This window comes from Dermacentor silvarum, chromosome 9 (genome assembly GCF_013339745.2).
Source record: "Dermacentor silvarum isolate Dsil-2018 chromosome 9, BIME_Dsil_1.4, whole genome shotgun sequence".
NCBI lineage: Eukaryota > Metazoa > Arthropoda > Arachnida > Ixodida > Ixodidae > Dermacentor > Dermacentor silvarum.
In genome coordinates this window covers 109248397-109376781 of record NC_051162.1, presented here as the reverse complement: position 1 = coordinate 109376781, position 128385 = coordinate 109248397, and the positions used below count along the sequence as shown (strand labels likewise).

General features: G+C 46.5%; 4 protein-coding genes and 1 long non-coding RNA gene across 5 annotated transcripts; 1 reads left to right on the top strand and 4 right to left on the bottom strand.

The window, feature by feature from the left end:
- Positions 1-7547: 7547 nt before the first annotated feature.
- Positions 7548-21664, bottom strand: LOC119464097 (uncharacterized). Its single transcript, XM_037724932.2, has 3 exons — positions 21468-21664; positions 15250-15575; positions 7548-10757 (listed from the first exon to the last, which is right to left on the bottom strand). Exons 1-3 carry the CDS (start codon positions 21535-21537, stop codon positions 10590-10592), a joined length of 564 nt encoding a protein of 187 aa, XP_037580860.1. The 5' UTR covers positions 21538-21664; the 3' UTR covers positions 7548-10589.
- Positions 21665-23661: 1997 nt separating this feature from the next.
- LOC119463809 (zonadhesin-like) lies at positions 23662-27048 on the bottom strand. The gene is made up of 2 exons (XM_037724633.2): positions 26735-27048; positions 23662-24516 (listed from the first exon to the last, which is right to left on the bottom strand). Exons 1-2 carry the CDS (start codon positions 27034-27036, stop codon positions 23820-23822), a joined length of 999 nt encoding a protein of 332 aa, XP_037580561.1. The 5' UTR covers positions 27037-27048; the 3' UTR covers positions 23662-23819.
- Positions 23798-54626, top strand: LOC125940079 (uncharacterized). Its single transcript, XR_007463321.1, has 3 exons — positions 23798-23841; positions 45411-45523; positions 54527-54626. It is a non-coding gene; the product is annotated as an uncharacterized LOC125940079 (long non-coding RNA).
- Positions 39058-48486, bottom strand: LOC119464096 (uncharacterized PE-PGRS family protein PE_PGRS10). Its single transcript, XM_037724931.2, has 3 exons — positions 48368-48486; positions 44190-44506; positions 39058-41787 (listed from the first exon to the last, which is right to left on the bottom strand). The coding sequence occupies exons 2-3, from the start codon at positions 44501-44503 to the stop codon at positions 40518-40520; spliced, it is 1584 nt and encodes a 527-aa protein (XP_037580859.2). The 5' UTR covers positions 44504-44506; positions 48368-48486; the 3' UTR covers positions 39058-40517.
- Positions 54627-64299: 9673 nt separating the features above from the next.
- LOC125939885 (uncharacterized PE-PGRS family protein PE_PGRS10-like) lies at positions 64300-80944 on the bottom strand. The gene is made up of 4 exons (XM_049655392.1): positions 78585-80944; positions 69136-69292; positions 64772-64871; positions 64300-64365 (listed from the first exon to the last, which is right to left on the bottom strand). Exons 1-4 carry the CDS (start codon positions 80137-80139, stop codon positions 64300-64302), a joined length of 1878 nt encoding a protein of 625 aa, XP_049511349.1. The 5' UTR covers positions 80140-80944.
- Positions 80945-128385: the final 47441 nt, after the last annotated feature.

Genomic DNA, 128385 nt, shown 5'->3' with positions numbered 1-128385 from the left:
TTTTGTTAAGAAACTAACTGGAACACCAATGCATTTCTCTGCAAATTTCGGGAATTAATATCTCGAAACTGCTGTCTTGTCGATAATTCGTTCCAAGTGGATCCGCGTTGCGAACTGCACGGCCACAATTTGTAAATTGCAATATGGGCCATCAGGTAATTACTTAAAATTTTAATTAGTAATTTTTGTTAATTACTTAATTATGCTATTCAATTTCTTGTGCAAGTAATGTCCGCCTCTTCGAGTAGACCAGCTCATGAACTAAAATTGTGCTATCTACCACAGGCAACCTTTAGGAATTTTTGAAAGTGTTCGTTGAAACACCCTGTATATATATATAGTACATGTACGCCAAGCTCCGGCTTCCGGAAGCCGACTTCCGCTTCCGTTTCCACTTCCGGTTCCGCGTCCGGTTCTACTTCCGGTTCCGGAAGCCAGCTTTCGGCGTTTTTCTCTCTCGTCCGTAGCTAGGGGCGCTGCGGTGCACAAGGGCGTTCGTTCCCGATGCGCGCTCTCTTTCTCGTCCGTAGCTAGGGGCGCTGCATTGCACAAGGGCGTTCGTTCCCGATGCGCGCTCTCTTTCTCGTCCGTAGCTAGGGGCGCTGCATTGCACAAGGGCGTTCGTTCCCGATGCGCGCTCTCTTTCTCGTCCGTAGCTAGGGGCGCTGCATTGCACAAGGGCGTTCGTTCCCGACGCGCGCTCTCTTTCTCTCTCGTCCGTAGCTGTGGTTTACCCGAATGATCCCCCGGGGCTTCGCCCACTCATCATCATTCACTTCGTGGATATGCGGTGATTTTTTATTCAGGCTATCTTGCAATGTTGCTATTTAAGGGGAAATGTGGCACATAATAACCGCGGGAAGAACAAATACAAAAGTGCAAAACCATTTCATCTTAATTGTATTGTGCTGCCGACGTACCAGCTTGTTGGCCTATATGCTCTTAAACGGAATACACAGCTGAAAATACCGTAGTGATGAGGCCAAATTTCGTAAAACGAATAGGAAGATTCGTTTCAGCTCGGCAAAGCTGCTGGCATCAGAATGGGGAGTTATGGATTTCAAGCTGCTTCTGCAAATTCCAGCCGTTTTCAAAAACACAAGATACGCAATTTTCAGCGTCCTCTGCGTTCCCACGTGCGCATGAAATATTCAGGGCAGTCGTATCTTTAAATATTTTGTTGGTGACAAGACGCTACCACGAGACGGTGAGCAGAATATAGCGAATAAGAGTTTCTCACTTGGGATCTGTGTAGTAGCCTCTTTCTGCTGCTGGTGATTGACTGAAGCTGTAATGTGGCTGCTCAAAGCAGGAGTTTTTTTTTTCTTTAGAGAATGTGAAATTATATTAGGTTCGGAGGACGCTGTACATTTATAAGTTAGGTGTTTCAGCTTGCCCTCAAAAATATTCCATGATTCAGAGCCGAGTATGAAGGGTGAAGCATGTTAGGGGGCTGTTGGGGGGGAGCAGTGTGTCTTGTGAGGAGGTTCTTGCGCCATGTTTAAACCAGTACTCTTGTTTTCCGGCACCTCTAATTGTTGTGATCGCATTCAGTCGCGCCGTACAAATCTAGGAACCTATAATGTAAAGCTGTTTAAATATGTTTCCATTCATTTCTGCCACTAGCCCTCCAAGATTCGTGAAACATTTTTCGGGCCACGCCCATTCGCCTGCCTGTCACGAGAATTCATGAAAGCCGCATAAACTACTCATCTGATATGTAATCTACACACTGCTTGTGCATGAGGGTTCCTTCCCATTTTACGTCTTTTTCTCCATTAGCCTTCCGCTATTGGTTTAATATTTTCGGGCTGCACTCACTTCGCCTGTCTGTCACGCGACGTCTCAAAAGCACGAAAGAGCACCACGTCAAAGTGGCGCGTGCTCATTAAAAATTAATTAGTATACCGAAAAAAAAAACAGACTGCTTTTCAATGGCGAAAGAGAGCCCCTTTCCAAAAGAAATAAATAACGGCAGCCCGCCGATTGCTCTGTCCACTTGGAGCTACCGGGGAGAATAGATTCCTCAGCATATATTAAAAGGAATTTGTGTGGTCATTTAAGGTTGTTGAGCCCTTTCGTCAAGTACGCGTCATCGCTCCGCCAACTTTTCCTTGCTGACGATCCGTTGCAGCGGCAGTTTTAAGCTTCCGCGATTTTTGACCAGCCCCCGCGAGCTGAGGAAGGGGAAGTGAACCAATCGCAGACGCCAGCATCACCTGCCCCATCCACTTCCCATCTTTCGATGTGCTCTATCAGACCTACTGAAACGCTCTCCACTTCTGCGCGGTATACATTCCTCTTGTCATTCAATTAATTAAGAAATACCATGGCCGAAGCTCCCTTAATGGGAATTATCATGATGCAATGCATGATATAGTAGCTCTTTATTTGCGGGATTGGAGCGACACATTCTGACTTCTCTTCTTCCGTTAGATAGGGTACAGCACTGCCTATCCCCCACGGTTCTGTCGTATGATGTAGAAGCAACACCCCCTTTCTTTCCCCGAGAGATGTTTGCAGTCGGAGAGCAGGAGCAGTTGTGGTGGAGAGTAGCGACCGGTGCCTGGTGTCCAATCGATGCACCAACGAGCATGTGCCTCCACATCAGGTGCGCATCAGTGGAGCGAAAGGGGCACTTCTAGCTCGCGAAGGAATCGTAGCTTCGGACTGTTGCGGATGATGTGGCCTTTGTTCGCGGAAGACTCAGTGCCCCCAAATTATCGTAAGGTCGTTTGACTCGGCTTAAGTAAAGCCTTTCTTTATCGAAAATCAAGATTGACAGTTTGAAACACCAGATTTAGCCTAACACTTCGCACTTGTTATGAAAGCAAGAATGTGAGCATTGTGGCAAATTTAATTACTCACCTACTGCCTACAGCTTCGTAATTTTGGCATTTTATAGACATCAGTGTGTCTAGTTCGAGATTGCAGCTTTATATTACCGCACTTGCAGGAACAAATTGATTTTTATGTAACACCATCAATTCAAAATGAGCTTTCTTCATCTTGCTGAGAGCTTCCTGCATGATGTTTCGCATTAAAAGATTTTCAAGGTAGGCAATGCTATTTGCTTTTAAAGCAAGCAAAAGTGGTTCATATAAGTAAGGAGAGCTTTAGAGTTGGCTGTTAAACCAACCCAGTGGCGCAAGTACTGCCCAATGCTTGCGTCGGTGGTTGCGTAAATTAAACACCTGGGCCCGAATTCACAAAGACTTCTTACACTAAAAGTATTCGTAAGAAAGAATTTCAGCCAATCCGGATACAAGACATGTTATTATCTAAGGTGGCCTGCCAATGGCAAAGAGCACTTACGAAAGAAAAGCTTTGTGAATCTGGCCTCTGGAGATTGGAATAACATCATAATTGCATAGTTTTACGTTACCCGGTCCCTAGTTTCCATATCCGTCGAGTATGGAGCCCTCGCGCAGAGCAATCGTCGGCAGTATTTGCCAGGCGAGGGCCACGTGCAGCGGCTAAGGGAACCTAGTATGTTCCCAGGGTCTCCTTTCGTTTTTCATAGTGTCCTTTATCAAGATGTATATTCTCCCCTAACAATGCAATGCACGCGCACTATTGCCATAATGAGCTGAATGAATTTGGTTGCTATCGTTCATGTTTTTCTGTTGTTTGTATTATTTGTTGATGTTGCTATTGCTCATGTTCATGTATTGATCACGTGCTGAGCCATAAAGACATGAATGCTTTGTTTAGCTTTTTTCTGTGACCACTTTTCATTGCATTAATTTTGGTGCAACTTTCCTGCTCAGCGCAAGACACGCCTACGGCATCCGAAATGTTTTAATTACTGTCACCGACTCTATACAACAGGTTTTGTAGCCCTTCTAGGGGGCAGTCAGTTTCGGAAGCTGTCTAAAAAACTGGAAAAAAAAACACAGCAACCATGCACAGCCTTTTCTGACGCATGCTTACAGCCACTGTTCGCACGCCATTTTCAGCTGCCCCGTCATAAAGAAACTCGCAGCTTCGCCAGAAACGCGAAGTATCGATTGCGATAGCAAATTAGTGAACAGCTATACCAAGTAAAGATAGTTTTATCGGCCGTATAAGCTTGTAAACATAGGCATACAACTAAATACACAAGCATGGTGTCAGGCGCGCACAAGCAAATATGAACACATCGCACCCGATGATCACGGAAACTCGAAACCGAAACGCTGCAATGAGCAAGCCCGGAGGCAGCAGCGAGCAAATTGACCTTCGTACAGCGTCTCGCATCAACTAAGCCGCGAAAACACAGTGCATGGCGGACTGTGTCCCCTACGCAGATGGCTTTCAAGATACAGCGGCCCGGGCGGGCGCGCGGGGCCGCCTGGGCCGGGTAGAAAGCGCACCCACCCCGCCATCCTATCCTTCCCCCTGAGCCTTGCGTGTGGTGGAAGACGGCGCGCTTCCTTCCCGCTTTCCTCCCTTGCGTGCGCGAGATTGAGCCGCGATCGCCAACTCACCCTCGCACGCTTTCACTCGCACATATAAATACGGTGCGTGGTGATAATGTTATCACCCTTGGACTTTATACGGAACCTCACGGTGGCGGTGACGCAGACCGCAGAGATGCGGTCGGTGGGTCCCTTTAATAGCCATCACAATAAAATTAGCAGCCCAGCACAGCCTTCCCATAGATCTGGTGACTGACGTCGAGGTGAAGAACAATAGCTCCAAATATGTGTGTGAGATTAGCAGATTCTGATATATAGCAACAGAGCCTTGGCTTATCAGATTATGCTCGGGCGCGGATGCATGGTAAACTCTCAGATGTGTATGGGCACAAGCGATTACGCTAGAATGTGTGATTAGTCAAGGAGAAATGTCGGGCGCACTCGAGTCATGAGATTCAGAATAAACGATCAAGGAACTTGCTTTCTGATTTGTGTTCTGATTTCAATGTTTATTGTCTTTTAGAGCGCAGCTCTTAGGCGTCCATTCCTGAGGCGAGCGGCGGCGTAACCGAGCGGACGAGCTCAGCGAAACATGAAAGCGAACGCGGAGCGCAGCAGGGGATGAAAGACGCGAGGAGGAAAGCGGAGAGGAGGGTGCAGCGGAAATATTAGGTGGGAAGTGGAGGAGGGTATGGCGAAACCGTGAGAAAAAAAATCACAGCATATCCACGGGGTGAATGATGATGAGTGGGCGAAGCTCCGGAGGGAATCATCGGATCTCCCGCTTAAGGGGACGCTAGCACAAACGCGTTAGAAACGTGCAGTACTCTCTAGTAAGGGGGAGCGGCCACAGCGTCTTACGCAGCCATTTACACATGCCGGAACGTGCACCGCATTTGCCGACGCCATCACATGACTGCTGAGAGAGTATACCCCCCGTAATCATAAGCGCTCCTCGACTTGAACTTGACTTGCCACCGCTTTGGGCAGCGCGTTCGAAACGCGTTGAAGGTAAGGCGGAGAGGCCCCAGCGTCTTACACCAGCTTCTTACACGGACCGTAACGCGCTAGCACAAACGCATTAGAAACGCGCTAGAAACGCGGCCTTTCGTTAATGTTGGGTATTTATTGCCATCGTGGTGCGTGTGTCCATGTCCGCTTCGTGGCGTAGTGGGCTAACGCCGCGCGCTCGGAAGCGAGGGGTCCCTGGTTCGATGCCGCGCTACGGACACAACTTCGGAATTTTGTTTCTCATTTTTTTCAGACTGGTTACACACTACTACTACGACGACGACGACGGGGACGAACGGGTGCCGCTATAAGGAGCTTCGCCCCTAAAAAGCTTCGTGTTGAGACGATGGCTAAGAGACACCGGAGTAGTGCGCGTCGTGTGGTAGGTATGTCGGTGGCGGCTGGTGTGAATAGCGCCCACGCCTCACCTACGCGCTGGCTCTCGCGATCTCCAGATTAGCGAGGCAGTCGCGCCGTACTTCGCTCCGTTTGCAACGTGGCGCAAGACACAAATTGTCCAGGCCAGCCACTATATCACGAAGTGAAAACTCGTATCCTGCTTCGCTCAAATTTCGCACTAGGGAGTATCGTAATCGTCTGTGAACATTTGCGCACAAGTTTGCCCAATAGGACTTTGATTCTTAGATCACTCTCCTGTGCACTACTATTCATTCTTCGCTCTCGCAAAAACCTGACATCTGGAGACGATGCTTCGTCGCTTATGTTTCGGACAGCCTCGTCACGGCGTGAGAGAAGTCCCAGCTGAGAGAAAAAACAAACATTATCCGCTGCAAACTACAAAGCTACCCTCAGGCTTCAAGGACTGGCAACGGTGTACGCACGCCCACCCGACAATACCAGCAAGACGAAGAGAAAGCTAACAGCTGCGATGACAGCTCCAGTTTCGCGTGCCTTGATTATGATGCAATGTAACAGCCTACCACCGGTTCTGTGTGGACTTCCACCGGATGAGAGCAAGACCAGGCTGGAACCTGTGTTCATATGTGTCTATAAGGTATTCATCGCGCTGTTTGCTGGGCAAATTTTCCATGCCCGAAACTGCACAGTGACTACGGAGCGTGCACTGTATTGTACAATAATTACAGAGTATTAGGCTTAATTAGCTTTCCAGGGTGTGCCATATGCATCGGCTGGGCACAGCGTGGCTTTGCGAGCAGCATTTTGAGTGTACAACGTAGCTCAGCTGAAATATTTTCAAAGCGAAGAGGGAGTCTCTCCTGCACAATAGTGTAGCGCAACTTACCTCAATATAATGAATTATATAGGCCATAAATCTAAGTGTGTAGTTATTAACCGTAATGAAATGAGCAATCAAGAGGCTACGGTGGTGGAGCATGGCACCTCTGCTGCTAACTGCTCCAGCTTGGCTGCAGTTTATTTTGTTCAGTGTAATTTTCCGTCATCTCTCGTAATTTGTGAACTAAATTTGTAACGCGTTTGAAAGGCTGTCTACGGCATGAATTTTGTGCGTGGTAAATTGCGGGATTTTTTGTCGTCACACTGGAAGCAAATTTGGTGGAATGTAAACAATCTACTGTCTATATTCGCTTTTTTCAATGGAAGCTAGTTTTGCGGCACTTTCTGTGAAATACATTTCACGGGTATTCATTTGAATTTAAAAGCAATATCATAGCCACGCATCAAAGTTTTGCTCCCTCACAGGTTTCAAGGATGCAAACTTACCTTGGCGAAGTCAAGCGTGGGGCAGGAAAAAATTCAAATTATTGAGATATTGTTCTATGCAGGTGAAATAGCGTGGTCCTCGGTTACCATGAATTTTGTAACACGCGATCAGCCTTTCGCACGTGTCCGTCTCCAGATGAGGCCGATCTTTGCATTTTCAGAGGAGATCGGCAGTACTATGATAATTGAAGCACTTTGCGACTACGTTAAGCCGGAACTTTAGAGACAGCTTACCCGCGGCTAACGTGGTTAATACTTCCAGAACAACACACGTCGATGTGTTGAATTAACTTTCTTGGAATATAATAATGCGATTAAACCTTTAAATTAGGGGCTAAATGAATGGAAAGACGAGAGAGAAAAGACTAACACCTTTATGTGCACTCCGACTATATGCGCTATATAAAAGGTGTCCTCGGTAAGTAATGCCGATTGCCAGAAAATAAATTTATTTTGTCTTACTAATACAAGCACTCAAAAATGTTCAAAATGTGCTTCTACTCGACGCACCGTTGTCAGAGTAAAGTTCCGGGCAGATTCGTCCTCAACTTGATTGGCGGCAACCGGAACACCTCGTAGGGCTTGCGACGCAGCTATTTCGACTGCGACGCGACTATTTCGACGCGGCTATTTCGAATAGGCTTGCGTGACACGCAAGCGTAGCTAAGACTGCCCTCTAGCCGTTTGGCCGCCCGGCGCCGCCGTGCAACTGCCTTTCCAGGCAGGGAAAAGAAAGCCTCATTGCTTTTCGGACACACACTATAAGCTGTTGTGGAGACTTGTGAATCTGAGAAACTGCAGTAACTCTCCTGTAGCTTTCGGCGCCTGCGATGCACATGGCCTTGGATTTCGGTTGTTACAGTTAGGTGCTAAGTTATGAGCCTGAGAATGGCGCTCATTTCATGGACGGAAATTTCTAATTCTCGGATCAGTACGAACCTGTCCCATGGTCACACTTCTTTTTACTGCCTTCGTGACAACTGAGACAAGACAGCACAAAACGGTGGAACGTGCTGCATCGTAAACCTTTGCTGAACGTCATTTTATGGAAGCTGAGATAACAGATGCATCTGTTATGTAATGACCATGCCACTCGTTGGATTTCTAGGTAACAACCGCGTCAGGGTGTTCCAGTGATGCAGAACAATTCTAGGTGCAAGCGATCCGTACCTTAAGGGGCATTCTCGCTTCGTCTGAAAAGATGTCAAACGATTGCCACGCGACGCACTGGTGTCTGGCTCATGTGCAACATTGTTAGTTGTTTTCTCTTTTTCTCTGGAAAGCGTGATTTTTGTATGCAGAGAGATATCCGGTGCTTGTCGACGGCTCGCTAGTATTACTGATTGTGGTGTAGTTGTGGTGAAAAACAACTTTATCCTTTGACATTTTTGTGTTCTGAACTTCTTTTCCGGCGAAGATGTAATTTTCACTAGATACGGTGGAAGCAATTTATTCACAAATTCGTTGTCTCTAAAGCCGTGCCACTTAGCAGTATTTTGCGTTTATCCAGTCATTAGGCGCGCTTTCCTAAATTATCCGATTTAGTTTATTTGTGCGTAGAACTTTTATGGGGTGTTCCAACAACACCTACACATCACGCAGCAGGAAGATCTACGTTAAAAGTTTCTATAGTGGTGCAGGGATCCTCTTTGCTAATCACGAGGGGAGCTTGAGGCCGTTGTTTCAGTGCCACCCGGGAGAGGTTGTGTTAGAGAAGTTCCTGCTCTGACTCCGCTGCTAGCCGGCAAAGGTCCTGCGGCACTACTCAAGAGTGTACCTTCTGTGCCTGATATGGCACCTTCTACACCTGTTCCTTTTGAAGCAGACGTGATTGTACCCGACAATCTGGACCTAGCTGAACGTATAGCAGCTGTACCGGTCCCTGCTCCTCCTGGGCTTCTTACTACGCCGCCTGGAGTGAGTGTACCTGTGGCAGGTTTTGGGCCTGCGGACCCCGGAGCGCTCGCGCTAAAGGTGGAAACGGTATTTTCGACATTTGGGGTGCCGGGCGAGACCGATCCTGCGTGTCGGTGTGTCGTTTGGTCGGGTACTACACTTCCTCCGCCATTTGCTCGAGCAACAGACGTAGATGAACCTAAGGAAGTTTCACCACCTAAGGGCAGTCCAAATATTTTTGTATCATTTGGTAAGGAGCCTTCGGTGCTCGTTCCTGTGCCAGCCGACAGAGGCCCTGTAGGAGCAAGTGGAAGTCTATCTCTTGTGCCAGATACAGCAACGCTTCTTCCGCCTGCTTCCGACACATGAGGCGTGTGTGTACCGAAAGTATCACTGTCTGTGGACTCGGGAAGGCTTGTGCTAGTATGTCTAAGAGAACCTTCTGTGATTGTGCCATCGCCAGACGAAACAGGCTTTGGGGCTTTGTGTAAACGTTTAGCGATTGCGCCAAGTACGTTGACATTGCTGCTTGTTCCTGTGACAGCATTACTGTGCGCACTTACCGTAGGTGCCCTGTCACCCACCTGGCTGCTTTCTTTTGAAACACGTGATAATGTGGTCCCCGTGTTCGGCATACTACCAGCGGAGAGATTTCCTTCATTACCCAGTGAAAGCGTAGCTTCTGGTTGGCTTTCGATAGCGCTTGATAAACTCATAACTGGCCCTACGCTGAAATTGGACCAACCTTGTCGAAATGTATCGCCTGACGGCGCTCTAACAGACGCACTAACAGCGACTCCACCAAGTCCCACAGTACCACCTGATTCTGAACCCTCTGTGAATGTACCACCCGAGGGCTGCCTTGCGTTAAGAGGTTTTGCCGGAGCTGGCGCGTTAGCATTCCCGCTAGCCGCTACGGCAACTGCTGACGCTGCACCTGCGGCAACAACTCCGGAAGGGACTCGGAGAACTCCTGGAGTAACACTTGAGATTGCACTGCGTGAGTTGCTGCCAGCCGAGGTAGAATGTTCTGTTCCGGGCGAGCGTGCACCAGCTCCGTCGAATACAACGGGGTTTCCTCCTCTCCCTGCCGAAACGTTTGAGGTCATCCCTCTAGTAGGTACCCCAACAGTGGCCCCATCAATTCCTGCGCCACCATTTGGGAAGGCATTTCCGGTGCTGGTTGCGCTACCAGTAATGATATCTCTTCCGGCACCCGGTGAGTGCGTTAAATCAGTGCCGAACCCCACGCCGCCTGTTTCTCCTGTAACACCTGGCAGAGCTGATTCAGAACCTATCGTCAACGTTGCCGTGCTATGCCCTCCATAACCACTGGAGGGCGTGTCCTCCAGGTGTCTTCGTGCACCATTCGGCTGATCGGTCCCCGTAGGTAAGCTCGTTATTGCCGGGTGTCGTACGATGCCACCCGGTGAACTTATAGCACTATGTGACCACTCGCTCCCGCCATTATGATGTGTGGCATTAGGCCTAAATGAATTCGTCGTGCTAGTATACCAGGAACACTTGGATTGAAGCACGCACGTCGTTTTTCCACCTTGCTCCAGTTCAAGGTAGCCTTCATGACACACGCAGGCTCCAGTGTTGCAAGTAACGGCACACTCCTTCGGTTGATTTTGACCACACTTTGGGAGACAACTCGGCGCGCATGCCTGGAAACTTGAGTTGGCTGGACATTTCGGAAGACATTTGTAAGCCTTGATGCACATCCGTGATCTCTTTGGGTGCCTGCGTAAAATCAGTGTAAATATATTGCCAAAAATTTCATACGCTGGCATGTTCAAATAAGGCATACGGGGATGTTTATACAGTGAACGTGAATCACAAAGAGAAGGAAACTGAAACATACCTTGCTGAAACAAAACTTGCTAAAAAGCCTTGCATACCTTGCTGAAACTGAAAACCTACCTTGCCGTTTACCTGGCACGGTGAATGCAGTTTAAAAACCAGATTCGATGCCAAGACATCACACACCACACCAGCGCATTCTCAAAACCAGCAATCCAGCTGCGAAGTCTTTAGGCCTAGTTAAACTTGTGAGATGCATAACAGTGATTTATGCGATAGAATAATGGTTAATGGTGGTACTAAAATAACAGACCGCTGTTCAAGGTATCATTAACAATACTGAGATAGCGAATTCTTTAAGATATGTACACTGTAATCTAGCCAGTGCGCGAACTCGGTTGAACTCACTTAGAAAAGTGTATCGGTTGTTTGGATAGTTCGTCACGTCTTACAGCGAATGTTAGTGTTATTAGAAAAGCTCCAAAACGTTACACGTAGGCTATCCCTTGCCCATGACATAAATAATCCATAAATCGCCCAGTTTATATTTAGTTGAAATGGAGTTCATTTTATAAATGATGTGCACACAACTTTTCAAGTTCGTGACAGTGATCCGATAAAGGAGAATTGCAAAAAATCGTTTTCTGCATGCTGAGACTCGTTATTTGAAACGCTGAGAAACTTATCCAAAAATAATCTGAGTATCTCGAAGCGACGGCAAACAACAATGCTTTGGTTCTGTCTAGCTACGTAGCCATTTGCATATTTACAATGTTTCGCCCAAGTTAAGAGAAACACTCTGTTTATTTAGGATTATGTATGCTACATGCCATGTCATGTTATATCTCATGCAGTATATGCGCGTTATATTGTCACACCATTCTATCACTAAAGCTGCTGATACCAGGTCTTACATACTTTAGAGATTTGTTCCTCAGAACATTGATAAAGGCAGGCCACAAACAAATGTCGAGAAACAAAACACCGACAGCGCATGCCCTTCATCCTAAATCTTCTCAGACTTAAATATCAAAAGTGCGAAACATTAACATATCTCTATCCTGAAAATTATCTAACTTCAGGATTATGTAATTATATGTAATGTAAAATTATGAATTATGAAATTCAACAATATAACTATAATCCTACAGGCTTATATCGCATCATGTCTTGTGATGAAGCTAATGAAAAGGATGGTGCTGCTATGCTCAGATGACAGATTGCGAGAACTCCATTTCTTTTGAGATGTTATGGGTAGTTTCCGTTGACGTCACTCGGCTGTTGACTGAATTGCGAATTTTGCATCATCGCTGGAACTAGTCAAGCCAATGAGTGCTCTGCCTGCATGCCACGTCCTAGGCGTCCGACAAGCTTTTTATTTATTCTCGCAGGCTGTGATTCTTTCTACCACTACGGGTGCTCGAATAAGTAGTCGTCTGCACAAGTTCCTGCAAAAATTTGTATCAGGCCGCCAGATGAATGTAGGGATTAGGAGTGTGACATGTGATTTGAGGCCTGTGATGCATGTTGTGCCACAAGGCAGTGTTCTAGCACCATATCTTTTCAACTATGCTCTTGCTTATCTACCAAGCAGATTGCCTCAAGACCACGAATATCTCATGTTGCCAGCGATATTTATGTTGATGATTTTGTTCAATGTATTAGCGGATGTTCAAATCACTGTCCGCGCTTTTGTACGACAGTTCAGAAAGCCCTTAATGCGGCCACAGATTACCTGACTGAAGTCGGCCTGAAAATGCAGAGAGAGGAATTCATATCTTACAATATTGTTATCTGGAGCGACACACGTTGAGCGCTTAGTCTAGTACAGCAACCAGCCAAGCACAGCCCTATCGCAAATTAGATTATCAACTGCGCCTGGGCAATTACATCTCGTGGACTGTCTTCATTCAGTCAGTGGATAGCGTCGCATGCGGGCATTGCCGGCAATGAAGAGACGGACCGACTTGTATCTCGGACAAATGAGTATACGGCATCGCTCCAGAAGTTTCTGCCAATTCGACGATGCTCGTGCGCGGGTCCGCCGCCACCTGCTTGGATAGCACCTTGATCAGCTAGTTTTAGTCGCAGGATCTTTGATCTCCATGTTCATGGGTGTGATACCCAGCTGCCTTACACCTATGTTACTAAAGCTTTGTGTCGGGTGTGTCGCGCTGGCTGAACGATTGCACCGCCGAGGGCAGCCACTCGGTGCATATTGTGCTTCCTGCGGTGCAGCAGAAACACTTAGTAATTAACTATTGAGCTGTGCCTCCTACAACACGCAGTGGACTTCACATTACAGAAACTACTATTCGTTTGGTTTCCCGTATGCGACTATAGATCACATTTTATTTTGCGTTGCTCGTGTGCTTGTTGAAAGCGTTGTGTTTTTTTTCTTTGCGCTGTTGCCATATGTTCTGGTAGAACATTACGTACCACCGATTTTACATTTGTTGAACATGGGCACCATGTTATGTTTGAAGTTTAAGAGGACGCTATAGATGAGGAGTTCTTCTATAGTTACATGGGAACGAATAGTTTTTTTCTCGGCACCTATAACCTCAATCTTGAAAAAAAAGCTTGTTGTATATAAAAGAATAAGGTAAATATAGTGACTATAGAAAACAAATTTTTGAAAATTGGAAATTTGCAATATTTCGTTAAAATCAAATATCAAGTATACAAGTACACAAGTGAGAAGCTCGGAAATAAAAAGCGATGTCACAATTTTATCAACTGCGTTTGAGAATACACCTAACGGAGACAAAATTGATTTATTATACACTGCTCCGCCGTATGCTATTAATCTGTCAATAGGACATTTGCAAAAGCCTGCGTACCATGTAACTAATTTTACGCTAGCTGTAAATAAATCTATCAAATCAGTCCGCTTAGGGTGTTCGCAAACATGCAATTGACAGAACTGCAATGTCTGCTGTTGGTGCACATTCACGGCTTTGTAATCTGCATGCTTCAGGAATGTTATTAAGTTAACGAATTTTCTGGAATTTCCGGGCAGTAAATGCAGGCCTAGATCCAAATTCTGCACCCTTGGGCAACTAGAGTTTCACTTTTCAAATACAACAAATTTAATTACAACAAATTTAACAAAGAAATGGCTTTTTTACAGGAGATGGATGATGGTGACCGCGCAATCCGGCCTCCAAGCCATTCGTTCTTCTATTCTTCCCAACTGCTTCTTGTGTGTTCGTTACGTTCACCCACAAGCAGATGAAGGGCGAGTCAAAGGGCATCATTAGGGTAAAAAAGTTTCACGCGAGCAACATGAGTCACCTGCGTTCTGCTTGATCGCCGGCCATTGCCGCTACATTGCCATTGCCATGTTAGGTACAGTTTGTTAAAAGGGAAGCCGGAACAGGCCGTGAACTTTACCAACCTCTTAAGTGAGATGTATCAATAATACACAGTGCTTCTGTCTCAATTAAGTGATTTAAAAGTAAATATTTAGACTTCTGAGCCCCACTATATTTGGCCTTTATACGAGAAGTCCTCGGTGAAGTAGGGAAGTCGCACCGTATAGATTTATTTGAAATAGGGGAAGGTAATGGGTGATATGTGGGCGAAATTCAGGGTGTCTGAGGTAAATATATACGTTCTTCGTAGTAAATTTATTATCAAAGCACTCCAGAGCATTATTAGTGTTTCAAACCGTAGAAATGAGCTCTGCTGAAAGAAGAAAAAGAGCCACTGAGGTCAAAGTTGGCTAACACGAAGGAAGCATATGGCTGAAATCATGCCAAATATCTGGTTTAATTACAGGCCTTCCAAGCAAAAATTTGAATAAAGTGCTCTCAAGCGCTATATACAGGCAGCTTTTTGAATTGCGTGGAATAATTACAGGCAACACAAGTGTCTAATTCAAATGCTCGGAGAAAACAAGGTCACTGGAAATAGAGCTCTGGTTCTGCAAGTGCCCACAAGTGTGCTGTCTTTTTTGTTTGACATAATGGCAAATCAAGGTTCTGTGTAATCACAACATTGTCTTTGTTCTGCACTTCGAAGTGGTCGTTCTCGCTGCACCACGAGGAGGGGCCGGATATCCATATATTCCTATATTAGACAAAAGCAGAGGCCTAATTTAATTTCATAGCCACAGCCTCGTCAGCCTACTCGCGTCCCCATCTCCTGCACCTGCGTATGTACATGTATACACGCTTACTTCTGCGAAAGTGAGCATATAACAATCCAGGAACTTTGCGACATTCTGTTCCAAGGCTCTATTGCGCGTGAGGTTGCTCCGTGATATCACATTACCGCTCGCGCAACATTCTTGTTTATTTCGTGAGATAATATTTACAGGACTTAAGGCTTACTGTCGTACGGTAATAATGAAAGCGGAATGTGCAGATGTGTACCGCTGAACGGAAATTCGCGTTACAGTATAGATGAGAGTTGAAGCAGTACTTACACCACCCACCCCGGTGGGCAGACACATCCGGAAGTGCATGGCCGGTTGCATGACGTCACGAGTGGCATGTTGCAGGTTGCGGGGCATCCGGGCGCGCATGCGCGATAATCTCTTTGCCAGCGGAACTTGCACATTGCGCATTTCTTCCATGGGATGCACTTCGCCCCAGGAGTTGCGCAGGTAGCGTCGCTTGCAAACGCAGTTGCGACGTTTCCGCAGCTCCCAAGGCGGCGTGAATAAAGGCCTGCAGAAGTGGTCTCGCCGAGGCCTCCCGCGCACAGGCACTTCTAGCGGTCCGCACATAGAAGGCCCGCAGCCTCTAGACTCTGCAATTACGGAAAATAGGCATATTGATCGCTGATGTGTGCAAGGGCTTCAAATAACGTATCTGGCCATTATATTTTACATTGCTTGCGGTTGGCGCAACAGAGTCCCAGTTACGTTTGCCCATAAAACCATGCATAACATATTTCATATTTTATTACAACCAAATCATCTGTATATTTATTAAAAGGAATTATATACAAATGCTATATAGATATGATTCCACAGCTACTTACGCAGCAGTAGCGCATAGTGCCTCTGTATATGTTAATATTGTTTTGTTTGGGAACAGACGGAAATGTACATACTGGAAGGAAACGCTTTTAAAGTTGGCGCTCCGGAATAATTATAGTCATGCTCAACGAAATCAAAGTAGCTACATTACAATGTCTAACATTTTGTGATTGAAGTGAGGTGTGTATGCAAACCAAGTGAAGACTACAGCAGAAGGCGCAACTTGCTTGTTGCAGGTAAAGCCCCTCTACCTTAGTTGCAGGCCGATCTAGCCTTGCGAAACTTCGTGGCAAATGCTGCTACCGAGCGCGATCTTTCAGTAAAGCTTCAGAAGTAAAGTCTGTAGGCGCGTGTGTCGTACAGCTCATAATCATTGATGATTGCATTGTGTTGAGCTTAACGATGAAAAAAATCACAGACATGCGCGGCACACGCACCACAATCACAGCGTAAGCTAGGGGACCGGCCCCCTAGGAGCTCCATTTTCGGTAGCACGCACTAGGGGGTATTCGCGGCGAAGTCTGTTTGCGTCGTTTTCACGAGAACTAACTGAACTGTCCACCCGGCTTTGCTGGCGAGCTGCGGCTTGTACTGCTTTCTGCACAGTGGTATGCTGATTGCTTTATGTACAGTGGTATGCCATTGCCTGGTTGCAGTCGTGCGCGTAGGTCTGCGACTCGCTTCTTCAGCAGCGGTTCGTACCTTGCCAGTAGGCGCATAGCGTGTACCGAAGAATAAACACAGGTATCGAGACTACTCGGCGCATATGTCACATCCCTCGACACGTGGCACAATGCGATGAAACTGCTACATGTCGTGACACCTGGGGGAATATAACGCAACTGCAATGCAAAGTTTGCATGTATCGACGGTACGCGGCGCACCTCTCTTATTACGTGACAAGCGGCACGATGCGATGCTACTGATGCTGTTGCTGATGATTTACTGGCATCCCCTTTGAAACGGCGCGGTGACAAAAAGTCACCTAGTCGGCTTGATTTATTCAGGTATGCTATACATGTTTTCATTCTAGCATTTTTTGTAACCTTCTTTTTCTTCCTCAAAACTTGATCTACCTTGTGCCACTACCTATGCAACTGATACATGGCGAACCAACTTGCACAATAATAAGCAACTGCAGTGAAAAGTGTGCACGTATCGACGCTACGCGGCGCGCATCTCACATCGCGTGACTACTCGCGCGCTAGGACACCTGTACAGGGTATGTTCCCGCAGCACCTAGCAAGCGCTGGCGTGGTGCAGTGGTAGAGTAGCTGAGTTCAACACTGAGGGCCAGGGTTCGATTATGGCGGGAACTGGGTATTTTATTTCTCATTTATAGTCATAGCTGTATACGGCGACCACCGGCGGCGATGGCAACGGTCAACATCGCCAACCAAAACGGCGATTGGAGTGAGGCTATAACAGCTTACACTGTAAAAAGAACGACTACTAGAAGGAAGTTATAAATAAGCACATCACAACCTCGAATGAGCATGAACTAGCCCTGTACATCGCTTTCCTAATCGTAATCATTCAGAAGCATGATACTATCAAACTTAAAGTGGCCCTGCAAAACGTTTTTAACATGGTAAAGAAATCACACCATGCGCTAGAATATGCTGCCATGAACACCGGAGCCAAATATGGCTGACTTTCACAAGGCAGGAATTTATAATTTCGGTTTCATTATCACTTATGCTTTCCTGCGGCTTTGTAAAATCCCCGCAAATGATGACGTATTGGCGTCCTCATACAGCTATTCTTTTGTCTGTGGAAACGTCACGATCCGTAATAAAGCTATTGAAGACCATAAAAACGGCTTCAATGTTATCAGTGTTCATTTTAGTTTACGTATTTAATATGACACAATTCGACTGCGTTCAATTCCCCACATAAAAATTGTTTGAAATTTTCGTAATGTGCAGCCGTCGTTCAATTGCTCGAGCAGTGCCGGCTCACACACGGCACGCTGCAGTGTTGCTCTCATCTATTACAGTATACGTATCCATGCTGCAGTGCGTGCTGTTTTTTCGTGTCGAATTTGTGAACATCTCTAGACTCACCTGAACGAGAGCATGACGATCGTCGTTTGTTTTTTTACTTTTCGTCGTTCTAAGACGCGCAGCGCGAACGCTGCATCTGTTTTGTGCGCAAATTACTGTTCCGTTCCTGTTTCCTTCGCGTTCAGTGCTCGCTCAGCGTTCAATATCTCTATTCACCGCGCATACTTTCTGAACTGAGCGTTGGCGCTGCACCTTTCATGCGGATGCGGTGCTGGCGTTCAGCGCCACTGACAGCAAATGTGGTGGCCACGGCTGCACACTGGTGGTACTGCGCATCTGCGCTTGTGGCAATTTGTGTCGTGATTGGTGATCCTGTTGCTTCTGTGAAGCAACTGGACCTTCGCTTTGCTCAGTGTCTAGAGCTATCTTCGGGAATGCTTACGTGTAGCGAACTTTAAGCAGTGCTCTAATGCATCGTAGTTAGGTAAGGGTCATGTTACTTGAGGGTATTAAATACGATAGTCTTTCTTGGGCAGCCTAAACGGGAAAAACTTTGTCACTCGATTCAACCGCCCGACCAAAACCGATTCAACCGCCCGGAAGCTACTAGCACTGGTGGTGCGGGGTCATACACGTCAACTATATACAGCGCAAAGGAAACCCCAGGCCCATTTGAGGCAAAATATATGTACATAACCGTGATCCGCAGTGTTCGTTTAATTAAGAATACACAATGGACTGATTTTCACGTAAGTAAATCGAAAACAACAGGTTAGAAGTGGTGTCGAAGAGACACTGAGCGTTAAAGACAAGCCGACTGAAGCCGCGGCTCTGCAGCCGGCTTTCAGCCAGCAGTAATAAAAGGTCCCAACAGATGGCGCGAGAGCAGGGCTAACGCGGGATACTTGAGTTGAATGCAGCAAAACCTCCATTGCATCCATGATGGGTGGAGTGAGAGGGGAGGGGAAGAGCGTGAGGGGTGGGAGGGAGGAGAAGAGAGAGTGTTACGTATCAGGGGTGGCAGAACACTATCGTCTTTCGATGTCATTTGCAGCGAAGCAAGGAGATATGCGGCCAATTTTTTTCACACAGAATTGATTGGGCATACTATATTGGTTACGGTGCAATTACGAGCATGCCGCATAGGGTCAGCAATACTTTATTACTGGAGATAATAACTGTAAATACGTTTCTTTTCTATCTTTTCGTTTGGATACATCACATAAATTTAAGCCCTCTGTGCGGCACCTTCAACTATGCGCGTTTCAGTTACGCTTTTTGAAAAACATGTCATTTTATGCATTCAAGCATGAAAGTAACTGGAAACGCATTGCATTTCGTCGGCCACTATGAAAATTATTATCTGACAACTGGTCCAGTCAAGGGAATTCGTTCTAAGTGGATGTGCCTTGCGAACGCACTAGCCACAATTTGTAGATTGAAGTACGTGCCGGAAAATAATGAATGTGAAAGTTAATTAGCACACTTATGTTAATTATTCAATTAAGCATTTTGATTATTCTTACAAATAATCGCCGCCTCAGCGAGTAGTTAAGATCAAGGCTTAGACTTATGCCAAATGCCACAGGCACTTTTGAAAATTTGGTGCTGCTGAAAAAACGCCCTGTCTTTTCACACACTTTTGTCAGAATATTCCGGGTGCTGCAGCGAACACTTTCAAAAACGCTTAAATGTTGCCTGTGACAGATAGTACAATTCTAGTTGATGAGCTGGTTTACTCGAAGAGGCGGACATTACTTGCACAAAAACTAAAAATGCATAATCAACTAATTAACAAAAGTTCACTAATCAAGTTTTGAACTAATTGCCTTATGGCACATTATGCAATTTACAAATTCTAGCCGTGGAGTTCGCAAGGCGGATCCACTTGGAACGTATTCTCAGGATGACACCAGTTTGGAGATAGTGATTCCCGAACTTCGCGGAGAAATGCATGGGCATTTCAGTTACTTTTGAGCTTCAATGCACAAAACGACGTTTGGTTAAGAAAGTGGCGGTGTGTGTTCCCCTTCTCGTCCTTCGTATTTTCGTGCCATTCCCTTGTCGAGTGGAATTGTGCTATCTGCCACAGGCAAACCTTAAATGTTTTTGAAAGTGCTCGCTGAAGCAGCTTGCATATTTAGATATGCTCCATGCGCGCACTTCGCGGCGGCGCTACTAGATGGCTCATCGTGTTCAGAGGAAAGCCCGAGAGAGGAGCCTGGCAGTAGCACACGTTTCATTCATGAAGCGCTTCGGCGGTGGCAGTACAATATGTGGTTACATTGCTTAAATGCTAATCTCATTAACGTCGACAGTTATCCTGAGATGAATCTGGCGCAAGTTTTATTGCGAATTGCATTATTTGCCAACTTCAGCCATTTTGATTCTGTCTGTCTGTTGTCTGTTTGTTTATCTATCTATCTATCTATCTATCTATCTATCTATCTATCTATCTATCTATCTATCTATCTATATCCTCTTACGGCGACCCAGTGGCCCAAGTTGTCTGCTTGGTCGGTAAAGTAGGTATGTGCTCCTGATCGCGATGCCATCGTGGTCGTTCCATTGTCGTTATTTCACCTTTCTGATATCTTCCTCTAATCATGCTCTCGTCGTTACTATTTCTATACCGACCCCGTGGTCCAACTTATCTAACAGCTTGGGCCACTAGGTATGGGCTCGAGGTGGTGATGCCGTCATGGCGGTTGCATTGCTGTCGAGCCAGCTTTGTCATTCGACTCTGCCCATGCCGTTTCCATCGCATCATCGTCGTCGCACAGTCTTCGTCATGGCATCTTGCTCATGGGCATCATGCTCATGGGTGACCTTGGAAAGCGAGTGCCATAGTAAAGTGGGATGATATTGGAGTATGTGGCCTATAGCCGAATCAGCGAAAGTCGCAGCATTACCTCTACGTGTGTTGAACAAACGGGACTTCAGGAATATGATCTGTCGCTACATTTCTCGATTGCTATTCGCATTGCCGTCGACAGTCGTCCCGAGATGGAATCGCGGAGACGCACTTGGACGCCACGTAGCAGGCGCACACGTTTGTAACTATTGCGGAGGTTACTTAGCTGCAGTTATTTGGATAATGTGGTCGGGGGCCATGGTGAGAGATGAGCAGTATAATTTTAATGCGTATACGCACAAGAACGCTGCTCATGTATTTTAGCAAGAAATATTTGCGACCGCACGTAGCATTTTGTGAAAAGAGGCATTCATACATATCCGCACTGCCAGAAGATGTCCTGCACGATGATGTGCAAGGTACTAAAGAAATCAACTGACGTTACACATGGAAACTCGCAAAAGACATGACGACAAAACAGCTGCAACGCCAGCCCTGAATATTGGTGGAAATAATGAAACCTAAAAAGAACAAAACAACAAGGTGTTGCTACCAGCTGGAACATTCATTTACTGAAGCAGCAAAGATCCAATAATGCTTTTTCTGGTAAATATGATGTGATCTTTTCTTTTTGCCCCTCTGAGAGAACATGCTTATAGTTTTCTAGCAGAGATGGGTGGTATCGTTGCCTTAATAACTACTTGACATTTGTTTAACAATAGCTTCAGTAACAGCTTGTTTGTTTCATCTCTTTCAGCCCGGAGTCTTTCACGTGGTACGCTTGAAAATGTAGTACTTACTGCTGCATCTGCGGTCTCCGCTTGCCACCACGATGCAAATTGTGGCCAGGGTCACCGCGATGTACTGCATGCTGTTCTTTGCAGTGCAGAAAATATCGCGCGCTCACCTTTTGCTAGAATTTGCGGGAAAGCTTGCAGCCGTTAGCATTGCGTATGCAGGTGTGTCGAAAAGCGCTACGCATTGTTCCAACGTTGAAATGTCACTGGTATCTGCGGCATTGAAAGCTTTACCTGAATAGTTTTTTCAATGTTATTTTCGTTCCTTTACCACAGTGAAGTCTGCAAAAGCACGTGACGGTCACTGAAATATGGCCAAAGGTTTGAAATTTATTCTTACTTACTCTTCTGTGCTACCATATGCACTATTTACTTGTGCACGTAACGTCATAACTTTAAGTGAATAATTACACCTAAATATTTGGTGCCGCATTTATTACCAAATACATTCAGAAAAGTCTAACAGAGGTAAAGTTCATTATGAGTTTTCTTACCGACTGCACTTGCGTGACCTGAGAACGCGCGGTCCGAAAGGAAGATAACACCATAATTTCACACACCAAAAAACAACGAAAACATAATGTAGAGTTTGGCAAATAAAACGACTTAATGCTTTAGCTAGTAAAATAAGCTGACACATCTTCAGAAACTTATGATGTGTAGGCAGTATTTTGGTGAATGTTAACGTGAACATCTTTCTTCCAAAGAATAGTTCTCAATAGGCATTTTTCCGCTGTGCGCAGCGTCATTGTTTAAATATGGAGACGTTTTCTTTACTAGGCCATATTACTTAACGGTCACTGAAATAAAGTACATTGCCATAAAGTGACTGCAAGAAAGAATCATCAAGTGAAACAACCATTTCATGATGATTGTGAAGTGTTCTTGTTAATCTGGTGAATGGCATACCTTCTCTTAAACACATTCAATGAATGGAAGGTGTGAACCTTGGAGTGAAAAAGATATTCTCGTCACCACTCATCTAAACTGCTGGTATCAGCTGGGTGACGTCGATTTTGCATTGCTTGTGTAAATGCAGCTATTCACAAAGAAGACAAATGTCAAAATTCTGAGTGTTTCCGTGTGAACAAGTTCTAGCCAGGCCGATCGGATGTACTGAAAAGTGCAGCGACTAAACATTGCTAAGTTGAGTTTTTTTTTTTACAGTAGCCTCCATCCAGCTGTACGAGATGAGCTCAAAGTCCTTGGTTGCTTTGAACTGCTGGAGTTAAAGGGTCACGGTCATGGGCGTACAGTCAAGGATTTGGTCATACTGATCAATACTTTTTAGTGTCAAGAATAGCTTACAAAACGCCAAGTACTAAAAGGCAACTGCAATTGCTTTCCTGCGATGACATTGAAAATATAGGAGGGAGTTGCTTCAGCTCCTGTTTTAAACTGGACAGTTGGTTCTGAACCGCGTATGACTGGTAAGACATGTAAGTGGCCTAGAGAGGCTATACTTTGGTATGAAAGTTAAGCAGCATGTGGGGCCCCGTTGAACGCCGTTCTCTTGGTTTGTCACACTTGCATGTGTTGTGACGGGGTTGAATGAGTCGCAGAAGCCTAGTTTGCATACTTATTTATTTATTTATTTATTTATACTGTCAATTCCCATCAGGGATCACAACTGGAATATACACCGAATACTGATTTTACGCTATCTCATCAGAAGTTTTTCAGATAGAGAAATCATCAGAGGTATTCCTACGTACGTCCCCCTGGGAGTTGCAAGTGGACCTAGAATACGGCCATAGTTCCTGATCTTTTTATTTCACCCTTTTTGAAATAACATATTTTGCTGCTCCAGTGGAGCTAGACGGTTTTTTGAATGATTGCCTAAATGACTGTCGCACTTGTTCTTCACGTTTTGCTGTGGTTACTTTCCCAACGGTTGAACAACTAATCAGCTTCACCTATATACAGTGCTCCACAGCTTAGCGATATCACATATGACACTTGACGTTCTGTTTATAAACATAATTAGTGGTTACTTCCAACTTTGTATTTTGAAATACTGTTAGGCACATTACACACAGATGGGACATGCACAACCGCTATCTAATTTAGTACAGGCAGAAATATTTCTTCAGGCACCTGGTAAGTGCCTTAACTACACTATTGAATCACGCGCTACCTGTTGATATGGCAACAGATGAGGCCCGTTGTCAAGCTAGGATGACATCCTCTCCGCCATTAGGAGCATTATCACCTGCTGGTGTACCCTCTGTAATTATACCATGGTCACCAATGTTTGTACTTTCGCTTCCTAAATCATACCCACCACCCATAGTGGGAACTACTGACGCTGCATCTGCTTCAACTTTGCCTGCAGTGGCTCCGAGGACGGCTGGACTAACGCTTCGGATTGCACCGGGTGAGTTTGTTCTTGCGCTGTCCGAGAGAAACATTTCGTTTCCAGTAGAGTCCGCACCTACTGCACTGGATACAACCACCCCTCCTCCTGTAGCTGCTGCTGTGCCTCCTGTACCCGTTGACGGTACCAGCAGGGATGTTTCCTCCGCCGCCAAATGAGCGCGTACCTTCACTGCCAACCAAACGCTCTGGTACAGTAACTGCTGGAAGTGCGCCTTCTGTACCTGCACTCGAAGCCCCTCCACTGTATCCCGGATGACCGCTTGAGGGCGTACCCTCCCAGTGTGTTCGTGCATCATTCGAGGGAACTGGGGCAATGGGCAAATCCGCATGCTCCGTGTGCGTAGTGGCTCCACCAGCTAGATTTGTAGTAGTAGGTGACGTCTCCGTGCCGCCAGTGTAAGTAGTTGCGTTAGGCTGAAATAAAGGTGTCGTCCGAGCATGCCATAAACACAGTGTCTTAAGCACGCACGTCTTCTTTCCATCTCGCTCTAATTCAATGTACCCCTTATTACAGACGCAGGCTCCCCTTTCGCAACTAAGGTCGCACTTCCTCGGCGGATTTTGACCGCACTTAGGCAGACAACTCGAGACGCAAGCCTGGAAACTTGAGTTTGGCGGACATTTTGGAAGACACATGTAGGCCTTGATGCACATCTTCGAGTTTTTTGGGTGCCTGCATGGAAACAATGTCAATGCGTTGAGAACAGCAGAATCGGATGGCATTTTGAATGGGAGATCAAGGGGTTCTTTCAGAAATGTGACTGAGAAGGACACAAACTAGAAGAAAAGCAAGCCTGTCGATGTGACCCAACAAATGATTTAGCATACGTTGGGCATGTTAGATAAATTCCAAACATGGGGCCCGTGAGCCGACATACCAGCAAACATATTGTTACGTGCGCGCTGCATATTATTATGCTACGCGCGTGTTGTATTTTGTTGTTTGAACGAGGCACGCGGGCGCAATCACTCGAGAAAAGAGGAGGAACACTGATCTATAGTCAAAAATTGGTTCTTCTCCAAGAAACAAAACCGGATGAAGGGGAATGTGGCATCGGTGTGCTATAGGAAAGTGCTTATTTCGTTCAGCCTCTAGTTCCTGACACTCTACCAAGACATGGAGAACGGTCAGCCTCTCACCACACCTACCACAAAGTGGAGGTTCACCACCAGTGAGCAGGTAAGAATGAGTGCCGTACACATGTCCTATTCGCAGTCGACAAAGCACGACATCAGTTTGTCGCGATTTTGTTACCGAAGGCCAATTTCGTAGGTGCGGCTTGATTGAATGAAGTTTGTTGGAGGTTTCATGGTCCCAGATGGATTGCCAAAAGTTTTTCAGCTTATTGCGGAAGAAAGGCTTCAAGTCTGTGGGAGGGATTGCTACGGTAGAGTTGCAGGTTCTCGTAGATATGGATGTAGCAAGTTCGTCTGCAAGCGTATTGCCCACTATGCCTCTGTGCCCTGGCACCCAACATATTACGATATATTGGTTAGATGCGTACATAGTACACAGAGATGAGTAAAGGTCATTGATTATTGGATTTTTATGTTTCCGTAGAGACACTAAAGCTCTTACTACGCTGAGAGAGTCTGTAAATATGACAGCTAGAAAAGAGGAGGAAGAACGAACTGGGCTCGCGCTGTGAATCCAACCGGCCAGCGATGCAACCTTTGTTGGATTCACAGCGCGAGCCCAGTTCGTTTTTCCTCCTCTTTTGTCGAGTGATGGCGCCCGCGCGCCTCGTTAAAACAACCACATACAACAGGCGTGTAGCAATATTTCTAAAAAAGCAAGGAAACTTTTGGGCTTCGATACACTGGTGAGTCCAGCAATATTACTAAAAGGGACGGGTTTCTGTAAAAAGTACCATAAGGACGCATAAAAAGCGCCTTCTTCCTGAAATTCGCTGTAAAAATCGGACAAGAAAACTCAGCGCGCATTTCTGTAAAGTTGCATTCGAGTTTCATTCTTGCAACGTTAAAAAAGTCCGAATACCGCGCTCTTACTCCATTCGTTAATTTGGTACGTTATGTATGGAAAAATAAGTAACTAATGAATATATTACATTAAAACGAAGCTTTCTTAGCGAACGCTACCGTAATTTCTTGACCATGGCTGCTGGGTACAGCTGAGTTGCCAAGCTCCCGCTAAAAAAAAGGTTGAAATATGTACCCGATAGTGAGACAGATCCTTGGTCGCCAGCAGAGGAGCTGGGTGCTCTAACCATTAGACCACAACCACGTGTATACTTCGATCGGGCCAACGCCAGCCAGCTCTTACAGATGGGAGCCGCATCTGTCACATTGCGTATCAAGGGTTCACGGGAGCACATGCACCCGTGCCTATTTGCTTTAGTACAAAAACACAGGAATGAAATGGGAAACTTTAGAGCATTGTATTAACCGTTTCTCGAACACTCCTCTCACATATTCTCCAAGGTGTGCGTTGGATCTGCATCATTTGTGTCTTATATAATTCGAGCTGATTGTTCTCATCGGCAAGATTAGTAGCTGACGGTGATCTCCGTGTTCAGAGGTCAGAGATACGCAGAAATAAAAGCCTAAATTTATTTGATACTAGCAGTAGTCTGAGACTCCGCGAGTCTGCACAGCTCAAATATACACCTACACCTGTCTAAACACGTGATTTAGACCCGTCATTCCCGTTAATAAGTATGCAGCAACCCAGAAACATGGTGGCGTCGTGCTCTCAAGATTTCTTTCCACGACGTCGCTCATTGCTTACCAATTTCCATTTGAGCAACGTATCTCTCAATATCGTTAGATACTGTGCGATGGGTTGAAATTTTGCACTGCAGCCATTTGCAAGTGTATGTCGCCAAGTGAAAACCAAAGTTCGAGTGGGTAATAATTGAAATTGTACTTACACCACCCAGCCAGGCGGGCAGACACATCCGGCACTACACGGTAGGTTGCATGAGGCGCTGAACGGTTTGTTGCAGGTTGCCGGACACCCGGGTGCACACATGCGATAATCTCTTTGCCATCGAAACTTGCAAGGTATGCACTTCACACGTGGAATACACTCGCCCCACGAGTTACGCAGGTAGCGCCGCTTACAAACGCAGCTGCGAAGTTTGCGCAGCTCCCAAGGGGGCGTGAATAATGGCCTGCAGAAATCGTCCCGTTGAGGACTGCCGGTTACAGGGACTTCCAGGGGGCCGCACATCGAAGGTACACAAGCTCCGGACTCTGCAAGTGCAGCAAAGGACGCGCATTATTCGGTTGAGGGCGTAAGAGAAGCAAATAAAATATTCTTGAGTTTTACGTGCCGGAACCACGATCTGAATATGAGACACGCCCGTATACGGGCGTGTCTAAACTATTAAACTCTAGCTTAATTTTGACCAGCTGGGGTTCTTCAACATGCACCCAGTGCATGTCACACAGGTGTTTTTGTATTTCGCCAACGACAGCACACACAATAGAAGGAAAACATGTGGGCATTACATCTGGGCAATGACATTTCAAAATAGTTTTTATATTTATCATAGATATTTACAGCGAAATGTTTACAGGTAATATTTTCTCATGGAGTTGCTGGATTACGATTGCTTATTGTTATTATTATTTCTTTAAAAATAAAACATGCAAACAGACACAGAGGTTACGCTTTCATAGGATGCTGTCTGCTTACATCTGAAGGCTGTTATACTAAATCCCAGCTGCAACATTGCATGTTACAGCATTTTTTTTTAAATTCTTCAGTGGGTGCATAGTTGCATCAGTGGGTGGAACTATGCATGCGTGCAAATCAGAACCTCCCTTCCTCGTTTCCTTGCACAAGGCAGGACCTGAATTAGAACCAAGAATCAGTGGACTGCCCCACATGCAGAATCAAGCCAGCATGACAAAACGCTCCTGTATTGATTTATTCCTGTTCCTCACACAATGACATTCGGGGCTAGGCCTTAAGATAACCAAATTATCTCAGCCCACCAGGTTCGTGCGCAGCATCCGCTCGCTCAAAGCCTGAATATACTGCGGTACACCTCGATATCGAAGCCGTTGCACAACTTCTGATTTTCCAGCCTTCGTGGTAGCATTAGCAATAGTTGCGGTGGCACAAAATTTTGACTGACGTTCTAAACATCTCTAGGTAATTTCCGGTGAATGATCTAGCTGTCACGATCGTTCCCATTCGTGACGCCTAGCCTTCGCTTCTCCCTGTACGTTCATGTTTATTTAGCCTATATAATGTCGAATTGACTGCTTTAGCTATGCTTTGGTATTTACCACAACTGACCAGCTTATCTCTGTCACCTAATCACCTTCGGACTGCCAGCACTTCGAGCCCTGAGGTATCCATTGTCTATTCAGGCCACAGTTATCAGATGATGTTCATCTATACAATCGCCCCTTTTTACACTAGGAGCTTGTTACAGCTAAGTCATGCGGACCTTGAAAAATTGTCACTATTTCAGTATCAGTACATTTTAACGCGAAAGCATCAAATCGCCCATTGAGCGAAAACGCCGGCGTCTGTAACACTCAAACGGCACCTAAAATCCCATTGGCTGTGACGCCACGTCCCGAGCGCGCCTCGACCGAGCAGAGCGGGTGAATCAGAACACCTGCTGCAGCAATAACAGCAGCAGGCATTGCCCCTCCAGCGCCAGGTATTGCATGAAGGGAGAGGACATCGCAGCGACGCCACGTCACCAACGCACCTCGACGGAGCAGATGCGGCGACGCGACGCCGTGGGGCGAGATGGTTTGCCGTAGGCGAGGCAGTCCTGTGACGCGTGATTGCGGGTGTCGCCGTCTGACTCTCGGAAGCTGGCGCCCGGTCCGCCTCTCTCTCTCACCCCACCTGGGCTTAGCTGCTGCGCGCGCCCGCCGGCCTTGGGAGCCGTTGCTCCTTGAATTCTCAGCAATATCGTCCAAATTGATTTCCAGTCTACAGCCAACATGCTAACGTCAAAATCTGCACAAAAAATAACCCGTAAAAAGTTATTCGGAAAACTCGATTACATAACCAACAGGAAAACTCAAAGACACTAGGCGCAGAGTAAAACTGGAAAGACAGCTCAGCGGCGTTCGATTGGACATTAATGCTTTCGCATTCACAACTCATAAGGAGTTCTTCGGTCTCCTCGGATATTTTTCAAGTCTAAGTTGGTCAATTCTTTTTCAAAAAAGCACCAGTTTTCTCCTTTTCTAATGGCTATTTTCAGGCTGATATTACACCTACGGATGCTGCTGCCGTTTCTCCTATAACAAAGCCTGTTGACCCCCTGGATAAGAATTCAAGGGCAGCGAGTGCACGCACAATCTTTTTCTTATGCAGGGAAACCGTGCGCCGAAACGATTGTGAGTGCTATCAGTGTTGATTTCGCCATCGTTGGAAGTCATGCATCTCCAGCTCTCGTTATTACTGCTTTTTGTTGATACAACTATGAACGGTGATTCAAATTTTCAATATTCTGCACATAGCCGTCTTTCCTAAAATGTAGAAAAATACACGGACGACTATGGTAGCGTAATCGTTATGGGCGTTTTTTTTTTGTTCCCAGTAATCATTACTTCACTATTTGCATCTTCCTATAAATAGGCTCCACAGTATTTTTGAAGAAAGTCAGCATTCTCAGGTTTTGTTTGCTTTAAAACATCAGGGCACATTTCGTGATGGGTATGATAGAACCATGCATACTTTCTTCCTATACATTTTACTGCTGTGAACATTTTCTTCTCATGAAGGGACACAGAATATTTTCGGCCACATCCTGCAAGTGCAAACCTGGTCATATTTACGCTGTCCGACGCCTCTGTCTAAATGAATTAGCAGAACTGGGCTGTATTTTCGGTATAGTTCAAATTTCGACAAATGCTCGGATCGCGAACACTCGCATATATTATACAGATTAGTTGTCACGGTGAAAGGTGCCAAGAACACGCGAAGTTCCAGATAGCAAATGTTTGGCCGTTGCACATTCTCCGTAATGAAAGCTCCGAAATGTAGTCGTCCCCCAACTCACCCCAAAGAATGACTGTCGATGATGATAACTGTCGACGGTAATGCGTTAGCATTGAATCGATATAGCGACACAACGTATTGCCACGGTCGAAATGAGTGCTATATGAGGAGTGTACTCCAGCGGAACTGCTGTTTCGCGCCGCCGCGAAGCGTGAGTGTGGCCTTCCAAATGCATGGCGGGCAAGTGCGTGCGAACGCTGAGATACGGGTCATGCGGGAACAGGGCTTCTTTCTCACGCTTTTGTCTGGAAGCGTTGCGCCATCTCGTGGCACCGCCGAGAAGTCCGCGCGTTACCTCCGAGACGAGAAGCGTGGTGGACCGGTCCATGCGAACCCTGAGAATTCCTACCTTGCCTGCTACTGAAAATTCAGTGGCCCATACTGAATGACTCAAGTTGGGGAGCGGTTCATTGAATAGCGGCACATACCCAGTGCTTTTGCGGACCCGACTGCTTATGCGGCGAGTTGCTGTCCTTGGGAACCCCTGTGACGTTAAGTTCAATTCCGTTCAGCCTAGAAGAAATTTAGGGGATGTTTTTTTATGATTGTACAGCGGGACATTACCAGTGGCACATACCTAGTTACCCAAGTTCACGCCAAACACGTTCATTGAGAGTGGCACACACGTACTGGCACATACGTAGTAATCCAAGCTGGCATCAAAGAGGTTTATTAAAGGCCAGCACAGACCGATTGGCACATACCCAGTACTTCAATCGGCGGCAAAGAGTTTCTTCAAAAAGCGGTACCTACCCAGTCCCGCATCTACAGTGACCCATGTCTGCGTGAAAGAGGTTCGTCGAAGATCGGCACGTAATTACACATTGCCACATAACAGTCAGGGACCTAAGTTGCTTCGAGGGCTGGTTTCGGACGCCGTTGCCTCAGTACAGCAGCCCGATGCGCTAACCCTTGGTCTTGGGAATACCGAGTGACGCAGGTAGGTGGGAAAACAATTACGTACAAATGTACATACAAAAACACCGCATATCCACGAAGTGAATGATGATGAGTAGGCGAAGCACCGGGGGATCATTCGGGCAAAACGCCGGAAGCTGGCTTCCGGAACCGGAAGCGGAAGGGGAACCGGAAGTGAAACCGGAAGCGGAAGCCGGCTTCCGGAAGCCGGAGCTTGGCCTACATGTATTATATATATAAATATATATATATATATATATATATGTATGTATATATGCACATACTTACATAGCGGTATCTATATGCCAACCAGAACTACGGACTACGAGGGACAAGGCTCGGCCCTAAGGTGCTTCACCCCTAAAGCACAAACATCCATACAAACACTGACAGACAGACGGACGGACGGACACGAATTTGGTCAGGCGGACTGTGCACAATTTGTACAGTGCAATTTTATGCGCATGGGCCCATTGCTCATGAGCTTTAGCAGTACATAATATTTGCGATTGCAAGAAGGCTTCCTGAAACGAGGCTTTTGTGCGCATCTACGCTTACCGAGCCTCACCGTTGCGATGCTTCCAATAGTGGTGAGAAAAAAGAAACAATGAAGATAGGAGGCTTTCCGGCAACCTTAGCAGCTGTTTTAGCAGCATCACAAGATGTGAGAGATTCTCACAAGATGTGAGAACTAAATGGAGCGGCAAACGTAAGGAGATAACAGACAGTTTTAGTTTAGCGTGGTTACCGGAATAGCGGGCGTACCGGAATAGCGGGATCGAAGTGCGCATGCGCAGAACGCTAACCGACCCATACCGTTTACCGTGCGCACGCTATTTCTCAGAGTTAACGTTACCGTATTAGCGTGTTTACGTAGTGTACGTAAAACATGGCGGCGGTCCCGGCCGCCCGCTTCGAACTGAATTTGGCGTTGTTTTTGTAGAATTCACTTCGTTCGTAGCAAATGACTGCGTAAACGGCTTTTGCTTAGTCTCATGTCGCTTCGCCGAGAGAGTGTTATGGCTAATCTTGAGGAATTTTCGAGATCGCTTCTCGTTTCGAACGCGCCTAAGCCTAACGAGAGAAATTTTTTTCTGAGATCCGAGCGCCATCTGTCGCTAAAGTCGGGAGATAGGCGCGACGACGGCATATGGCCTCTGAGATTGGAGGATTTCGCAGGCTATGGTAGACAGCTTGTACTGCTTGTCTGTTTCGCTGCAGATCGGCTGACATGGCAAGTAAAAATACAACGCGCTCCTGGCTTCCATTGCGCTGCCTCTCGCACTTTCCGGACGCACACAAACATATCTTAGGTGCCCTATGTATGCGAAATTCAAAGCGTAATGGAATAGCGTCCCGCACGTAAACTACGCTATCACGCTATACTAAAACTCTCTTTCTGCAAAGTTCGTTTGCGGAACGGTAACGCTATTTCCCGTAACCCCGCTATTACGCTAACGCTAAACTAAAACTGTCTAACGAGATGCGGTTAACACCATTCGAGCTAATATACTGGGTCAGCAAAAAATGAGGGTGTTTAAAATGGTTTAGTTTTTTATTCTGGCCCTGTCAGGGAGAATAGACTTTGACTTTTCTGTACAGATCTGTGTCGTCGCACATTGGCATCAAGCACTTGGTAGTTACAGGCTGTTGCACAGGCTAGAGAACTGAAAAGAAAAACGTACTTACTGCCACAACTGCGGTCTTCGCTTGCTGCCACAATGCAAATCGTGGCCAGGACCGCAGCAATGCACCGCATGTTGTTCCTTCCAATGCAGCGGCAGAAAACGCGCATACACTTTTCGCAAGCGTTTCCGAAAACCTTGAAGCTGATTGCATTGTGCATGCAGGTGTGTCTGAATGCGCTGCCGATTGTTCCGATAGTGAAGATCCACTGGCATATACGGCATTGAAGCTATATAGCTTGTCAAATAATTTCCTTTGAGAGCCTCACGCCGAAGTCAGCGCAAGCATATGAGATTACGAGAACTATGTTTAAGGGTCACTTTGACATGTATTGTGACTGTCTCTTCCAGTGCTATGACAGTGCCTAATGAGGTAAACCCGCAACGTAATGTTTTTTTCAGTCGAGGATTACAGCTTAGAATGAGGGCACTGTTTCATCAAAACTACAGGCAACTACGTCTAATGGAGAACATTTTCACCGAGCGTTTAGCTAACGAGTTCAAATAACCGAAATAATAGCACAGCACTCGCCGAATAAAGAAAACACATTGAATTGCACATGTCAGAAAATTAATACACGTTGTTCTTTTTGCGACAAGACTTGCTGCTTGAACAAGCGCAATACATGAACACATCACAGTTCGTAAAGTTCAATGCTAAAGTGGGTATACCTTAACGTGAACATCTCTCTTCAAAAGCGTTGTTTACAATACACTTTCTATCTTCGCACCCGAAGTCTGCGTTCAAATATGCTGGCTTTCTATCACCAAAGCCTTTCATAGAGGTGATGTATTAGCTTGCTGGCGTATCTACTCCTAAACAGCAGAAAACAAAGCTGAAAACTTGGAAATGCTGCAGTGAATGGGGGGTGTGACGAAAACATGTCTACTCGTCTCAGCGAAGCTATTGATATCAATTGGGGAGAAGTGGAGTTCGCATAGCCTTTCCAAGTGCTAATATCCCCAGAAAGAGAGAGATCGAGAGAGATGCGCAGACACAAACTTGCTGACTATAATTTTCGAGTATTCCGTGTGCACGGGTAGGCTTAGTGTAACATATTGTGTCTAATATTTTTGAACATATCGGTGATCACAAAGTTACTGTTTTTAATATTTTTATAGTAAGCTTTTTCTGCTGCTCAGGGTCAATGTAAGTTGTATTAGAGGGATGTAATACTGCAGCTAAGTTGTCTTTGCCATGTGCTTCTTGTCAAGTGCTTGCTGATAGTGCGCATTATTCGGTAGAGTGTCGTTAACTTGTTGCAAAAACTGAGGCATTACTAAGTCATCACGTAGTGCAGCCGCACACACAGGTGCATCTTAATTTGTTCCAGAAAGGGCGTTAGATGTTTGAGACGAAGGTGTTTCGGCTCTTCCTTATAATCAGTTTGATATTAATCGTCATCATCAGACTATATTTATGTTCACTGCAGGACAGATTTCTCTCCCTGCGATCTCCAATTACCGTTGTCTTGCGCTAGCTGGTTCCAAGTTGGGCCTGCGAATTTCCTAACTTCATCACCCAACCTAGTTTAAGAGGACGAAGAAGTGCTCTTGCGTCTGTCGCTGTGCACGCGATCAGCGTTCGTGCACTACCTAGACTGTGTGAGACGTCATTGTCAACTAATAAATCGTCACATTACATTTGGTGGAAGGTGCTGCAATCGCCGACCTCACCCTGGAACTTCGCAGCCGAACGTTGCCAGCTGCTTCTGCCGCTACCATACTCGAGGCTACCGACAATGAGCCCGGAGCTTCCGCCGCTCCCATGATTTGCGGCCCCGTCCAGTGGCAGCGGTAAGCTCCTGTTTGTAGCGGAGCCGGTGAGACTGACGTGAAAGATTGGCTCTCTACCTATGAGCGCGTCAGTGATCACAACAAGTGGGATGACCCGACGAAGTTACGTACCACCATCTTCTATCTTGCTAACGTTGCGAACCTCTGGCTCCACTATCATGAGCGGGAACTCCAAACCTGGTCCGCTTTAAAGACAGAATTCGCGGAAGTCTTCGGCCGCCCAGCCTTGCTCGGTGCTGAACAGCGACTACGCCAGTGCGCTCAACAGCCCGGCGAGACTTACACCCGCTACATAGAGGATGTCGTCGATATTTGCGCCCGCGTCGATTCCACCATGAGTGAAGAGGACAAGGTGAAGCACATCCTCAAGGGCATCGAGGGCGACGCATTTCAAATACTTCTAGCACGAAACCCTACTTCTGTAACTGCTGTCGTCACTCTCTGCCAGAGGTTCGATGCACTGCGTCGACAAACTGTCCTTGCGCGCAGCGCTGTTGCACCTGGCCACTATCTCTCGGGCCTCACGTTTCCCTCCAACTCCATGCCCGAGTCCTCACTCTCCGTTGATATTAAGGTTTTTATTCGTGAGGAGGTGGCGCTGCGCTGTTGGACTTGGCCACTCTCTCTCGGGCCTCACGTTTTCCTCCAACTCCACGCCCGAGTCCTCACTCTCCGTTGAGATTAAGGTTTTTATTCGTGAGGAGGTGGCGCTGCGCTGTTGCACTTGGCCACTCTCTCTCGGGCCTCACGTTTCCCTCCAACTCCACGCCCGAGTCCTCACTCTCCGTTCAGATTAAGGTTTTTATTCGTGAGGAGGTGGCGCTGGGCTGTTGCACCTGGCCACTCTCTCGCGCCTCACGCTTCTCTCCAACTCCAAGCCCGAGTCATTGTTCTGAAAAACGAATTGTCTCTTGCTTCCACTGTATGGAAAGTACGGCTGTGTTGTTGGCAGTCTGTAGAAGATCATGCAGAAGTGATAGCTTCACTAGTAGCGAATAGCTGCCCAGTTTAGAAGCTCACTTACTTTTCGAACAAAATTTGCTAAGCGAAATTGATGCATCATTTAATATTTTTCAATACGACATTTGCTGGTGTGGATGAGTAGGTTTGTTCATATGGACAGCGCGACAACGTACCCAAAACCACTAAACAACTCGGCGCACAAGACAAACATGAAAGGAGGATACCTTCCCGTACACCTTTATGCGCACAACAGACACCATTAATACCAGTACACTCAAAGCCTTTCATATGAATAAAACCATTGAAATGGGGTTAAATTATTGTCACGAAACCATTTTCGGCTAGGAATGCATACGTCGCGATGTGTCTCGTCGTTCCCGTATGTCCTGCCCATGACCAGTCCCGGAATGGTTGGTTTATAGCCTAATTCTTGCCTCTACAGAAAACAAGCAAGATTTTGTGCACGCGGTAATGTCACTTGATCAACATTGGGGTCGTTTCGCTTCAAAATACCATAGTGCACGACGGAGCACTTATTATCATACCAGTTACCTGTTATCCAACGGGTCATAGAAATAAACATTGCAACTGAAGTTACAGGAATGACCAACAAAAAGTAACAGAAAGCACCAAAATGTTTTTACAGAAAACGTCCAGACCGCGAAAATAACAATACCCTTTACGGGCGTATAGTTATCTGACAACTCATTTCCCATCTGATCACTGACGAGCGTGGAAATTTGCAACAGATTTGTTTGGTATGAAACATGGGGCCTGAAGTTTTTTTAATGGCTTTAAAAAAAGGGTCGTGACATTGCTAGTCTCTAGTTTTCGTTGCGACTCAAGAAATAAAGTTCAGCCTCCAACATTTCTATATAGTCTATAAAATCCGCTAATTAGTATTGATGTTCACTAGCAAGTTCACTCATTTCTAATACGTGGCCAAATGAGTGGCCATCAGAACGAGTAACAGTAAGATTCCCTTTGTGGGGGCTAACTTGAGCGGATATTCGTCAAAGAAAATATAACACGTTCTCTTTCAGCAAAACCGTTGTCTGAGGATGACGGTCGTTGGGCATTTTTTCCGGGGTTATGGACAAAGACACAGAAAAAATCGTAGCAATGCAGAAACAAGTCTTGCACAGTTAGTAATTAACGTAGTTCATGAGTGGAGAGCAGTTGTAGATGTTTTTCCGATGCTTTACCGCCGGGCCACAGCATTTAGTCCACTAAGAAGGAAGCAGCCTTTATTGATATATAAATACATGCAGCACATTTAGAGAATCACGTTAACACATTTATGTATGTTGAGTGCAAATTAAACACTCGCAATGGTAAGGCTGCTGCCTAGAATTTTTATCTGCACTGCAGCAGCGTTATTATTCTGCACGTCTGTATCAGTTGTGTATAGCTGGGATAAAGGTCTGCATTATACAGGATTGGGTGAAGGGTCAAACATTATTTCAATAGTCTGAGTGCGGTAATGACTCGGTGTATAAATGCACATGTGAAATGTCTGAGGGGTGAAATATATCAATCAAACAATCAGATTTAACGTCCCAGAGCCACAAAGAAGCTACGAGAGAAAGAGTAGTGGGGTTCTCCCGATTCATGTAGAAAACTGGCTGTTCTTTAGTGTTTACCTTAATCTATGCATACAACTATGGTATACGACTACGAGTGACCTGTCATTTAGGTGTGTCATAAGCGGACGTCATGTGATGCACATTCTGGTATATATCGAGGTAAGGAAACGACCACTATGGTATCACGATGTCACCTTGCCATGTATTTCATGAGCTACATGACACACATGTCATGATATTCATCTAATGAACTGTCATTTATGTTGAGCATATATATATATATATATATATATATATATATATATATATATATATATATATATATATATACTCATGTAAGACTATTCCACTTTTGGTACCTACCAAGTTACCGAAACGACCATGAAAGCACCAAGACGTAGGCGGCTGTTTCATGACCTACATGACACGCATGTAATCGACATACATGTCATCACCAATCATTTATGTTCGTCGTACACTGTTGTCATATGTGCGAATTTTGGTACATACCTAGTTATCGAAACAACCATGAGAGCCCCAAGACGTAGGCAGCTAGATAGATAGATAGATAGATAGATAGATAGATAGATAGATAGATAGATAGATAGATACTCTCAAAGTGGCAAATGTTGGCCAAGAAATGCTTCGCATTTAAAACAGAACAGGTGCGCTTTTTATACTGGTATACACACTGTCAAGCTAGGTACTGCATCCACGGTTTCATTTACTGAAGGTGAATGCATTTTATTACAGCTATACTAGTAACCTTCGTGTTCTTATCCAGCTCAAGGTGTGGCTGATAAAAGTAAAGGAGCACGCACAGTTAACAAGATCGCAGCTTGTGTTGAATGCTCGTGTGAAGTTCATGTATCACTTTTTTTTTTCGCTGTCTCGGTTATTTGTGCTCATCTTTAAGCAGGACGTCTTAAGAACTTCCATGCATTATTGTGGTAAAAGGATCAGAATGATTCTCTGTTAATTCTGTTCCAAACTTCTGGCGCTGAATGTGCAGCGACGGTCCATGACTGCAGATTCCATCTGTTGAAATTTACAAAGTACGCCGCTTGGTGCATGAGATTTTGCGAGTATATCTCTCAGGTCACATGCTTTGCCGTCTGGGTTTCTTTTTCTTTGCTTGATTGATTTTGCTGATGACGGCTGTTTTCTTCGCTTTCCTATTGATTATTTCGTGTTGTTGCTTCCATTGGGTGATTTTTGTTAAGTGTTTATGAGCGTACGGTTTTCAGGCTGCTGCTTGTATTTTTCGAGAACCCTTCTTGCTGTTTGTTTATTTGTTTAAATATATGGTTTTGCGGAATTTAACGTCGCCAGACTATGCAGCGGGTTATTAATGACGCCGTAGCGGAGAGTTTCATAATAATTTGTACCCCCTGGTGTTCTTTAGCGTGCAACCAAAGCACGTTATACGAGTGATTCCGCACTCAGCCTCCATAGAAATGCGGCATCCGCAACTGCGATCGAGCTCACGACCACGTACTGATCAGCACAATGCTATAGCCACTGATCCCACGCGGCGCGTCTCGATTTATCTGAAAGTGAAGGAAGCGGTTGTACTAATCGTTATGCTAATCCCAGTGCTGGCACACTTGGCACGATTGATCTGATACTAGGTGGCTGTCTTTTCTAAGAATAAATTTTGATGTCTTTGCTCCGTCCAGGATGGGTTTCTTCCGCTTCATCCCCGTGCTTTTTCCGCATGAAGTTGAATTTATTAGGCTTAAACTGACCACTCTGCAAAGCGTTCCGCCTCGATTATATTTGTGATTGTTTCTTCATTGGCTGTAGAAGATGAGATGCTTGGCAAGAAAAAGCACCAGCTATCTGTAAATATTATTAAAAATGCAAGCGATAGAACGAGCGAACTAATACTACCAAAACAATCATGCGGATAACGAAACAGAGAAAGACAAAGAATAAAAAGGTTTTGTACTAAATTAGACAATGGTCTGCAGTCCTCGCTCAATATTCAAACCAGGAGATTCTCAAAGCGTAAATATTACCAAAATAATGCGAGCATAAATACGTTGTAAGCCCTTGTTGTTCAATGTGTTTGATATTTGTTTCAGCCTGGAGTCATGAGGATGGTCTGCAATGGGCTTGGCTCTTTTTTTTTCAGTTTGAAATAGATGAAGTAGTATTAGGGTACTTCCAGAAGAATGGGGAAAAAATTAAGGGATATAAAGCAAAATTACCGACACAAATAGCGCTTGCAGACTAGATGATTAAGGAAGGTGAAACAAAACTTCGGGGTTCACTCCTATTTTTATTCAGTGTGGATCCTGCAGCTAGTCGCATTACTTGAAAAATAGATATAGTAAGGCATCGCCAAAATTGAAATCCTAAGGTATTCAAGTAGTGCGAATTGTCAAAATCAACCAAACGGATTCGCCTTTGTGGTTAGCATATGTTACGCCCGCTTCTGCACTAGCGAAAAGTTCGAATATTGTAATTCGGAGAGCAGTATAAGCCACGTAACATAAACACTCAGTTTTCTATAGTCACTTAGGGATCACAAGTTTTTACCATGCCCAAATGTGGTTACCGGTGCTCATCGCGCAGCGTTCCAGGTGTTGGTGCATTCTCCGCCGGTTCCTCAAGCGTCTCGTTCAGTGGAGGGCGCTCACCGCTGTCTACACCACCAGGGTACATGCTAAAGAATTCTGGGAATCTCCAAAACACGGAACGGTCAGTAAAGAGCGGAAACCACCTGAGTATGGGCCTCCTGGTCTTATCCGGAGGCCTGAGTTGCCATTTCCCGCAGCAGCAGTAGAAAAGTATGGACGGCGTAGGTAAAGTGCGGAGCCAGGTATACGATATGCTGGGCCTCCAGGGAACGGTGTAGCGAGTCTATACCCAGAACGGAAAGCTCCACCATAACCAAAGTTGCGAAGTGGTCCTGTATTGCGTGCATCCGTAATGATACCAGCCGGGAAAGCGCCCATGGCACCAGGTAGCCTCATACCCCGAGTGAGTGTTGCAGAACCGTTATTATCGCCGCGCACTGCATCACCTGGGGAGTGTGTAGTTGTTCCGTGTACTCGGAAAGTTTCTGCTCCATGTGTTTCAGTACCAGATGAGTGCGCACCGCTTTCCTCTGCTCTGGTGCCGTTTCCGTCAGAACTTGCAGTAAGCGACGAGCTTGGATTTTGTGGGCTTACGATGATTCCAATTCCTTCCAGTGTACCAGTAACGGCTGCTGGTGTACCGGTGGGAAGTACTCTGACACCACCCGTATCCAATCGTGCGGTACTTGTCGAGGGTTCCCCTGCTATGTTTACTCTGGCACTTGGTGCGAGGAAGCTTGCATTAGCAATTAGGGTAGCACTTCCCGTAGCAATTCTAGCCCCGGGCCCGCCGAATAATGTAGGAATTGGCGTCAGCGTACTTCCTGTGTGTGTAGCGACTCCGCTACCAGGAAAGCGAGGAGAACCACCAGAGTGCATGCTCCCCAAGTTAGTTACAGTGCTTCCTACGGCGACTACTCCGGGAAGGAGATGACGATGTGCCTTCTGTGTTTACTGTAACAGAGGCTGGGTGTGCACCTCCCGGAGTTCTTGGGGATGGTACTGCTCATGTGGCTACTTACGCCAGCCCCTCCAGACACTGAAGAAACAGGTAAGAGTGCACCATTACCGTGTGCACCCGGTCGTGTAGGATGTGGCGAGAGCAGTGCTTGACGCTGCCGACACTGGTACCAGCACTACTATATCCTGTGTAGGCAGGTGAAGACATCCCTGCTATGTCTACACCCATTCTTCCATGCTCTGTATACGGAGATGGGAGCGTGCCATGATCTACTAATTCCGGCCGTGGAAGTTGCAGAAGAAACTGGCAGGACTGCACCCGCTGAATTTACAGACACACCGACACGGCCAGTTCCTGCAGGCAACATGTTTCCTGAGCTTACATCACCACCGCTAGGTCCTGCAGTAAAAGGGGGCAGCGTGCCTAGTGTGCTTACTCCGGCCCGACTGGTACCTGCAGAAACAGGTGAGACTTCTCTAATTGTACCTGCACCGGCACTAACTGTACTCGATCCCACCGAGGCGGGTGTGAGTGCACCTCTTAAGCCTATATTGACTCCGCCATGTCCTACTGAAAGTGATGGGAACGTGCCTCTTGTACTTGTTCCAACGCCGTTAGTTTCTGCTGAAGGAAGTGGAGCTGTGCCCAAGGCCCCGGTAGCTGTGTCAGACCCTGCTAAGGGGCGTGTGACTGCACCTCCTATGGTTGCTTCGGCACCTCCACTTCCCGCAGAAAGTGACGATAGCGTGCCTGCGGGGCTTATTCCAATGTCGGTATTTCTTCGAGGAGAAAATGCGACTGTTCCCGCCCTGGCGGAAACTGTGCCAGACCCTGCGAAGACTGACGCGGATGCACCTCTTGCGTTTTCACTAGCCCCGCCATATCCCACAGCGAGTGATGTGGGCGTGCCTGTAGTGTTTACTGCTACTCCGTTGGTTCCTGCCGAAGGGAGAGGGATACTGGTCATTGTGCCTACACCTACACCAAGCGCGCCAACTCCGGACCCACCACTCAACGTTGTACCCAAAGTGTATGTCCCGTTACTACTCCCCATGCCGCCTGCCGCACCAGGCGAGAGCGTACTTTCTGGCGCTGTAGTGACACCTCCCAAAGATCCTATTACACCTCCAGGATGATGAGCGAAGCCACCTGCACTTCCTCCGCTGCTAGCATGTCCTGTCTCGTTAAGTGTGAAAAACGGCTTCGTACGGAGGTACCAGTCACAATTTTTCTGGCGCACACATATCTTATTTCCGTTTCTCTCGAACTCGGCGAAGCCCTTGTCACACACGCAGTCGCCCCTATAGCAAGTGATGTTGCACTTTTTGGGCGTGCTCATGCCACACTTGGGTCTGCAGCTGTAGACGCAGGGCTCGAATCTAGAGTGTGGAGGACACACTGGAAGGCAGTTCTTCACCTTGACGCACTTCCTCCAGTTCTTCGGATCTCTGCACGAAAAATTGGAGTAGTTAGATGAACGACTCGTATGAATCAGTACGGTGACTATAGGATAGCGTCATATTTGTACGAGGTGAGAAAAGGGGAATTTTTTTGTAGGATACATCACCAAAACACAAAATTATTTGAGTTATTCAATGCTGAAAATATCTGACTGCAGCTCAAAAACTGTAGGGTATGTGAACCAAAACTCTTGTAGCTGCGAATATTTTGAAGCAATGCAAGTTGTGCTTATTGTTATCCGATACAACATGACATGTAATGCAATATTTATAATTATGCCACAACATTGCTCACAATGCATATCCTAAAAGCTTCGGAGCTCTTTCATATGGGCACGATGCATCAACATTTATAAGGTATACCTGCAGACTGTTGCTATTCTGCTCAGACTTCCGGGCTCTGCATTGCTGTCAATTTGTTTCCGTAGCATTGCCTCTGCCAGTGTCCGTTGTGCATAAGAGCAAAGGTTTCAATAAGTAATTCTATGCTAGTATAACGCACATTCTGGTAGTCCCCGACGTTTTTTTTTTTTTTTCAACCTGTCGCCTTGTCAAAAACAATTACCTTTCAGATGCGTAGTGGCGTCTAAGACATCCTTTTATCCTGCGCCTGAGCGGGGCTGTGGCCGATAAGTGACGCTGCATATGACTGGTCGCGCACTAGTTGTCTAGAGCACTCAGGCTCAGTGTTTTACATTCGGATCGTGAAAGTGGAGCACTCGGAACACATTTCATTGGTTCAATGAATCTCCAGAAATTGGAGACATGAGGCGCGCTAGACAAATGACGCCCTCTTTCAGCAGTCGTTGGCTAAGCAAACGAAATAGATATTGGAGTACTGAAAAAATAACATTATATCGAAGAAAAGTAGCTATCGTTAGAATTTGATCGATAGCAAATAGATATTGGAGTACTGAAAAAATAACATTATATCGAAGAAAAGTAGCTATCGTTTAGAATTTGATCGATTTATATATATATATATATATATATATATATATATATATATATATATATATATATATGATCGGTGGGGGAACACCTTCAGCAAATTTCAGTTCTTTGGCGATAAGATTCTATGTTTCTGAGCACGTAGGTAATTTGCATGGTTGACCTAAGGAGGCAAGCAAACTGCCCAGGAAGCTAGATTTACATTAGGCGGCCGAGATATTGCCTAAACAGGCCATTTTCATAAAGTACTCAAATATAAAATAATAACAAAGCTTTTTAGAGACATTCAAAGTTTCGAACTCGAATGACTATTGAGTTACGCAAAGCCGAACTTATGACTGCCGAGAAAGGGTGCGAGGCATATAGTGACAGCCGCTTCCTGCTGTTCTGGCCTTAATAGCGCTGCGTTCCTGCTTAACATTCTAGCTCACGAATGTTTCTTTATAGTTAAAATTGTATTTTTAATTGCTTAATACAGTAGGTACATTAAAGAAATGCCAGAATTACACCCGGAACGATATATTTCTTTAGCAATAAACGTTATGTCCGTTAGCCAAACAACATTGGCTTAACTGCTCTGCTAAAAGTTGATATTGTCGGTGCCGAAAACACACAAAAATATGTGAAAATGCAAAACACGACTTCAGTGCTGTGTGAGAATTGTGACGCAGTTGACTGCCCTGTGGAATCATATTTAGCCATTCAGAAAGGCCTCCTTTAGTGTGCCCTCCACCGACGACGACCACAGCATTTTTTATTATTTTGCCAGCTTTAAAATGCTTCCTCCGAGATTTAAATTTACAACTGACGATGACGACACTCCCTAATGCGAAATTTGATTGCAGCTCTAAAGGTGTTTTCAATTCACGTTATATTGGCTGGCGCGGACAGCCTGTCTCACGCGGGACGCTGCAAACAGAGCGAACTGCGGCGCGTCTACCTCGCTAATCGGGGGTTAATCGCTAATCGGGAGTCTGCGGTCTCTCTTCCCCGCTGCGTTCCGCGTTCTCTCTTTCATCCTTCGCAGTTCTCGTTCGCACAGTTACGAGGAACGCCGACGCTCACCGCACTAAAGGGCGGCTAAGAGCTGCGCTCTAAAATACAACTAGGTACGTGGACGTGAGATTGTTTTAGTGAGATAAATTGACACCTTTACCGTGGACTGGCTCAGTTCGTCCATGGTATCCGGTGTACAAAAACGTATGAACGGGCCTTGCTCCTCTACGGGAGGTAAATGGTCACTCGGAGGAGCTCTCACATTCTTACGATCACGTGGTCACTGCAATCGCTCTGAGATAAGCTGTACCAACGACTTTGTCGAACATTCTCAACCTTCAGCCTCGACAGAGCATCGCATTGCTTGCTGCGAACCCGAATAGGAGCGCGGTAGGAATAAGTAAAATGTTGCGTAAGTGAAGTTAAACTGAATTTGAACTCACATTACCCAGCCCGGAGGACAATCGCAACCAGGAACACACGTCCTGCTGCATGAAGCAGCTATCGTCTTGTTGCAAGCCACGGGGCAGCCGGACGCGCACAGGTTCCAGTCCTTCTGCCGACGGCACTTGCAGCGAATGCACTTCTTCCACGGGACGCAATCTCCCCATGAGTTGCGAACGTAGCCGCGTTTGCAGATGCATTGGCGGAGTTTCTTTGATTGCCAATGTGGGCGTATGCCACGGCCTGCAGAACCTGTCTCGCCGAGGTTTGCCGACCACTCGCACTTCAAATTCATTGCATTTGGGAGCACCATAGCCTGCAAATTATGTAGTGAACATGTTACCGCTGTTAAATAATGCCTTTTGACGTTAAGCGCATCGCAAACATGCACCCTCTATGCTCAGATCGCGTGGTGATGATGCGTGCCTGCACTGCATTAGAATAACGTACGCCCCGGGGAAGCTTCTGAAAATTCAAACATAAAGATTATGCGCTCTTCTTCTCCACGAAAGAACTCGCCCACCCACATCGTGATCTTGCACTCGTGGAGACTATCGCGTGACGCACATTGCAACTTAAGATATATATAGTCAGCAGTAATCCGAGTAACTTGGGGTTTCCTATAAAACACAAAGCCCGCTAAACCGCGTCTCCAGATGCGCCACTCCCCATGAAAAAAAAGAGATAAGAAATAAAGCGGTGGTTGCGAGGAGAGGCATTATGACACAAAATAATTGCACAGAACCCATCACCAAACTTTGCTTGATTGTGACGGCAGATGTGCTCCGATATGCCACTGGTGACCGCTATCGGTTAACTTTATTGGTTCGCGCTTTGAGATGTACGGGTTCTGAGGCGTTGCACTGATTCCGCCATCAGCATGCGATAGGCTAACTGCGATAAAATTTTAGGATTACACATATCTTGCAGTGGTACAACATTGGGCCCAACCTTTCGTGATCTTTGAAATCGTGGTCTCTGCGATCTGTCGATATTACTGTGGCAGATCGCCGTTCATGCAAGGGGGGAAGTGGGGAGATGCAAAAGAAGCTTTGTTTTAATAAGAAGCGGGAGCCCCTCAGTTCCGATATATAAAATTACGCAAGCAGTGGGACTTGCCGGTAGTGATAGAGACAACGGGAAAGTACCTCTGCTACCCGGAGGCTAGCGTGCCTCTTCCGCAACCTCATAACCCAACATTACCTTTGTTTTTATCTCAGTTAATACTGAAGCCCCTATTACAACTGGTACGGTATGACATCTCCCCCCTGGCGTTATGCGAGTTCTACTGTAAAACCAAGTGTTCCGCGGAGTCTGGTGACAGGCCCATTGAGTCAGCCATCAACGGAAATTTTATTGCACCGGAAAAATATAGATGGCGTGGTTGTTTCATGCTATTGTAAAACCGTAGGGACTCTGCATACATTTCGCACTCTCTTGGCGCCATCCAAGTAACAATAGTAGAGCTTGTTCGGCCATCTATATATGTCACGCACAACCTTGAAGGCAGTTTTCTGTATATTTCTTTTCTGCCTTTTCTGACAAGCACGCCCGTATAGGAGACGAAACGTGAGTGATTGGTTGCATTGTTTAATAAGAGCAATGTATTCCTTGTCTGCAGTGTCTATACCTGAGAGTGAGGCGCATTTTTGTAGGCATACTGATGGGAATAAAATCAATGTGCACTGTGGTGAGGGAAAGAATGAAGAACATGTCGATAAAAAGAAATAGCGAGTTCTTTTTATGTCCAGTATTCGATGGAATAATTCCCGTGTACATTTATTGGGTCATTGAGTTCTTGCCATTTTTTGACATGGCTCTTTCTTATACTAGGCTTCAAGCAGCCCTGCCATCTTATTAAGATATAAGAGATAGAATAAAACAGCAAATAGAAGACAAGGAACAAGAGCGTGGAAGAATACACGAAAACACTTATTGATTAGGTAGAAACCAAGTGTATCTTTTGTATGTTTTGCAATATTTTGTACGTAAGACAGATATGTGGTGCTATTGATAATGTACTGTGCTGCTGAAAAAGTACTTTGCTAAAATTGTACTACAATGTAAAACGCACTTTGGTGCTGAACTGTACAGTTGAGTAATTTTATATCCGTACACGGGCTAAAAAAGCACTGTCAAGCTAATTAGAGCTTTTGCTTTATGACTCCCGCTCTTTGAAGGGGAAAGAAACTGATTGATTGTTTGATTAATATATGTATATATATTGATTGATTGATTGATTGATTGATTGATTGGCAAATGCGGGCACCTTTGTTGCACCAATGCAGTTTGGTTTTGAAACTCGTTGTTCTGGTCAGCATCTACTGCCCTTACATTCCCATATCAATAGCTTTTGAATGGCTTCCTCGATACCATGTAATTATTCCTATAAAAACATGCTTTATGACAGTGCGTGTGCCGCTTCAGCTAATAATTGTAATGATAATTAGATAATAGGTCAGTACTATTATTAGAAATACTCCTTTCACGTGCATAAACAATTCTTCGCCGCATAAGGCACTATGGCAAACGTGCCGCTTTCCTCTACTTCAAAGAAACAAAGCTCAGTGATCGGGTAGCTGGTGGCCTACAGAGAGACGGCAATGATAAGCCGTACCGCTGTGGTGAAGAAACTTGTCATCAGGCTGACACGTGACGTGCTTGCCGCGGTGTTTAAGGAGAGTCTGCTTCAGGAACGGTATGATCGGCTTATTTAGCAACGTCGAGTCTGCGCTAGAAAAAGCTTGCGGAGTTTTGTACAAAACAGATGTTCACACGTGGACATAAGAGCACTCCCCCCTTTTTGAAAAGAGGGAAACCACAAGCTGTACTGAATTCAGGCTGATCAGAAAACATCCAAAATGTATAGTTCAACAGATTTAAACAGTGTTTACTTGCTGGTCTCATAATGGAAAGATTTTAACTGCGCTAGAAACAGGGACAAAGGAGGAAGAAAAAGACACGTGCTGACGTGAGCACGTGTTGACGTGAGACACGTGTTGATGTGACGTTGAGGACGTGCGCACGTGTTGTCTTTTTCGTCCTCCTTTGTCCCTGTTTCTAGCGCAGTTAAAATCTTTCCAATATGAGCTTCGACCAACTAGCTCAATTTGGTGCACTACTGGTCTCATAAGTTCCCTAGATAATGTTGAGACGCCAGAGGTCCTGATTGCAATATGTTACCTCTTTCTGCATTTCTGTTTACTTCCCCTACAGCCGAATTACAGTTTTCATACACTGTCGCAAACGCATCGCAGAGTAAAACAAATCACCTGTACTATGCTATGATCCGGAAAGCCAAATACTACCGCTATCTCAAATATCGGCTTTTACAAAAATAAAGGTACCTGTAAAGCACGTTACGCTTTCCTACAAATTAACCATAAATAAATCAGTGGATTCATAGGGAGTACTAAATTTCACAGGCTTCTTAGGTCTGATTTTTCCGGTAATGTGGTGCCATGTATATTTGTGAGAAAAGTTTTTGTACACCAATAATTTATCTGCCAAACTCTACGCACAAACTTTCAGTTCCCGTTGTTATCTGCTTGGTATATGCTACCGCAACAATTTAGCCTTGTTTGTTTGCTATAACTAGGAAGTTCGTAGAGAAAGTACATGAGGGGAGGAAAGAAACTGGACTGTTCTTTTTTCGTCTCATATACTTGTGCCACAAAAATTCTTAGTACTTGCTAGTGAATTCCCGATAGTATAGATCATGCTCTATAAAGATCCTAGATAGTAAAGATAATGCTCTTTAATAAATTGTAGAGTCTCTCCAACACAATTCAAGAAGCCAGTTAAAGCCCCATTTCGATTTGAGCACCTGTTAGATTTTAACCCGTGAGGCAATTCTCGGTAATAATCTGTGTATTATGTTGTATTTCATTGTGTATTACGTGTATCTATTTCATTATGTCTGTGCATTATGTATTAGGCTTGATTCTCATTGATTTTCGTTCCCAAAAGATAACTGCACATTTCACTGTATTTGCATTGATGTATTGTACTGGGTCGGCATATCATGTGTAATCATCTGTATATAATATTTACTGCCTACGCTGTCAGGGTGACATAATCTAGTCAGGCTCTCTCCAAAACTTTGTTGTGCCTCCTGAGTCAATTTGTATGGAATTGTCTCGTATAAAACAGAAAGAAAAAAAGGAGTAGTACTCACTTGTGCAGTTGAGGTGACTGCTTACCACCACCACACCAGTGATGGTTATAAGTATCGTAATACCGTACATCCTACCACCCCTAGTACTGCAAAGAAGTAGTGTGCTCACCCATCTCTAACATTTGTAGAAAACCTTTTCTGTTCTGAGCATTGTGCACCTGTACGTCGATCAGCATTAACCATTGTTCTAACGATGAAATGTCACTTGTGCCCTGGACTTCAAGAGATACTGAAATTCTATTCGCGCAGCTTACAACCTGTTGCAAAGTGTTTTGAGACAATGAGTTCAGCGTAAAAATTGACGTCTAAACAGCTTGGAATATGCTGTTGCTGGGTGTTACGGTTTCATGTCATAAAATGCTTTAAATTATATTAAAGCACTAATTTTACACCTGGGGACGAAGCTACAGCACGCTCGATGCTTTATTAATGATGCACAGAGGGATTGCGAGATAAATGTGTGAAACGTTAAATCAGGCGTGATATTTCTGTAGCAAAATAACGCATCATTGTTTAAAAACCCCATTTACTGATACAGCGCATTCACCAACCCTGCTTTTCCGACTCGGGTCAAACGCCAAAACAAGTTTTAGCGACCGCGCAGACACAATGATTTACTCATGAGCTGCAACCACAATGTATCCGATATTCGCCACGTCACTTACTCTCAGTACGCGGTGAGGAACGGAAAAACAGATTGAGAAAGGGGAGGTGGTAGTAGGTCATCTACTCTCTAGGAAGAACTGAACTAGAGAGATTTATGTTGCGTGACCTGATATTCGAGCCCAGGGAGCAGTTGGCCGCCCCTCAACCGTAGTCGTAGGTTCAGCTAAGGGAGAAATTTTCTGCAGATTTACGAAGAAATCGCGCATAACAATTTCAGGGCTACCATGGAAAACATCGATCTTTTTTGTTCTCGTTCTTTTTTTTGTGATTCTGCATAGTTTCCTGAAATAATCACGTTGCTGCATCTTTTGTTTTCCGGGTGAATTATGCAACTTGTTAGCCAGACAATGTTTATGTTGAGCAGTTTGATTATGTATTTAAACTTACTTTAGTTGAAGAATTATCTTAACCCAGATAACCATATAGCTAATCTTTTGACTGTTCCTGTTGCCTAGTGTAGGCGATAATTTGTGTGTAACGCACACTTGCAATATCTTTTTTTTGTAACTGATAGCACTTTTGAAATGTAACCGTTTTACTCAGAAAAATGAGCTTCAGAACATTAGAAGAACCACAAGCTTGCATGAAGCCAGAATTAGAAAGCCGAGATAACTCCAAGTACTGTCAAACAATGCCATAAAGAATGAACATTCATGCTCGGGGAAAACGCCAACACTATGGCCAGCTTTTTAAAGTATTTCAGCATGAAACTCTTCGCGATTCTGAGCTAGTGGCCAGGCGTTGCCGAAATGAAGTCCCCGCAAGCATGAATACAAGAAATCTCAGTTAGGTCACTGCCAGCTCGGTCATGACCTCACCGAGTGCCTATAGCATAGACACACAGTACGCGTTTCATGAAGCCGAAATCTCCTGCAAAACCCAAATATAGACAAAGCCCACTGTAAGTTTCATTATCCAAGTGCATGTATTTAAATGGGCCGTTGCTAACTCCTGCATTGACTCACCGGAGAACTTGAAGTTCCGCTACGTGACCGGAAACACGAGTCGCAACTTGTTGCTTGAATTTTCCCCTTACAAATGTACCAATTTACAATAGCTACAAAGCTACACAGCTAAACTGACGTTCGTGCCAACATCAATATCGAGCATTGGTTGTGTAAATCTGATGTTCATGTTATGGCTCGCTTCATCATCATCCTATATTTATGTCCACTGCAGGACGAAGGCCTCTCCCTGTGATCTCCAATTACACTTGTCTTGCGCTAGCTGATTCCAACTTGCGCCTGCAAATTTCCTGACTTGATCACTCCACCTAGTTTTCTGCTGTCCTCGACTGCGCTTCCCTTCTCTTGGTATCCATTCTGTAACTCTAATGGTCCACCAGTTATCCATCCTAACCATTACATGGCCTGCCCAGCTCCATTTTTGCACCTAATGTCAGCTAGGATATCGGCTATCCCCGCTTGTTCTCTGATCCACAACCCTCTCTTCCCGTCTCTTAACGTTAGGCCTAACATTTTTTGTTCCATCGCTCTTCGTGCAATCCTTAACTTGTTCTCGAGCTTCGTTGTTAGCCTCCAAGTTTCTGTCCCATATGTTAGCATCGGTAGAATGCAATGATTGTAAACTTTTCTTTTCAACGACAGTGGTAAGCTCCCAGTCAGGATTTGGCACTGCCTACCGAATGCACTCCAACCCAATTTTATTCTTCTGTAAGTTTCCCTCTCATGATCAGGGTCCCCTATGAGTAATTGACCTAGATAAACGTACTCCTTTACAGACTCTAGAGGCTAAGTGGCGATCCTGAATTCTTGTTCTGTTGCCAGGATGGCTTCATATGTATGGGTCATTAGAAGGAATGCATGACATTCGATTGTAGCAGCTTAACGCAGTCATTAACTAGAGCTGATGTAGTTTTTTTTTTTAACAGCGGAGCTGTCTAAGCCGGAGGTTGGCCCGTATAGCGTAGACCAGAAGCTGTGCCTGGCAATGACGCCACCATGCGTTGCCTAGCAACCACTTGGCAAAGCTGCACCTGTCTTCGCCGCCGCTCCACACCACCGCGCAGAGCTGCGACGACCGCACACCTGCTCCGTCTAGCCATTACGTCACTTCGCCTCACCTGGCAAACACATGTGCCTCGTTTCGCCTAGACATATCAACGCTTCGCCTGGCTGCGTCTTGAAGAGCGTCGTGCGGCCAAACTACAACCCGCGCGTCGCAGGCGAGCCCATCCGGAATACCGTGCTAGAGTGTACTAGAATATTTTGAGTGGCGCGACCGGCGGCCGTGGAGAGGGCCTTTTCGTGCGGAAAAGTAGCGGCGGCGCTGTAGTCGACCACTCTTGAAAGCGTCGCCCGGCCTCGCAAGCGGTTGCTTGCCGGTGCGTTTGCAGAAACGGAGAGTTTCCACGAAAGGAACGTATAAATTAATGCTTCATCGCAACTGAACTACATTACTCTCCCGGCTACAATTAATCTGCGCCGGGCGAGCACCTGGCACGATCGGCGCAGAATGATCGGCGCAGTCTTTTTTTTGATGACGCGCAGAATGATTGCAAGATGATTGGTGAAGCGCGACCATAACCTTATTCTAGAAAACGTATTATTAACCTGCTGCTTGGAAATTGGATCAAACGTTGCTATTGGAGCGATCAATGCCCGTCATTCGTTTTATTGCCTGCTTAATTATAAATTTTCCTGTACAAGAAGCATTCTGATGAGCACAGCGGAGTGTGTGAGCAGTATTGAAATAACTGTATTGTCAAGTGGTAGTGACGGTCGAGAATACAGCAGCAAAACCGTGAATGGCAACTAACTCTTCGGTGGGCGAACTTGTGCCCAGGAAAGCCGGCTACACTCAAAGTACAACGACAGCGGCGAACGCAGTTGAAAATCTCATCAGCGGGTCGAGCGCGTCGGCTTTTATACTTGACTCTTTCTCTACGTATGAGTCATCGAAAGTTCCAGAGCAATCGCTGGTTCCAGCGTGTCTTCCAGAAAATACTACACAATTCGCGTCGCGCAATACATGCAATCGGATTACGCAAGGTTCGGTAACAACAGACAGCGGATAGAACCATCTATAACATTCGAGAAACTTCCGATACATGCGTCTAGCGCGGAGCGATAACATTTGTTAGACAGTGAGACCTATATTCACCCGAGAGAAATAAACGATTACACGTTTTAGTATAAAAATTTTTCATTTAGTCGCAATTCTGCCCAAGGTTATTGGTATAGATATTGTCTGTAATTAGAATCCTTATTCTAACTGCAAAAAGATTACACCTACCTCCAACACCTAAATGCATGCGAAAAACATATCAATTTGCTCGGCATCCACTGCACCGTTCTTGATGGGGTTTGTTGCCTTTTGAAAGAAAACTTTCAAATGATCAAAGTGTAGGAAGCAGAATGTTTATAAAAGCTGTCAATCTTTTTCATAGAAATATTGTTAAACTAAAGCAAAGGGCAACCATCAAATTTAACTAAGTACTAAACAAAACCGTCACAAATTTTTATACTGCAATCATCTACTTGGATATCCGCAGTGCGCAAAATTTATGTATTATACACTGCTCTGAAAGACACCCATAATTTCTTAGTAGGAATTTTCCAAAATGTTCGTAAACATTGTAAATATTTCTTCTAAGCTGTACATTGATATACAACATTTTCCCGCTCGAGATGCTCTAACAGATGCAGTTCACACAACTGCCATATCTGTTTTTAAAGCAGATTTACAGATTTCTAAGCTTTGTTCCGTTTTTTCTTTAACGCGCTATCCTTCGTGGGTTTCCGTAAAGAGTACAGTGTCTGCAATAATAATTCTGCTGCACACAGTTGCTTTAAATCAGCATGCTCTCTTCAATGCAACAAATTTCGCCGTCATTATCAGACGCGAACTGACGCCGTTGCGTCAGTGACCACGGTGCCGGTGTTTTATTGGTTAGATATCAAGGCACATTCGGCCAAATAGTCGGCACCGCGTCAGGTCGAAGATGGATGGATGGATAAAAACTTTATTTCATCTATTTAAATGTGGTTGGGCCCCTATATGTCCGGGAGCCCCCTGGCCGACATCTCTAGGCAGGCCCGGTCCACCAGCCAGAGCTGGTCATCCGAGCAAGTGGCCCGAAGAGCGGCCTCCCACGTGGAAAAGGAAGGGTTGGGAATAGGTTGTACCGCCATGGGCTTGGGGCAGCTCCACAAACAGTGGAAAAGATCTGCCCGGGGCGCTTGGCAGCTGGTACACTGTGGATTATTGAGACCAGGGTAAAATAAATGTGCCAGATATGGGGAAATAAGTGCATTGGTCTGGATCTGGCTCCAGATTGAACACTGATGGGGGGTAAGGGAATGGTGAGGGGCAGGTAATTCTTGTCTACCTTTCCTGTAATACGAGGTCTTTCCCTCCGGACTCCGGACGACCACTCACCCAAGCCCACGGAAAAACCAGGAGCGGGGATCTACACCTACCACCAGATCAGGTCGAAGAATTGGTTTCATCCTTGGCACTCGAACTTCTGTTCCGTTATCTGCCCGTAGTCTCTCACGATGAAATGAGGCTCAAAGTGAAGCTCTTCATCTCTGGGAGCTCTTTAAAAAGCGATACCTTGCGGCCTTGGCCCGTGCGAGCGTACCCCGCCTTGGAACCAGGTGCATAATAGTGATTGAAACGCTGCTTCCCCCCCCCCCCCCCCTTTTTTTTTAATCACGAATGTGCGGCAGAGCTCGCACGCGCGCACGCACACACCTATCGGAGGCCGGAGCGCGCCAACTTGCTTCAAGAGTGGGCGACGTTAGCGCCACCGCTACTTTCTCCAAAAAAGGGGACGAGGCATGCAAGGCGCGCCGGCTTCGGTCGCGCCACTCAATAGTTCTAGTACACTCTAACCGTGCCGAAGCTGCTGCCGAGAAGAGGCGTCGTCGACTCAAAGACCCCGAGTTTCGAGAGCGCGAACGCGAGAGTCTGCGTTTTAGTATACAGCGTTGTCGGGATAGCGACCTTGGCTGTAGGTTGGTCGATCACAAGCTCCACTGTTTGTTCCAGCCTTGCCCCACTAGTGCAAGCTGCGCTCATTTGTTTAGTACCAGGTTGTAGAGCTGACTAACGCCTTACGAAATACAACGCAACCTAAATAGAGAAAGTTCATTTATGAGGATGTTATCTTCGTTAGTCCTCAAGGAAATTACCGGCCTAACCGAGGAGGCGTCTTTGTCAAAAGCAATGCTGTAGGGCTCGTAGAAGTAATTAATGCAGCTGCCGAACACTTCGTGTCCGGCACGATTACGAAAAAGTCCCTCAAATGGTTCCCCGCGCACGTCGGGGAGCTTTTCACTAACAAAGACAACAGGCGCGACAACAACAATACTAACGGCCGAAAACACACCGGCATCCCGCCCAACCACAACGAGCGCGCCCATCTCGTCGCGAGGCAGCTTACCCGCCGCGACGCGATCACCCAGAGGGCAGCCGCCACCGTTGTTGTGTAGGGAGCCTACATGCAACGCCGTTTTTTGCATGTAGGCTCCCTATTGTTGTGCGGGACCCCAGCGGAGGAGTTACCAACACAACCCAAATCGCGGCGGACGGAGCTGGGGGCCACGGGGACGCCGACCGCGATATCGAGGAGTTTCCGGCCTCGCAGCGAGAGGTTCTTGGTCACTACAGGAAAGAACGTAAGAAATATCCACAACCCCACGGGCGGCTGGGCAGGTCCCAGGCAGCTGACTTGAGGCGGTTGCAGACGGGCACTTTCACCAACCCTTACCACCTGCACCGCCTGTGGCCCGCGCTGCAGCCGTCGCCCGGCTGCTCGTGGTGCGAGCACGAACGGGCTGATATGGCCCATATGCTTTAGGAATGCCAAGGCCATGAGGAAGAAGGACCAAGAGGATGGAAGAAGACAACAGCAGGACCCTCTGAAGCGGGGCGCCTCGCTGAGAGATGGCTAGCCGCCCTCCTCACTGAGGCACCCGAGGACCAGGAGTGGGCCATCCAGCGGGCCAGGGCAGGGCCATTGCCGAGGTTCTCGGAAGTTTTTTCTCCGGCGATGGACATCTGGCAGCCTAGCCCCGGGCACCAACAGCAATAACCGTTGGGCAAATAAAGTTTATTCCTATCCTATCCGAACACAAGCTTTTCATTTTATATTTGCATCGAGATGCGGACTCATTTTTGTGATCTTATATTTTCACCTGGCCATGATCGCTTAGCTACCATCCTGAGACCACGCAGTGTTGATGGTGACGTGATATGAGTTTTGGAAGCGCAGAACCGTTGCAAAGGCAAACGAAGTGGCAGCGCGCAATGATTTCTTTGAGACAAACACGTGCGTTCCTCGCTGTCGGTGGTCCTCGTCATCCCAGCTTGTGAACTCGACTACTCCTAGTCATAGAGCGACATGTCTTCGTGTGCGTATTTTAGCTTGTGGCACCACATTTTAGCTTGTGGCGCCGCGACAGCTTGCTTTGCTCAGTGTTTCTGGCACAAAACGCGTTGAAAGGGTTTCGCTAGGATTCTATCTTCGAAAGTAACGTTGATACGAAAACGAAGGTATGGCATAAGGAGCATCGACTAAGGCATATGCAGTCAAACCTCGCTGTAACAAACTGGTATTAAAATAAATAGATAACAATGTAAGTGAAATTCCTCTTGAAATCACGGTAGAGATGAATATAAGGCGAAAGCCATAGATTGCTCATGGGTAAATACATCCGATGTCCGGCGTTATGGCACCAAAATTCATGTTGCCACCATGGTGCCACCGAGAAAAGTCGTCAGTTCGAGTGGCTTAATTAAATCTCCCTTAATTAAGATAGAATTATTTAGGGTACTCGATCTCACGACCTTGGTTGTAAATAAGGCGTAGTTAATTAGGACACAGTTAAATTAAGATAGAGTTAATTAAATCCCTTGAACCCACGGCCTTCCGTGGCATTCGAACCCACTACCTTTGACGTAACCATGCCATAGGGTGCCACCAACAACGGCCATGGGTTCGATTGCCTTAATTAACTCCACCTTAATTAAGCTAGAGCTAATTAAGGCACTCGAACCCACGAACTTTAGTGGGAGTCAAACCCTCCACCTTTGGTGAGAATTGAGCGCACGACCTTTGATGTTAATTAAGACGGAGTTGATTTCGGCAAAGTTAACATAGAGTTAATTAAGGCACTCGAGCCCACGACCGTTGGCGTTAATTAAGGCAAAGTTAAATAAGGTAGAGTTTATTAAGATAGAAATAAGGTACAGGTAATTAAGATATAGGTAATTAAGTCGCTCGAACCCACGACCTTTGGTGTTAATTAAGGCGAACTTAATTAAGGCACTCGTACCCAGTGCTCCTGTTGGGAGAAAGTAATAGGAAGTAACGCATTCGAATGGGGATGTCAAGTAATTTAATGAATGGCTCGCGAGCGCGCAAGCTGTCGCCTTCACCCTCTTAGCGGTTGCTAAAGTGACTGTCAGCTCTGCTAAAATCTAATTTTGGCGAAGTAAAATTGTCGTGCCAGTGAATATAATGAACAAGATGTGTGCCCGAAGTAAAAAAAAAAAAAAAAAAAAAAAAAAAAAAAAAAAAAAACATGTCCAACCCTCGTGTGCCCACTATATTGTTTTCTGCGGTGTTCTACGTGTATTCTGTGCAGAAGTTAAAACTCGTGTGCTCGTGTTGAATACGCCATGCAGCACCACTGGTATTTCTCACCACAGCGCGTAGCAGCGCGTAGCAGCGCGCAGGCCCCGGCTCATTACCGCCATAGCACTTCTTTCTCCTTAAGATTGCATTAAGCACACTGATGACGACGCCAAACGAATGGACAACCACGTTTGTCCTCGTCGATAATGCGCTTAAAGCAATCCTATGACTTAAAACAAGGCCGCTCATCAACGCTTGTCGAGCTCTCTCTCCAAATGCGGCACAGCGCAAGGATAATGTTTCTTGGCCTGGCCTCCAATACAGCATCGGTTCCAGGCCGATCTGCTGCTCTCACGTGGCTCCGCTATTTAAATGAGGCCAGCGAGCCTTTCCGCACCGGCTTGGATTGGCTGATCGGAGAACTCCCAGATTGCACCGGCCTCATTTAAATAGTGGAGCCACGTGAGAGCGGCAGATCAGCCTGGATCAGCTGCAGAGTCACCGCATCGTGTTGTGAGATCCAAGTGATCTTCGACCACGATGTTATTTGTTCGCGTTGCACCCTGCAAGCTGTTTTATTCAACAACGTCACATTTTCGCTAGTTTGACGACGCTATAGACGAGCCAAGTGGAAACTGTAAACGATAGACTGTCACATTGAAGAAAAAACAGTAAAAGTTCGCTATCCTACTAGAGCAGCCTGCGGGCATGACGTGACAATAGTAGCCGCGTAAGGGGCTCAGGAGTGACTGGTGCTGCACGCCGTATATTATTCTCCAGCTTCATTAAAATTTCCTTGCATACGTGGCCGTGTAGTACCTGTGCGAGTCGTTCTCTTTTATTTATGTTTAATGTTTAGTACAAAATTGTGCATATATTAGAGTGAAGGACAATAACGAATTCAACAATATATTGGATATGACGAAGTGTGTCGACTCCCCTTTCAACTTCGTTATAACGATATTTTACCGTAAGCGTTATTTTCCATACTATGACCGAATACTGCACTTTTGTACTTGTGATAGAGCCTTCGTCTCGAATGGCGAACATACTACAGGTATACAGTTATTTATACATACAGTTATACCGTGCATGCTGCAGCCAGATACAGCCAGCTTTTCTAAGTGATAGATTTGAATCCAAAACTCAGCTGTTTCCATTGTTTAGCCCTGTACAGAGAGGGAAAGTTAGCGGCTGAACGCTTGCGCCCATCCTGACATTAAAACAATGTAGACTCTGTCTCGTAATACCGATGGTCTGGTCGGCATGCCCGAGAAATGCTGGACTAATGCAATGTGAAAGGTCGATATGGTCGTCACGTACGAAAGACATGAATATAGATGACCTTCTCATGAAGCATTAGGATAAAGAACTATGGAAAATTATTTCTGGTATTCAAGTGGTAACAATAACGTTGTCATTATTTATATTGGCATATTTGAAAAAACTTGCCACAGCTAAAAAACGCACCTGGTATAACTTGAACCGTTTCGCGAAAGCTAAGTGAAAAAATAAATTTAGGGCTACCATCTACCGCAAAACTATGCCTACAGCTACTTGACTGGCACTCTTCACGCAATAATAATTAGTGGATCCAGTCAGAAATTAGAGACTGATTAGGCCACATCATTTTGTCGAAGTTTGCTTAAGTTTGTGTTAAGGAAGGGAACGTAGAATTTTACGTGTAGACAAAGTAATAGCTGTCTGTGATAAATGACTGGGTTGTAGCTCCTGTTACGATTGGCGTTAGCACTGTTGGGCCCGGCGGCTCTTCGGGACAAATGATGCTTCACCGGCAAACCTGCAGCTATGGACTGCCATTCGCGTTTTCTCATCTTGCAACGCGTAAGAGCTGGCGACTAAACTAACATCACGTCAGGATTGTCGACAAGCAATTATGCATTGCGCCTTCGTCTGTAAGCGACCTGCAACTGATGAACGAGACGAGTTCTGGGATCCCAAACTGTGAAGGGGTCATTGGCCCTTGTGCAAATTGCTTATTGTTGCAAATAGCCTACGCTGACAGACCTCGTGAGAACAGGGTCGACCGCAGTTTCACATGAATCTGCATCTGCATTGTACAGAGGGCGGGTCGAATCTTGGACAACAGAGGCGGAGTGCGGTGGTGTGGCGCGTCACCATGATTAGAATTTGGACGACTGTGACACAGTTCCGATCGGCCGAGAAGACGGACATTGAATTCCCGCGACGAGAGAAAGAGAGAAACGAAGTGCACTTAAAAAGCGGATCTTCAGTGTTGTGAAAGTGTGCTCGTACATGGAAATCCTGATCATGTACGTTTGTAAATAAAACCTTTTTCTTATCTCTTGGACGTCGGCCTGGACCTCTCGATCGCATGGCACGTGCCACATTTCCAGCCACAGAGCCTTAGTGGCCGCTCGGATCCCAACATCGCAACACTCCATGTCCCTGTTTTTATGTCGTGGCCTGGGTGCCTTGTGCGCTACAGTGTACATGAAGCAACGTATCAGCTACACTAATTCTTCGTTGCAGCCATTATTACGTTGCTATCAACCATCGCGACAGAACTGCAAGGAAAGCCCTGTGAAACTAAAGCAAAAAGTATTTATGTTACTGACAAGGTATTAGAGTGGTTGTGAAACGTACATAATTTATCATCACTTTACTAAAGAATGTTGAGAGGTTTTAGAAACTCTGGAGTGGTTGCCCCCTGAGAACTACTCGACGTATTGGTCGAAAATTTTGAGTTATATAGCACACATGCGCACTGACATGCTGCTCTTATGTGAAACATTTCGGTGATCAGTAGAGCCACAACAAATGATCAAACGGCCATTGAATCCCCTACAATGCTTTCCCAGATATCAAAAGAAAACATGGTTTCGCCTCATTAAGCAAGATAATAGATATTTTATGCTGATACTTCGCACTTATATAGATAAGTTTAATTAGAAACCGATACTTTTTTTGCTGGTCTAAGATTTATTTTAACATCAAGGTACCAATGAGATCAATACGGTTTGGTTTGGTAGGCGGTTTCGCCGTTTAAAATTGTAATTTAAGCATGCACCTTTGAAGAGAGTGCACTCTGCAAAGCCATTGAAGTTATAGAAATGCCTTAGTCATGCCGAGTAGACGACGTGATGCACCGGGAGCATGCGTTAGCGGAGTCATGCATGGAGAAACATGAGTGGCTGGAGGTAGCGTGACAAGAGCGATGGAGCGAGTTGCGTTAGCAGTATTGAAACAGGACAGCTATGAAGAGAAAGCTAGAAGCAGAAATTGCAACTCTTGGAAGTGGAACGGCTTTTTTCAAACGTTTGCATGAATATGTTCCATCAGCATGAGGCATAACGACGACGTGCTTAACACAGAATTATGGAAAGTTTTTTTCTTTTTAAAGAGATGTGTCCAATGTCGTCCAACACATACATTTTGTGCACATGGCCTTCTCATGCGTACAGAAAAGAAAAGGCGCGAAGATCATCACAACAACCAGTTTGTTCGCAGTTGAGCCTATTGGCAGCCTTGAAGGCCCTTTCCGCGCTATGTTTATTAGCGGCTACAGTCCGAAATTGGAGACTCCAGCAATACACAAGGCAATAAACCAAGAATAAAAGGCTTCTACGTAGTCATCTCACAGGAATGAGTTCATATTTGATAAGATGAAGATGCGAAACAAGGTTTTGCATTGTCTTAGACAATGCAAACGAGCTGTTCTGAAACATACGGCCCTCGACTACAGGGGCTCTGCCTTATACGCACTGTTCTTGAAATTATAAAATTTGTTTCACAAGTAGCATTTATGTAAATTTGCCCAAAATATTTTTTATGAAGGTGAATTGTGCGACTTACCCATTTATTGTTATTTTCCTTTTGACTTTAATACAACGACGCTTTATTTGCGAATCCATCCGGACTTCTCTGACTATGGCTGGGTGCTGCTGTCATTCCGAATAGCTCACACGCATGACAGCACAACTATTTTTATTAAGCTTACAGGTGTCGTGGCTGCTGGCCTTGTATTCTATGGGATTACTCAGTGATAAAAGAAATGATACCTTTGTATCTTCATTGCAACAAATATACATCATTAAGAGCAGACTTCGTTCAATGAAAAAGCTTTTGTGTGCCTACTTTCCCAGTGTCGGGGGTTTGGCATGTTTGCTTGATCGATATTTCGCCTAGGAAAGTGCATTTACTGTTACACTATCTATATATCTAACTAACTATCTAACTATCGACCCTGGATGCAATATCGTATGAAATGGGTGCCAATGCTGGAAACAGTACAGAGCGCGGGCACGTACGGTAGGTACAGGTCTCCGCGTCATGCCTATTTCACGGGAAAGAGGTAATGTCTGTGGTGCATAATGCTGTGCTTATTATAACCAGTTACATATGATTTATTTAGGCGCTTCGCGAAAGCTTCGTGTTTCTGGCCTCAACACGTGGATTGAATATCAGTAATTTTTCATTTGGATGCTCAAGTGCAAATTCTGTGTAGTGCAGAAAGGCCATAAGAAGACGCTAAGGTTCCTCAGAGAAAACCTATTTTATTCGTTTACAGCGCGCACCGGTCCTGACGGAGGAGTACGAGATTCATCCGTGGCACCTGTGCTACTTGGATGGTTTTCTCCGATGTCCATGCTTCCGACAGACGAGGTTCCTAACTCTGCGACTTCACCATTGGTGCTCGAGCCACTGCTTGAGATACGTGGTAATCGCGCACCGGGTGGCGGTACAATAAAAACGCTACGATTTCCCAGAGCACCGGCAAAGTACAACAACCGGGGGTAATATGGGTAGAAAATGTAACCGGCTCCACCATTTCTTGCAGTACCAATAAATGGAAAACCAATTCGATATCGTGCGATCATGGCATTCCCATGTGTCGCCGTACCGTTTGCGCTTGCACCCCCTGGGTGCGTACCGCTAGCAGTTGGAACAATCCCTATAATTCCTGCTGAGGCCATTCCAGGTGAGTGTATACTAGCACCAGGCCCTCGATTAGCAGCGGCAGACGATAAGATTCCTTCCCCATTGCGCGTTCCAGGAACAACCCCTGTATTTGTACTAACACCAGTTAATCCACTGGTTGCTGTTTCTATATTGACACCGTGCCCAGAAGAACCCAAGGATCCAGATGTGTGTGCGTTTCCACCAAATGCTATCGCATTACGTAAAGTAGCAGCACCAGATGGCGCTCCGACACTACCGACTCCAATTCCAGCCCTATAAGAAGAGCCACCAGTCCAGTTAGAGCCCAGGTTAACGAATGTGTGTCGACCTGCACTGATATAACTGTCGCTCCCTCCTGCTTCGGTTACGCGACTGGACCATGGAACCTCATAGTGCGATGTGGCACTACCTCCTGCACCATACGCTTCTGTAACCGATGGGAGAGCGCTACCTCCGGCAGCAGTTAGACCAGTACTACCCGCGTGAATGCCGATGCCTGACCCGCCAGACCCTGTGGAAGCCGATGTGCGTGTTTCTTCTGCGCCAGCAACGCCACCGGACCAATGAGATCCAAAACCACCAGTTGAAACTGTAGCCCCTGACGTTGTTGAGACGTCACCTGCACCATTTCCAGTGGTGGCAGATGCTCCAGGTCTGTGTAGATGAAGCCCTCGTGTAAGATATAGGCTACCATTTCCTGCAGTGGCTATAACATTCGTGCTACCAGGTCTTACAGACAAAGATGGCAAAGCCCCTCCTCCACCTACCCTGATTCCAACTTCGCCAGTACTTGGAAGAACACTTGGCTGTGAACCTGCTCCGCCAAAACTGACACGGACCCCTTCAGAGCCTGCGAACCCAGCGGGCAATGTACCTGCTCCACCTACACCTCTAGCGATACCGCCAGGTTCTGCAGAAACGGCAGGGAGTCTACCCGATGCACCTGTGGCACCTCTCAAACCACCTGCTAAGCCTGTTCCGATCCCGCCAAGTCCTGTTGCAGCAGATGCGAGCGCACCTGCGGCACCTGCACCGTCTGTGCTCGCACTGGTCGTCGCGGATCCTATCGTAGAAACACCTACGTGGATACCGCCTGTTCCCAAGTTGGTATGAACCCCACCAGATTCTCCAGAAAGATACGGGTACCCACTTGGTCCACCTAAACCAACATTGATGCCGCCTAGTGCCGGAGAACCAGCGGGGAGTGAACTACCTGAGCCTACACCGATGCTGCCAGAACCTGCAGAAACGGACGCAGGTGCGCCTGCTATGGATGTTCTCATCGTGCCATGTTCTCTTCCAGAAGATGGCAGAAAACCCGCTGCGCCTTCAGTGCCTATGCCAATAATGACTGCCCCACGTTCTATATGAACACCTGAGCGTGTACCCTCTGTTCCTAAGCCGGTATTAACGCCACCAGGTGCTGCGAATGAAGATGTGTGCGCGCTTGGGCCACCTGCTGGTATTGGACTTTCTGTGCCTATACCAATGCTGCCAGAACCTCCAGAAACAGATGCTGCTGCACCTGCTATGGATGCTCCCATTGCGCCGTGCCCTGCTCCAGAAGATGACACCACACCCGTGGTGCGTGCAGTGCCCGTGCTAATTCTCACTGTGCCATGTTCTGTATTAAAATGTGGGCGTGTAGCTCTTGTTTCCAAGCCCTCATGCAACCTACCAGATCCTGTTGAAAGAGAGGGCTGCGCACTTGTTGGTACTGGGCCAGCAAAAATATGACCCACTCCCATAGTGCTGGCCGGGAGTGCACTTCCTATACCTGTGCCAGCCCTGTGAGGGCCTGCATAAACAGACCCAGGTGCACCTGCTGCGGCTGCTCCGATTGTGTCAAGTCTTGCTCCAAAAGATGACAGCAAACCCTCGCCGCCTTCCGCGCTTGTGCTAAAACCTACCATCTCACGTCTCATATGAACACCATGGCGTGCATGTCCTGTTTCCAAACCGGCATGGACCCCACCAGCTTCTGAGGAGAGAGATGAGTGTGCACTCGTTCCACCTAGACCAGAATATATACCGCCCACTCCGTGAGATACTGCCGGGAGTACACTTTCACCGCCTATACCGACACTGCCTGGACTTGAAGAAACAGATCCGCGTGTACCTGTGATGGCTGCGCCGATTGTGCCAAGTCCTGCCGTAGCAGATGACAGAAAGCCCGTGGCGCCTGCAGTGCCTGTGCCGATACCGGCCATGCCACGTCCTGTGTTAACAGTTGGATGTGTACTTTCTGTTCCGTAGTTGGCATGGACCCCACCAGATTCTGCAGACAGAGATGGATGCGCACTTGTTTCACCTAAGCCAGCACGAATGCCACCCAATCCTGGAGACCCGGCCGGGAGCGCACTTCCTCTGCTTATGCCTGGCCTTCCAGAACTTCCAGAAAAAGGCGCGGGTGCACCTGATATACCTGTCCCGATCGCGCTCAGTCCTGCTGTAGCAGGTGTCAGCAAACCTGCGGCGCCAGCCGTGCCTGAAGCCGTACCGACCACTCCAGGTTCTATATGAACACCTGGTTGGGTACCAGCCATTCCCACGCCGGCATTGGCCATGCTGGTTCCCGCCGAAGTAGATGGGAACGAACTTGATCCACCTACACCTGCCTCAATCGCGCCAGGTTTAAGAGACATCGTTGGGAGTGCACCTGATGGTCCTATACTAAGGCCCCCAGGTCTTGCAGAAACAGGTGTGAGCCCTCTTCCTAAGCCTGCTCCAACTGCGCCGAGTCCTGCTGCTGCTGATGGTAGTAGACCCACGATGCCTGCACCTGCGCCGACGAGCCCAAGTCCAGAACCACTGCTTGAAGATGTCGCTCCGGAGTTTATTGTAGTACCACCCAGACCTATCCCGGCGCTACCATGTAAGCCTGTAGCGATCGAATGTGTTCCACCAGCGGTAAAAGCATGCCCAGAAGCACCAGGCGAAATCACACCACCGGGGCCTGTGATGACGCCAACCAGGTTGTTCATCAGGCCATGTGTGCGTTCCGCGCCTGCAAACGATGTCCCGTTAAGTGTAAAGAAACGCGCAGTGCGTAGGTACCAGTCACACTTTTCTTGGCGCACGCAAATGAACTCCGCATTTCGCAGGAATGCAGCGAAGCCCTTATCACAGACGCATGCGCCTCGGTGGCAGTGTGTGAAGCAAGGCTTCGGCGGAATTATGCCACATACTGGCTCGCAGGTGGACACGCAGGGTTCGAACCTGGAGTGTGGTGGACATATCGGAGGATTTTTCTCCACCTTGACGCACTTCTTCCAGTTCGTGGGGTCCCTGTAAGATATACCACATAAGTTAATTGTATAGAAGGTCTGAATGGAATTGACGAAAGATTTGTTGTAAGAGCGGAAAATGCAAGTGGAAAACAGGCAATCACAAAGCGCAGGCAAACCTTCATCCCGACGGGCTTTTTCGGTAAAAGTGTGTGAAATGACTAATATGCGTACTGATATCGTAAATTCTATCGCAAATACGCAGACATTTTTTACGTCAGACTTAGTTCATGTGGCTCTATGACCCCTCCTACTCCTTAAATCTGCGTATCCAAAGCTCCATATTTCAGTGATGACGTGCAAATTCAAAAGTAAAACTGCGTTCAATTTATCTGCGCGACTGACAAAAAAATCCCAAAACAAGAAAATTGGCTGGTGCCCTAATAAGGCTGCATTTCACGGCGGAAGTACTTCAAGACTGCACTATTTTGAGATATCATTAACTGACTTGTCGGTTAAGAATTGTCGGCCAAGATTTCGATACTTCAGAAACGTTCCGTATGAAATTAACTATTCAATTCGTATCATACGGAACGTTGATTTTATTTGCGTAAAGGTGGTAAAAATTTTAATTCATTCAAATTTCTTACACTTTCTTTCAATGCGGCATTCACAGTTTTATAGATGGATGTTCGTACAATTAAGGGCAGGTAAGTTATTACACGTGAGCAACCAGCATCGCGAGATGAAATCATGTGTGGCCATTTTTTGTGCCAATCATATTTCACTGCTGGCGTGCAGACTATCACAAAATACTTGTCAATTGTCTGCAATACCTCCTAGAGGAATGTTCGTTAATGTATAAAATTTTGCATTTGATGTTGGTTACGGGAGGTAGATAACATCCTTGGACGGCTACCACAAAGCTCAAAAACATCTGCTGCGTGCGCCACGAAAAGGAAGCACTTCGTTATCATAACTTGGCAATCCGATGTTTAATGCAGGAGGCTCGAGCTAATTGGATAGCGCCCAGTGGCAGGGTGAGGCAGACCGATGCACTTTTGAAACCTCCTAAATCAGGCATAATTTAACCGCTTCTGCCATAAATTATGACGTACTTTTAAGAAATGCGTCAAGCTACAAAAATGTTATTCGATATTAAAGTCCGCATCCAGCTCCCAGTCCAAGGATGCTCTCCTTGGAGTGGCTATCAATGAATATGCCTCGTTGACAACTCTCAGTGAATATGTGAGTGACGGGCGGAACCTGCGCCATGCAAGCAGTGAATAGATCTGCCCCCTGAAGAACCACGAAAAGCAGTTGACGGACGTTATTGCGTATGCATGAACAAAGTACACACGATGAAGTCGCCACTCCAATCCCTTACTGAATAACTTCGGAAAGCAGACCAACCGTGCCTGAACACGTGTACAGATCACAAGGGAGCAATAAGCAAGATGCTGGTAGCCGCCTACACAAGGAAGAGTCTGCGCATTCACCTACCTCAGTGGTCACAGAAACAAAACTTGTGCTGGTGCTTAAGATTTATTGTAGGCACAGTAACTAGTACGAAAGTGAAAGATTGAGCTATAATAATCACAAGTTGAATTATGTCTGCTCTGAAATATGCTTTTTATAATGATTTTCTTCATAATGTATTTTTACATAAAAACATGTAATATCTGTACTTCCTTGCGCTCGAGCTTTTTATTGCGATAGCAATTATATGGACACTTCAAGCGGATTTCCGCCGTCGCTGCGAGGTTCCGTATAAAGTCCAAGGGCGATAAAATCGCCGCTGCGCGCCGAATGTGCGACTGAAAGCGCGCAGAGGACAAGCGCTTTCACGGAGAGCGAGCGCGCGGCGGAGAGCAAAGGCAACTTTCCGCGCGAAACGCCGTGGGGGTATGGGAGGGAGGGAGGGAGGGGGGGGGGGGGCACGCTGTGCTGCGGCACCAAATGCATATCTTGCAACCGGTGCAAAGGGAACTGGCGACGCAATCTCCCACGCGAAAGGAGGAAAGTGGAAAGGCAGCGTGGGTGGGAGGGGGGGGCTTCTACTCTGCCAACAAATGCGTGCTTGTACTTTGCGCCGGTGCGGGCTGTCGCGCGCACCGTATCTTGAAAGCGATCTCCAGAGGGCTGTGACCTTTGTATGCTCTGTGCTTTCGCCGCTCAGTTTCCGTACGAACTTTTGCTTGCTGCGGCGGGTGCGCTTCCTCACGCCAGCGTTTTGACAGTGGTTAATTGTCTGCGGTCATCGAGAGTGATCTATTCATGTTTGCTTGTGCGCGAATGTGTCAAATTTATGCAGCCGATAAAACTAATATCCCTACTCCGTATAGCTCCGTACAAGTAGTCGTCAACGCGTATTAGTGCCGGTGGGCGTCAGAATGCTGCTCATGCGTACATCGCCAGCAGTTGTTTTCATCATTCGGCTACTTCTTCAATTTTCCGCAATGTCCGTGTTTATCTGTCCTGTCTATGCGCATGCAATAGCGATCTTACCGCTGCGTGCAACGGCACCGGCTAAGAAGGTGTGATGGTGCTGGTGTGACGACGCCAGCTAATGACAGAAGCTTTACGGTGACAGCAAAGAAGTTGTACGACTGTTGCCTGTCATCATCGTGGTCACCTATATGTCTCTAAAAACTGGTCAGGCGTGACAATCGTTGATTGTGACAACCCCAGAGATAATGCAGTCTTAAATTCGGTACCGGTCCGGGACAGTAGTCATGGTAAACTCGGTGGTAATCTAGTTCTACTCAACGTGAAAGCTGCGGAATTGCGAAGCAATGATTCACCGGTCTTCTCCTTGTGTTTATCTTGTTTTATCCTGCGTTTATCTTGTATTTAGCAATCCATCATCCGTTTGGCCATCCTGAAAGCCATACTTGCTTTATTTTTTACTTTATTTGTCCTAGTATCAAATACATTGCCACCGGTAATTTTATTGCTAGGACAAAACCAAGCCTAGATGTAAAATGTTTTTCTGTACTCCATTTATCCATGTATAATTCCACTTCTGATACTATCGTTTGTACACTTAGCTCCCTGTGCTAAGCCACAACTGGTGGGAAACCGCCACGCACATGGAGCCAAAGCCTTTGCTAATGGTAGAAGCGATTTTAATGAAATTCTGTTAAATATTTTCGATAAATTCATCAATACTCCTATCTTTAAAATTATTCTGAATCATGTTAGTTTATTTTGAACCGTTTTTGATCAATTCTGCACTTGTTTTGACCCTGTTTTGAGAACTTGATTTTGCGTGTGACCACGGCTACATGAGACCACATTACAAGATTTTAACTAGTTTCTGCTAATTAATGCGCTTATTACTTGATTATTCCAATCTTTTACACTATTCTGAATCATATTAGCTTATGTTGAACCGGTTTTGATCAATTCTGCACTTGTTTTGACCCTGTTTTCGCGCGGGACCACAACATGAGGTCACATTACACGCTGACAGCCCGGGCCCCTAAAATGCGTCGCACTTAGAATGATATTCCCATTATTATTGCCAATTTATTTATTTATTTGCATACCTAGAATCGCTCTAATGCATAGTTGTAGGGGAGTGTTAAACTGCAAAAGTACAAAACATAGCCAAGTCACAAAGGATGCGCCCACTGAATGTTCACATTAACTTTTTATCTACGCAAGAAAAGGAAAGAATATCGAACGTGACATGCAGTACAAACACCTGCAGCGAGCAGCAGCTATCTTATACCAAATCGAGCCCCTCAACCGGCGGAAGCAAGAAAATGGCGGCCACCGTAACAGGCAACGTGGCTGTCCTCAGCCTAAGCAGGGGGTGTGCCTCGCGGCACACTTGTGCGATTTAAAAGCGAATGCCTTTCTTTGCCTCTTTCGCCCGTTTTCGGGGTCGGTCAATGACCGATGGTCGGTGGTCGATGATAGGTCGTCAGACCTGGTAAGCAAAATGCTCCTTCATTCGCCCAATGGTTGGTTGGTTTGTTAGGGCTATTGCCATACATTAAAAATCAGCGTCTACGGTTTATTCACAATGTTTGCTACTGAGCTAGACTGCACATCTTCGGGATCAGCCCACGTAACCGGTTAAACACACTATAAAAATCGCGGTTAATTTCAAACAAACAAAAGAAGCTACACGCTTTAAACAGAGAACTTCTACTCACACAACCCAACCAGGAGGACAGTCACATCCAGGAGCGCACAATGTGCGGCAAAATAAACTGATGGTTTTGTTTCCGGTGACGGGGCAGCTCGACGAGCACAAGTGCCAGTCTTTTTGTCGGCGAGACTTGCAGCGGCGGCAGTTTTTCTTGGGGACGCACTCCCCCCATGAATTGCGGACGAAGTGGCGCTTGCAGACGCATTCACGCAGTTGCTTCAACACCGAATGGGGTGTGTGCATGGACCTGCAGAACACGTCTTGCCGAGCCTTGCCGCTCACGGGAACTTCGTTTTCGCCACATTTTGGAGAGACGCAACCTGCGATTGCAAGGCGGATAAACGTTCGCTTAAATGAGGTATCAGTTGAAGCCATAATAAATTATACATCCGTTTCCGGCGAGTAGAGCAGTAGGAAAATACAAGACTGGATAGTGCCAGCAACCTCGCTGTGGCTGGACGCAATAGAAAGTACAACCGCTCTCATGAAACCTTCAAAACTGTGGCCCTTATTTTTAAAACGCAGTGTCATTTGTTTGAGTTGCGGCCATGGCAGCTTCGTTCATTGTGGGCGCAGTTAAATAAGACATGGTTCAAAATAAGAAGACCAGGCGTAGGTAAAAGCGATTTCGCCGCCACTGACTGCGGCGTCATTGCAATAACAGGCCTATAGCCACAGATTGTAGAGCCAGATGAGAACGCAATAACGCATAAATTAGTCTATAATCTATAAGACATATCATATGAGGCCTTAGTTTTTTGTTCAGACCAATTAGAAAGTAAAAATATGTAAAATCATCTACAGAAACTGTTTCATTTTCTAAATAGCGACTCCAAAGGGGAAGACGTCACGCGGAAACGAACGTGGTCGGCTAATTCATGAAGGTAAAAAAGTAGAAAAGTCAACATTTTCATCCCACGAAAGCAGCTTTCGCTTCTCGCGTATCAGAAAAAAGAACAAGCACCAGCGTTAAGAAAAAACATATGTGCAACAGACATAACGAGCACACAACATTAAATGCAGTAAAAGGAAACACAGTCCATTATTTGGCGACTCAAATAGTCAGGAAATGTACAAAAGTGCAGACCGAGCAATGAACAGTGCGCCTCTTCATCTTCCTTCAATCATTCACCGCTGATCCAAGATCACGTGACTCACAGAGGCCGCTGAATAAATGAGCTCCACATGCCTAGTTTTGTGTACTTTGGTGCGGCTAATCCACCTGTCTTGGGCACCAACAATGTTTTGAGGTCCCGAAAACACACACGTCTCTTTGTGGGGCCAGTACATAACTATAAGGATCATCTTAACCACTGTTAGTAACGGCGTTCTTCGGGATACAAGAACGCAGAAACCGAAAAACGTAGAGTTCGGCTATGTACAGCCTCCGCTATCTTTAGCTACATCGTGCGAGCGTCCATCACGCGTCAATTTAGCGCCTTTAAGCTGCGATAATAAGCGACACCGGCAGAAGTACTGCCAAGTGCACTAAGCACGCTCCTGTGCAAGAGTCGTCTGATGCGATGTTCCCTCCAGGACAACGTGCGACCATATTATAGGGTTCTTACGCGATATAGCTAAAAATGCGGGAGACTGTACATGCCTGAGTTCTAGTTTTCTAAACACTGGCTAGGAAAGTCTATATTTTGCTGAATGTTTTCCATCCCACTAACAACATATTAAACCCGCTAAATATAATCTACGGTCATACTACTGCGCTAAACGTTTAGAAACGCGGAATCGACGGCATCTTTGTCATATTGCGTAACATACCGGAGGAGCACATGAAAACCTAATAAAATAGGAAATAAATCCTTGTCATTCGTTGTGTTTTCTCCGGATACGTTTTTCCCAACTCAGGCACCTGACTCGCGGGAGAGTTCGAAGTATCGCCACGTCACCAACATAAAAAATCAAAGCCCCCTTTATTATAGAAAGGTGGTTGAACACAAAGCTTTCTATCATGGAAACTGTATCAAAGTCAAAGTCCAAAGCCAACGACCACGCAACGAACCAAGAAATGCTGAGCCACCCGGTACGATGCGTGTGTGATTTGACTGATAGTTTAGGATTGTAATTTTCGAGCGTTGTAGTTCAGTGAACACACATTTCATTAAGGTCCATAGCCTTTATTTTAGATCATGTAGCCGTTGTTTACACGCACACACTCGCACTTTCACGGACGACTCTACACTTGCACAGTATTGCGTTGTGATTGCTGTGGTAGATGGCCAGAGGCTCGGCCGTTGTCAATACACGGGATCGGCCTTACGAGCACGATCGCGCTTGCGCTTGCGTTCGCGTACGGCAGCCTCTTCAGCTGTGCGCTGCACCCGCGGCCTAGCCATGGTGACGGCCGGGAATGCATTGCGTGACGCGCGTTTACCGTGGCGTTGCAGTTCCCATTGTTCTTATCGGTACAACTGCGAATGCAAACTGTAGTGTTCTACGATACGTATGTCGTGCGCCGTTATTCTATTGTGTGCGCCGATGCGCAGCCGTTGTTCTGTTGTGTGCGCAGATGCTCAGATAGTTCCATTATGTATGTTGGCTTTCCTGCAGTGCGTTTTTGGTGCACACGTACTGACGAATCAGTGAGACATAGTAAGGTTCGCTTTAATACTCGTCTGGTGATTTATTGCTCTGAGCGTTGATGAGCTAGCGCAACATGGCTATAATTAGTCTTAAATGAAGAAAAACTGCTAGCCTTGTTGTTTACGACGAATATTAACGGAGCGCGCACTAAAGTATTAGACATATACATAGCATCCAGAAGGTACGACGCCGTGCTCGCGGGTGCCGCAACCACTCGGGCAAGTGAAGTGTGCACAAACCGCATTTCCCCGGTGAAACTAAAGTCTTCGAAAATAGAGCCGGCAGGGCCATCACTAACCCTTCTAAATATTGCGTTTGCGAGGTGGACGACTTCGGAGTCGTTGGTACCGATTCATGCATATGTCACTTTGGAGAACTTTAAAGTGTACCATGTCACCGATGAAGAGAATCACAACGTGGCTCATGAATTCGCCCACTTACAGAGCCGCATTTTTGTAACAGTTATTGAGCAAGGTGCAACGGCATTTTTGCGAAAAACGATCTTGACTATTTTTTCCTAAATAATTGGGTCCGTCGTATGGCTGGGCTCTAGGGCTATGGTAAGCTGTACGACACGGAAGCTGCCATACATGTAGACTCAGGGTTGAACAGTATCAATAGGAAAGCTGGGTAATTTCTCTCACATAAATATGGTTTCATTTGGGTTGCAAATTACAGCGACGAGCCAGACGGGCTCGGACATAGGAGAATGCGCTTAGGTGATTACAAATGGGTGCCGCAATTTCTCCTGCAATTCGACGGCACTTTCTTGGACGCAAATCTCGCATGACGTCAATAAAAAATATTAGGTCATGACTATAGGTCGTTCATATAATTACTGAGACATTACCTCATTTACTGTGAGAATGCACGTTCTGTTATTGCACAAGGTGGAAGGCAGTCAATTCCTCGTTAAGCCAGCACTCAGAACCAAGCATATGGACGCAAGTGAACTTCGCACCGACGAATCGCATCATCATCATCATCAGCAGCAGCAGCAGAAGCCTATATTTTTTATTCCAGTAATCTAAAGCGCTTATCTAACCGGAAAAAGCGCATCTATCACTTAGCGAAATCATCCCCCTCCGATGCGCCCTGGGCAGCTTATTAATCCGCTTCAGATATTTATATAGCAGCTCTAAAAACTGCTAAAGACAACTACTTGTCTAGTACACTACCCGAAATACTAAAAACAAATCTTAAAAAGGTCTGGCAAATAATAAACCCACGTCTACGGTTTATTGCCGCAATGCTATTTCATTAGAAGATTCATCTGGAAATGCTGTTTCCGAGAACAGATGTGCGACCATACTAAACGATTCATTTGCAAGTCAATTTTCGAAATCTGCCAATGTTGAACCTCCTTACGCATACCAGTACAAATACTTACCAATGCATCCTGCAATTGTTGAAGCACCTGGAATCAACAAGCTAGTAGATAGCTTACCGTATCATTCATCAGCTGGTTTCGATTGCATTAACAATAAATTCCTTAAAAGCACTAGCCTCTTTAGCTCCATGATACTGGCAAACATTTCCCAACAATCCCTGAACTCATGTGAGCTTCCAAAGGAATGGAATATTGGGAAGGTGGTTCCAATCTTTAAGTCCGGCCCCAGAAACTCACCTCTTAATTATCGACCCATATCCCTTCCAAGCAGTAGTTGTAAACTCTTATATCATGTAGTTTTCACCAATCTGGCGAACTTTCTAGAGTCTAACTCATACTTCACTACAGGACAGTATGGCTTTCGAAAATCACTAGTATCCACCCCGGCCCTGGACGAACAACGACGTCTTGTCGCCAGAGCCCGGGATGCTATCACGGCCAGAGGATTCCTGGAATGAGGGACCCTCCCACCTAGAGTGATCCACAGCTCAAACGCTCGGGAACACCGTCTCGAAAAATTAAAGTTTATTTCATCATCATCATCCTTCACCCATCAGCTACATCGTATCCTGGATCGCTCATCCTGCGCTGATTGTGTCTTCTTGGATTTTAGTAAAGCATTTGATAAAGTATGCCATAAACTACTACTTTTTAAACTGAGCTTGCAAAATATCGACCCTAACCTTCCAAAATGGATAGAGCATTTCCTTACAAACCGTTTCCAATTCGTCACTGCTAACGGTCATAACTCTCCACTTACTGAGGTACAATCAGGTGTACCACAAGGGTCTGTGCTTGGACCACTATTATTTCTCATCTATATTAATGACCTAACTGTTACAATATCCTCTAACATCTGTTCGCAGATGATTGCGTTATCTTCCGGGAAATTAACAGCTCTGATGATAGTTTAACACTCCAATCTGATCTGGATAGTGTAGTTTACTGGTGCGGGAAGTGGTTAATGGAATTAAATATTAAGAAATGTAAAATAATGCGCTTATCCAGATCTAATTCTACTCCTAGCACCTATCACCTTAACAACGTTACCTTAGATTTCGTCATGTCATATAAATATCTCGGTGTACACATTACGAATAACTTTAATTGGACCATTCATATAGAGTACGTCATTAACAATGCTAATCGCATGCTCGGGTACTTACGGCGGAACTTTTCGAAAAGACCACCTACTTTAAAGCTACAGCTTTACAACACTCTAATACGTTCAAAACTTGAATATGCATCTGCAATATGGGATCACAGTCACGTTAGTCTCACTACCTCACTTGATCTAGTACAAAATAACTCTACCGGTTTCATTCTTTCTAATTATAAGCGTACCGCGAGGATAACCTTAATGAAAACTAACCTAGCACTTATTCCATTAGCTAACCGCGGCAAAGTCGCCCGTCTTTCGCTATTTCATAAAATTTTCCATCACACCACGCTTCACGACGACTTGATAATGCACCCTCAGTACATTTCAAACCACGTCGATCATCGCAGTAAGGTGGGAATTGATTCATGTCACACGAAGTCCTTCTTTAAGTCTTTCATCCCCCGTACACCGCAGGAATGGAAACACCTTCCCTCAAGTATCGTGGCCATCACCGATAAGAAACTTTTTCGCGAAACATTAGCTAACATTGTATAATCAGGAGAATCATTGTATTACCAGAACTCACTGCACTGGTTTGTTTGATTGGTTTTTCTTTACTACATGTAACCACTTCCCTCTTTAATGCCATGTGGCCCTGAGGGCATTTTAAAGAAAATAAATAAGTGTTGTGTACCCCGCTGCCACGGAAACTACAGGACAAAGTGCTAAAACCACGTGTTCATGTTCCCGCGAGATAAGAAACTGCTCGAGAAATGGATTCGTGCAATGCCATGAGAGGGCTCCTGCCCTAAGGGAACTCGAGGGTGAGTAATCTCCATATTCCTGATTGCTATTTCATTTTTCGGAATAATGAGTAAAAAGCTCTTTCGTTGCCGTTCTGTGAGCGTGGAGCAGGCTTTCGTTGTAAGTCCCCGCAAAATGGCATCCTGGTGTGATCGTGCTTATCATGGGGTCTTTGTACCACGGCGGCTCCACTTTAAAAACAGCGCTTATCTCGCAATTACGGTTCGTATACAGTGATTATGAAAGGTATTAGAACTATATTCATTAAGCGACGTCCTGATATCCTTCCTTTGTATACAGAGGCAAGGTCTGCATTTTTATATGCCGCGAATAACGAAAATTTTAGGTTCATTTATCTTTACGTTTTAATAACTATATCGTTGTATTGTATTTATCTTATGGACCAAAACCAACTTCCTGCCTGCGATGAGGAAAGAGTTAAGGAAAAAGTGGTTTTTAAAAATAATTCACTCGGTGAATTCGCGTTTATGGTGCTTAGAGAGAGGGAACTTACTCATGCGGGGGTCATATTTTTCCTCAGGTATGCGCAGCACATTTCTCCCCAGAGGACATCATGAGGGAAAGGTCATATTTGGATGATGCTTCAGGGAAAATAGTCACGGCTCCTTTGCCCTATCCTCACGTTCGAAAAAACGCAGTTCCACCGAGATTTCCAGACTGTCCGACGTATTTGTCGACTGAGAGTACCACACGGGACAGCCTTGATATCAAGTGGATCCATCTAGACGCTTTAGCTATGCAAAGAGATCTTGCGGAATCCGTCGAGACATTTCGTCAAGAGGAAGAAGCCGAGAAAATTGTGCGAACTGACATAGTTGCTCACATGAGACAAAAGAAATGCACCTTCTGGCACACTATTCAAAGCAATGAGTGGATCATTCTCCTGCACATCGTTCTTCTTTCCGGGATTTTACGTGCCAAAACCAGGTGTGATTATGAGGCACGTCCGTAGTGGAGGGCTCCGGATTAATTTTGACCACCTGGGGTTCTTTAACGTGCACTACAACGCACGAACACGGGCGTTCTTGCATTTCGCCTCCATCGAAATGCGGCCGCCGGGGCCTCGTGCTCAGCAGCGCCAACGCCTTAGCTGACAGAGCCACCCCGGCGGGTCGTGCACATCGTTGAAGACGAGGCTCCGTGGATTAAGTATCATCAAAGCGAACTTGGTGTTACGTTTCACTTCATGAAGTGCTTGACCACGAAGCTTGGGTCTATATCACGCGTTCCACCTACCGCAAAGAGAAAGAGGGAACCATATTAATTTCTCGATGGCGTCCAAGAAATGGGACAGCGAGCTTGAATCAACTACAGAGAAATTGGAAGAAATCCTCAAAGCCATTTCTTTCCTGCTCGATAAGCTGAGCGACAAAACAACAGAGGAAAGAGTTTGCAACCTCCAATTCATTCGTGAGCAGTTGAAGTTGCTGCCAATGAACAAGGTTCGGAGGCGTTATTCAGCTGAATTTATGGTGATCTGTTGCCTTTTCTTCACAATTTCGTCCCATGCCTACAAATACGTGCGCAGCTACGGGAATGTCATCTTGCCACACCCCATGCCGATTATATCTATATGGTCATCATACAGCATGAACCCTCAGATACAGCATGAAAATTCAGCGTTCCTGAGATACATGGCTACAAGGATTTCCGACTTGGATGACTACCAGCAGACTGTCACACAATGTATGTATGTATGTAATGTATGTATGTAGTATGTATGTATGTATGGTATGTATGTAGTATGTATGTATGTATGTATGTATGTATGCATGTATGTATGTACGAATGTATGTATGTATGTATGTATGTATGTATGTATGTATGTATGTATGTATGTTACGTACGTACGTACGTACGTATGTATGTATGTGTGCATGTATGTAGTTGAAGAAACTAAGGGGAACACTTACGAAAATTGCATGTGTAATGCTTTAACGTTTCGGGCGTGGCACGGCCTTCGTCAGAATAAACACAGATAAAAGCACGCAGCCGCTTTGATGGGCATACGAACGTGGGCATAGTCAGAAGTACATGCACGTGTACACGTGCAAAAAATAAGAAAAAGAAGTACAGCGGCAAGTGTACCATAGCACGCTAAATGACGATGGGGGCGAAATGCGAAAACACCCGTGTGCTTAGATTTATGTGCACGTTAAAGAACCCCAGGTGATCCAAATTTCCGGAGTCCCCCACTACGGCGTGCCTCATAATAAGATCGTGGTTTTGGCACGTAAAAATCAATAATTTAGCACGCTAAATAACACGCATGAAAAAATTTTACGGTGTCACCATGATTGTACATGAAGTTACATAATGATATCAATTATGACAACGCAAAACTTAGGGGCAAATAGATTGGGCATGGTTTAGTCACGTCTATACAAAAACATACACATCAGGATATGACAGAAAGGCACGACACTTTTCCTACGCTCTCGCTGATACCGGATGACGCAGTGATAAATTTAGGAATCAGGAAATATTCTCGTACTTCCCGATCATGGTGCGATTTCAAGCCTGATTGTATTACTGTATTACAACATATGACCTAGCAGTCGAACTTGTTTAGATAATGGCAGGTGCGGCTAGCTTTTAAAGTGTGAACTATAGTTGTTAAATCGGATACTAAGAGATGTTTCAGTCTGACCGATATACTGCATATGACACACTGAACATTCAAGCAGAAAGATGATGTTAGTACTGTCGCAAGTGAAGTCAGCGTTGATCTTAACAGAAAAACTAGATGCTGTGCTTCTAGGAGTCTTTGATGTGGTCATATGTATACACACTTTGAAACGGGGTTTATTGCAGGGCTGACCACCAGCAGAAGCAATGGCTTTAGTCTTGGAAGAGGTTCCTAGGTCAAGCAGATTCCTAGAGCGACGATAGACTACCCTTGGCGACTTCGTGAAAATGTCTTTAAGGCGGTCGCTTTGTCTCAATAAGTTATGTTTTCTGAGAATGTGCGACATGTTAGGAATAGATGCAGAGTGTGTTAGGATAACGTTAGTTCTTGAATTTGGCGCCGATCACTTGGCCGTGCTGATGAGGCCTTTCCGGTCGAGACAGTCGGCCCATTTGAGGGAATTGTCAATTGTTGGCTGAAGGGTATTTCTGTTCGGTTAGTTTGTTACGAAGCTGGTTACAGTTGCGAGTGAATTCACTTTTGTCCGAGCAAATTCTTTTGAATAGCTTGGCTGTAGTGAATGCTCGCTTTGCAGTGTTTGACATGGCTGCTTCTGAAATGTAAATATCGCTGTCGTGGAGTGGGCTTTCTGAAAAAATTGGTTGTTAAGTTAACATTGCGCAGAGATACCGAGACGTCAAGGAAGTTTATGCTGAATGATGAATAACAATGTGAAAAGGAAATTGACGGTTCTGCGTTATTAAAATCTCTAATGAAGGAAAATAATGCAGCTTCATCGTGGTGCAAAATTAAGAAATTCTCATCGACGATGCGTTTGTAATAGAATTTCATCAATTTCCTTTTCCCATTCTTATTCATCACTCCGCATAAACTATTTCCTATTATGTAAACTTTTAATTTTTGTTGCACTTAATTTGATCAATATATGGACTTAACTCGGTATAAAAGAATATTCAGACAGAAATTCAATCGAGACACACGTGAGAATATGACAGCCAAAGTTTTATTGATCTTCTTGCAAAAAGCGAGTGTTACTTTAATTATCTGTACCATCCTCGAGGCCTCCAGTTGGCGCTTCACCAATGTCTATATCTCCTGAGGAAACGCTGTTAGCATCTGCGGAGCTACTGTGAGCGACCGTGCCATTCACTCCTTCGCCAGCTAACATGGTATTTATAATGTACAGAGGTGGGTAGGAAGCGCCTGGGAGTAAAAAGGCGTGAACACCAGACATTGATGTATTCACACCTGTGAGCGCAGCACTCGGGGCAAACCCGATGTTGGAACCATCAATTCCTGTGACCCCAAGTAAAGCTGCCCCCCCTCTGTTTCTACTAGAACCAACGCTACCTCCACCAGTGAGAGCACTGTATGTGGCACTACCCGTGGCAGTATTCCCTGATGATATTCCTACAGTGTAATGGCCAGGTACCGCGGCTGTAGCGGAGTTCACACTCCCAGGGCCTCCAGTGGCTCCGCTCCCACCAACCGCTGGGGCCAATACGATGGTAGTGCTACCTGGTACAACTCCAGAAGGGAAGCTTATACTTCCCGGGCTCAAGGCAGCACTAAATCCACTTCCACTAACCCTATCACTCCCGGTGGCGCCAGTTGCGGCTGTAGGTCCTGGCGATAATCCGACATTAACGCCACCAGATCCTACGACTGCAGGTAAGGCTACACTAACTCTGCCTATTCCAGCATTAGCACCGCTTCCAACAATTCTACCTACTCCTCCTGTACCAGCTGCACCCGTAGCCCCCGGAGATGATCCGACAGTGAGGCCACCAGGTACAGTGACTACTGGTATATGCACACCCACTGGCACTACACCAAGAGTGGCACCTCCAACACCACTGCCTCCAGTGCCTATAGCACCACTTAGTAATGCACTACCTGTAGATAGTCCGGTACCGTTCGTTTCGAGTCTGACCGTTCCATGCGAGGGTGGAACCTCTGAGACTATTCCGGAAGCGCCATTGCCGAATTCTGCAGCTCCATGTGAAAGTGAACCACTTGCACTCATTGAGGGACTCCCTGTTCCTACAGCTACACCGGCCGTGCTAGAACCTGTGCTGCCAGTTGAAGATGAAACCTCTGAGCTTAGTGAGGCACCAGCTCCGCCGTGCACAGCGGTGCTATGTAGGGCTGTCCCTTCTGTTAATCTTCCAGTATTGCCTTCAGCATGCCCGTGTAACGATGTAACGCTTGAGGGCATTCCAGAAGCAACACCGCCGGCTGCTCCAACTCCATGTGAGAGTGAACCTCCTGTGCTCGATATGACACCTCCCCTTTCTACGCTTGCGCCGATCCCGCTTGCGCCTGCGCTACCACTAGAGGATGAAACCTCAGATGTCAGAGCGGCGCCGCCTCCGGTGTGCACAATATTACCAGAGCTAGTTGTACCGCCTGTTAGTGTACCGCTAATGGCAGTGGAATTCCCTGTTACACCGCTGGTGAATGCACCTCCTCTGACGGCTGTGACACCAGCCGCAGCAGCTCCTTCAGTAGCCGCAGAGCTCCCACCTACTCCGTGTAGGGCCGGTACCGGCGACACCAGGTCCTCTGGTATGGCCAAAAGTAGAAAGGTCTGAGTTTCCCTCATTGTTTACGCCATTTCCTGTGCCATGAGAGTGCCACCTCCCGTTTGTTGAAACTGCGGAAATACCGGACGCAGTGCGTTCTGTGCCACTTGTGGTAATGCCCACACCAGAAGCTCCAGCGCCAGTTGGGCGTGCGCCGTCTGCGTGTAAACCGCCACCGACTCCAGCGAATCCTACAGTAGTACTCGAACCTGTTCCCACTGTGCCTACACCGACTCTAACTCCACTACCTCCCGCGGTAATGGGTGAGGATGAACCAACTGTAGATGTTCCTGTACCGGCTGGGAAACTCGCTCCGCCACCAGGGGCGCGTATACCAGCAGCACTGCTTCCGTGGCTACCTGTGAGAGATCCCGTGGTAAGAGAAGTAAAGCCTGCGCTATGCGCACTACCACCGGCGCCATGAATTCCCGCACCACCACTTAAGGATGCACCTGCCGGATTAACCCCAACGCCCCCGGTAATTCCCGCGATATTCGATGTTGAAGTACCCGAGGCAGTTGTTACTGCACCTGTAGGGAGATTCACGGTGATACCAGGTAGGCGCACACCCGCTGTATCGACTCCGAAATGGCCCCCACCAATTCCTGGGGCAATGGAAAATGGAGCACCTCCACTACCTACAGTGACACTGGCACCGCGAACTCCTGCATTACTGCCTATGGATCCTCCCACTGGACCTACGCCGACCCCACCTATGCCATTTCCAGTGGTACCAGATTGAATATATGCCTGCCGCAGATGGTGCTCCCATATGAATGCTCCCTCCCACGCCATGTGTGTTTGCAACCCCCATACCACTTTCACCACCACTCGCACCAGATGCTCCGGTGTGTGAAATAGTTGTACGTCCCCCCCGCGCACCTCCAGCACCTACACTGGCACCGCCAACTCCTGCATAACTGCCTATCGATCCACCCGTTAGGCCTACGCCGACCCCACCCACGCCATTTCCAATGGCACCAGAATGACGATAGGCCCGCTGCGGATGACGTTCCCATAGGAATGCTCAATCCCACACCGTGTGTGTTTACAACCCCCATACCACTTCCACCACCGCTCGCGCCAGATGCTCCGGTGTGTGAGATAGATGCACCTTCCCCTGGCACACCGACACTTCCGCCACCAGCTCCACGAGTCCCTAACAAAGAAGCGCCTCCTGCGAGCATTCCTGCGCCGATCGGAAGAAGTCCTATCGCACCAGGTACAAGCGCACCCCCTGGGCCCATTACTGAGCCACCTGGTCGAACTGCGCCTCCCGGCAAACGTCCCCAAACTCCGTTTAAAATTGTACCATTGTGTGTGAATAAATTACGGAGGTGCCAATTGCATTTTTCTTGGTTCACGCATATTTTCCCGTGGTGTCCCCAAATTTCGGCAAAACCCCTTTCGCAAACGCAAGCGCCCCTGTGGCAGATTGTAATGCATGTCTTGGGTGCCGCAAATCCGCAACTGGGTGCACAGGTAGAGACGCAGGGCTCGTAACTAGAGTGTGGCGGGCACATCGGAGGAAATTTTGCTGCCTTGACACACCTCCTCCAGTTCTTGGAGTCCCTGTTGAAGCAAAGCAGAAAACAGACAATATTAATCGCAATAGCTTAATGACAAAGGTATAAGAACATCACTATGCGAAGTGAGATACAAAGATAACGTTTCGAAAACTACCGCCGCATAAGTCATCACAGTGTATATCACCGGGTATATTAGTGCATGTGACTACTAAAAAGGTATACTCACAAGCGCACACACATGCACGTAAAAGTATCCAAGCACACTAACTGAAAAAGCGCCGTTGACACGTGTACTCGGGACAAAATTCAACCATTTATCGGTGCTGCGATAAGCAGAGGCAATGTATTCTAAGGAATCCAAGCCAATGCATTTGATCTTGTGACCTACGCAGCTAGGGTAGCACCGTCTTCAACAAATTAATCATAAAGAAATAAAAACTGACTAGGAATTATAGTAACATATTACTCATTACCACAGGAGAATTTAAATTTTAACTGCTGAGTACTTACAACTGCGTTTATTGCGCTACAAAATAGACTGAAATAAGAAAAAGAATGTAGAAGGTAAAGATATACAAGCAGGATCACTATAAAAAACGTGGAGACTAGGGGAAACATAGCAAGCGAGAAAAAAGAAATCTCTCTCCCCCTTAGGAAAGCAGTTTTATTAACGTGCTTCATATACTCACAGTGATGCCGTAGAAATAAAATCACTTTCTTCTTAATTTGACTCAGTTTGGTATAATTTCTGGTCTTACCGTACCTATCCGTATGGCTGCAAACTCTGTTACCCAAACAGGCCTTAGTGATTTCACAAAGAAATGACAGACGTTACAACTGCTTTACCTGCGTCCTCTCACTTTTATGTGTTCTTTAAGCAGGTAAAATATTACCCATACAGGTGTAAAATTTAAACTTTTGTGTATAACATTTTTGTTAAGCAGAAATGGGGTTTGTAATGTTAGAGAATGTCACGACATAGATTTTCTAGTATGCTTCCTACTTAAAGTAGGGGAAATGTTTAATTGCGTCCTGTGTCTATTATAGAGACAGAAACTTAGACAAAACTTCCCTGTCATTGTTTGAAATTTACATATCTGATAACACCACATGAGAAAACACGCACTTTCAAAGTATAATTTTTTTGAATTGTCTCGTCTAGGAAGAACAAATGTTCCTTCAAATATCATTACTTCGGCGTGCATGCACCTGCGTGGGTGGAAAACCGGTACCTTTAACGTGATAGCGTTAAGGGCCCCGTGTCGCAGAAAATCCGGCGTGGGCCTGCGGCGTCCACGGCTGAGCAAATCATCCCGAACCTACCCCCCCCCCCCCCCGCACGCAGTCCGCTTGACGAAGAGTTGTTAGTGAACTAAATGAATTTGCCAAAGTAAAATCCGCCAGAAAAATTGTACATACGACTTACCCACAACCTACAGACATGATAGCGTCGGATTGTAATTTGAATGTACGATGATGATGATAAAAACTTTTATTGAAAATAAGAAAATAATGCTTGGGTTACGAAAAGACGTGGTCAGGTCCCTAGTCCGGGACACCGTTGGCAAATGTACGAAAAAACATAATTTTGTTACGAGGAAATTCAAACACAACTCCCCCCCCCCCCTTTTCCAGCATTTATACAGTACAACAGCTGCGCGCCCGGGTGGGTTACTTGCTAAAACACCATCCAGATGGCGCTCGCGTCCTGGACAGGTCAAATGGGGACTTAGCCTCCCTAATGCGTTATGGACACGCGCGCCTCGGGGCAACAGCAAACAATTCATAAGATAACAAAAAAAGGTCCTAGGGACTTCGCATTTTGATGTAAGACGATTAATATTGCCCTTGAAAAATGTCATCCCAGCAATGCATTTTGCATAAAAGTGAAGCCGACTTTAAGGGAATGCTTGGAGCGTCTACGGTCCGCTCCAGTCAGACCGGCTTAGGCTAGCAATAGACAGTTTTAGAAGAGCGTTCAGGGTACGCTCCGCTCAGACCGGCATATCCTAACGATTTACGCACAGGTGCTCAGCGGAACGCTAGCGGAAACGCTAATGCGCGTGCGCACAACGCTCACATCGGCAGCGGAACGAAAAACGTTGTCGCAGTTTCACCTGAAAGGCGAAGCATCAATTGTGATAGCAAAAAATGTGGTTGATCCCTCTTATATAGGAATCGGTATAGAACACGAAAGTGAAACGTGTCTTCACAGAAGTAGTGTAATGTTTATTGCACATTGATATATAATGTCTATTGGTGTTTTGTGGCTAAAGCGCCCTTAGGCGTTGATGCACCCACGCTGACGCCTGGTGGCACGTCTCCTCCATCACAACTACCAACGTCGATGACCATGAGCAACCGTCGTGCATATGGAAGCTGCACTACGATGCACACGCTAGCACAACGCAAAAGACGAAGCACGTAACTGACACACTAATACAACGCGCAAGATAAAGCACGTAACTGAATCGTCACCGAGTCAAATCAGCGCGTACAGCGCGTCGTAATTGCAGCCTCCGCGATCAACTTCAGAAACATTTTCAGAGCTAATTGCGGAGGCCACGCTCCGCTGTGCTGAGTACGGTGAACGCCACCTAGGTGGCGTTGGTAGTGCTTCTTGATGCCAGCGTCCCTTCGAATGCTGGCATCGAGGCGTCGTAGTGCTGAGACCACCGAAGCGTTCACTGTCGGTGCGCGTTAGTGTCATAATGCAGTACTTCTCTTTTCTGCTCGTAGGCGGCGGCACCGCCCCGAGCAAGAGCGCGGGTACACGGAGGAGTGTTAGATATATAAGGCGCGTCTGTGTAGCTCTCTGCAAATGCGTTTGTGGCGCAATGGGTTAAACGCTCGGCGATCTATCGTCGCGGACCGAGAGGTCGTGGGTTCGATTTCCAAATTTTGCATGTTTGTGGAACTTTTTCTTCTGGTTTCTTTCTTTGTATTATGTTCGTGTATGTTCGTGTGACGTATTTCCGTGACGGAAATACGTCAGTGAAGTCTTGGTGGACCCCGGCATAAAACACTTTCGTGTTAAAAAGTTGTCGCAGTTTCACCTGAAAGGCGAAGCATCAATTGCGATAGCAAATTTGTAGAGAGCTATACGGAGTAATGATAGTAGCTTTATCAGCTGTATAAACTTGGACATGCAGCAGCACCGGCAACACGCAGAACTGTTGTCGACGCCGTCGGCGTTTTGCCCACGTTCGCACAAAATGCGTGCGGCGTTGGTTACTGTTGCCGGAGCCTCTGATATAAATAGGTACTTGGTGCCGCAGCTAAACGTCCCCTCCCTCCCCCCCCCCCTCCCACGGCCTTTCGCGTTTGCTCTACATATATGGTGATTGTAAATGAGGAAAGAGACGCCTACTTCTGCAGCCCTTAAGGGAGCACGGCACATAACGTGCGTTTGTTCTCCGCCGAGCGTTCACTCCCCGTGAAAGCGCGCGTCCCTCGCGCCCTTTCGCTCGCACATAAAGCGTTCGGCGGCGCGCGGCGACGATTTCATCTCCATTGACGTCATACGGAACCTCACGGTGACGGCGACGGCAACGCGGCGACGGCGACGGCTACGGCGACAGCGACGGCGACGCCGACGGCAGAAATCTGCTTTTGAGTGTCCATATAATTGCTATCGCAATAAAAAAGTCTTCCCAGCAATGCATTTTGCATAAAAGTGAAGCCGACTTTAAGGGAAGGCTTGGAGCGTCTATGGTCCGCTCCAGTCAGACCGGCTTAGGCTAGCAATAGACCGTTTTCGAAGAGCGTTCAGGGTACGCTCCGCTCAGACCGGCATATCCTAACGATTTACGCACAGGTGCTCAGCGGAACGCTAGCGGAAACGCTAATGCGCGTGCGCACAACGCTCATATCGGCAGCAGAACGAAGAACGCTGCCCACGCTCCGCTACGAAGCCGTTTGAGCGGAGCATTAGGGTGCGTCTACTGCTTGCTTTGTAGTTTTACAGCCGCGTTGAGCACGCGTGACCGGCGTCTCTGGAAGACACGCTTGTCAAACAAGCGAAATCAACGCAGTTCATGAAGCCAGTGGTGTGCGTGAAACGTTAGCGGAGTGGAGCGTATACGCAACGCTCTGCTAAAACTGTCTACTGTCTTAGCGCGTGAAAACTGAGTGGAATGGAGCGTAAGGGGCACTCAACTAAAACTATGTTTTCGGGTATTTGCATAAGTGTACTAAACATACGAACGGGAGTGCTAGCCGACACCACTCACAAGAAAATCGCACACGTCATGCGGAAATCGTAGGCTTGCCTCACTGCACCGCCATTTTGCCATTTTATCACCTGCATTTCTGTTTTTTCTCGTTATTCCTGGATTTCATTTGTACACGCAGCTATTTTTTTCCTATATGCGTTCCATCGTTTCATCTGGTTATTAGACACAAAAGAAAGGGTCAACCAAGTGTCGACGCTAAAGAAGACGAGGTTGGCGTACATGCTTTTCTTAACAATTCCTAAATAAATGTTCACTGTATATCTGTATTGCGTTTATTTCGGCCTCGGTTTCATGCTCATGATTAACTCATTTCGTTCATGGCAAATAAGCAACAGCACACTGGAAACGAAGACGAAGGAAGATGTAGACACTATACAAGCGCTGACTTTCAACTGGAAAATTTATTGGATCATCGATTTATTATGCACTTGAACGGCGCGTGCGCCTGCAAGGCAGTGAACGATTCATGACAAGGACTCCTGGTTAGATCGGGTGATGCTAAAGAATAATAAATTACAACAATCAAAAGCAGCGTGATACTCGGCTATCAACGATTTGCGTGGTCTAAAAAGGAAATACAGTGCAACCCGAATATATCCAGTCTGAAGGGTATCGCAAAAAAATTCGATATATAAGCATTTTGATATATAAAAGAAAATTTTTACGCATCAACTTTCAAGAGGATTTTACTGCTGTCTGTTATACACAATAATACGTCATATGTGGGTTCGATATATCCAGGTTCGACTGTATGCTTTTCTTGGAGGGCTATTAAAGGCTGACTAACGCAATCTGGTCCTGCTTTCTGTATTCTATAGGCCTCCAGTTAGTTCTGCGGTGCACCCGCGGTCACTGCAATGCATTGCCAAGTGTGAGGAGCAAACGGTGCTTTTCAGCGCATTTTGGTGCTCCCAGAGGCGCACGTTTACAAATAGCCCTGATTGTCTCACTTCGTTCATACCAAAATTCTTTTTCGTCACCCAGACTAACTGACATGTGAAATTTGTGAGGCCTATAGAAAACAGAAAGTAGGACTAGGAGGGGTATTCTGTAAGAGTGCACCGAGTGGACTGTTCATTTCGGCTGTAGCGCTTGGCTCCAGCTGCACGAGCGAGACGGAACCAGCCAGTCTCCTTCTCGCTCGTGCCGTTGGAGCCGATCGAGGACAGCCGAAGTGGACAGTCCACTAGGTGGACTCTTACAGAAACCCCCCCCCCTCCCCTGATTGTGTTAGTGAGTCTTTAAGAGCCCTCCAAGACAAATATATGTCCTTTTACAGCGAAGCTGTATACCTCTACCAGCCGAGGAAATTTTCCTGTCGGCGCAAGAAAACAACACCAGGCTAAAGATTGAATACAAACAGCATATCTCCTTTGAAATCAGACATACAGCATACAGCTCAGCACTCGTTTTCAAACGAAAAACCACAAAACAAGCGTCGAAACCACATGATGTATGATAAGACGCGTGTGAACAATGGGAACACCGTCCGACGTGTTCCGGTAAAAATTAGGTTTGCAGCTGATTCGAAAGGGGTTGACGTCATTAAATACCCTCGTGAAACCAGTACCCTTGGTTTCGCTCTTTGTAGAGCCACGTGTGTGAATTCAAAAGACGTGACAATGGGTAATCACTGTAGGTGTCGTTTACAGCGTTCCTTCTCCCGCGTCTGTTACCCGGTATAGATAACGGTTGCGTAAGCTACTCCGAGTGTAAAAGTACCGAACAGCATAAAAATCACGTAGTGACATCACCACGGTCTAGCAACTTATTCAGTTCATTCCAGGCTACCATGGGTAGTCTAGAATAGTTAATTGTTGGGCTAGTTGGTTTTCCATAACTGAACAAGGAACTTGGCGCAAAAAATACAGACCAAAGAAAGGCAGCCAAAGACAAGCGCTACGGGAAGTAAAGACGCCAGAAGAACAGCGTGAATATAATGTAGTTGTGAAGTAATAAAGGGTATGGTTAAGTAGATTGCACTTGTCTCTGGTTTCACTCTTGGTAAAGCCACGTGTGTCAATTCAAGTGACGTCACAATGAGTAATCGTTGTGGGCGTCGTTTACAGCTTCGCTGTCCAACCGCCTTCACAGCGTGGATTGGAGCCAGTTTTTTTGAAGTGTAAATTCCCTTTTCCAAGTTCAAGTGCATATTAACTCGTTCATTCAATGAAGTTTCCAGTTGAAAGTCAGCGCTTGTGTGGCGTCCACATCTTCCTTCGTCTTCGTTTTCTGTGCGCTGTTGCTTATTAGCCATGAATCTATCCGAACTCGCCCAATTTTCCATCCTATTCACTCAGGTCATATCTTATTCATATATTTTACGCGCAATTACGGTGACATTGTCTCCTTTAGCGTCGACATTTGGTTTACCCTTTCCTTTTTTTGAACATTTCACACTCTGCAATCCGATACGATCCTGCGTTTTAGAGACACCCCAGGGCAAGTCTTTATAAGTGTAACATCTGCTTCAGTCTGGGGCAGCTCTGTTATCAACTCCGTAGAGTGTAGGAAGAGCTTCGAGTCGAGAATTGTTAATGAGTACAGAGGTAACACTGCATTCGTATACCTTTGACGGCCGCAGTAACAAAGATCACTCACCTAGCACTTCATACAAACCCTTCTGACTCCACAAAGAAATCTCTTTATTATCAAGCCCATGGGTTTTTCAAACACTTTTCGCGAATGAGGATGAAATGGATATTCAACTCACACAACCCAACCCGGAGGGCAGTCGCATCCCGGAACGCACATCTTGCGGCAGAAAGGTACTGTCATATTGGAAGTCACGGGGCACGCAGACGAGCACAGGTGCCAGTCCTTTTGAAGACGGCACTTGCAGCGTCTGCAAAGCTTCCTGGGGACGCACTCGTTCCAGGAGTTACGGACGTAGTGGCGCTTGCAGATGCATGTACGGAGTTGCGAGAACAGCTCGCGGGGCGTGTAGGCAGGCCTGCAGAACACGTCTCGCCGAGGGATGGCCTCGCACGGGAACTTCGTTTGCGCCGCATATTTTGCTCTCGCAGCCTTCGAATGCAATGCAGAGAAACTTTAGGTGAAACGATGCGTTTGGGCAAGCATTAAGAATAAACGTATTTGTGTCCCCCGATATTCTTACGAAATCGTCAGTGAATCGTGTTTATATTGCTCTATTATTGTGAAAGTAATAACGCATATTTTGCGTTCTCTGCAATAATATTCCTATCCTATCAGTAATACTATTTGCGCCCTCTTTTGTTTATGTTTACCATTCGCTTTTCGACCACGTGCATATTCTGGTTACGTGCCAATGGTTAAAATAGTTATAATCGGGATTACTTCTCATGGGCTTCGTACGTTACACAGCAGAATAGTTGCCATGGCTGCTAAGTCAGTATGGCCAGGTGATTCTGACCACAACGCCATCAAGCTGATGACGTTGCTGCTGCATTTCAGTGGGTGGAGGATCAGGTACGCCCTGTATTGAATTTCAAGTACAAATAATGTGCGCCTGCTGATTAAAACCCAATTTCCAGCTCTTTACTGCGGCGTCTATCCTGTAATAGGCATGAGGAACGTTGAAACTTATTACTCGAAGAATTTAGCAGAAAAACCGGAATAATTATCAGGCACTTACCCTTAAATAAGGTGTGATGTTGTCGAATAAAAGCAAAACTAAATGCAGCTAGGAGCATGCGGAACCCATTTTTCCAACAATACTAAGCGGGAAATCCGAGCGTTGAAGAGCAACACTGTTCTAAATTTTAGAAGCGTTATGTAATAACTATAAAAGCTGATTATTCAAGTAAGCGAATTAATTCTTGACACCGATGAACAAACTTTTGTATCACTGTAATGCCTCTTGTATCACTGCTGGTGATGACTCATCACCCGAAAATGCTGCTGATGACTTGGGAGTGCTAAGCCTAGCCCAAATACGTAACCAATACCTTGCGACAGCCAATCGATAACCAAGCAATAGCTAATCGATAATGGATCAATGGTCAATTTTCACCTTTTTTACCTCGCACCTGCAAGTTGTGGAACCACCTTCCCGCATCGGTCGCCATGCATCTATTACTGACGAATCGAGGTTCAAGACTGCTTTTTCCCATGCCATCGAACAGATATTTCATTCACTGTTCTGCATTCTTTTTCTGTATAAACCACTCCTTTCTGTAGTGCCTAGTGGCGTTGAAAGTATGTAAAATAAATAACTAAATAACTAAATAAATAAATATATTCCGGGAAATGCTGGGGATGACTTGGTAGTGCTTAGCCTAGCCCAAAAGCCAGGACTAGCTAGGTGCCCATTCAGCTCCGCCGTCTCTTTAGCATTGCGCCTCCAGTGCAAGCTACGCTCGTTTTTTTGGTTTTGTTTTGTTTTGTTTTTACAGCGAAGCTGCATGCCTCTCGTTGGTCGGAAAATTTCGTTGCGTAAACACAAAACTCCATACCCCATACCAGCTGTGTGATAGCTTCGACGAGCTGGGGGAGAGAGAGCTGAGAGAAGGTGGTGAAAGCAGAGTATAAAAATAGCATCGCGTAGCATAGCGGCATGCTAGGTGGAGAGGAGGAGTGAAGACATGTGGTAGTGGGACGCGTAGAGCTGCTCGAACGTGCCTGATGTACATGACTGTAACCGATGCCTCTGGCTGCGGCTCGGCACGTTTCGACCAGACAACTGGACACTAGTTGCTCCCGAAAGACTGAAGCGAGAGCTAGGGAAGCTGAAACCAAGCGTCGCAGAAGAGAACATTCCCGAGTTCAGATTGAGGGAAGCCGAGAGTTCGTGTAGGCGAAGAAATGAAGATCCGGAGGCTTGTGAACTTGGCCGGTTGAATTGCATCGCGATACTACGCAGAACATCGCGAAGAAATGCTGAGCGCCAGGAAACTAAGTGTGTGGTTTACCACTACTTTGGCTAAGTTTGGCTAAGAACCAGCCAAGCCAAAGCAAGTTAAGCTAAGTTATAGCTAAGAACCAGCCAAGCCAAACCAAGTTAAGCAAAGGAAAGCAAAGTTAAAGCTAGGGGAGGGCCACCAGCTTCACTGTTAGCCCAGTCTTCGCACCACTTAGTGTGAAACTGCCCCTAATATTTTTCGGCATCATCCACCACTCCGTTTTGAAGCTCTTGAAGTACAGATGTTTGAGTACTTGCGCCTCCTATTTATTTTCATCCATGTTACAGAGCATTAATTTAAATTTAATTTTACAGAGCACTTCTCCGAGTCTCAAACAGCCGAACCAAGGTGCAATATAACGACGAAGCAAGTTTAGTGCACTATTAGAAGTAACTACTTAATAATTTTCATCGCCACACACTTATTTGTATAATCCGTGTTTCTAATGTCTGCGTACGTTGCTTCGGTGTGCATCGTAATGGCAGTGCAAGTACATACATTCTGCGTAGGATTTTGTGAATAAAACACTTCTTTACAAATATTCAGCTGCAAAAAGCGTTCGCATAGATCCATGATAACGATCTGCTGCCAGGGAAAGGAAACCTGTTAGTAATTAACGAGCTGGTCTGACCAACATAATCGCAAAATAAGATAGATAAGATGTTACTTTCTTACTGAAGTTACTAAAAAATTTAGACTGAGATAATACACACAAATCGCAACCAAGTAACACTTTGAAAATGAAACAAGGTGCTGAAGCCCAGGAATCATACGCAGCCAGGCTAACGCCGTTCTAAAGAAATGTTTTGTATTATCTAGAAATGAGCAAATCTATTATCGTCAAGGCTACACAGCCTATGTGGCTAGAACTGTCCTCTAATTCAGGAATCGCCTCAGGTTCCCGCATTCTGCGGGCTGCAAAACGTGAACAGGTGGCAAAACAGGAAAGCTTGTCGTCTGTATTGTTGTGTCAAACCACTGTAACAACTTCCAGGAGTATCTCTGCCGGCCTTTGGTCGCATTTTTTGCAGCTATAATTCATGCAAATAAGCTCCACATAGTAGCCGTGTTATAGAAGCCAGAAAAGCTGTTGCGCTCAACGAAATAACAAGGCTGCCGAGGACTTTCGGCGCCTCTTTAGAATTTTTTGTTTCCTGAAATGTTTTTGGTTGAACATGAAGCTGCGTGACTTTCATTGTCTTTTGCGAATGCTTTGCCCTTCCCGAAGATCACCCTTGGCTTCAAGACCTTTCACAACCAGTTGTTTTTTACCTACTGCAGCCATCGGCAGGGCTGAACAAAAGAAACTGAGATATCGAAAAAAGTACATAATAAGTAAAAAATTTAGCAACCTTTAAAAGCTTGCTCCGACGCCCTACCCACTTCTAGAGAAAAACAAAGAAAAATTCCCGAGCTTCAAACATGATTTTCTTGACAAGCTGCGGGAGTTCCCGTTTGAATGTATGAGTTACTAAAAAAAACACTGCAATCAGCTGTCTTGAAAATGGAATTGAACTGTTATTTCAGTTGAACTGTCAAGATGACGTGGTAATGTTATAAGGGATACCCAAAGAAGAAATGAGGTAATTGAGCTATTTGAGGCTGAACGTGATGTTGACACTTGAAGTGCTTCTGCGCATCAATGACACCACCTAAAAAAGTGTAATTCATAATGCTGCACACGGCTTGTGACATCTGATTTCCATGCTGTTTTCCACACTCCGCTAGACTGCAGACCTATGTCTCCGCGCAAGTAGAAATCGCTCTTTAACAATCACTGACCTAAAGACCTTGAGGTTATATTTGCCTTCTTATCAAATCAACCAAGCTGGCGTTTATTTGACCATAGTTAGGCTGTAGAGATTAGGCACATAACTAGTCACTTTGGCTTACATGATCTATTTTGGCGTCACGTTTAGTTATTAACACAGTGTAATCCATCATGATCCCTGACGCACATGCATAATCCTAAGGCTAATTTGAAGAAAAAGAAAAGAAAGTGTGTGAGCTATATTCGTGGACAGCTACGCAGAGGTCACTGCACTTGCATAGAATGACCGTCTGTGCGCGGAGAAATGGCTTATTTCATACTGTCATTGGCTTTATTATATGACTGGAGCAGTGCACGCTAGTTTTCCAAAAGTACTTGATGTTCTTATATTCAATATACTGCAATAATACAATGGAAGATTCGTTGGTAATCGTTGGACGACACCGTTCCGTATGGCGCACAATACTAGAGGCGTTTTTTTTTTCTTTTGTCAAACCATTTGCAATGTTAACACGGTATTTATAGGGGACCTTATTAATGATTTAATCATCATTATTGATGAGATCATAATCAGCCTTACCTATGGCTGTTAATGACGAAGTGATCTCCCAGAAACTTTTAATTATCATTGGCTTGCATCAGCCTTATGCAGGGTATGCCTGAAAATTTATTAACCTCATCATTCCACCTATTTGTCCGTAAATATATATTGTCGTCCGGTGCATTATCAGAGTCATCAAATTATAGTTGAATGATTGTGTAATAATGACAGGTGCCGCCCACGCGAGTACATGGCATTACATTCAGCTGCACACGGAAATTGTTCAGCAGAGTCGACGCAAATCAAGTGGTCATTTACTTAGTTGACTATAAATGTCAGCTTTCGACACTTTGCGTACTTTTAACTTGAATTTGACGGTTCGCTCAAGGACAGTGGCAGGAAAACCACACATACGAAGTCATACAGTGTAAGTCTTCACGTGCCTACCAATACAAAGTTTTCCTTTCCAAGTGGTGAGAACTGCGTCCCATGCGTGTGTGGCCACAATGTTCTAGTGATTGCCTCTAAATTAACCAAAATCCTTGTTGTCAGGTGTCTTGTTTTTAGGGCTTTTCTTTCGGTGATATAACCATGTGAAAGGCCAAAGCAAACAAAATAAAATAATTAAAAAGGACCGTTTCTCTAGTTTCGAGAACACTAGACTAGCACTCGTCTGGTGTTCCGTGTTTTCTTTGTCCCTACCTTTGCGCTGCATTCCCGAACTAACTATGAACCAATTCACCCAAATCAAAGTCCTGTTTGAGATTTATATGAGGTAGTTTTTTTTCAGCGAATTCAAGATTAGAGTTGCGGCAGCCTTTGGTATTAGCTCTCTTTGTTTCAATTTTTTTGTGCAATGTAAACGTCAATTTCATGAGAATATTCATTGGGGGAACGCAGATACTTATTCCTGTCTTCACTGCGCGGAATTCCCTAATTATGAACCAACACGCTCAAATGAAAATCCTGATTGAGGTTTATATGAGGTTTCTTTCAGCGAATACCTGCCAAAAGTGTGTTAAGCCAGTTGGTGCTTCATAATTGATGTCTTTCCTAGCGCAATAAAGGACGACAGAATCGATATACAAAGCAGGGGACTAACAGCTCAAATCACCTTTTTAAGAGTGGAGCTGCTTAAGCCGATCGTCAGTTCGTGTGTCACGAACAAAACTGCGCTGAGCGATGACCTCACCTGCATTTCCTAGCAACCACCTCGCGGAGCGGCGTGTGCTTCACCTCCTCTCCGTGCGGTGCACATGTTGCCTTGACATGGGACGTTAACAAGAAGCAAGGAGAGCATGCGCGCGGCGCGCGCTATGCTCGGGAGAGAGAAAGAGAAAAATGAGACCGAGAGAGATAGACAGAAAGAAATTGTTAGCAGCACCAACGAGGCAATGCGCAGAGCTGCTGCCGAAGCCGTACGCGTTTCCCCTTTTCCCCGCGTTCACGCCGAACGCGCGCGGTGTCCGTGACTGCGGTAGACGACTCTGTTTTGACCAACCACGCCCCGGCAAGTGTGGACGCGCAGCTTGGCAGTGACTGTCACCGGGGAAACAAAGCTCGGAGCAGCCGCAGCGGCAGCAGAACTCTCGTTCACTCTGTGGCGAGTACACGTAGCCTTGACATGGGACGACCAAAGAAGATCCAGACACCCGAAGAAGCCGCTCATGTTGAAGCGCGTCGTGAGGCCAAGCGAGAATCTGCGCGTCGTCGGCGAGCCGATTCGGAAAACCATACCTAGCAGAATATAGCATTTGCTAGCAAAACTTAGCCAAGCCTAGTAAAACCTGGAAGACGCTAGGTCGATCACCAGCCCCGCTGTTTACTCTAGCCTTGCACCACTAGTGCAAGCTGCCCACACTTATTTGAGCGTGGCTCCAAATGCACATTGCACAAGGAAAAAAAGCAAACCCAAGTGAGGTACAGAAATACAATCTACAAACGACAACCCGCCGAAATAATAATAATTCGCGATAGGAAATCACACTACTTCTTTACAAGGCATTTATGATATTTTTATCACCCTTCTCATCGCTTGTTGCTAAATAAGTGTGACGTCATATATATAACAGGAACGCAAAAAGCAGATCAGTGTTGCCCAATATTTCGCCATGGTTATTTCACGCTGCTTTCAGCTGACTGTTTTCCTACTGTGTGACACAACCACTTTTGATTTCAATTCGTGTAATTGTATTAAAGCCTTAGTACTGGCATGAAATTAAGAAGTTTCTTTAATTTATGATTGCCCTACTAGACAAAAATTCCCGCTTAAGTTCCAATTAGTACAGGTAGTTTGAGCCTTCATCGATTACTTCGCCAGAAAAAATTGTTCAGCTTATGCATCGTTGTGTGTGTTTGAACCACTGTTTACGCAACTTTAACATGTTGCTGCTTTACTTGGAGCGGTAAAGTTCTTGCACTCATGGACTTTAATTTTCAACTCTGTTTAGTGTGTCCGCTGGCGATACTTAACCCAAATAGCGGTCTTGCGCTTGGCTTACACCAACTGATTGTCTTGATGACTTATTTAGGCAAGTATAGCAAAATAAATTTTGCGGAACATAACCTAATATGAGTTTGCAAAAAAAATTACGTAGAACTCCTCTCACGATGACTGGCGATGGTAATGCGAATATGTTTCGATAGCATGAACCTCAGAATGAGCCTTTTCACTTATTTTGTTTATGTAAAGCTTTCACGTGATCTGAAGCACCAACTCAGCAAGTTTCTATCCACCATCTGAACGCTGCTTTTTGGGCGACAATTTATTGATCGGGCTGTTTCTTATTGGGGCACGGGGGGAGGAAGACAAGAAATATACTCAAGTGATTCCTAGATGTATTTTTGCGCTGACAGATGCATGAAAGGGACATCATTCAAATCTATTGGTCGCAGCTGTTTCCGCATACAGAGGCCACTTGAATTAGATAAGGAAGAGGTTCTAAGTTGCGCTGCGTTTAGAAAGCTATGATTAAGAGAATGGTACTTACCCACACAATTTCTGTGTCCTTTTACCACCGCAACTGAAATAGCGGCTAGGACAACAATTGTTATGCGGTACATTTCGTGTGGCAAAGCGCTGTTCTGTGCAAGGAAGCCCGACCACAAATGCCTCGCATATTAGTGCGAAAAGTTGCAGTCTCAGCACTGTGTACCTTGATATTATAAATGGGCAACCTATTGTTGAATATAAAGGAAGCATCACTTCCCATCTTGCCTTGGGTAAAGCAAGACTTCCTTGTGTAATCTTGCAAACTACATGGCATCTGCCGCACAACAATACTTAGAAGCTTGTGACGCGAAGAAAACGATATCAATACGGCATTTCATTGTCTTCTTACTGGTATCGATGTTCTTAGCGCCGCACCTTGTCCGACGAGAACCGCGTAAAAGAGAAGTTACTGTTCCGCCTCTGAAAAGATAGAGTACTCTGTTTATTACGAGAATGTGTAGAACAATATATATATATATATATATATATATATATATATATATATATGTGAAGGCCGGACCTAAAATGTTTGTGTTTTTGCACGTGCGCCTGCACTTCTTTACTCTTATTAAACACCGGATTCCGAAGAAATACTTCCTTGGTATATATATATATATATATATATATATATATATATATATATACCCAACTTCAGAATTAATACGGAGCCCTCCACTACGGCGTGCCTCATAATCAGAACTGGTTTTCGCACGTAAAACCGCAGAACGAAGAAAGAAGAAGATGCCAAAGAAAGGAGAAAAACTTAAAACGGAACTTGCTTTGGTGATCGTGCTAAAAGCAATCCGCTTGCGGACTATAGCCCCACAGTTGCTTAGCCTATAAGCATTATCCCGCAACAAAAACGTCGAAATATTGTCTGCTCTTCCCTGGCAAAATACTCTTCGTCACTGGCTGACCACCTTCCGTAGTGAAAAACGACATACAAGGCGAAAGGACAAGGACTGATACAGACGACAAACACAGCGCTGTGTTTGTCGTCTGTATCTGTCCTTGTCCTTTCGCACTGTACGTCGTTTTTTTACCACGGATTACCAACTAGCCCAAGCAGCCACCCACCTTTCATAATCAGGAACTATTTACCGTGATTAGCGGGAGCCTGCTGATAAACTTCGGTGTTGTAAACTGTTTCAAACATAAAAAGCCCATAATCTTATTCGGAGTTCGGCAGCTTGTTACACTCCTGTAACAGGTAAAGGCGAAAGACTGCTGCATAGGTGGTAATGTATTATGTTATACGATGGGAGGGGTCAGACATCTCGCACGACATAACGAGCCGCAGTGTGAAGTAAACGTATAGTGCTGTAGGTCAATCTCCTCAACGACACATGCGTGTACCTAATTCACTACGTAAAGGTTCTTTCGTTCCTTCTTTCTTCCTGTCTTTCTTTCCATGTTTGTCTTTCGTTATTTCATTCATAATTCACTTATTAGTTCTTTCTTTCATTGTCCTTTCGTGTGTTCTTTCGTTCGTTCCTTTTTTTCCGTTATTTCTTTATTCGTTCTTTCTTTATTACAGCGTAAGCTGTTATGGGCTCATTCCAATGGCCGTTCCGGGTCGCGATGATGCCGCCGCCGGCATCCGCCGCGTAATCGCTATCGCCGGAAACGCGAAAAAAGTGCCCGATTCCCGCCAAGATCAAACCCGCGCGCCCGCTGCGTGGGAGCCGGATACTCTACCACTAAGCCACGCAAGCGCTTGCTATCGGGCCGCGGAAAATACCCTATAAGGCAAGCGCGCAGGGGGAGACGACTCGAGCCTCCGCCAGTATGGTGGCGCCATCTAGGTAAGGTACCTGCAAAAGCACTGTCCGCAGGTGGAGACGACGATGTGTGTTCAGTAATGTGGAATGAGGGTGCGCGGGTATATAAAGATGAAGTGTTCGTTCTAAAATATAATAGTTGCGAGTGCAGCGAGTGTCGTGTATTCTTGTGTCTCTGCACTTTGTCCTTGTCAGTGCGCTGCTTCACGAATACGGTATGATGATGACATGCGATTCAGACGAGGCGCGCAATAAACGCGCTCCCGAGCTGCCGAGCCTCCGCAAGAATGATGGCGCCATCTAATTAAGGTGCCTGCAAACGCGGCGTGCCCGACATGTAAGTTGCAGTTGTAAGGCTTGATCGAGCTCAGCAGACTTGATCGAGCACAGCAGAGAGAGCATTACAAGCCGCAGCTCGCCGTCCACGCCGGGCGGGTCGTTCAAATCGTTCTCGTCAAAACGAGGCGAACAGACTGCCGCGAAGACCCTGTTGTGCGTGGTGCCCAAATTGGAGCTACTCTGGAGCCGCTCCACCAGCTTACGCTGTGACTGTGCTGCGTGTGCCTCGCAGGCCTGTGACTTTTCTTCTCCGCGTTCGTGAGCGAATATGTGGCCCAATACCGGCGGCAGTGCAGGGCAGGAGCCGTAGCTCGTACCAGAGGCAGAGTCAACAAGGCAGAGGCAACAAGCACTCAGCAAAATGCAGCGAGCAGTGCATACATTCTTTGCAATCACACATACAACATATATAACAGCATCAGTTCCAATAAAGAACAAACTCAAAACAAGTACCCGAACTACATAATTGATGATAAGACGCTCCTTCGCCTGCATGCAATGCAAAGCACGTTGCGCTCCCCGCATACGTTTCCCGATAAAGAGTGCTGTTGCGTAAGCTGCCCTGGCGACGGCAGCTTGCGACGTGGGAGTGACATTCCTAGCCTTTCGTATTTAAAAGAGCCAGCCTAGCAACTGCTTTCAAGGTTGTTGCTGCACCGCTATGGGCTTCGGCGTGCTGTCAAAATTACCATTACTCCCCTTCTTACCGTTACTCTAAAATAGCACTACTATACCATTACTCTAAAGCCATAAAGCATTGCATACCCTCCTCAGCAGTTGTAGTGGTGGTTTTCAACAGCTGCGCTGGACATACACTTTCGCAGGTTAGGGATGGCGAATCGATTAAACAGTTCTCTATCACCAAATAATTTAGAGTTTTCTAGTGAAGCCGGTGGCAAATATTTTCAAGTACACCCAGAATACTTAGGCTTACAGGGTTCATCAGAAATATGTGAGCAAGGCCCCTTTCCTGATACGCATTATTATGATGATGATTCGTTCGTGGATGTCACGTGACTGATTAGGCATATAGATGGCGGTTTCTATGCGTTTCGATTCTTCTATGAACGTCATTATACTGAACAGTGCAAAGGGTTTACTTGTGTATTTGTTGTGGCCAGTGTGATTGTATGCTTTTCCATCGCCAATCGACTTGTCATCAAACGTTTGAGTACAGTGCGCCAGATATTCACTCGTAAGATCTGTGTATGCGTTGACGAAAACAAAGGGATGTTTTTTTGCTGTAGGAACGTTGATTGCTACACGAAAAGCTCATAAGAAATAGATGCTGAAACGAAGTAACAGAATATGTTAGCCTCACGGAAGCCAAGAAGGTCTGTGTATACGGTGTGATAAAATAAGTTGCACGGAATCAACATGGATGTTCTTTATATGTTCGATAAATATAAATGTTCGATCAATGCACTGAATCAACATGAATGTGATACGCGCTTCACCATGTTTTTCATAGGTATGACTTAGCCAGTTTTCCTGCGGGGTCGTAGTGACCAATGGTTCAATAAATGCAAGAAACGTACTACAATATAATGCACGCGCATTCACGAGGGTTGTAAATAATCTAAAGTTTTATTTATCTGCTCCGCAGGATAATGAGGCGTTTACCTTTCTAAATATTGCGCTGATACCTTTGCCCTAAACAGCAAAGGGTTCAAAAGAGCATAGTGATCTTCAAGAAGTTTTGAGCATTCATGTACTGATGCACATGAAAATTATTTATGTATTGTTGCTCAGTCATCATCAGGCAGAGTGCTCCCATAAGTTGTAATCGGAAAATTGGTTCTCATCTTTTCCCCAACAATACCACAATTTCGCTTAATATACCTAGTTAGAAAGTATGCTGTTAACACAGGTAATGTAAGTGAGCTTTACATGAACAAGTACTTTGCAGTAATTTCTCTGAACGCCAATTAACGGTTAAGATATTAAGTTCGCAACATGCCCTAATAATAGTTTTTATAAAAAATCTGGGCGTTTAATAAGGGTCACAATTACGTGGACATTCCTGACGAATTTAATCCGTCGGCGTCGCCGGGATGTTCCGTAGAAAGTTCAAGTACGATAACATCGGTGCCAGGCGTCGTATGGTAAAGGAGAGAGCGAAAGCTTGCGAGAGTGAGCCGATAAGTATGGTGGCTCGATGCGGTGGTATCTTCTCGCGCTCGCAAGAGAGGAAGACGGGGAGGGTGCGAGCCCTCTTTTCACGCGGGCAAGGCAGGGAGCGGCGAGATATGTGCGCGTGCTAGGAGGGGAGGGGGGGGGGGGGGGCAAGTTAGCGTAAAGCCCCTCAAACTTCGGAAAGTATCGACGCGCTTTGAAGAATGCCGCCGCATCCTTGCGCGCCGGGGCCGAGGCCGACGCCGCGTCGCGATTGGCCTAATGGCAGCACGTGGGCCCTTACGCCGGCTTCGTTGGTTGACAGTCACGATCCGCCGCCATTTTCGCTTGAGTAGCTTCTACCGACTGGCGTGACGCATATGTTGGCGTCGTTGCTCTTCTGTGTTTTGGTTTGCGAACGCCTTGAACAAAGTTTTGGGGCAAGTGCGACGTCGCATCACAGCATTTTCTATCACCATGGCCTGCTACGCCTTCGAATGCCAAAATAGTTTCAGCAAAATCAACAAGCTCTATACGATATCATGCGGTAAGCGCGAAGGGTTTCGAGGAAAGACGTGGTTTCTTTGAGGTGACAGACCCCGCGGACGAAGCGCAAACGCCGGACCAAATTCCAAAGCCGACTTATCAGCTTCCGAAAATAATCCCACGAAAGCAAGGACAATTAAGAATGGGCCCTCTGGTGCGCCAGCGAACGCCGGTTGCTGTCCAAAGACCGAGTCAGAGCCCAGAGTTGTCAAAACACAACAAAATATATTATTCACACAAGGCAGTTACGCACACACGTGCACACTTAGGCTAGACACTTCACAATACAATTCAGATGGATATTAGCAAAACACAGGAAAATAATTAACGACAAGCACTAAGAGTCGAACACGTAAAGTATAAATGAGTAGGAACACTTAAGTGTCCATTCGAATTCAGCAGTGTCGGTTTTGAGTCAGGTGATCTCGGCGTAGCTTGGGGGCAAATCTCGAAGAAATAACTTCTTCCGGAAATGCAGACGCTCGATGAACTCGTCGACTAGGTTGCCGGGGAATCCCATTCTTCCGCAGACAGTCGGTCTCCACGTCACATCTCTTTACCGGAGCGGTCTGGTCTCTCTTCTGATTCTCGCACGGCGGGTATATAGCCGTCACTGGCGTTCTCGAACCTTCCTATCAGAGTCGTGCTCCCGTAGCATGGTCAAATCCTGGGAATCTTCTAGTCCATTCTACCATCTTCGACGGCCGCCGTCGGAGCGTCGTCGAGGGGGTGGTGAGTCATCCTATTGGCGCACGCTCACGCTGTAGTAATATCTTTCTCTCTCAACTCGCCGGGTAAGAGGGTGCCTCGGCGCCCGCTCTCTCTCTCTCTCTCTCTCTGGTTACCGTCGCCTCGACGTCTAGACTCCGTTGGTCGCGTCGGCCGTTTGAGGCGTATGCGCTCTCCCCCTCTGTTGAAGTTGCCGCGGGGCCGGCGTGTTATTTCGCTGGCTTGCGTGACACGCGGCGCGCGCTTTGATTACGCACTCTTTTGTGACAATTGAATTGGGAGGGAGAGTTTCAGACCAGCATCCTCCAAACAACTACGCGAGGTAAGTTGCGAGTCTCTCATAGTATAGTTTGTGTCAGGCTTCCATGATTTTTACGGGCCATAACACAGTATATATTGCACAGTTAATTGAGCATGTTGTCATTTGTCTGCACGCTTTAACACGATTCCTACGCGACGAGTACTTTATTTATATAAACACTACGTGGTCGTATTTGATTCGCTTAATAGTTTTGTACGCCAACAGGGTCCCCGCAGGGGCGTCTGCGCAAGCAGGCGTTTGGTGAGTTGCGCCACCACGTACCCGAGCACACGAGGGTTGGACCCTCCCGCGTATAGCCGTGCGCGGCTTAGCCGTGTCCGGGGAAAGGGGGATCCTGGGAGTTGAGCCGATGCCGGGTGCTTGGACCTTTACGGCCCCCCGGCGGAGGCAACACACTCCTTTGGCCTCTGCTTCACGTAGACGGCACCCTCGGACTGACCCACCCGGGGGAAATCGGCAGTCGCCCTTTCCTGTCCTCCTCCTCTATCTTCGTCTTTCTCTCTGACTTTCAATCTTTCCTGTCTCCTACTCGCTTCCTTTTACTTCTGATTTTCTGGGCGGCAAGGGTTAACCTTGTGTGGGTAGCCAACCTTGGGTATTCCATATTTGGTTATAGTAGTGACGTACAGCTGGCGTCTGCAGGTCTTGTGTTCACAGGCCCTGCAGCGTCCCCTTGTTGGGCTCCATGGTGGGTGGCTGGCGTTGCTGCCGAAAACCCGGATATTCTTATGGCTAGCCCTTTTCCACCACTCCCTGATCGCCGTCAAAAAAGAGGGCGCACCGAAGATGTATTCCAGTTCTTTGGACGTCAAAGACAAGATTTCCCACGATTTCATGTCATCCACTCAGAAAAACCAGAAAAACAAGTTCGAACAATCTCCCCTTTTCTTGTTTCGAAATCTCTAACTCAGGCTCTAGGACCAGGCTATAAGGCAACGAGGATGGCAAGCGGTGATCTCCTCTTGGAGCTCCACGATCGCAAACAATATGAAAAGCTGCCGAATCTAGTGTCCTTTGGGGACGTCCAAGTAACAGTAACTCAGCACCGTACTATGAACACCACCCGCGGAGTTGTTTCAGACGAAGATTTGATGGAGCTGACTGAGGCTGAACTCTTGGAGGGCTTCAGTGAGCAGAATGTCATCAATGTTAAACGGATTAAGATGAGACGAGACGGCAAGGAAATTCAGACTAAGCACCTTGTGCTCACTTTTGGTTCATGTGATCTGCCCGACTCCATCGAGGCCGGGTACATTAAACTTCGTGTTAGACCATACGTGCCAAATCCCCTCAGATGTTTCAAATGCCAGCGATTCGGCCACAGTTCGCAAAACTGCCGAGGCCGCCAAACTTGTGCGAAATGCAGTGCACACGAACACACTTCTGAATCTTGTGAAAACTCTCTCCACTGTGTAAACTGTGATGGGGAACATGCCGCATACTCGCGGTCCTGCCCATCCTGGAAAAAAGAAAAGGAAATTGTTACAATTAAAGTCAAACAAAACATTTCGTTTAAAGAGGCACGAAGGCAGGTGTCCTACCTGCCAAAAACCAGCTTTGCCGAAGTGGTGCGTCAGGGGGCTGCGCCACAACGGCTTTCGGCGGCTGTCTGGCACACGCGTAGTGAGCCAGCGGTGACGCCATCCGCCCCCTCGGCGGCTGCAGCTAGTGCTGCTCCGCCGTCTCAGAAAAAGGGGCCATCGACCTCCGGGCTGGTGGCCTCCAGGGTCTCGTCCCTCGAGACGAGGCCTTCAACACGAACAAACCGCTCTCAAGAGCGGGTGTCCAGCGCGCCGCAAGAGCCGATGGACACATCTTCTAGCCAGACGGCGCAGCCAGCGCCTAAGGAGCGGCGAGAATCTCTCGACCGCTCCAAAAAAGAGAAACCCCGCATTACAGGGCCTCTAAAGGGTTCTGTAAGCTAACTTTCTTGTCCTAAACACACAGCACAACACTCCTTTTAATATGGGCACTCAAATAGTTCACTGGAACGTCAGAGGTCTCCTCCAAAATCTTGATGACGTTAAAGAACTCCTCCGCAAGTTTAGTCCCAGGGTGCTGTGTGTTCAGGAAACACACCTCAAACATACACAAACAAATTTCCTCACACAGTATGCTATTTTTCGCAAAGACCGCGATGACACTGTTGTGTCATCCGGTGGTGTTGCTATTATAGTTGACAGAGGTGTTGCCTGTCGGGAAGTAAAACTTCGTACGCCCCTGGAGGCAGTTGCTATCCAAGGGGTGCTGTTTGACAAGCTAGTCACTATCAGTTCTATATACATCCCTCCAAGTTATCAAATTAATAAAACCGAATTTCAAAACTACATAGATGAACTTCCGGCTCCATACATAGTTGTCGGAGATTTAAACGCACATAACTCATTGTGGGGAGACTCTCGTTGCGATGCGAGAGGTCGCCTAATCGAAAACTTTCTCTTTTCCTCAGGAGCATGTATACTTAACAAGAAAGAGCCAACATACTACAGTGTGGCGCATAATACATACTCCTCCATAGATTTAACTATAGCATCGAGCACACTAATGCCGTACCTAGAGTGGTCCGTTCTCAAGAACCCTTTTGGGAGCGACCACTTCCCTATTATATTAAACTTAACAAAACAAGATATATGCTCACCACACATTCCCCGATGGAAGGTTGACACGGGTAACTGGGAACTTTTCCGGGAACTTACATATCTAACCACGGATGATATTTCCTCCTTTAATATAGAAGACGCTGTGGCCTATATAACTGCCTTTATAATTGACGCTGCCACGAAATGCATCCGTCAAACTAACGGACTTGCGAATAAACGTCGCATTCCGTGGTGGAATGAAGAATGTAAACAAGCCCGGAAAAATCAAAACAAGGCTTGGGTACGACTTCGCGACTCACCAACTGCCGAAAACTTGATTACTTTCAAACAAATAAAGTCCCAGGGTAGAAGAACGCGTCGACGAGCTAAAAGGGAGAGTTGGGAAAAGTACATCTCCGGTATAAATTCTTATACTGATGAGACAAAAGTGTGGAATAGAGTAAATAAATTAAAAGGCCGGGAGGTACACCCATTACCGTTAGTCAGTACCCAAGGTGAGAGCCTGGAAGACCAGGCAGATTGTCTGGGTGAACACTTCGAACATGTATCCAGTGCGTCCCACTACACACAAGCATTTCTGAGGTTCAAAGAACGCGAAGAGCGACAGCGCCTAAAACGTAAAGGTTCATCGAGTGAGGCCTACAACAATCCATTTACTTTAACTGAACTGAAAGCATCCCTCGCTTGCTGCAATAACTCGGCGCCAGGTGGTGATCGTGTCATATATGAAATGATTAAGCACCTGAATCCTGAAGCGCTGAAAACACTCCTGTATCTTTTCAATGTCATGTGGGCGCATGGATATATCCCGTCTTCGTGGAAGGAAGCTATAGTCATTCCCGTGCTTAAACAAGGCAAAGACCCGTCCCTAGCCAGCAGCTACAGGCCAATAGCGCTAACAAGCTGTTTGTGCAAACTATTTGAAAAAATGATCAACAGGCGCTTAATCTGTTTCCTTGAAAATAACAAATTACTAGACCCCTTCCAATGTGGTTTCAGGGAAGGTATGTCCACAACAGACCACCTTGTTCGCATTGAGTCTTATATTAGGGATGCTTTTATACATAAGCAGTTCTGCCTCTCAGTGTTCCTCGACCTAGAAAAAGCTTACGACACGACATGGCGCTACGGCATTCTCCGAGATCTCTCTGCGATGGGTGTCCGTGGCAACATGTTAAACTCAATCGAAAGTTACCTATCGAATCGCACATTCCGCGTAAGAGTGGGTAACGCTCTTTCTAAGTCATTCACCCAAGAGACCGGTGTGCCACAAGGGGGCGTGCTTAGTTGCACACTATTTATCGTAAAAATGAGTTCCCTGCACACAGTCATCCCACGCACTATGTTTTATTCTGTTTATGTCGACGATGTGCAGATAGCCTTCAAGTCATGCAATATTGCCATCTGCGAACGACAAGTGCAGCTTGTAATAAACAAATTGTCCAAATGGGCAGATGAAAATGGTTTTAAGGTAAATCCCCAGAAGAGCACTTGCGTACTCTTTACTAACAAGAGAGGCGTAACGCCAGTCCCAAGTATTGCAATCAAAGGAGATGCGCTCTCTGTGAGCAGCGAGCATAAGTTTCTAGGCATTGTTTTAGATTCGAAGCTTACATTTATTCCTCATATTAAGTATCTGAGGGCAAAATGCCTGAAGACAATGAACCTTTTAAAGCTTCTGTCGCGTACGACTTGGGGCAGTGATCGAAAGTGTCTGCTGAACCTCTATAAAAGTCTTGTCCGCTCACGCCTCGATTACGGAGCTATAGTGTATAATTCCGCAACGCCAGCTGCATTAAAAATACTAGACCCCGTTCACCATCTGGGTATCCGCCTTGCGACCGGTGCTTTCAGGACAAGTCCAATCCAGAGCCTCTACGTAGAATCGAATCAGTGGTCGCTTCATCTGCAGCGGTCATACAGCAGTTTTACATATTTTCTGAAAGTACAAGCAAACATTGAACATCCTTCTTATTCAACAATAAACGATGTGACCGCTGCCACACTCTTCCGTAACCGACCTGCAGCGAGAAAGCCGTTCTCTTTGCGTGTGAGGAACCTCAGTGAGGAAATGGGTGTTCCGCTGCTTGAACAATGTCCTATGGCTCCAGCGAAACTATTGCCACCGTGGCACTGGCAACTCATAGAGTGTGACACATCGTTCATAGAGGTCACTAAACACGCGCCAGAGGCACACATTAAAATGCATTTCTTAGAACTCCAATCTAAATACTCGTGTACACAGTTTTACACAGATGCTTCCAAGTCACATGCCAGGGTATCTTATGCAGCCGTCGGCCCATCCTTTTCGGAATCCGGTGTACTCCACCCGGAAACGAGTATCTTTACCGCTGAGGCCTATGCACTATTGTCGGCTGTGAATCATATAAGGGCATCAAAACTTCAAAAAGCAGTTATATTTACAGACTCCCTAAGCGTGGTGAAAGCTCTGATGTCACTCTGCAAAAACAAAAATCCTGTACTTACTGAGCTCTATTCCAGTTTATGCAGAGCATATATATCTAACCAGCATGTGACTGTATGCTGGGTGCCTGGCCATAGAGGCATTGAGGGTAATGTGCTTGCAGACAAGTTGGCCACATCAACTACATCGCAAGCTATTAATCCTGCGGCTACTATTCCTCCCGCAGATTTGAAGCCTTTTCTGCGAAGAAAACTGCGAGACCACTGGCAGCGCTTGTGGGACGCTGAAAGAAATAATAAGCTTCACTTGATAAAACCACAGTTAGGTTTCTGGCCACCCGTAATGAAAACACGACGAACTGATGTCCTGTTCTGTCGTCTAAGAATAGGACATACATATGGCACCCACAATTTTCTGCTTACTGGTGATGAACCACCAACCTGTGGTAGATGTGGTGAGAGGCTGACCGTCCTCCATGTCCTCGTGGAGTGCCGGGAAGCCGAAGCCGAGAGAAGGAAACATTTTCCGGTAGCATACCGCTACAATATCCCTCTACATCCCATGCTATTTATTGGTGAAGAACCGCTTTTTAATGCCAAAGCAGTCCTCGATTTTTTGAATGATGTTGTGCTACATGTTATTAGCCCAATAAGTTCGTAGCACATCCTCTCTCCAGAGGATGTTGCTGTGATAATTTTTTATAGCACATGCCTCCAGGCCCTTGTGGTTCAAGGGCTCTGTTTAGGTAGTAGTGCTTCTTGCCAATTACTGTATCTTAAATATTTTAAATATATTATTCTTCTTTCTCAATGCATTCCTCATTTCATAGTACACATCATTAGTCATTGCCATGATTTTAGTACATATATATTTTACGCACTTTACAGCGATTATTTTAGGCCCTTTTACAGCCACGATTCATCTACTTCTCAGAATTCATCGCTCCACTGCACACTCACAAACACTGGCATGGCGCTCTTTGGCCATAACTGGCCCTTGCGCCACAAAACACCACACATCATCATCATCACGCCAACAGGGTGGAATTCGCGAGCACGCGAGGCTGCGTGCGAAAATGTGATTACGAAACTTTTCAGATTCAGCACAGTCTTGACAAAAGTTGAGGTTCGAGCGTGGAAAGTCATCTTAGAAAAGCAAGTCCGTGCGTTTTGTAATTACCTGCTAGCCTTCTTTAAAGCGAATAGCTTTCTTTGCCTCTTTTGTTTGTGTTCGTCGTTGGCGGTCGCCCGGTGGATTTGCGATGCAAAGGCACCGATGAAAAGCGTGTTTGCCCTCCCGAAACCGAGTTACGGGCTGCGTTCGCCGCCGAACGACAGCGTCATAGGTCTTTGGGACGTAAGTGCTAATTCGCGTGAGCTTTAAAGTGTGTGAAGTTTAAGATATGGCGGTTGAGCTAGCACTGACAAGAAAACGTGCGGGCGCCCGCGCGTTCACTGGGTGGTTTAGTCACCGTTCGTTTAGTCGTTTGCTCGTCTGTTTAGTCGTTTTCACGCTCGTTAATCGCTTTCGGGCTCGTTTAGGCGTTCGCTTGCTCATTCGTTCAGCTGTTAGTTCGTACAGCGGCTACATATATATGTATCTGAGACGCACTTGCTGTAGGGAACTTTGGCTGGTGCGTTCGTGCCCTCTGGCAGCCTTTGTTTGTCATAGCTGATACACGCCGCGAATTCTCATGGTAATGATGATGTATGGTGTTTAATGGCGCAAGGGCCAGGTATGGCCAAAGAGCGCCAGGCCAGTGTGTTCATGAGTTGTCAATGGAGCAATGAATTGCGAAAGGTAGATAGATGTATCGTGGCTGTAAAAGGGCCTAAAAAGAATCGCTGTAAAATGCGTAAAATATATATGTAATAAAATTATGGCAATGGCTAATGAGGTGCACAATGAACACGAAAGAACAAATTGCAACATAATGAAGATAAACGAAAATTTATCACTGATAAACTTTTCAAACAGCACTACTGCCTTGACAGACCCTTTGAAACGCAAGGGCCTGGAGGCACGTGCTATGCAAAACTACTATCGCGGCGACATCCTCTGGAGAGAGGATGCGCTACGAAACTATTGGGCAAATAACATGCAATACTACATCGCTCAGAAAGTCCAGGACAGCTTTAGTGCTAAAGAGAGGTTTGTCGCCCAGAAACATAGCGGGATGGAGTGGAAGACAGTACCGGTACGCTAGGGGAAAGTGCCTTTTTCTCTCTGTTTCGGCTTCCCTGCACTCCACGAGGACGTGGAGCACGGTAAGCCTCTCTCCACATCTACCACAGGTTGGCGGGTCATTTCCAGTTAAGAGGAAATTGTGGGAGCCGTATGTATCTCCTATTCTCAGACGAGAGAATAGGACATTTGTTCTTCGTATTTTCGTAACGGGATGCCAGGGACCTATTTGTGGCTTAACTAAGTGGAGCTTATTGTTCGTTTCGGCATCCCACAAGCGCTGCCAGTGGGTCCGAAGTTTCTTTCTCAAGTAGGGCTTGAGATGGCTGGCAGGGATAGAAGCGGTAGGGTTAAGGGCTCGCGATGAAGTTGATGTGGCCATTTGATCAGCCAGAACATTCCCCTCGATGCCTCTATGGCCAGGCACCCAGCATATAATAATATGCTGGTTAGACATGTATGCCTTGCACAGAGCAGAATACAGTTCAATAAGTACAGGGTTTGTGTGTCTATGTAGAGTCATGATGGCTTTTACGACGCTTAGGGAGTCTGTAAATATTATTGATCTTTTGAGTTTCGATTTGGCTATACTCTTCACAGCCGATAAAAGTGCATAGGCCTCAGCCGTAAAAATGCTTGTTTCCGGGTGCAGTACATCGGACTCGGAGAATGATGGGCCGACTACTGCATAAGATACCCCTGCATGTGACTTGGAAGTGTCGGTGTAAAACTGAGTGCAGGACGAGTACTTGAACTGGATTTCTAGAAAATGCATCCGTATATGTGCCTCTGGAGCATCTTTTGTGACCTCTACAAAGGAAGTATCACACTCTATGAGTTGCCAATGCCACGGTGGCACTGGCTTTGCTGGGGCCATCAGAGTATGTTCAAGTAGTGGGATGTCCATTTCTTCACTAATTTTTCTTACACGTAGTGAAAAGGGTTCTCTTGCTGTCGACCGGTTATTAAAGAGTGTGGAACTGGTCATATCATTTACGGTTGAGAAGGACGGGTGTTCCGAGTTTGAATTTACTTTCAGGAAATAGGTGAGGCTTAAGGATGAGCGTTGCATATCAAGGGACCACATGTCCGCCTCTACATACAGGCTTGCCACAGGACTTGTCCTGAAGGCACCAGTGGCTAGGCGGATGCCTAGATGGTGTACAGGATCCAGCATCCTTAGGGCGCTTGGCGTAGCGGAATGGTACACTATGGCACCGTAATCTAATCTTGTGAGTATGAGGCTCTTGTACAAATTTAAAAGACACTGTGTGTCACTACCCCAAGCGGTGCGTGACAACACTTTTAGAATATTCATTGTTTTCATACACTTGTTTCTTAGATACCGTATGTGTGCCACAAATGTAAGCTTCGTATCTAGAACCATGCCTAAAAATTTATGTTCTGTTTTTACGTGCACGCGTTGTCCCTGCAACTCAATGTCAGAATCGGGGTGCAGACCCCTCTTTCTGGAGAACAGGACGCAGGTGGTCTTTTGTGGGTTAAGGCTAAATCCATTCTCGTCTGCCCACTTAGACACCTTGTTCAGACCAAGCTGAATCTGCCGCTCACAGACTGCGAGATTGCACGAGGCGAAACCTATCTGTACATCATCGATGTATGCAGAATAAAACATGTTTCTTGTGATATACAGACGCAAAGAACTCATTTTTACAATAAAGAGAGTGCAACTGAGCACCCCACCCTGTGGCACTCCAGTTTCCTGCACAAAAGGTCTTGATACAGTATTTCCCACACGAACACGGAAAGTGCGATTAGATAAATAACTTTCTATGACATTTAACATGTTACCACGTATACCAACGTGCGAGAGGTCTCTAAGTATTCCAAACCGCCACGTGGTATCGTAGGCTTTTTCTATATCAAGGAATACAGAGAGAAAGAACTGTTTATGGACGAAAGCTTCACGAATTTGCGTCTCAATACGTATCAAATTGTCGGCGGTGGATCGACCTTCTCGAAACCCGCATTGGTACGGGTCAAGCAATTTGTTTGATTCGAGAAAATGTATTAGTCGGCAGTTGATCATTTTTTCGAACAGTTTGCAGAGGCAGCTTGTTAGTGCTATAGGGCGGTAACTCGAAGCAGACGATGGGTCCTTGCCCTGCTTCAGTATAGGAACGACAATGGCCTCTTTCCAGGCAGAGGGGATCTTGCCGGAGGTCCATATAGCATTGTATAGGGAGAGGAGAGTTTTCTTTGTTTCATGAGGAAGGTGTTTCAGCATTTCATAAGCTATGCGGTCAGAGCCTGGCGCAGACTTATTGCAACAACTAAGTGATGCATACAGCTCAGCAATGCAGAATGGCTGGTTGTATGCCTCGTTTCCCATACCTTTTCTTTCTAGTTTCTGTTTTTCTATTGTAGCCTTGTGCATTTTAAATGTTTGGGAATAATGAGATGAGCTGGCTACATGTTCAAAATGTGCTCCCAGGCAGTTAGCTTGGTCTTCCAGACTGTGGCCGTGTGTGTTTACCAACGGGAGTGAATAGGTTTGTAGCCCTTTTATCTTATTAACTTTCTTCCAGACTCTGCCCTCGTCTGTATATGAGTTTATGCCTGATAAAAACTTTTTCCAACTTTCTCTCCTGGCGTGTCGGCGCGTTCTTCTGCCCTCCGATTTAATTTTCTTAAAATTAACAAGATTTTCCGCAGTTGGGGAGTCGCGTAGCAACCCCCACGCTTTGTTCTGTTTCCTACGAGCGTTCCCACATTCCTCATTCCACCATGGGACACGGCGTTTGCAGGTCGCACCATTCATTTCTGGTATACATTCAGTAGCGGCATTGATTATGAAAGATGCAAGATACTCAACCGCAGCATCAATTCCCAGCAAAGATATGTCAGGCCACGAGATACCACTTGTAAGACTTTTGAATTTATCCCAATCTGCCATATCCAACTTCCAGCGGGGTGCCTGTGGTAGAGGTTCGTTTTGTAGTGGTGATCTCAGCAGTATCGGGAAGTGGTCACTCCCGTAAGGATTTTTTATAACTTCCCATTTAAGTTCAGCAAATATAGACGGGGAAGCTACACTGAGATCAATGGAAGAAAAAGTTTTGTTTGCGAGATTGTAGTAGGTGGGTTCCTTCTTATTCAGGAGACACGCACCAGAGGAGAAAAGAAATTGTTCAATTAGGCGTCCTCGTGCATCAATACGTGTGTCGCCCCACAAGCTGCTATGTGCATTGAAATCGCCAAGAACGAGGTAGGGTTCTGGTAATTCATCTATAAATGACTGAAATTCATGCTTGTGTAAATAATGGTGTGGGGGTATGTAGAGTGAGCAAATGGTTATGAGCTTACCCAGAAGTACAGCACGAACGGCTACCGCCTCAAGTGCCGTTTTGAGTGGAAGTGGCTGACAGGCTACACTTCTGTCGAGTATGATGGCCACACCACCAGATGATGCGGCAGAATCCTCGCGATCTCTTCGGAAAACAATATTCTGACGTAGGAAGTTGGTGTTTCTGGAGTTTAGGTGCGTTTCTTGAACACACAGCACCTTTGGATTAAACTTATTGATAAGTTCTTTGATGTCGTCTAGGTTGTGGATTAGTCCCCTAACATTCCACTGCATTATTGTGTTCATGTTGGAGGAAAATAAAAGGTGCTGTGTGTCTCAAAAGGGAGGAGAGTGACTTTACTTTACAGGGCCTTTGTTAGGCCCTGTAATTGGTGTTTTGTCTTTTTTGGAGCGGTCGAGAGAACCTCGCCGCTCCTTCGACGCTACCTGCGCCGTTTGGCTTGGACTGGTGTCCATAGCCTCTTGCGAGGCACTGGACACCCGCTCCAGAGAACGATGTGTGCGTCGCGTAGACTTCATCTCGAGCGACGAAGTCTTTGTCCCCACCGGGCCGGAGGTCGAAAGGACCCCTGTGGCTTCTGCGGTGCCCTGGCTGCTGCCGGAGCTTGTAGATGCCACTGGTGTGGAGACTTTGAGAGATGGCAGGGCAGCGTTGGCTGCTCCCACCGTAGGGGCGGATGGCGTTGACCTCGGCACGCTAGGCGTGGTCCGGGCTGCCGCCAGAAGCCGTTGTGGTGCCGCCCCCCGTTGCACCACTTCGGCAAAGGATGTTTTCAGTGACAATAATGATGAGATCCGTTGTCGAGCTTCACGGAATGTTATATTCTCCTTAACTTTTACTGTAATTATTTCCTTTTCTTTCTTCCAGGCTGGACAAGCTCTGGAGTATGCAGAGTGACTGCCGTCGCAGTTCGCACAATGTAGCTCATCATTATTGCAGTCGTCAGCAGAGTGAGCGGTTGTGCCGCACTTTGCGCAAATAAGCTGCCCTCTGCAGCTCTGGGATGCGTGACCAAATCTCTGACATTTGAAGCAACGTCGCGGGTTTGGAATATAAGCTCGAACATGAAGTTTTACATAGCCGGTTTCGAGAGTCTCAGGTAGAGTAGTTGAGTTGAAAGTGAGTATTAAGTGCTTTGTTGGGATTTCGATGTCATTCCGCCTGATTTTGATGCGCTGCACGTGGATTACGCCTTGGTCCTTCCATCCATCCAGGAGTTCTTCTTCATTCAATGTCATTAAGTCTTCATCTGATACCACGCCTTTCACTGTGTTCATAGTTCGATGTGCGCTCACAGAAACAGGTATGTTACCAAAAGCTACGAGGTGTGCGAGTTTGTTGTGTTGTTCCTTGTCTTTGAGTTCGAGGACCAAATCTCCACTTGACATCTTTGTTACCTTATAACCAGCTCCAATGGTCTCTTTTAGGCACTTGGCCACAAGAAATGGGGAAATTGCTCTAGCTTTCGTAGATGACTGCTCACAGTGAAGGACGTGGAATTTGGGGAAAGTTTCTTTGTTTTTGGGCCAGAATAGCGAGGTTGCGTCGGTGCGTACCCTTTTCGAGGCACGATCGGTAGAAAAGGGGTTTGAGGATCCCATGGAAATAAGTGATTTATTCGGCAACGGCGTCTGCCACCCACCACGGAGCCCAACAAGGGGACGTGGCAGAACATATAAACAAGTCTGCACAGCGCCAGCAGTATGCCGTTACTATAACCCAATATGGTATACCCAAGGTAGGACAGCCACACCAGGTTAACCCTTGCCGCCAGGAAAAGTGGAAGTGAATAGAAAAGATGAGAAGACAGGAAAGATGAAAAGCGGGAGAAAAAGACGAAGATTGGAGAGGAAGACAGGAAAAGGCGACCACCGATTTCCCCCGGGTGGGTCAGTCCGGGGGTGCCGTCTATGTGAAGCCGAGGCCAAAGGGGTGTGTTGCCGCTGCCGAGGGGCCTTAAAGGTCCAAACACTCAGCGTCGGCTCAACCCCCAGGATCCCCTTTTCCCCGGACACGGCTAAGCCGCGCACGGTTAGACGCGGGAGGGTCCAACCCTCGTGTGCTCGGGTACGTGGTGGCGCAACTCACCAAACGCCTGCTTGCGCAGACGCCCCTGCGGGGAATTCTCATGGTAAGCATGGCGCGGATTATTTAGGTTACTGAGGGCTTGCTGGAGGCCAGGATGTTGCCATTCGATCGTAAACATGTTATTTACAGCCATTCCCAAGAAGATTCCCAACAACAACAAGCTACGTAACGTCACACGTTAACCGGTGATGTAGCAGACCACAGGGAAAAAACCAGCGCTCGCCATGCTCTTCCCTTTTGCACCGTAACCTGTCAATTGGTTCCTGTACCCCCGCCCCCCTTCCAATTTCACGTATTTTGTACATATAGCAAACAAGACTCCTTCCTGGATGCCCAAGAGCACCAAGCCGGCGTGTGCATACCTGCCACCGCCGCGACCCTGTTTTCGCAGAGGTAGTCTTGAGCTGCAGCAGCAGTGGCTTCTGCCCGGGAGGGTCCTGGAAAATAGGACAGATTTAAATCACGTTTATGTAGGTAGCGAAGAAAAGCCGTTGTATGTTAAGGCGGTGACCTGAAAACCAGCTTAAATGACATATTTGGAATTCAGGTTTAAATATTGCACTTGAATAACGCGTCAGACAATGAGGTGTACGAAAATAATTAAATAAAGAAGCGCAGATAGTCGCAACCGCTGATAACTTGTTTATCTTACCTTCATCGATGAGGGACCCCTTTTCCCCTCCAACAGTTGATACAGCCGACCACAACACTCTTGTTTTCGCCGGGTCGGTGTGGGCCCTTTCGGTGAAGTAAACCACTTCCCTCCTCCTCCTTCATTACACGATACCGCTTGGCGCGGCCAGCGCGACCTCGACAGTGGCGCCGCCTATGTCGACCTAGCCGTAGCAGACGATGGCTAACGCGCTAATACAGGAAATCCGCGGTAAACTCCGAATGCGCGAAGAACACTTTCGTTTCACTGGGTCCCAAATGGCGATAGGAGCGCGCTGGAAAGAAAACAAAATTGACAAAAGCGCGACGCTTGCGTCCACGTGACACGCATTGGCCAATGAGGGAGCGGAGGAGGCTGGGGCAACAGGAGGCGGCGAGGAGGAAACGCCGGGGCGAGCGCGGTGGCGGCAAGATCTGAGAATAGCGCTACTTTTGGAAAATTGAGGGGCTTTAGTGCCGCAGAACGCAGCGCACGCGCTCGCGTGTTCGCTTTCATCAAATACGACAGTGTACTACATATCCTATCGTGTCAGCCAGCCCCAACAATGCCGCTATCTTGTACGCGTTCGAAAATTTCACGACTGGTTTCGTTTTGGGAGACATGGGCCCAGGTTACGCCAATGTCGCGGCCTAGGCCAATCTAGGCCAGTCGCGTGAGGTGAAAACCGAACGTCAGCTTTTCGAACGCGTACAAGATAGCGGCCCAGGGCTCACCTTTTAGCGTAATTCCGCCATATGTCACGCCTTTAGAAAATGGGTGAAATACAACCGTCGACATGGTTAAAGGACACGTAAAAGCGAAACCAGAGTTGAGAGTACGATTAAGCGACGAAAAAGTTCTGTCCTTCTAGTCACTTTTCTACGTTGAAAAATGAGGCACACCTCGGTTGTCGCACAGGTAAATCGAACTTCATTTTTGTAATTTGAAACGCAAACGGTGACGGTCACAGCTACGTAACTGATGTTTTTTTTTTTTTTGGCTTCTGCCGTGTTCATGAACATTCAAAGGTGTTACAGAAAACTGGTGAACGTAATGTTTTCCAGCGTAACCAATTTGTGCAGCAAGCATTCAAATACCTTCCGAAAATATAAATCGCAAGTTTTCTATTCGCGGCAAAAATGAAGCGCAAGCGCTAACATATAGCGAAGCAATATTTCCGTCGGCGCGTCAGCTAGAACTAATCGGCTCATGAGCAACTGTCAACCAGTGGCTTCAGTTTCTTACAACACCGCAAAAAAAGAAAGACGCCGCACAAAAAAAGAAACATCGTCTAGAAAGCAACCACTGAAGATCTTTCATTTCGTCCTACGGCTGTTTTGACAAATATAGCGCTTGTTTCTTCATAACGACTTCATAAAAAGTGTGCTTACCTGTCGTCCGCTGGGAAACGAAAAATTTCGCCCTGCTGTTCCTCCGCGAGTTGCGACACCACACATCCGCGCAGCACGCCTAGTGACCTTTCATCAGTTTTTCCGACATTGCCGGAACGTTCGCGGGCACAGAAATGAAATTACCTGCAGGGCAAACGAAAAGACGTGCACGTGCGCAGAAAGCGGCAGGAGCAGACGAACTGAATGGCAGCCGAAGCGATAAGAGCGAAAGCGCCATTCGTTGGCACAACGAATGAAGCGAGTAAATGTAGGACGCCGAAAAAGAACACAGGCGAAAACGCGTTTTATTTCTACACATACTTGAGTGACTTTACTGCTGTGTAGGTTGAAAATATGCAGCCACATATGCAAAAGTTACTGAATTTGCCTTTCACCACCAGTGTCATGGCGACGCTTAATTGCCGGTACCGAAACTAGCCCCGCTGTCCACAGCCGGACCGTATCGCGTATGCGCAACGTTTCCTTTATGCACGACAAGGCTTGAGTGTGTGGTCGCGTTCAAATGCTCCGGTCTGACCATGCTAAGTGGTGCGGACCGGCTTTGTCCTTCACCAGCTTGACAGACGGATAGTAGCCACATCCAACTTGCGCGTTTTTGAAGCGCTATCAAATAGTCTGCGGAGGCATCTAACCAGGAGCGGCCAGAAACGAGAGTGCGCCCGCAAGCGTGCGTGTGGTCTGACCAGGCTATCTCCTTGATTGACGTCAGTCAGCTATTGGTCAATAGAAGGCCCTTTTAGGAATCCGCTATATGCCGAAATAAAGCGTTGAGAAGACAGTGAGGAGTAAGTTTCAGTTTACACGAGAGCGTTTAAGAGAAAGGTGACTTCACGCTCCGCTATCGCGCTCCACGCGTCGCGCACGACTGCAAAGCTTGGCTGAAATGTTCACAGCAGCGTACGCTATCCGCGGACAAGGCTTTTTTACAAAGTCCGAAGGGTCGTTCAGGAGGCCTTTAAAGCCGCGCAAGAACATGATTTGGGTTACTGGAAAACAAGCTCATATTGGCTTTAAACAATTATGTAACTTGCCACAGAATGTCAGGGTGCGAAAACAGATATCTACGTATAATAAGTTTTCTGTAATTCATGGCAATGGAACACCACTATAATGCCAAATGTGTATTCACTGGTACATAATATGAATAGATCTTTGGTGCTATTGCGAAGAAGTCATCACCACTACTTCCTTTAGTTCAGTCATTGCTATACAAAACATATCTTCGTTTCTAATTAAAAAATATGATAGATACACACACACACACACACACACACACACACACACACACACACACACACACATATATATATATATATATATATATATATATGGTGTTTTTAAATCACGTTTGCTTAGCGCTATTATTTTAGCATTACTATTGCAAATGGCATCGCTTAGTATATTGATGTCGGCGTGGTATACCGGTTCTATATAATTGGGTACGATTAAGTGCCATAGAGGAGAGAAAGTAACGCGCGTCATCTAACAAGCGCTACCAATAACTGTTCACGTTTATTGGGAAATTTAGCTGCTGCAGGAAAATGCGCGAGTGCGCCTAGGACACACTGAAACCCGCAACAAAAAAATCACCTACGATTGTGATACTCCCCAATTTGCATTTCGAGCACAGCTGCTTACTTGTTTTGAATTCGCTATATATTGTAGCAAAGAATGTGCTTCTGAACGACCGGGTTCTTTCGGCGGTGGCACTGAGCCTCTGCTCAGGCAGCTCGTTTAGCAGAAATGGCAGAGGAAGCATTTCCACCGGCTGCTCGCTCATTGTTCAGAAAGAAAGCGTGAACACGGGAACGTGAGGCTCGCGCGGCGCGCATTCTCTAGCGGCGGCGGCGCAGGCGAAATAGCGCATGCGCAGTGGGTCTGAAGTCCACGTCAGCGCTTTGTTTCCATATATGGTATTGCTGGAGGTTAAAAAAAGAAGCTCGATAACAAGTTAAGGACCGCACAAATAGCGATGGAACGAAAAAAAATGGGTAGCTTGCGCTGTTGGTGCAATGCTAGAGACAGCGGAGCTGATGGGCACCTAGCTAGTCCTGGCTTTTGGGCTAGGCTAAGCACTACTAAGTCACCCACAGCATTTCCCGGAATTTATTGATTATTGATCGATTACCATTTGGCTATTGATTGGCTATCGCAAGGTATTGGCCACGTATTTGGGTTGGGCTAAGCACTACCAAGTCATCCCCAGCATTTTCCGGAATTTATTGAGTATTGATCGATTATTGATTGGCAATCGACTGGCTATCTCAAGGTATTGGCTACGTATTTGGGCTAGGCTAAGCTCTACCAAGTCAACCCCAGAATTTCCCGCAATTTATTGAGTATTGATTGATTATCGATTATCTATTGATTGGCTGTCGATTGACTATCACAAGGCATTGGCCACGTATTTGGGCTTGGCTAAGCACTACCAAGTCATCCCCAGCATTACCCGGAATTTATTGATTATTGATCGAGTATCGATTAGCAATTCATTGGCTATCTATTGGTTATCAATGACTGACTAAGCTTAAGTAGTCCCAACCATGCTTCGCTAGACTTACAGCCAGGCTCAGCTTCGCTAGTTCACAGGAGTATGTGCCATTGCGCTTTGACCCTTTCTGCACTGCCGCCAGGATCGGCCCATGTTAAAAAATTAAATTATGGGATTTTACGTACCAAAACCAGTTCTGATTATGAGGCACGCCGTAGTGGGGGACTCCGGAAATTTGGACCACCTGGGGTTCTTTAACGTGCACCTAAATCTAAGTACACGGGTGTTTTCGCATTTCGACCCCATCGAAATGCGGCCGCCATGGCCGGGATTCGATCCCGCGACCTCGTGCTCAGCAGCCCAACACCATAGCCACTGAGCAACCACGGCGGGTCCGACCCATGTTGTTGCGATAGCAATTATATGGACACTTCAACCAGATTTCTGCCGTCGGCGTCGCCGTCGGCGTCGCCGTCGCCGTGAGGTTCCCTATAGATCAAATCTTCGCCGCGCGCCGTATGCCCGAGCGGAAGCGTGCGGGGACGCGCGCTATCACAGAGAGCGAACGCACTCAATCTCCCACGCGCAAGCAAGGAAGCGGGAAGCCAGCGCCGGAGGGAGCGGGGGGGGGGGGGGGGGGGCGCACTTCTACTCTGCCAACAACCGCGCTCGTCGCTCGCTCGCACCGTCGCTTATCTCCACACGGCTCTGACCTTTATGCGCCGTGCATTCGCCGCTCAGTTTCCGTTGAAGCGATAGACCGCACGTACCTTCGCCCGCTGCTGCGGCGTATGCGCTTGCTGCCAGCGTTTTGGCAGTCGTTGTCTGCAGTCATTCAGTGTGATCTATTCATGTTTGTTTGTGCGCACTCACACCACGCTTGTTCAATCAGTTAGTAATAGTCGGGCCACATTTTCCAACGCACGCTACACATGCAATGCTGCCCGGGTGCAACACTACATTTGCTAGTAGGTACAGCGTTTGACCGCTGGCGCCACGCTGTGCCGCTCGCACGTACCGCGTTTCTAGGTGGTTCCGTTCACCGAGGGCGCTCGAACGCAATGATATGGTTTGCACGAATGCAACACTTAGAGCGTGGCTGTATGGCCGAGTGGTTACGGCGCCCGCTTCGGTATCTTGCGTACGCGGGTTCGAAACCCGCTCTGGCTAGATTTTTCTTTTTTTTTTAATGTCACGCTTTTTCCTTTTTTTTTTCTCTCACTGTTTGCCAGCGCGGTCGCTTGAACCCCGGCGCCACGGCGGCAGTCGTGGTGCCGGGCGCCGACGCGAAGCGGCGGTCGTTGGGGTGTTGCGGAGCGCAGCATAGCAACACCCCAAATAAAAAAATACTGCTCCAGTCAGGTAGACTGCTCCCTCCCTGATAGTAAGATTATATTTGGATCATCAAAACAGTGATGCGTTTATAATACCACCGATCCCAACAGCACGCTAGTCACCACCAGCCCAGCGTTTTCTCCGTCAACGCCTCCTCCGTTCCAACGGCGGCGGTTAGAAACATGGTACGCGCGAGCGGCGTAGCGTGGCGCCAGCGGTCAAACGCTGTACCTACTAGCAATTGTAAATACGCTGCCCGGGTCGGCAATGCAGCGCTACAGGTGTGTGCCTTCGCACGCGCTGCCCACGGGAAGCGCTTCTCATCAACACCACCATTTCACACGCGCCTTCTCGTGGTCATCGAGTCTCTCTTCATGTCGGTCTACTTACGCCGCAGCACACCTGCTTACTTAATCAGCTCATGTTTACTACAATTCATATTGCTACCAAAGCCGCTCACCTTACTTCGTATGACATTGCTGTGTTGCTATCGCATTCATTGTTTCGCCCTTAGGGCGAAACTGTGACATTTTTTTTTTTCATTCAGCAGACACATTACGCCCGGCTTAAACAGCTCCGCTGTTAAAATGTTAGGCCTAACATTAGGAGGCAGGAAGAGAGCGGTGTAGATCAGAGAGCAAAAGGGAACAGCCGATATTCTAGTTGACATTAAGAGGAAAAACATATGGAGTGAGGGCAGGCCATGTAATACGTATGACGGATAACCAGTGGACCATTAGAGTTACAGAATGGTACCAAGAGAAGGGAAGCGCAGTCGAGGACGGCAGTAAACTAGGTGGGGCGATCAAATTAGGAAGTTTGCAGGCACAGATAGGAGTAAGCTAGCGCAAGAAAGGGGTAATTAAGAAATGTCCCTTCGCAACTTAAGAAATGTCCCTTCAAATGTTCGCAAGCTAGCTTATCTAACCCTCGTTCATTCCCAGCTGGAGTACGCGTCTCCCAGTTGGTTCCCTCACCAGAAATACTTAATTGAATTGCTAGAACGGATTCAAAACATGGCAAGCCGCTTCATCTTAAACGATTAGAGCTACCAGTCCACTATAACACAAATAAAACTTAACCTTTCATTTCAATCCTCGAACACTCGCCTAGACAGTTCCCGTGATCGAGCCGTAACGCTCGGCTTGGCGGTCTCTACGTGGGACTATAGCCGGGTGGCGCGGTATCTCCCCTGCGTCTTCTCTGGACCGAAATAAAGTTATTTCACTCACTCATTCCACTCGAGGACCGGCATGCCTGGAACGACCCTACTGCACGTCACACAGGCCTCATAATCATTTCAGCTATGCCCGCATTTACGGTTCTACACAGGCATATACCAATACTTTGCTCTTCCTCCTGTCGTCAGGAATTCTCTCCCGGATAGCATGGTATGCCTGTCCAACTATGATTCATTGCGTCACACATTGACCGACTATATGTCTAATAAAATGTGAGGTTTAATGTTGTCGCACCACGCATTATTTTATTTACACTACGTGTTGCGTCTTATTGTAGCGCTGGTACCGTTATGTCGGCCTGTTTACCGTTATCTCCCTATGTCGCGTTAGTACCTCGGTTGTGGGTCCAGTTGTGCCATGTAAATTGCTACTGTTTTATGTATGTCTCCTATTCTATGTATTTTCTATGTACTGCCCCCCTTACTCAATGCCTCAATTGAGGCATGTAAGGTATTCTTAAATAAATAATTAAATAATTGGATATCGCAGGGGGAGGCCCTCGTCCTGCAGCTGACATAAATATAGGCTGATGATGATGATGATGATGGTATCGGTGGACACGCTCGCGGCATGCCTGGTCGCCGCCGTGAAGCACGTGTCGTGCGGCACTCCGCTTTCCTCCTCATGTTTCCACTGCACCTTCCTCTTCCGCTTTCCTCTTCGCGCTCTCTTCGCTATCGCCGTCTTTCATCCCCCGATGCGCTCTGCGTTCGCTCCTTCACCCTTCGCTGTGCTCGTTCCCTCAGTTACGCCGAGGGACAGCGAACGCTCAACGCAGGAACGGGCACCTAAGGGCTGCGCTCTAAATAACCAGGCGCAAGAAACAAGGCGATACGACAAAAAAAAATGCATACGACGCATGCACAATCACTTCACGAAACGTGATAATGGGGAAGCATGTGTACGCGGTCAGCGGCGCACAACTGGCACAGAAAGCATAAAAAAAGAAAAAAAAACAGAGTTGAATTAACCAGATTAGCTGTGGCTGCCCATGAATCGCGCTTGTTTGTTTTAAAGTTCCACCGAAGCCACCCTAACGCACGTAAGAAGTCCACGATGTTCTATTAACACCCGCCGTGGCTGCTTAGCGGCTATGGTGTTGGACTGCTAAGCAGGAAGTGGCAGGATTGAATCCCGGCCCCAGCGGCTGCATTGCGATGGGGGCGAAATGCCGAAACGCCTGTGTCCCGTGCTTTGGGGTCACATTAAAGATCCCCAGGTGGTCAGAATTAATCCGGAGTCTCCCACTACGGCGTGCCTTATAATCAAATTTGGCACGTAACACCGAGGAATTTAATTTAATTTTCTAATAAAATTGCTTCCAAAAGCTCAAATCCTAATTTCGTTTTTCCACGGCCTACAACTTCCACATTCTACAACCGTGGATAGCAACCGCAACTCATGCAGCGTAAAGCAAGAGTCAACCCTTCGCCTGATTTGGAACACCTAAAGTGCTGCCACAGCCTGTCGCCCCATGGGTGATTGCGTAACACCAAGCTCCTGCGTGTTGGGTGGTCTTCACAGGTGCGGCTGCACCCCACACGCATAGCTCCACGTGAGTGTTACCCTCCGTATTGCGCGAAATTGGGCATTCTATATTTTTATACTTCTGCATGATTTATATCTACCGCTGAACATGGCTGCGCAATGCCTTCCTTTGTTGCTCTCGTGACGTCACACACCTTCTCCATTAGAATGCCACCTCGCTTGCACATGCACTGGGTACTATAGCGCCATCCTATGCATATATATTTAGTAGGGACAAAGAAATCTGCAAGAGCCACTCCCTCGAAAAAAGAATAACAAAGGTAATAGATACGAAGTTCTTCGGTGTTGCATAAAATATTTATTCTGCTCTAGGCTTGATTCCTGGCCAACCACCGAAATTTGACAGAACAAAGGAAAATATTTAAAACAGTTCTTTTTGTTTAGTAACGAAAGAAAATGTAAAGAAAACAGACGTTCGACTGCAAGAAGAACATGCAAATCTTCTTAGGCGTCGAATTTCTGGAATGTTGGTCACGTGTCGTCGTGACCCAGTTTACTACCTGACTAAGCGAAGCACATATGTCGAAGGCATGCCGAAGGCGACAGGTGTCAAAATGCTTTCCGATCGGTACCTTGGATGCATGGGACCGTCTTGACTTGTATGATATCCGCTTATGCAGTCATTGCAGGTTATTTTTGTGTCCTCATAAAATCAACATCGCGCCGTGGCATCGAAATTTGTGCGGTCGGCAGCCTCTCTTTGAATATGAGCTGACTGTCCGACTTTAGTATATTGTATTTTAAGGAAAGGTGTCCCTATGAATTCAAGTAAATACGGCATCTTGTTTCTCTAGCAACAATAAGTATCGACTTACCAAGTGAAGTGCTTGCTGGTTTACTGAAGACTTGTCGGAATTCGCAACGTTGTAGCTTGGGAAGAAATACCTTCCATGCCTTGTTTTTTTTTCTGCACAGTATCATAATTGCAAGCTCACAGCAGAATGTTGGTACTAATTACAAGCTAAGTCAGTCAAATAAACGGAACTGACTCGGACACCCACAAATTATATTTCGTTCTTAAGGGTCACTCGGAGTCAGCCTAACCAAAATTCTACTCAACCAGGCTCACTGCGACTCATTCACCTGAATCGGACACAGTCAGGTCCACTTGTACTACACTCTCACTTACTTGGACTATACCAGGAATAGAAATGACATGACAAGAACTTTATTTGAGTCCTGAGGAACTAAGACCTAGGCGAGCCGAAGGCTCCCCCAGATTAAGTCGGTGGCTCCGCCCAAGATGGGACCGGGAGACCAAGTCCCGTCGCGATGTCGTGGGCCCTCTGGACAGCCTGGTGTTGAATTTGAAGATTGCTGCTCTTGAGGGATTCCTCCCATTTCTCTTTCGTGATGGGTGGAGAGGCGTTAAGGGCTGGGCACAACCAGAGCATGTGATCAAAAGAGCATGAGTCATGACCACATTTGGAGCACGACTGTGAATGGTCGGGGTCTATCCTGTTAAGGGACCGGGGAGCGGGATACGAACGGGTTTGCAGAAGTCTGAGTGTGCTAGCCTGAGGTTTGTTCAATTTGGGGTGGGGGGGGGGGGTGGAAATTTCCTCCTGCAGAGACGATAATGGGAAACAATTTCGTGGAAGGTACATAATGGATCTTTGTGGATGTTGACCTCGTTCCGAGCCTGGCTACCCCTGACAGCGCGGTACGTGAAATCGCGCGCTATCCGGTGGGCCTGCTCGTTAGGATTACATCCGAGCGGGTTAACTGAGGCATCTATATGGGCTGGGAACCACGAGATGTGGTATCCTCCTTCGGTGCTCTCCCGAGTTCTTTGAAGTGCTTTGTTGACAATATTGTTCGCCTGTTCAGACACTAGTGCGGCCGAGAAGGATCTAACTGCTGTGCGTGAGTCCGAGAAGATGATAAGGGGAACTTTTGCGCTGTGAAAAGCCAGAGCGATCGCCGCTTCCTCCGCCACATGTGCAAACTTAGTATAGACAGAAGCTGCATTAAGCAGGTTGCCCACCGCGTATACAACCGAGACAGCGAACTTATCCCCACTGTCATATCTGGAAGCATCGACAAAAAGGGCCCCTAGTTTGTGCTGATTGATCTTTTTAAGGATCGACTTGGCTCTCGCGAATCTTCTACCAGGAATAGAACATATAAAATAATAAAAGATATTCCTACGAGACGAATATATAGCACATGCCGAGGTGTTACAAATGCTAATTATTTAGAAAAAAGTTACACCATCTTCCCGTAGGGGAACCCTGAGTAGTATGCGAAGCAGCTATGGGGTCGACTAAAGGTAGTTTTATCAGCTGTGTAAACTTGGACATGCAGCAGCACCAGCAACGCGCAGAACTGTTGTCGACGCTGTCGGCGTTTTGCCCAAGTTCGCACCGAACGCGCGCGGTGTTGGTGACTGTTGCCGCTGCCTCTGGGGCGCCTACCATCGCGCCTCTAACCTATAAGCTGCTTCGCCTTATCGCGCGCGGACCCGCAGGTGTTTGGGGAGCCTATATGCAACGTAAACGGCGTTGCATGTAGGCTCCCTACAGGTGTTGCCATTCGTTGCGCAATCCGGAGAGGAGAGGAGCGTCGGAGAGGACAGGGGGAATGCCGAGAGGAGAGGATGGGGAGGAGGATGCGCATGAGCAGTAGGGCTGTGGACGCACGGCGGATGGATGGATGGAGGAGGGAGGGAGGGAGGGAGTGACATAGCCCCGACCATAAGCTGCTTCGCATCTAAAACGTATGCACAACAGTCCACAACACACACACAACAAAAAACTTTCTGGCGCATCACAGTGCCTTCTAAGAAACAAATAAGGTGACGCCTCATCTGGGCAGTACAGAAAGTATTTCGCTTACTAATAAAATTTGCTGAAGGAATGTTTAAAAAATGCAATTCCGACTGCTGTGTTTGTGCTTGTGTGCAGCACGCATGCGCTTTTGTTTGAGTGGCGCGCGCCTGTTTTCTTGGCCAACTCAAGAAAAAAACTCGGTCCTTTCTTACACTATGTGGTCTGAAAACTTGCCTCGTAAACAAAGGTGGACGCTGCTCATTTTTTTTTTCAAAAATATGCTTCACTTTATGTAGTGCCGCTTTTCAAATACAGTTCGAGAGAGCACCGAAGAAGCTCCGGCTCGCTCTCCTGCTTCCTGAGAAGTCGGACATTGATTGCACTAGGGGCTGAAAACGTGTAAGTCCTTGTGGTACAGCAGAATCAAACAAAGTTGTGTTTATGCGCAAAGTGTCAGAAGCGTAGATGCGCATCTTCCCGATTGACAGTGCTCGGACATTCAAATTTCCTCCACTCACGCTGATGCGAACACCAAACATGGAGAAAGGAAAAAAAAGCTACCAGGAAGCGTCGCGGGACCATCTTGAGGTCTATTCATAAAAAAGAAAACGGCCAAGTTTGCACTCAGTCATACAAAGCTTAGGCACAGCGAAACTGTCGATCAAAGTCTTACTAGCTTACTGGCTGCTACAGCTAGGAATTAACATGATTGCTGCTAGGTCTTAACTTGGTTTAACTTAACTACGCATGTAGGGAAGGTATTCTCGAGCGATCATTTTCGGAGGTACTTCTCTTTCGGGACATTTCGCGTGACTAGCGCTGGACGCGTCGGCGCCTACGAGCGGCAGCGTTCCTGGCATGCCACAAACGCAGGCAGGCTAACCAAGGTTGGCGCATTTCCAAGAACGCCATTGCTTGCTGACGCCGATTGTGTTGGAGGCTAGCCGCTCGATATCTAGCGAAAGTTGACACCACTAGGCGTGGGCCCTTTTATGGCAAACCCCGATGCCAAGCGCTGAGCCGTGCTCCCTCAAGGGCTGCAGAAGATAGCGCCAACCTTTCCCTTTCCCTCAAGAACCACTTATCAAGCGCACGCACACTGGACGAAAGCTATGCACGGTGTGGGCGGCGCGCGGCAGACGACACGCCGGGATGACGTCACGGCGCATGCGCAGTAGCGCGCAGCTGGCGGGAGCCCAGTGGAGCCGTGTCTGTGTCGGGCGAAGCGAGCGCGCACCTGCACCGGCGGTTACTATACTCGCGGACAACTTTCTGTGGCAACGAAGGAAAAGCTACATAGGCAAAGCGCGCACAAGCGAGAGCGCTTCTGAAAAGAGTCCCGCGTTTTAATCCACGTCGGTTTAGGCTGGGCAAGAGAAAACATAAACAGCTTATTAGGAACAGTTAAATAACACAGAACACACCACTGAGCGTAAAAGTTTACTTATTTTGCAGCTTTTCCCTTCAGCGTCTGGGCAAACGCGAAACAGTCGCACGTGAAAGCTGCGTCGATTCAGCGTCCGTTCCGAGCAGCCAAAAGCACTGTCAAACGCTGCCGGACTACTCGGCGCGGTAACACATGTGCAACATCCACGCGCCCGTAGCTTTCCCTTCATTGCCACAGAAAGTTGTCCGCGAGCGAGGTGACGTCATCGCTACGGCTTCGGCACATGCGCGGCTAGGTGAGGTTGGGCCAGATGGTGCGCAGCTGTGGCTTGGTTGTGGAGTGCGCGGAGTGTGCTGCGGACTTCGGGCGGTTCTCCTCGAGCTTTAACAGCTTCGCTGTTAATATGCCCAAGGTCTTACACAACTTAGGCCCCTGGACGGACGTAGAAGGCATCAATACGACGACAAGACGCAACCGCGTTTACAAATATCGAATGACGTCGATGGAACCACCACGACGGCATCATGATCACGAGCACATACCTAGATGACCCAAGCTGACAGACAACTGCGTCCACTGGTAGGCGTTAGAGTACAGACAGACAGACGGACAAAAATTACAAAGAATGTAAGCACTGCTCGCTTCAATTTCCTGAGGGGTTGTAGCCTCTGCCTCACGGGGCTATGAGTCATTAGACAGTTTTAGCAGAGCGTTCACGGTCCGCTCCGCTCAGACCGGCGTATTTGCGCACAGCTGCTCAGCGGAACGCTAGCGGGAACTCTCATCGGCAACAGAACGAAGAACGCTGCCCACGCTCCGCTACGAAGCCGTTTGAGCGGATCGTTAGGGTGCGTCTACTGCTTGCTTTGTCGTTTTAACGCGATAGCGTTTAGGGTCGCGTGTTGCAGAAAATCCGGCATCGGCATTGGCGCCCGCGGCCGAGAAAATCATCCCAACCACGCAGGCCCTCCAAATATCATCATCATCATCATCATCATCATCAGCCTATATTTTATGTCC

What these genes read in the sequence shown, in the direction of transcription:
- LOC119464097 (XM_037724932.2), bottom strand. Translation starts at nt 21,537, where the DNA reads ATGCAGTACATCGCGGTGACCCTGGCCACAATTTGCATCGTGGTGGCA. An exon ending in CGGAGACCGCAGATGCAGCA is followed by an intron (nt 15,576 to 21,467) that starts GTAAGTACTACA and finishes CCGTAATTGCAG; the next exon opens with AGTCTAGAGGCTGCGGGCCT. An exon ending in TGCCCACCGGGGTGGGTGGT is followed by an intron (nt 10,758 to 15,249) that starts GTAAGTACTGCT and finishes GATTTTACGCAG; the next exon opens with GCACCCAAAGAGATCACGGA.
- LOC125939885 (XM_049655392.1), bottom strand. Translation starts at nt 80,139, where the DNA reads ATGAGGGAAACTCAGACCTTTCTACTTTTGGCCATACCAGAGGACCTG. An exon ending in AACTGGAGGCCTCGAGGATG is followed by an intron (nt 69,293 to 78,584) that starts GTACAGATAATT and finishes TTGCAATCGCAG; the next exon opens with GTTGCGTCTCTCCAAAATGT. An exon ending in GCGTGTCCACCTGCGAGCCA is followed by an intron (nt 64,366 to 64,771) that starts GTATGTGGCATA and finishes TCGTCGGCGCAG; the next exon opens with GTGCAGGCATCGTGGGTCTA.
- LOC119463809 (XM_037724633.2), bottom strand. Translation starts at nt 27,036, where the DNA reads ATGTGCGGCCCCCTGGAAGTCCCTGTAACCGGCAGTCCTCAACGGGAC. An exon ending in TGCCCGCCTGGCTGGGTGGT is followed by an intron (nt 24,517 to 26,734) that starts GTAAGTACAATT and finishes GTTTCCATGCAG; the next exon opens with GCACCCAAAAAACTCGAAGA.
- LOC119464096 (XM_037724931.2), bottom strand. Translation starts at nt 44,503, where the DNA reads ATGGTGCTCCCAAATGCAATGAATTTGAAGTGCGAGTGGTCGGCAAAC. An exon ending in TGTCCTCCGGGCTGGGTAAT is followed by an intron (nt 41,788 to 44,189) that starts GTGAGTTCAAAT and finishes TTTTTCGTGCAG; the next exon opens with AGATCCGAAGAACTGGAGGA.